The 144179-nt window shown below is 38.0% G+C and overlaps 6 protein-coding genes and 1 non-coding gene across 9 annotated transcripts; 3 read left to right on the top strand and 4 right to left on the bottom strand.

Moving 5' to 3' along the window:
* Window positions 1–14883: 14883 nt before the first annotated feature.
* Window positions 14884–14954, top strand: TRNAG-CCC (transfer RNA glycine (anticodon CCC)). The gene has a single exon. It is a non-coding gene; the product is annotated as a tRNA-Gly (tRNA).
* A 22748-nt stretch (window positions 14955–37702) lies between these two features.
* Window positions 37703–39510, top strand: LOC143545145 (E3 ubiquitin-protein ligase At3g02290-like). Its single transcript, XM_077037081.1, has 5 exons — window positions 37703–37835; window positions 38255–38540; window positions 38626–39067; window positions 39141–39250; window positions 39332–39510. Exons 2-5 carry the CDS (start codon window positions 38424–38426, stop codon window positions 39362–39364), a joined length of 702 nt encoding a protein of 233 aa, XP_076893196.1. The 5' UTR covers window positions 37703–37835; window positions 38255–38423; the 3' UTR covers window positions 39365–39510.
* Window positions 39511–39706: 196 nt separating this feature from the next.
* LOC143545144 (uncharacterized) lies at window positions 39707–41785 on the bottom strand. Its single transcript, XM_077037080.1, has 7 exons — window positions 41768–41785; window positions 41330–41485; window positions 41138–41257; window positions 40425–40468; window positions 40219–40344; window positions 39989–40130; window positions 39707–39898 (listed from the first exon to the last, which is right to left on the bottom strand). Exons 2-7 carry the CDS (start codon window positions 41468–41470, stop codon window positions 39821–39823), a joined length of 651 nt encoding a protein of 216 aa, XP_076893195.1. The 5' UTR covers window positions 41471–41485; window positions 41768–41785; the 3' UTR covers window positions 39707–39820.
* Window positions 41786–79437: 37652 nt separating this feature from the next.
* Window positions 79438–82481, top strand: LOC143545164 (ultraviolet-B receptor UVR8-like). Of its 3 annotated transcripts, XM_077037099.1 has the most exons (9): window positions 79438–79532; window positions 80228–80502; window positions 80677–80870; window positions 81051–81098; window positions 81180–81252; window positions 81338–81509; window positions 81587–82018; window positions 82096–82287; window positions 82361–82481. In XM_077037099.1, the coding sequence occupies exons 2-9, from the start codon at window positions 80250–80252 to the stop codon at window positions 82395–82397; spliced, it is 1401 nt and encodes a 466-aa protein (XP_076893214.1). In that variant the 5' UTR covers window positions 79438–79532; window positions 80228–80249; the 3' UTR covers window positions 82398–82481. The 3 variants fall into 3 exon arrangements, with proteins under 3 accessions (XP_076893214.1, XP_076893213.1, XP_076893212.1); XM_077037098.1 differs by lacking the exon at window positions 79438–79532 and having other exon boundaries at window positions 80220–80502; window positions 82366–82481; XM_077037097.1 differs by lacking the exon at window positions 79438–79532 and having other exon boundaries at window positions 80220–80502.
* A 623-nt stretch (window positions 82482–83104) lies between these two features.
* LOC143545143 (agamous-like MADS-box protein FUL-L) lies at window positions 83105–90057 on the bottom strand. The gene is made up of 8 exons (XM_077037079.1): window positions 89681–90057; window positions 84102–84180; window positions 83940–84004; window positions 83777–83876; window positions 83653–83694; window positions 83518–83559; window positions 83365–83453; window positions 83105–83290 (listed from the first exon to the last, which is right to left on the bottom strand). The coding sequence occupies exons 1-8, from the start codon at window positions 89863–89865 to the stop codon at window positions 83185–83187; spliced, it is 708 nt and encodes a 235-aa protein (XP_076893194.1). The 5' UTR covers window positions 89866–90057; the 3' UTR covers window positions 83105–83184.
* Window positions 90058–120690: 30633 nt separating this feature from the next.
* LOC143545142 (agamous-like MADS-box protein MADS2) lies at window positions 120691–125015 on the bottom strand. The gene is made up of 8 exons (XM_077037078.1): window positions 124802–125015; window positions 121851–121929; window positions 121705–121769; window positions 121515–121614; window positions 121401–121442; window positions 121282–121323; window positions 121050–121192; window positions 120691–120947 (listed from the first exon to the last, which is right to left on the bottom strand). Exons 1-8 carry the CDS (start codon window positions 124984–124986, stop codon window positions 120860–120862), a joined length of 744 nt encoding a protein of 247 aa, XP_076893193.1. The 5' UTR covers window positions 124987–125015; the 3' UTR covers window positions 120691–120859.
* Window positions 125016–128853: 3838 nt separating this feature from the next.
* LOC143545141 (uncharacterized) lies at window positions 128854–134617 on the bottom strand. Its single transcript, XM_077037077.1, has 2 exons — window positions 134487–134617; window positions 128854–129184 (listed from the first exon to the last, which is right to left on the bottom strand). Exons 1-2 carry the CDS (start codon window positions 134600–134602, stop codon window positions 128977–128979), a joined length of 324 nt encoding a protein of 107 aa, XP_076893192.1. The 5' UTR covers window positions 134603–134617; the 3' UTR covers window positions 128854–128976.
* Between the last annotated feature and the right edge of the window lie 9562 nt (window positions 134618–144179).

Below are 144179 nucleotides of genomic sequence, written 5' to 3'. Positions count from 1 at the left end.
TTAGAACATACATGGGAGTGGACTATCTTTTGATATGAAGAAGATGGAGGGCAGAGCACGACATGTGTTCAAAAATACTTGGAAGTTTTAAGTGAATTGCATTTTTCATGAATAGTAAATATGCGTGTCGTTGAGATGTTAGTTTTTTTAATATGTATATAATATTTAGTTTTCAATATTCACAATAATTATTAAAACAAAATATATATTTATGAGTATATAATATATAAAATGAATTAAAAATATTCGAGCCGAACAGAACCGAGCGTGACGGCTTGTATACAGTCGAGTGAAAAAACGAGCGAGCATAGACAACCCCAAATTCAATAGGTTTGTGATTCTTCAGTCGGATGATGGTCTTTTCTAGTAGCCCAATAGACAACTCAACAACGACCCCATTTAAGCTGCGGCGAAGCTTAAATGAAAACGTCAGGAAGGGAGGCGGACTCAAACTGTATGAAAGTTTCATAAACGATGGGGCGGACCTCAAATTTTTGGCTGAAAACAGATGAATTTACACAACGTATACATATTTTTGAGTGAAAAAACGGTTAATTTAAGCTACTGCGCAAAAAAAAGGGTCAAGTTCACCCCTAGCCCTTTCTATGTTTCGTCCTTGCATTTGAACTCGATGCTCAAAAATCAAAATACGGTCCTCTCATCTCATTATGGATTCCTCTATTGGATTCTCAACTTATTTCCCATCATCATCTTTAAATTTTTAAATTCAACTAATGCCCACGTAACACTCTTTTTAAAAAATCTTACGCTTGAGTACACATCCCGGATATATTGGGTTTCAGTTTTATTTTCTTTATAAATCTTGCATGACCATCTAGTAATTGTTAATTAATTCTTTATTATTTTAAACGCTACAGAAGTAACAACCGTTTCCTTATATAAAAGCCAAAAAGTTCGAATAAGGTCGGTGTCATTATTTTAGTATTATTATCTATACTCTCTAATAAAAGACTAAAAGTTTTGTCACTTGTCATTCATACATTAAACCTCACTTTTTTTAATAAATTTATAATAGTAAAATAATAGTTTCCATTCTTACAATTTATGCTTAAAAATTTATTCATTTAATATTTACTTCCTATTTTTTTCAAACATTTTATATTTATAATTATCTTTTATTTTAAAATTGTTTTCAAGACTGTTGTATAACGAATGTATTAACAGTGTTTAACGGTTTATGTTTCTTGTATACTAATTATTTATTATACATATTATACGGTCCCCAAACTAGTTCGTTTATATTTTATTACCGTTAGATTTACTTACAAGCCGTGAATATGAAGCATTGTTTGTTTGTTTGGTTTGTCATTCAACGGTGAGTCGGTGACCGTCCGTCCATGGCTGATTGGTATGATTTCTAATTCCAACGCAACGTTTCATTATACTTATTTTATGTTATGTAATTCGATTAGGGTTACGTTACTTTACAAGTTTTATTTGAATTCCACAATAATAATAATAATAATAATAATAATAATAATATTCACTTCTTTTGGGGATTCTGTGTTTCGATTAGGGTTACGTTACGCTACTTCTTCACCTAGGGTTTCTTAATAATAATCATATTCACTTCTTTTGGGGATTCTGTGTTTCGATTAGGGTTACGTTACGCTAATTCTTCACCTAGGGTTTCTTAATAATAATCATATGCACTTCTTTTGGGGATTCTGTGTGATTATATTATAATTTGTGAAAAAAAACAAAACCGATTGGTTTTTGGAGGGAGATTACTTCACTCAGTTATTATTGTTGTTTGTTTCTGCTACCCAGAGTTAGTAAGGTTAGGTTTAGTTTCTTACTTTTTCTTATATATTGAAATAATTGACTTAAATGACATAGTTGTACTGACGTGTTTGTTATATTACATGTTAAAAGTTATTAAAACCAGGGAAGATATACTTTATAATTATATATATGCTTATTATTGAAATAACACTTGCCAAGTATCGTTGAAGTTTTTTTTGAAAGTTTTTTAATCATTTATCAACGATTTCTTGTTTCTCTTTTTTCATTCTTTTTTACTATTTGATTTCTGTATATGTTACTAATCATCAAGTTTAAGGTTTTTTTAACAAATCTGTGTGGTTTGTTTTACAATCACTTACTAAACTTTTTTTTTTTGGCTGTTGACACTTTTTACTTTATCTGATTTTGGTTTTTTTTACTTATGTTATAAATGTTTTACATTGGGTTTTATATTCACTTTTAAAGTTATTTGATTTTGTAACTTTTGATTCATTTACTTGACTTATTTTGTCTTGTTGTTTTCGAGAATCCTATACACACCCACTTCAAAGGGGATTGTACTTTGAGGCTTGTACGTCGCTCTTGACGTGTCTGTGTTTAGGGTGTTCGAGTGATTACTTTTCTGCTAATGGTGTTTATGTTGCTCTTTATTTTGTTAATTTATCTTTTTTATCATGATATTTTTTCTTTGATTGATTGGAGTTGAATTACAATATATTCGAGGGCTGAGAACACCTTAACCTTCTTTTCAACGTGTCTTGTACCTTGAGGCTTAACATGTCGGTTGATGAGGTGTAAATAGGCTGTTGTAGTGGGGATTTACTTCCTTGATAAAGGTGTTAATTTTGCAACTCCATTTTCGCTTATTTTGACTTTTTTAGTTTTTTGTTAAATGGGATTTTTTATTTTGATTTTTTTGTTTGGTCTATAATTTTACTCTTATAAGGAACCCTTTAACTAGCACACACCTAAACACCCATTTGAAAGTGTATTGTACTTTGAGGCTTGTACATTTTGCTTGATGGGCGTTTTTAGGCTGTTGTTCTAGTGATTGCTTTCTTGATGTGGGTGTTTCTGTTACTACTTGGTTTGAATTCCTTTTTATTTTGATAGTTTATCTATTTTCATGTACTTTATTCGAAATTGCATGCCTTACATTCGAGAAACACAGATCCACTTACTAGTTACTAAACCACCTAAACCCTCATTTGAATTGTCTTGTACTTTGAGGCTTGTACATTTCGGTTGATGAGCTTAAATAGGTTGTTGTCGTGGGGATCACTTTCTTGATAAAGGTCTATTTTTGCTACTCTATTTATGTTGATTTTGACTTCTTTTTTTTGTTATGTTTTATTTTAATTTTGTTTGTTTGACCTATATATCTTTGTCATGGTTTTATGGGAAATCCTTTATCTAGAACACCTAAACACCCTTTTAATGTGTATTGTACTTTGAGGCTTTTACATTGCGCTTGATAGGGTGTATACAGGTTTGTTGTTCAAGGGATTACTTAGTGTTTCAGTTTCTACTCCATTTGAGTTGATTTATTATATTAGTTTTATCTTATTTCATGGTATTAAGATCTTTTTATCAAAACTTTTTCAGAAATGACTCGCCTTACTTATATTCGAGAACTGGGAATCCACTAACCAGAACACCTAAACCCTCATTTCAACATGTCTTGTACTTTGAGGCTTGTACTTTTCGGTTGATGAGGTGTAATTAGGTTGTTGTGTTGGTATTACTTTCTTGATGAAGGTCTTATTTCTGTTGCTACTTCATTTAAATTATTTTTTATTTAATTTTGTTTTATCTTATTTCATGATTTTTTTGGCTTTTGATATATTTGGCTATGTGCTGGGATTTTTTTGGCTTTTGTGTTGGGATTTTTTTTTTGGATTTTGATATATTTGGCTATGTACTTCATTTAAATCCTTAAAGTAGATCACCTAAACTCCATTTCAAAGGGTATTGTTATTTGAGGCTTGTACTTGCACATTCTAGGATGTATTTCGATGGTTGTTACATGGATTCCTTTCTTAACAAGGGTGTTTATGTTGTTTCTTCATTTGTGTTGATTTTTGACTTTATTGCTCTTTAATCTATGTTTTGTTTACTTTTGTTTGGATTTAACGTTTTCCGTTTTTATTAATTCTGAACAATTTTAAGTACTTAAAGTAGTTATTGGTACTAGAAATAAAATTTGCTTCTTAAATTTTTCTTATTACTTTTATTTTATTTTGACTTGTTAGTGTTTCTTGAATCTTAAATTGAGTTTGATGATTGGTGATCTTCATATTAACATAATGCACGAAGTTTTGTGCTTTCACTGTTCTAAATGTTGTTGCAGCTAATATTTCAATCTTTAAGTTACTGTATTGTAATGAACAATTTTAAAATGTTGGTTCCAGCTTACTACTTTCAAAAGTGGATTGAAATTTAAAATGTTGGTTCCAGCTTTACTGCTTTCAAAAGTGGATTGAAAATTGATTTTATCGAGTTGAAACCGAACCAAAACGAATTCGGTTTTCGGTCGATGCCGTATAGGTTGAATACTTGAATAGGGTTTCAGTTTGGTATTTGAATTGGCATGACTCCATTTAATTAAAAATAGGTGGATGGGTTGGAAGTTAAATTAAAAATGTAACAGGTCAAAAGGGCTGAAAGTTTCCAGAATGTGACTTACTGCTTTCACACCTCCTGGATTAATCTAATCACACAAAATAGATAGTACTATCATTGTTATAAATTGTCTTGTTTGTTTCCAGCAGCCATACTTTAGTTAGTTATTGAAATAATGTAGTTTTTAACATTTTTTTTACTTTTGCTTATTGAAATAGACGCGAATGACATAGTACTGATGTGTTACATTACATGTTCAAAGTTAAAACCAGGGGAGATGTAGTTTATATGATTATTGGAATAGCACTTTCCAAGTATAGTAGAAATTTCATTTTTTAAATACTTTGCTATTTTTTAGGTCTTCGATTTCACAAATAACCTTTTTTCGATATTTCGTCATTTTGACTTGTGTATATATGTTACTAATTTTAGTTTAATGTGTTTTTCATTTTGATTTTTGTTCAAAGATATCCTATTGACTACGAGAACACTTTTTAACCCCCCAATTTGGATCACTCAAATTCTACTCATTTCCATAATTAGCATCCGCCAAGTGGGGTAAAAAAATTCATTTTATTTTGTACCCTTTGGGATTTGAGATTATTTCGATATCCAATTTGGAATTTGTAAGTTTGACGTACTTTTAAAAATTGCATCTGCCAATTATGGATTTCTTTGAATACATTTTTTTATTGTTTTGTTCATTTGATTTGAGAATCTGTTTTTATTGTTTTGTTCATTTGATTTGAGAATCTGTTTTTATTGTTTCTATGTTTTTCAGTTTTGATATATTATATTTAGTGCCAATTTGGATATGAAAATTCATTGTGTTTTGCGAGCCTCTCATTAGTGGACTTCTTAAGTACCCTATTGGATTTGAGATCATCTTTTGATACCCGATATGGGTTATTCAAATCCGATTCATTTCCACAATTAGCATCCGCCAAGTGGGGTCAAGAGTTCCAAGAGTTCATTTTGTTTTGCAAGCTTCTCAATAATGAATTTGTTTCAGGATTTGAGATATATTTTGATGTTCATTTTTGTTTTTGGCTCTTTAGTTAATGTGCTGCATATGTTATAAATGTTTTCCATTGATTTTCATTTTGACTTTCAAACTTGGTTTGATTTTGTAACTTTTTATCCAATTTTCTTGTTTGACCTATTAACTTTTGTCTTACTTTTATTGGGACCATATAACTAGAGCGCTTAAACACCCATTTCAAAGTGTATTGTACTTTGATGCTTGTGCATTGCGCTTGATGTGCGTGTTTAAGTTGTTGTTCGAGGGATTACTTTTCTGATAATGGTGTTTCTGATGCTATTTAGTTTGCATATATTTTTATATTGTTGATATATCTTTTCTCGTGATATTGAGATTTTTTATCCCTCTAGTTTATTGTTTTGACGACTGAGAATACAGTTGGTACTTTCTAGAACACCCAAACCCTCATTTGAATGCGTCATGTACTTTGAAGGCTTGTACAATTCGGTTGATGAGGTGTGAAATGTATATAGGTTGTTTTGGTGGGGATTAAAGTTATATAATTTGCAACACCGGTTTTTGCTGATTTTGACTTTTTTGGTTCTTTTGTTAATGGGGCTTTTTTATTTTGATTTATTTACCTATTGAATTACTGTTAAGGAATCCTTTAACTAGTTACTAGAAACCCAAACACTCATTTGAAAGTGTATTGTACTTTAAGGCTTGTACATTGCGCTTGATGGGCGTAAGTAGGTTGTTGTTCTAAGGACTGCTTTCCTGATAAGCTGTAACTGCTTGGTTTGAATTAGATTTATTTTGTTAATTTATCTATTTTCATATAATTTGTTCAAAATGACTTGCCTTGTATTCAAGGAATACGAATCCACTTACTAGAACACCTAAACCATCATTTGAATTGTCTTGTACTTTGAGGCTTGTACAACTCGGTTGATGAGTTTAAATAGGTTGTTGTCATGGGAATTGCTTTCTTGACAAAGGTCTATTTTTGCTACTTTATTTTATGTTGAATTTGACTTTTTTTTATCTTTTATTTTGATTTTGTTTTTGACATATTATCTTTGGCTTAGTTTTACGGAAAATCCTTAACACCTAGACACCCTTTCATTGTGTATTATTCTTTGAGGCTTGTATTCAGGTTTGTTGTTCAAGGGATTACTTGGTGTTTCAATTGCTACTACATTTGAATAAATTTCATTATGTTAGTTTATCTTTGTTTATGGTATTTAGATTTTTTTTTGTTTTTTTTTTGTATATTCTTGGAAATGACTCATCTTCCTTATATTCAAGTCCTAAGGTTTTTCTGGGGATAATTTACGAGGATTTTCTTGCTTTGACTGCCCTACTTTATTTTTGCATATGTCATAAATGTTTCCATTGGTTTTCATTTTTAAAGTTATTTGATTTTGTAACTTTCGATCCATTCAGTTGACTTATTCTGTCTTACTATTATCGGGAATCCAATTATTAGAACACCTAAACACCCATTTCAAAGGGATTGTACTTTGAGGCTTGTACATTGCTCTTGATGTGTTCGTGTTTAGGGTATTCGAGTGATTACTCTCTTGATAATGGTGTGTTTATGTAGCTGTTTTATTTTTAATTGATCCTTTTTTTTTATTTAATGTTTTTTTAGTTCGCCTTTTTATGTATTTGGCTATGTGTTGTGACTTCCAAATAATTTGACTTTTGAACTTTTTGACCTGTTTCTGTTAAGTTTTTTTTTTTTTTTTGCTTCTTTGACATTTTTTTTTCCTTTTTTTACCATTTTGGATATGATAATTCTATTTGTTTTGTAAGCTTCTCATTAGTGGATTTCTTAAGTACCCTATTGGATTTGAGAGCATCATTTGATAACCTATATGGGTTATTCAAATCTGATCATTTCCACAAATAGCATCTGCCAAGTGGGTCAAGAATTCATTTTTGTTTTGCAAGCTTCTCAATGATGAATTTTTTTTAGGATTTGAGATCATCTTCTATGTTCATTTTGGATTTCTTATGTGCCTACCCTATATTGGATTTGAGATAATCTTTTGATACCTAATTTGAGTTCTTCAAATCTGACTCATTTCCACATTAGCATCCGCCAAGTGGGGTCAAGAATTCATTTTGTTTTTGTAAGAGTCTCAATAATGAATTTGTTTTATTATCTGAGATCTTCTTTTGAAGTATATTTTGCGTTTGTGTAAATTTGACATATTTTTCTGAAATAGAATATGCCAAGGGGAAAATTTTTTTTTCCTAGGTTTGTACAATTTTCAATTATGGATTTATTGATACCCGTTTTAATTGTTTTGTGCATATGATTTGTGTGTAAGTGTTACTACTTATAATTTTGATTTTTTTTTATTTTTTTTTCTTGGATTATGGTCAACACTCTTTTTGATATGAGATCACCTTTTAATATGAAATTCGAATTCACTCACTTCCACTATAAGCATTAGTCACGCAGGGTCAAGAAATCATTTTTCGACCTTTTAATACGAAATTCGAATTCACTCACTTCCACTTTGATTTTGTAACTTTTGATTCATTTACTTGACTTATTTTGTCTTGTTGTTTTCGAGAATCCTATACACACCCACTTCAAATGGGATTGTACTTTTCGGCTTGTACATCGCTCTTGACGTGTCTGTGTTTAGGGTGTTCGAGTGATTACTTTTCTGATAATGGTGTTTATGTTGCTCTTTATTTTGTTAATTTATCTTTTTTATCATGATATTTTTTCTTTAATTGATTGGAGTTGAATTACAATATATTCGAGGGCTGAGAACACCTTAACCCTCTTTTCAACGTGTCTTGTACCTTGAGGCTTGTACATGTCGGTTGATGAGGTGTAAATAGGTTGTTGTGGTGGGGATTTACTTCCTTGATAAATGTGTTAATTTTGTAACTCCATTTTCGCTTATTTTGACTTTTTTAGTTTTTTGTTAATGGGATTTTTTATTTTGATTTTTTTGTTTGGTCTATAATTCTTACTCTTATAAGGAACCCTTTAACTAGCACACACCTAAACACCCATTTGAAAGTGCATTGTACTTTGAGGCTTGTACATTTTGCTTGATGGGCGTTTTTAGGCTGTTGTTCTAGTGATTGCTTTCTTGATGTGGGTGTTTCTGTTACTACTTGCTTTGAGTTCCTTTTTATTTTGATAGTTTATCTATTTTCATATACTTTATTCGAAATTGCATGCCTTACATTCGAGAAATACGGATCCACTTACTAGTTACTAAACCACCTAAACCCTCATTTGAATTGTCTTGTACTTTGAGGCTTGTACATTTTGGTTGATGAGCTTAAATAGGTTGTCGTGGGGATCACTTTCTTGATAAAGGTCTATTTTTGCTACTCCCTTTATGTTGATTTTGACTTCTTTTTTTTTGTTATGTTTTATTTTGATTTTGTTTGTTTGACCTATATATCTTTGTCATGGTTTTATGGGAAATCCTTTATCTAGAACACCTAAACACCCTTTTAATGTGTATTGTACTTTGAGGCTTGTACATTGCGCTTGATAGGGTGTATACAGGTTTGTTGTTCAAGGGATTACTTAGTGTTTCAGTTTCTACTCCATTTGAATTGATTTATTATATTAGTTTTATCTTATTTCATGGTATTAAGATCTTTTTTCCAAAACTTTTTTAGAAATGACTCGCCTTACTTATATTCGAGAATTGGGAATCCACTAACCAGAACACCTAAACCCTCATTTCAACATGTCTTGTACTTTGAGGCTTGTACTTTTCGGTTGATGAGGTGTAATTAGGTTGTTGTGTTGGTATTACTTTCTTGATGAAGGTCTTATTTCTGTTGCTACTTCATTTAAATTATTTTTTATTTAATTTTGTTTTATCTTATTTCATTATTTTTTTCAGCTTTTGTGTTGGGATTTTTTTTTTGTGGAATTTTTTGGGCTTTTGTTTTATCTTATTTCATGAAGGTCTATATTTGTTTCCTTTATATGTGGTTTTTTTTGAGATATTTTACCAGGTTTATTTGATTTTGGATTTTTAGCATATGTGCTGCTTATGCTATAAATGTTTTCCGTTGGTTTTCATTTTCACTTTCAAACTTGTTTGATGTTGTAACTTTTGATCTACTTTGTCTTCTTATTATCGGGAATCCTTAAAGTAGATCACCTAAACGCCATTTCAAAGGGTATTGTTATTTGAGGCTTGTACTTGCACTTGATAGGATGTATTTCGGTGGTTGTTACATGGATTCCTTTCTTAACAATGGTGTTTATGTTGTTTATTCATTTGTGTTGATTTTTGACTTTATTGCTCTTTGATATATGTTTTGTTTACTTTTGTTTGGATTCTACTTTCTAATAGTTGTCTTTCTTTTTAACTTGGTTAACTTTTGTGTGACTTCTGCTTTTTACAATCGTCATTTGGTTTTGACCTATTTAATATAATGGCTTATATGTGTTGATTTAAACATTTTCCGTTTTTATTAATTCTGAAGTCTGAACAATTTTAAGTGCTTAAAGTTGTTATCGGTGCTAGAAATAAAATTCGCTTCATGAGTATTTCTTATTACTTTATTTTATTTTGACTTGTTACTGTTTCTTGAATTGATTTTTTTGATGATTGGCGATCTTCATGTTAACATAATGCACAAAGTTGCGCTTTCACTGTTCTAAATGTTGTTGCAGCTAATATTTTAATCTTTATGTCACTGTACTGTAATGAACAAATTTTAAAATGTTGGTTCCAGCTTACTACTTTCAAAAGTGGATTGAAATTTAAAATGTTGTTTCCAGCTTTACTGCTTTCAAAAGTGGATTGGAAATTGATTTTATCGAGTTGAAACCGGACCAAAACGAATTCGGTCATATAGGTTGAATACTTGAATAGGGTTTCAGTTTGGTATTTGAATTGGCATGGCCCCATATGGGTTAATTAAAAATAGGCGAATTGGTTGGAAGTTAAATTAAAAATGTAGCAGGTCAAAAGGGCGGAAAATTTCCAGAATGCTACTTACTGCTTTCACACCTCATGTGATCTAATCACACAAAATAGATAGTACTATCATTGTTATAATTTGCCTTGTTTGTTTCCAGCAGCCATAATTTAGTTAGTTATTGAAATAATTTAGTTTTTAACTTTTTTTTGTACTTTTGCTTATTGAAATAGACGCGAATGACATAGTACTGATGTGTTACGTTACATTACATGTTCAATGTTAAAACCAGGGGAGATGTAGTTTATATGCTTATTGAAATATCACGTTCCAAGAAAAGTAGAAATTTCACTTTTATAAATACTTTGTAAGTTTTTAGGTCATCGATTTCACAAATAACCTTTTTTCGGTATTTCGTCATTTTGATTTGTGTATATATGTTACTACTTTTAGTTTAATGTGTTTTTCAATTTGATTCTATTGATTTGTGTTCAAAGATATCCTTTTGACTACGAGAACACTTTTTAACACCCCCCTCAACCCAATTTGGATCACTGAAATTCTACTCATTTCCACAATTAGCATCCGCCAAGTGGGGTCAAAAATTCATTTTATTTTGTACCCTTTGGAATTTGAGATTACTTCGATATCCAGTTTGGAATTTGTAAGTTTGATGTACTTTTAAAAATTGCATCTGCCAATTATGGATTTCTTTGAATACATTTTTTTATTGTTTTGTTCATTTGATTTGTGAATCTGTTTTTATTGTTTCTAGTGTTATTTGTTTTTCAATTTTGATTTATTATTTTTAGTGCCATTTTGGATATGAGAATTCATTGTGTTTTGCAAGCCTCTCATTAGTGGACTTCTTAAGTACCCTATTGGATTTGAGATCATCTTTTGATACCCGATATGGGTTATTCAAATCCGATTCATTTCCACAATTAGCATCCGCCAAGTGGGGTCAAGAGTTCCAAGAGTTCATTTTGTTTTGCAAGCTTCTCAATAATGAATTTGTTTCAGGATTTGAGATATATTTTGATGTTCATTTTTGTTTTTGGCTCTTTAGTTAATGTGCTGCATATGTTATAAATGTTTTCCATTGATTTTCATTTTGACTTTCAAACTTGGTTTGATTTTGTAACTTTTTATCCAATTTTCTTGTTGTTTGACCTATTAACTTTTGTCTTACTTTTATTGGGACCATATAACTAGAGCGCTTAAACACCCATTTCAAAGTGTATTGTACTTTGATGTTTGTGCATTGCGCTTGATGTGCGTGTTTAAGTTGTTGTTCGAGGGATTACTTTTCTGATAATGGTGTTTCTGATGCTATTTAGTTTGCATTTAATTTTTTTTAGTTGATATATCTTTTCTCGTGATATTGAGAGTTTTTATCCCTCTAGTTTATTGTTTTGACGACTGAGAATCCAGTTGGTACTTTCTAGAACACCTAAACCCTCATTTGAATGCGTCATGTATTTTGAAGGCTTTCACATTTCGGTTGATGAGGTGTGAAATGTATATAGGTTGTTGATAAACAATACATTAGATAGTATTTTATATTTATCAATACTAGGTGGTACTTAATTGTAATATTCTATCCTATTTATTATGACCTTGTAATTGATAATACGTATTATTTCTGTGGTTTATTAGTTGTTGTGGTGGTGATTAACGTTATATATTTTGCAACACCAGTTTTTTTGCTGATTTTGACTTTTTGGATCTTTTGTTAATGGGGTTTTTTAATTTTGATTTATTTACCTATATTACTGTAAGGAATCCTTTAACTAGTTACTAGAAACCCAAACACTCATTTGAAAGTGTATTGTACTTTAAGGCTTGTACATTGCGCTTGATGGACGTATTTAGGTTGTTCTTCTAAGGACTGCTTTCCTGATAAGCTGCAACTGCTCGGTTTGAATTCATTTTTATTTTGTTAATTTATCTATTTTCATATAATTTATTCGAAATGACTTGCCTTGTATTCAAGAAATACGAATCCACTTACTAGAACACCTTAACCCTCATTTGAATTGTCTTGTACTTTGAGGCTTGTACAATTCAGTTGATGAGTTTAAATAGGTTGTTGTCGTGGGAATTGCTTTCTTGATAAAGGTCTATTTTTGCTACTCTATTTTATGTTGAATTTGACTTTTTTTTGTCATCTTTTATTTTGATTTTGTTTGTGACATATCTTTGGCTTAGTTTTATGGGAAATCCTTTAACAAGAACACCTAGACACCCTTTCATTGTGTATTGTTCTTTGAGGCTTGTATTCAGGTTTGTTGTTCAAGGGATTAGTTGGCGTTTCAATTGCTACTACATTTGAATATAATTTCTTGGAAATGACTCATCTTCCTTATATTCAAGTCCTGAAGTTTTTCTGGGGATAATTTACGAGGATTTTTTTGCGTTGACACTCTCTACTTTACCTTTGCATATGTTATAAATGTTTTCCATTGGTTTTCATTTTCAAAGTTATTTGATTTTTGTAACTTTCGATCCATTCAGTTGAATTATTTTGTCTTACTATTATCGGGAATCCAATAACTAGAACACCTAAACACCCATTTCAAAGGGATTGTACTTTGAGGCTTGTACGCTGCTCTTGATGTGTCCGTGTTTAGGGTATTTGAGTGATTACTCTCTTGTTAATGGTGTTTATGTAGTTGTTTTGTTTTTAATTGATCTTTATTTTGTTTATTTATCTTATTTCATGATTTTTTTGGTTCGGCTTTTTATGTATTTTGCTATGTGCTGTGACTTCCAAATAGTTTTACTTTTGAACCTTTTGGCCTGTTTCTTTTAGTTTATATGGTCAAGTGACTCGGATTTGTCATATAGATGCATCTTTCAATTAGGGGCATGTAAAATACTTACTTTTAAGGTGAAACTTTGATTGTTAATATATTTTTATGTGGCTTCTATTTTCGGAATTAATGTGTATGTAATTACATAGTAATGTGTGCTCTCAATATTCAACTTGGAATTTTTAAGTTTCATAAATAGCATCTGCCAAGTATGGGTAAAGAGTTCTTTACAATATGTTGTAAGTTCTTTGATTATGGATTTTCTTGAATACATTTTTTCACTGTTATTACCATTTAATTTGTGAATATTTTATTTACTACTTTTAGTGTTACAGGTTTTTCAATTTGATTTCTCGAGTTTTTTTAATACCATTTTGTATATAAGAATTCATTTTTGTTTTGCATGATTATCATTAGTGGATTCTTTCATTACCCTATTGGATTTGAGATCATCTTTTGATACCCGATATGGGTTCTTCAAATCCGACTCATTTTCACAATTAGCATCCGCCAAGTGGGGTCACGAATTATTATTATTGTTATTATTATTATTATTATTACATTTTTTTTCAAGAGTTAAACTTGATAATTGTAAATGTTTTGTATTCTCTTAATATGAGAGGTACATGGATATATATAGATGACATAATCATCAAACCCTAAAGTCTCATATCCCGTGTTTCTTCATATTCCAAGCCTGTTCATATTCAGTCTAGTAGCAAGCTTCTCAAGAATGCGTTTGTTTTAGCATTTGAGATCATCTTTTGATGTTCATAATGTTTCTGGAAATTACACATATTTTTCAGAAATAGATTATGCCAAGTAAGGGTTGAAATGTATTTCTTCTTAGGTTTGTTCAATTTTCAATTATGGATTTATTGATGCCCATTTTCATTATTTTGTGTATTAAGTGTTACTGCTTTTAATTTCGATTCTTGGATTGTCTTCCGAACTATTTTTTAGATGTGAGATCACCTTTTAATACACAATTTGGATCACTGGATTTCATTCATTCCCACTATTACTATTAGCATCAGCCAAGTAGGGTAAATAATTCATTTTGTTTTTCATGCTTCTGAATATAAATTTCTTATGTATCCTTTTGGATTTAAGAGATCATCTGTTGATACCCAATTTGACTCATTTCCAATTAGCATCTGCCAAGTGGGGTCAAGAGTCCATTTTGTTTTTCAAGCTTCTCAATAATGAATTTGTTTTTGGATTTCAGATCATCTTTTATGCCCATTTTTTTAGTTTGACTTATTTTTCAGAACAGTTTTATTTTCTTTAACAATTTTTTAACTTCTTCAGTTATGGATTTCTTGAATTTACCTCATTTCATTATTCTGTCTTTTTGAGTTGTTTATACGTTTTATTACTTTTCATTTTGTATGTTTTTCAATTTGATTTCGTGAATATCCTCTTATGTATTTGAGTTTTATTTTCTTTCTATATCAGTTTTGATTTATCTGGTGAAAGCCTATTTAAGTTTCGTTCATTTTCACAGATGTCAGAGTACATGATATATGTAAATTTAATTTGTTTCTTAACGTGTCATTGCTGACCTTAAATAGCTGTAAATAACCCTTTAGTTTTAGACTTTTAGAGATCAATGCAGTTAATTATTGACGCAGTTGAGTATTGGTCACATTGCATCGAATCTGAAAGAAAGACCCTTTCTTAAAGCCCAAATTTGGGTTACGAATTCGTTAAAGAAGTTGAACCACTTTTATTATTATTATTATATTTATTTACTTGTAGCGATGTAGCGCGCATCTAGTGTAGTGGTATCATAGTACCCTCCCACGGTACTGACCGGGGTTCGATTCCCTGGATGCGCACAGCTTTATCTTTTTTTGTTGCCCGCTTACCCACCTCTCTATTGTAATTGGATCCTTTTATTTAATATATGAAGAATTATTATTAAAAAAAATATGGCCTTTTGAATTTAAATTTGCCTTGCTACTTTCAATATGGCCTTTTGAAATTAAATTTGCGTTGCTATTGAAGGTTTTTTTTCTCTTTATACAAACATTCTTGTTTTTTCATTTTTTGTTATATGGTTATTTGTCGCTTTTTTTTAAATTAGATGCATGTAAAAGCTTGAACATGTTTGGAATCTGTTGTTGAATTGATATGTCATTTTGGTAACAACATATGCTCAGCTTTAATTATGTAAATGTGGATTTATCTGTTTTATATTTACAAACTTGGATATTAGAATATAATCCTCTCTATGATGTATTTCTTTACCTTCTTTATTTAACTTTGTGGCTGACATTTTGTTAGTTATTGTACTTTCTTGTTGACTTCTGGTTAATTTATAATTCTATCATGTTTGCATCGTTATTCTTGATGCTTACATATGTGTTTATATAGTAATAGATTTATTATTGTAAAAATGTTCAGATTTACCTGTATGGTTGTGTATATGGAACAACACATGTTTAGTTGAACAAGTGATCTTGCTAATTACTGATTAGATCATGATAAATTGATAATTAGCAAATCATATATGTCTAGATGGCTGCTTGTTTTCAGTAATGCTATATGTTATATATATCTGATATTTTGATTTTTTTTTTCTTTTTTTTTGCTTTGATTGTGTCGGATTTGTTAGTGAAATTGAACTATCATTATATACTCGTTGGTTCGTACGATGACTAGCTACTTCATTCAATACTGCCTTTTGGATTTGAATAAAGGTTATATGCATATTATTGTGGCAAAAATACCACTATATTGATATAGTTTCAACATGGTTGAAGAATACTTCATATCTTCTCTGGTGAATCCTGAATTGTAAGGTGGTAATCTTTGTACTTTGTGTGCATTTTAATGAGCAATTGATTTTGCATAAGCCACTTTCTTTAGTGCGGAACATTGATCGGTCATGTGTAATGAATATATAATTGATGCATAGTGATGTCTGCTTCTATATTCCTTGTACTGTTAGATTATATCAATTTATTTTAGTTTGTTATAGAGGTGTAAATGTTAATTCTGTCAGATTAGCAGGTTGACGGGTTTAATTCTTTAACCCTAACCTGGCCCATATACTTATACCTGACCCACTCGTGTTGTGTTCGGGCCGATCCATTTCATGTTCATTTACCAGTGTTAATTATACCTAGTGACTTGGTAAAAACTTATAAACAACTAATTACTACAATTTTACTCTGATTCATTTGAAATTATTTTGTAGTTTGTGTTATTTAAAAACTCTTAAATGGGTTAACGAGTCAACCCACTTTTTTAACGGGTCATGTTTTGGGTTGACCCGTTTTTTTAATGGGCAGTGTTTGGGCTGATTTGTTTAACAAAATGGGCCGTTTCAGAAATTTCTGCACTTAAGTCTGTTTATAGAAAAGATAATAAGTTTGTGATGTTTTCCTTAATTATATTTTTGTATTTATACCTGTATTGGGTACTTTTCTTTGATCAAGAAAATAAACTACTGAATTGTGTGTGGTTCACTGGTTGATTCATCTATAAAAGTATACATACATTACCCAATTACCCTGGTGACATAATGCTACTTATTTGTTTTCCATTGACTTTTGGTCAACTTGTAAGTGTATTACATAATGCATGCTACTTATTTTTTATGCCTATAAGTTGCAATTCATTTAAGTATTATGGTTGTGCTAAGTTGAACAAGTGATGTTGCAGATCCATAGCAAATCATATATAGGATTGACATGGTTGATTGTTCTGAATAATTTATGTTTTGCCAAAAGCACTCATCATCTTGAATCACTACTTTGTGGCCACCTTAACACCAATTGTGGATTTGCTCCTGTTGAATTCCAAGGTTCCAAAACAAAGTCTGTTTTGGAATTTTTTTGACCTTTAGATTTGAATTCTCTGGGAATTGACTATATTCAGCCCAATGAATCAAGGACGAATTGATATATCATGGAGGAAATATAACTAAAAAAACCCCTAATTACACATAACTCGTGTTTTTTAAGATGAACTCTAACTTGGTTATATCTCTTGTGCATCTCTAATGTCTAACAATAACTCGGTTTATATAGACTGATCTAACTTGCAAGTCATGACATTACCAAATATAATAAAAAATAATCTTCCGGCTGTGAATTAATTGATGTTCATCACTTACTTTGACTTCCTCCCTGGTGTGCCAATGCTAATTAATTGTTCCGGAAAACAATTAATTTGTTGAACCAAAATTACCTCCGATGAAGTAAAACAATCACGATGACTTCTGTGTTAGGAATATCGATTAACACACTTTGTTAGGAATATCAACTAACCCACTTTGTTAACTGCACCTGGGATCTTCATGAACATCCAAGAAAAAAACAAAGAACTTGTGTTTTGTAAACCGAGCTATGATACCAATTGAAGTTTGGTAACCAGAATGGATGAACACAAAAATATTTTAGTTCATAAGCTCGATATTTGTAATTCTCATTAGCTCGAAAAATTACAATACTCAAGACTCATGATATAACCTACAAGCTCGGCTATATATACTAATAATTTAAATTTGAAAACCTAATTAGACTAGAATAATAGCCAACTCATTTGCAGTATTGTAATTCCAAGTTCATTTGAAGGTCATTCAGCAATCTTTTTCTGCTTTACCATGCTAATTTCATTCTTCTTGCATCTATCGTCACTGTGACTAAAGGAACCTCCTTTAAAGGCTCAAAATGAACGATCCCGACATAGAACAAGGGAATGCATATAATTTAAAATGATGTCGTTCACTATCATAGAATTGTCCTTTCTTATGTGTTGGATGATTTTTATGATATTTCCTGTTTACTTGTTTCATTTCATCCATGTGTGGATTTTAATGCTAAATCATTAAAATTTTTTATCATGTACCTATGCAGCATTTATGCTTCATGGTTTTGTAGCTAAGAAAAGATGATAAATCATATTAGTTTGTAACGTTTGTGATCGATTTGTCAAAACAACATCTAGTATTTTAGGTTCATGATTGTATGTTTTAGTCAACTGCTTATTTTTTTTTTTATGGAAAATTGGTTTTAAATACTTCCAACTATGTCTTGTTGGCAAATAACAGTCCCAACTTCATATTTGACTGGTGACGGTCCCAACTAATGGTGTATTTGTTTCTAATGGTCCATGACTAACGGATGATTAACTCCGTTAGTCTGATGCTTACGTGGCATGCTTTGTTGTCACAACCTTGATTACGTGTCATCTTACATGGCAACCAGAAATAATAATAATAATAATAATATAATCATAGCCAATCTCCACTCATCTTCCTGATCCCCAATTTGGTGCAGCACCAGGTTTCCACCATTAAAACCAAACTCATAACACACACACACACACACTAACACAAGCTTCTTCTTCAATTACATGATGTGGGTAATCAATCGCATCTGGGTCTTCACTTACGGATCTGTTTCTTTCTTCTCTTATCAACACCAGATCCGGGTCGGGAGGAACTAAAGAACGAAGCGTCACCACCATGGCGGCGGAGACAAATGGAGGTTCAGAGCTAGCACTGCAATTTCGGTAAGATGAAAGCACCACCACCGTGGCGTTGAGTTCAACGGCCAGCAACATCAGTGGCGTTCAATCAGAAGAATTTAAAGTGAACATGGTATAGGGTTTCGGTAAATGGATATAAATCTGTTAGTGTAAACTGTTTTTTAATGTTAAATCCGCCGGAATTAGGATTTTGTAAACATAGCGACAGATTATGACTCGTCGGATGATGGCGAGGGTTGCAGCGAAGGTGTCATCGAAGAACACGGTGTGGGGATGGAGAAGACGGTGGAAGATGTGGATATGCAACCTAATTATATATTATTATTATTATTCCTGGTTGCCATGTAAGATGCCACGTAATCAAGGTTGTGACAACAAAGCATGCCACGTAAGCATCAGACTAACGGAGTTAATCATTCGTTAGTCGTGGACCATTAGAAACAAATACACCATTAGTTGGGACCGTCACCAGCTAAATGTGAAGTTGGGACTGTTATTTGCCAATAAGGCATAGTTGGGAGTATTTAAAACCAATTTTCCTTTCTTATGTGTCATTACAATTTTTGTTTCAGCCCGTTTTTTTTTTAGTTTTTAATATTAATGGGAGATCTAGGACGTGAAATAATAATAACAAATATTACAAAAGGAATCATATTGCAATTAGGTTAATTTATGGTCTTTTCTGGTTTCATATGGCCGGTTGCCGATATAAACCGCGAACCAATCGTTCACTACGTTTTGAAACTTTTGAAATCGACCAACAAACCGAAAGTAAAAAAGAAAAAGAAAAAAAAAGTCAAACCAATGACCGATTTAAACGATTTCAAGGTTTTAACCGAACCATAAACACTTATATTTGTACGTGACTAACATGTTCAAACACCCGCTGCATCACGCGGGCACCCATCTAGTAACTAGTATATGTTTAACTCAAACTAGTGACTTAAAGCTTGCGCACTGCGACAGCAAATCGTTAATCAAGACTAAAAATAAACAACTAAATATCATTATATTCTATAATCAACTATCGTAACAACACATAGTTATAACCAACAATGTGAAATGGTAGACGGTCATTCGAGGAAAGAGGAATATTGTCATTCGTGGAAACAAACACAACAATTATATGGGTTACGATTTGGCATTCGATCCTGTATCTTTAAAGAATGAAGAGTCCACTCTCAAACTCAAAATTTACACCTCCAAACTTAACAACCATTTGAAGAATCCTAAAATGCCAATTTATAAAAGTGAACGCTACGATTTGACATTCTACACTGCCATTGGTGGTGCTACAATTTGACATATTAACCTGTAATGATTATTTGACTAATCCTCATGTGATGTGTTAAAGATGTCAATTGTCAAATATTTGGTTATTAAATGAAAGACAACTTATTGTGCTATATCAAAGTGTTCATACATAATAATCGTATAAGTTAAGTATAACCAACCCAAAAGTCGAAGAAGCCATGCGTTACCATTATTATTACTCTATGATTTACTTATATAATTACTCTACTTGTATATATAATTATTCTACTTGATTCTCATAATTAGCACGTTAATTTATTTTGTACGTTAACTGTCCTCTATACGTGTAACCTGTTTATGATACTAGAAAATTTAAGCTTATTATAAGTTTACCCAATGCCAAAAGTAAAGAAATACTGCATCTTTTGTAAGAGAAGTTTTTATATGACCCACTCTAAGAAAATATATACCAACCTGAATCTGATCTCTTATGTAATGTAGTGGCGGATCTAGCCATAAATCTTAGGGGTAGCGCGATATTTTTTTTTAGGGGTAACGAAATACGAATCCATCCTAAAATAATAAAAAAAATTACACTACCAATGAAAAATTGAGGGGTAGCGAAGGCCATCCCTAGTTTTATAATAGATCCGCCTCTGATGTAAATGTAAAGATCAGTTACATAATCGAATGCCTCTTAACTTGATGTTTGCATTTTCAGCTAGATTGGATCAAGTCACGTAAATAAGGATAACTTATTGTTGCAACTGGTAAAACTAAGAGCTTTAATAAGGTTTTATGGTAACGATAATGACACGAAAATGTAATCCGCCATTCTGTATTCATTTTGAAATAATAAACGAAAAGGCAATTAATCGACTATGGAATTTTTTTTTCCTTTTTTGTTTCTTATATGAATACATGGTATAGATCAATCTTTTGTTATGTAAGTTGAAAAAATCATTAGTCATCGTTCAAAAATTCAAACGGTTGTCTAAAAAATGTAATATAAGTTATATATATATAGGGAAAATTTAACATACAAAGTAAATAAGTGTGTTAACTATGCAAATTAAGTTATTTAATTATATATACAATTGTGTAATTATGTAAGTAATAACACTATATTGTAAATACCTTATTATACTAACTATAACTATACTATGTTGTATATATAATTGCACTACTTTATTCGCACAGTTAGCACGATAATTTAATATGTATTTGATCTAAAGCCACGTATAAAAACAAACACGGTGAATTAGGGGGAATGAGCACTCATGGGTATTACCCATTCAACGGTTAATCATGCACTGCCACTTCATTTCTATAATTAATTACCCACAAATCATAAAATTACTGGCATCACTTACCCACAAGTACCCTAAAACTTTATTAATTCATTTTAATTCTTCAATTGTCAATAATAAATCAATTTTGTGCGGCAAACCTTTGCCATGGAATGAAGTTATGCACCTTACCCACATGAAGTGGGATGGTGTTGTCATGTAGTTTGAAAGCCATGCACCATACCCATATAAATGCTCTGTCCTCTTTTAGAGGTACTTGAAAAGCGACGATGTTAAATAAAATATCATAGTGTAATTTACTATAATAAGAGTGTTTAATACTTTATAACCATGATTAGTATTGATAATATTTATGTGTGTGGTTATTAAAACACTAGCAATACGTAAAAACATATGTATTCTTTTAATTACATTTTGAGCTACTCTCAATAATCGAGTAAGTTTTTCTGCAACAGGATATCATCAATTTATATTAATTGTGATGTTCTAGACGTGATTCACTCAGAAACACCGTCACCTCATCCGATGACATCGGCTCTTATTTTAAATACTATCTATATCTTAATTGGACCCGCAAGACTCACCTTGAACAGGGACGTCTGCGCAACGACCAACTGCTTCCGCAGGACCCACCATGCTCAGAGAAGACCTTACGCGCAGTACGCCAGCTGTACCCGCAGGGAAAGCCTCCCAATGGTGAAGTACCCCGCTTGTTCCCGCAGTTGCGGATACAAGCCATCAGGGAAGGCTACCCGCACTGATAGCAAGGCTACACGCACAAGGCATTAACTTGCTACTTCAGTAGTCACCTGAAGGAATGAGCAAGGCGGGAATACTCCCGCCCAAATGAGCCAGTCCGTATGCTTCTGGAAGATCTTTTGTACTATACCTACCAAGGTATGGGCAAAACAGACGATCTGACCAGAGCAACCCATGAACCAATCACAGGGTGACATCTCACCGACAACAGTACGAGGAGGAACACCCTCTAGTACTGTTTGTCACTATTAGCCGCTGCCTACTCACCAACCCTTACTATGGGACGTGCGCAGCCTACAGTTGGTGGAACAGTGCATAGCCGGCAGTAAAGGAACAGTATACAGCCGACCTTGTCACTGTCGGCCGCAGCCTATCCACCAACCAGCATGGCTTGTGCGTAGCCCACTGTTGGTAGAACAGGAATACTATTCAGCCGGCTGTACCTTCTAGGAAACCTACCTTCGGCTATAAATACTCCAACACCTTGGAATGGTAAGGACATCATCTGATATCTCATTATCTTATCTTCTCTAGCAATCTCTTAATATACACTTATATTCAGAGCAATCTAGTCTGATTCTCACGCCGGAGGGTGGTCACAAGGAGGAACCCCCCCTTCTCAGTGACGAGCTTACGGTGTCTGTTTTGCAGGTCACCTGAAGAACAACCTTCTTTGCTGGACCTCATCCTCGTGGGAAACATTACTTAACCCCAAGATTATCCGTAATCTGCCCCGGGTCACTTAGTGTTTCTTCATTGGCGCCATCCGTGCATAAAAGCTAGAACTAATTCTTAGTTTTTTTCAAAATTTCTGAAGAAATGGTTAACGTTACTCCGGTCCCAAGGCCAGTAAGCGACCAAGAAACCCCGGTAACCACAACCCCAGCAACTGGGGGGAACACCGGCGGTTATACAAATTTTACGAACACTACCCCGGTTACCCAAGCCGGGACAAGTGCAGTAAACAATATTTCACTGGGGTTCACTGATGCCCAGTTGGAGAAGCGGACGAGGGTCCCTCGCCAAACACTCGATCAAGTTAAGGCGTGGGCCGAAGCACGTCAGAAAGAGTTCCAAGCTGAGTTGGATGAACGCTTGCGTTCACTTCAACAGGCTGACGAATTCGGCAGTACTCGCCAACATCTCAACATGAACAGTGAGTGTGAGTACTTGGACGATGAGCGGGAAGAATCCGATACCGACGCAAACCCTCGCCATAAGGCAAAAGGGAAGCGTAAGGAAGCGGACTTCCAACCGACAAGGAATTTTGGAGAAACCTTTAAACCAACGAACGCGGGGAGAAACCCACGTGACTTCTCCAAAACATATAGACCAACTGCTGCAAATACAGAAAAGTCCAAGTTTGCAAGGGACATTGCGGAAGCAATCGCCCCGAGAAGTGCCAAACAAATGTCCAGCATCGGCACTTACGATGGTCTATCCGACCCAGACGACCACTTGAACAGATTCATTGCGGGGGGAACCGTCAGTAACTGGACGGAACCCACGTGGTGTTATATGTTCCAGATGACTCTGGTTGGAGCGGCCAGGGCATGGTTCGATCGTTTACCGGTCCACCACATCTATGATTAGGCGGACTTTCAGAACAAGTTCAGCCAACACTTCAGCCAACAAAGGAAATATACTGAAGAACAGTGGACGATCCTCAACTGCGTTAGAGAGGAGGATGAATCTTTACTAGACTTCATCACTCGCTTCAACTCCAAAAAGCTGAGTCTGGGCAACATAAGTGAAGATCTTGTTCGCGCCGCTTTCATCCAGGGCGCCGAATACCCAGAGCTTATCCGCACATTGACGGGTAAGGACGGCATGCCGTCCACATGGGATGCCATCATGACGGCAGCCAAGCGCTTTGCCGAGACGGAGAAGCAACTAGGGAGGGATCTTCCCCAGAGTACACACCTCTACACGCAAAGGACTAAAGAAAACAATGTTCGGATCGCCCGGCAGAACAAAAAGAGGAAGCTAGGTATTTGGCAGTCAAGGGTAAACTTTGACACCTCATCCAGCTCTCGCCCTCTTGTTGGCGGAAGGGATAACACACACCCTTCAAGCCGAAAACACCGGTGGACGCCACTCACCAAAAGCGTCACGGAGATATTTGCCACCGAAAAACTACCATGGCCAAAAGCTCCAATGATCCGGCAGCGACCTAATGCGGATCAAGGCAAATCCTGTGACTTCCACGGGACAAAAGGTCATAGTACGGAGGAGTGTACATCCTTGAAGGATATTGTTGAAACATTCGTCAAGGATGGAAGACTTGCACACCTTGTGGCATCAATCAAGAAGGGAGGAAGGAATGATAACCGGTACAGGGGCAACGGACGAAAGCCCGTTGACATCAGCATCAACATGGTTCATGGCAACATCAGAGGAAGAAAAAGGCGAGCGACAGAACCATGCGCGTGGAAGGAAGCTGAGGTGCGCTTCCCGCGAGTGCCAGGAGGACCCAGCAAAGAAGGCCCTATTGTCATCAAAAGCCAGCTGGGGCACTACATCACTTCTCGCACTCTTGCTGATAACGGCGCCTCGTCAACGGTGATGTACAGGCAGTTCTTCGACAAGCTAGATGACGAAGACAAGGAACGCCTGGAAACGATCTACGCCTCGATGGAAGGGTTCGACGGCAGCACCAACACCCCCCTGGGTATCCTATCTTTCCCCGTCACTCTTACGAACGGGAATCACTCACGCACTGAGGACGTGGATTTTGTCGTGATGAGGAAGCCACACCACACATACGATATTCTCTTCGGAAGAGACGGGATGGCAAGATTCAACGCCGTGGTATCTTCAGTCCACGGCATGATGGGATGGCCAACAGCTGAGGGTGTAGCGATGATCACCGGCATTCCCCAGGTATGCATCGCATCTGTCTCATCTAAACCCAAACCAAAGATGGCTAAACAAACCATCACCGAACCGGAAAGATGGGCCTTCAACGGCAAATACCCTGACCAGGCCGTTACCATTGGCCCAACAGTTGTTGATCCCACACGCACCTTACTCAAACGCTTACTACAGAAAAACGCTGACATCTTCGCGTGGACACCAGCTGACATGACTGGTGTACCCCGAAGTAAGGCAGAGCAAAAGCTCAAGTGCGATCCGGCTGTTACGCCAGTCGTACAAAAGCGCAGAGTAATGGGGCCAGAACAAACTAACGCGTGTAGAACCCAAGTCAAGGAACTCCTTGACGCAGGCATCGTACGCGTTAGGAGATATCAAACATGGGTTGCAAATCCCGTTATGGTACCGAAGAATAACAAACAATGGCGCATGTGCATAAATTTCAAGGACTTAAACAAAGCATGCCCCAAAGATTGTTATCCGTTACCCGAAATTGATCTTAAGGTGGATTCGTTAGCACCGTTTCGCCTTAAATGCTTCCTGGATGCGTATAAGGGATACCATCAAATCCACATGGCCGTTGGTGATCAGGACAAAACCGCTTTTCGGACGCCCGATGGTACATTTTGTTATCAAATGATGCCATTTGTGTGACATCTGCCCCGATCCGACCCGACCCAGGTACCCGTTTCTCCGATCCGATCTCTTTCTTTTATGATTTAATATTTATACTTATATTTTACTTTTAATAATAATATTTTCCTTCCCGCCTCTTTCTCTCTCTTTCTTTCCGCCGTCCCGTCCCTCTCCTTCTCTCTTTCCGCCTTCTTTTCCCTCTTGTCGCCGTCCCGCCCTTACGCCTTGTTTCCCTCTTTTTCTTCTAACTCTTTGCTTGTCCTTTGTTCCTTCCCGCCTAAGGTTGTCTGCGCAGCTCCACGCGCCAGACCCCTTACAAGGAATCCTGCGTGAAGACCACCTGTTTCAGCGATACGCGAGACGAACTCTTCTCGCAGCGCGCTAAGAATTGTAATTCTTCTCGCAGCGCGCTAAGAACGGTAGTTCTTCCCGCGACGCGCTAAGGATTTGTAGCTCTTCTCGCAGCGCGCTAAGAATCGTAGTTCATCCCTCGACGCGCGAAGAATTATAGTGCTTCCCGCGGCGCGCTAGGAATTTTAATTCCTCCCGCGGCGCGCTAAGAAATGTGATTCTTCCCGCGGCGCGCTTAGAAATGTAGTTCTTTCCGCGACGCGTTAAGGTTGGTTCCGTCTGCCTTCGCGCTCGCGCTCTCTTGACCTTCTGTGTCTGCCTTCGCGCTCGAGCCTTCTCGCGCTAAACCCTTTGAGTTTTCTTCTGTTTAATCTAGCCGTTTGCTTTTGTGTTGTCTTATCTTCTGTGCTGTTGACCTAACATGCCTTATGTCTGAAAAGTTACTTTCGGCGCAGCATGCGCACCAACCCCATTGGTTGGCAGAAAAAGTGACTGACATTATCTTTTGAGATCTGCTTTTGCCATGCTTGACCAGTACCTTTATTTGATCCGCCCATGCTTTTTACTGTTCCCTGTCAGCCTTTTTCTCTTTTTCCCTGCTACCATATCTTTTGATATCTTTTGCTTTTGGAATCTTTTGCTTTTTGAGATCTCTTCCCCTTTTCTAGGGATTGCGTTCCCTAAGGTTTCTCTATAAATAATAATGTTATTTTTCTTAACACATCACACACAAACACTTAATTTAACCTCCTCCTTGCTCTCTCTGCCGTCTTCCTCTCTGCCTCCGTCTTCCTCCCTGTTCTGTCCTGCTTTTTCGGTAATATATTATATATAATAATTTACTTATTAATTATGCTAACTTATAATCAAGACTTAAATCAATTCATTAAAACAATAATCTTATTTATAGGTTAACTTGTGCTTGTTTAAAGTGGTTCTTGCTTTATCTTACACCGCATCGTTTATCAAGTGAGTAATCTCGTACCTAATCCCTTTTTGCTTTTAATGTTTTGGGATGTTCATGTGTTCATACAAACTTAGAGTCTTAAACTTGTTTATGAACTTTAGTCGCGCAGTATCCCATGTGTTGAGGACGTAGACTTGGCTGTTTATTTGTATGTGTGGATCATTAACCGTCTTGTCGGTCTATTCCGCAGTTCTCATGGTACCATTAGATGAACACGGGAGAACTATCGTTTATGATTTTCTCTTTTGTTTGCACATGCACAGTTTGTCTTGTTTGTGAGCTCAATTGTGAGCACTGGCAGTCTATGAATCTTAGAGTTGATCCCGATCAGATTACACCCTTGTTGAAAACCAGACATACACATGTTGCGCGCAGATTTATTGTTATCTATGTATTGTATTAAACTTGATTTCTCACCAACACGCAAGTGTTTGACGTTTATTTTAACACATGTTCAGGTTTGCTGTAGCTACATTTGGAGCTTGTGGACACGTAGGACGTTTTTACTTTTGGACCTAGATTAAAATGTATCAAGACAAGTTTTTGCTGTTCGAATATTATGATTTTTAATATATTGATTTATGATGATTTATGTTATCTTATGTCTACTTTGCGCGTGCGCGAATGAATGTATTTATTAAATATTGACACCCAATAGTGTCACGAGTAATGAAACAATATGTGGCGCCCCGATGTATAATCCGCCTTTGGTCGGGGTGTTACAATTTGGACTTAAGAATGCCGGGTCCACATACCAACGCCTGATGGACAACCAGTTTCATGCCCAAATTGGGAGGAACTTGGAAGTCTACATGGATGACTTGGTCATCAAAAGCCCTGACGCGGAAGCGATGTTGAAAGACATCGAAGAAACTTTCAACACGCTCAGGAAGATAAACATGAAGCTCAACCCGAGCAAGTGTGCCTTTGGAATGGAAGAAGGGAAGTTCTTGGGGGTCATTGTCACTAAAGATGGCTTCAGAGCGAACCCTGAAAAGGTCGAAGCCATTATCAAAATGGAATCACCTACTACCATCAAACAGGCTCAGACACTGAATGGACGACTAGTCGCACTTAATCGCTTTTTGGCAAACCACGCGGATAAGTCGTTTCCTTTCGTGTCAACGTTGAGAAACTGTTTAAAGAAAACGCACTTCCGCTGGACACCAGAAGCGGAAGCAGCTTTTCAGGAGATTCGGTCACGCTTGATCGAACTCCCAACGCTCACGGCACCAGAAGCGGGGGAGGGGTTAATCCTATACCTTTCCGCAACAGATAGAGCAACCGGGGCGGTCCTGCTAGTTGAACGGAAAGGCACCCAGATGCCAATCTATTATGTCAGCCGTATCCTAACAGACGTAGAAACCCGGTACTCTACCCTCGAAAAATTAGTCTTAGCACTTATACACGCTTCACGCAGGTTAAGACGATATTTCCAGGGTCACCCAATCACCATTCTCTCCAACTTCAAACTTGCAAACGTTCTACGCAAACCCGAGTTATCGGGACGCCTAGCCAAATGGGCAATTGAGTTGGGGGAATACGCGATAAAGTATAAGCCAAGACCAGCCATAAAAGGCCAGGTTTTGGCCGACTTTATTGCGGAAGTGCCTGCATCGCGGGAAAAAGAGTGCCAGGAAGAGGCTCAACCCTCTCCAGCACAGGACATCAATGATGTCTGGCGACTCTACACCGATGGAGCAGCCAGTAACGAGGGTTCAGGCGCAGGGCTGAAACTAACCAACCCAGCAGGCCAAGAATACACTTACGCTATTCGACTGGATTTTCCAAGTACGAATAACGAAGCCGAATATGAAGCATTCTTGGCCGGGCTGAGAATTGCGCGCAAGATGGGAGTGAAACACTTGGAAGCCCACGTGGATTCCATGTTAGTAGCCAATCAAATCAACGGGACGTACACGGCCGTGAACGACACAATGGCCCTGTACCTCGCACAAGCAAAAACCCTTATGCGCGATTTTAACGATTGCAAAGTCATACACGTCAAGCGTAGTGAAAACAAATCTGCGGATGCGTTAAGCAAGCTTGCATCATTAGCCTTCACCCACTTGGGAAAGGACATCCGCATTGAACTCCTCGAGGCACCTTCGGTCCCGCACAAGGAAATTTGTGTCATCCAAACCGGCACAGAAACGTGGATGACACCAATAATAAAATACCTTGCGGCAGGTACACTACCAGAGTCAAAAACACAGGCAAGAAAACTACGCTGTAAAGCACTGAATTATCAACTCATCGATGACATCCTTTACAGACGTAACTTTCTTGGCCCACTCTTAAGATGCGTGGACAACCAAGATGCTGACTACCTCCTAAGGGAAGTACACGAAGGCATCTGTGGAGTACACGCAGGTCCACGCGCTGTTGTAGCTAAGCTAAATAACGCGGGATACTTTTGGCCGGGGATGCATACGGATGCGCTGGCATACATCAGAAAATGCAGGTCTTGTCAGCTCTACGCACCCAACACGCACCGCCCGAAGAATGAACTTGTTCCAGTCACCTCTTCATGGCCATTTCAGAAGTGGGCCATCGATGTGACAGGCCCATTTCCTACAGCAGCAGGAAATGTTCAGTTCCTAGTGGTAGCCATCGACTACTTCACCAAGTGGATAGAAGCAAAACCCTTAGCCCAAACAACCGCGAAACATATCAAAAAATTTATTTGGGAATTTATTATTTGTCGTTTTGGACTTCCACAGAATTTGGTGAGCGATAACGGCACCAACTTTGCTGACAAGAAGCTACAAAAGTGGCTGGAAGAACTTCAAATCACCCACACTTTTACCTCAGTGGCGCACCCGCAGGGTAATGGTGAGGTAGAAAGAGCAAATAAGAGCATCGTCGAAGGCATAAAGAAAAGACTCTTGGAACACAGATCCGGCTGGGTGGACGAGCTTCCGCACGTCCTTTGGGCAAACAGAACGCTGAAAAAGGCCAGTACGGGAGAAACCCCGTTCAGTCTCACTTATGGCACTGAAGCCATGGTCCCGGTCGAAATTGGTTTACCCTCACCAAGGGTCTTGATTCAGCCAGAAGACAATGATGCGGAAAGACGGTTAGACCTTATGCTAACCGAGGAACGCAGAGACTTAGCCGCAGTGCGTGAAGAGAACTACAAGCGACAAATGCAAAAGTACTACAACACGCGGGTAAAACTCTGCAACTTCAACGTAGGAGACTACATACTGCGTAACAACGAGGCTTCGAACCAACAACGCCCAGGAAAACTGGCCCCGGTCTGGGAAGGGCCATACATTATCAAAGAAGTTCTGGGAAAGGGCGCGTACCGGCTCGAAAGGCTCGATGGCACTCCCATCTCAAGAACATGAAATGGAGCTCAATTACGCAAATGTTATATGTAGATCAATTCCAAACTTGTAAAGAAAAGGCCTAGAGCCACTTCTAATGGAAATGATTCTCCTTTCACAATGTGTTGATAGCCTTACCTTTATACTTATGAACTTCCCACACTGATGTGCCGGTATTCACCGCATAAATATGGGGAGAAGTCGTTACGTGTGGAAGGCGGCAAAACCCGCATAAACACAAAACGGTAAAAATTTCAAAAGGAAAACCTACACGCAGGTCAGATGTAGGCAAAGTTTAGCCATCCTAAGTGCAAGTGACGGTCTTACCCGCACAATCACGAACAAGGAGGCAAAACTTAAACCTATTATCTACCACGTTCAAAGGTTAACTTATTTTAAACACTTAGAAAATTTCAAAGGAAAAGATGAGGAAAACTTCCACGCAGGTCAGATATAAGTAAAGTTAAGCCATCCTACTGTGTAAGTGACGGTCTTACCCGCACAATCATGAAAGAGGAAGCGAAACAAACTTATAATTTGCCACGTTAAAAAGTTAACTTATCTAAGTACTAAAGAAATTGCTAAGTTAAATCAAAACATGCGTAAAATAAACAAGGCAAGGAATTAACACAATCTTTATTCCATCAAAATTCAAATATTACAAAGATTGCTGGGTGCATACCCGCATAAAAAAGAAGCTATACAAAAACAAAAATCTACGCTAATGGTGGAAAGGGATCTTCAGCATCAAGCTTCAGGACCACTTCCACTTGGACCCGCTCCATCAGTAGAGCGTGGTGGTTCAAGGAAAGCTTTAAGGATAGCTAGCCCATCATCAGCAGCAGCGACTTCGTTCACCTTCTCCACCACCGGATGCGGGAAGGCGGCATACTGGTTCACTGCTTGGTCATAAACAGCTTCAGTATCCACATCATACAAAGGGAAGTTGGAAAGCGGGATGCCTTTCTCAACGAACCCTAGACCAAGCAGGAAGCCGGCCTTTTCCCCATCCTCATGAGAAGCGTTGAGGGCTGCGCTCATAGCATCGTCATAAGACGTCTCTGTGAAGACCCGATGCACAACCTACAAAAAAGAAAAAATACAAGTATCAAAACCTTTTCTATTTAAAAGAAAAGCGTAAAGACATTATGAAAAGCTTACCTGAGACAACGCTTCTCGAAGAAGCCATTCCTTGGTAACCAGAGCTTCCTGGAGGGCAGCTTGAGCTTGGGTACGGGCGCGTTCGGCTTCATTTTTGTTGAGGTTGGCAAGCAACACTTCTTTAGCCGCAGCCTCTTCAACGCCCTTTAGCTTTCGCTCAGTCTGGTCAAGCACCCCCCTCTGGTCCAGGATCTCTTGAAGCTTCTTCGCGTCTTCCATCGCCAAGGCATCATGAGCCTGTTGGAGCGCCTCTAGTTTAGCTTTAAGTTCCTCATTCTCGAGGCGTAGAGGCTCAGCAACAGCTTCAGCCTTGGTGGCCCTTTCAGTTGCGTTCCGAGCAGTTTCCTTAGCCAGCCGAAGCTGTTCGTTAACAGCTTGGGCAGCCTTGGAACGGGCCTCGAGACGGGCCTGAACTTCAACTTCAAGGGCCTTGAACGCCTTCTCCTTCTCCGCAGCAGCCGCGGAGAGCCTTCTATTCTCCTCCCGGACAGCCCGCGCCAGAGCTGCTTCTTGGATGCGAGCTGCTTTTAACTTGTCGTTTTCACGACAAAGCAGATCGACGCGCGGCTGCATCCGGGCCAGGAGAACCCGAAGCTCATTGGTTAGCCTACCCTCCTGGTAGCTAGCCATGGCTTCCCCCAACGCACCACTGGGAGCTGCGTGACGAGTCCACTCCACGCACTCCACAGGTGTGCGAAGGGTTGTTCCTCGGCGGATGTTCCATCGTGGAACATACACTTCATTGGAATCCGACACTGCAAAAAAACAAAAGGCAGTTAGGAAAAGATGATATAAAAAAAAAGGCCAAAAGAACCCTACGCACCTGTAGGGTCAACAACAGGCCGATAACCGCCAAACCCATCACCTGAACCCAAGGGAAATCCGTCCAAGATATCAGGTAGATGGGAAGGAGGCAGAGGTTGGCGAGAAGCCCCATGCATACCTGAAGGATCGGCCGTCGTTGCCGATGACGGAGGAGGCATGGTGAAGGCCGCCGCGGTAGTAGAAACCAACGGAGGTGAACTCACTGTAGGTGAACTCACAACCGTGGTCGCCGCTGCGGAGTCCTCAGAAAAAGTAACCGCCGGCTCAGTGAAAGATGCGGTAAATATGGCACTGACAGCCGGCGGTGATGTCATCACAGCTGGAACAGTTGGCTCAACGAAGTGAGCAACTGAACCAGCGGAAGCAGGCGCAGGCGCAGCCGCCTGGGTCGTCGCCTCAGGTAGGCTGACCAAGCCTACCGTCATGGGTCCGGAGGTACTCCTCCCTGCTTCACCCCGGAATGCGGTAGCATCCACGCCTGCACAAAGAAGATAAGTATTAATGATGGAATGCTATGAAGTTAAAAATAAAGTTTGTACTTACGGGTTTTCTTGAGCCTGAAAATGCGGACAGGCGGGGATGAACCCGATGGAGCCGGCCTCTTCACGCCGCTCACCGTTGTCTTCCTGGGCTCTCCGGAGGTGACAGTCGTCACAGCCTCCGGAGCAGTGGTCCTATCACCACCGGGGTTCCCCGCCACCTCCTCGCTCTCGGTCTCTGAATCAGACCGAGGCACCGGATCGGCAGTGGAGGCCACCTTCGCCTTCCCTTTCCCGCCGGCAGCCTTCTTCTTCCGCACCAACGAAGGACCATCTGCGGATTCCTCATCAGAACACAGGATTAGAGGAATTCCAGCAGAGGTTTCAACTTTGAGGGGTCGAGGGTTGAATAACGCCTTACCTGGCCGCCTGGCGCTCAGGATCTCGTGGCCTAGCGGGTAGACCTCCACGAACCGATCCGCCGTCTGTGCAAGGATGGGCAACTCGTTCTCATCTAGAGCACGAGTACCCATCCGAGCGGGACTATCAGCCTCCCGCGGATACAGGAGCGACTGCAAGTCGTTCCCCTCTGAAATAAAAGACAACAGTTAGAAGACAAACATATATAAACAAAGAAGACAGAGCATACCGTAAGGGACATAGTTCAAACCGTATTCAAGGACGATCGGGATCTTTTGCGCCTCCGCATCCTTCCACACCCGGCTCATCCCGAGCATCACCATCCCGGACTCCGCAAAGCGGTAAACCGGAGATTGGACTCGGGATATCTTTGAAAACCATTCCGCCTCCTGGTAGTTGGAGGCGTGAAGGCTGGGGAGTGCTTGCCCATTCTTGAACTTCATGGCAAGGGGGATGGCGCGAGCGGAGATAAAAAAGAACTCCCGCTTCCATGAACGAAGACTGCGCTCGGTTGCGCAAATCTTCAAACCCTTGATCCGGGTTATCAGAGTATACCACCCCTTGATGCACCTCCAAGAGTAGAAGGTCATCAGGAAGTCGACGAAGGGCTCAATGCCCAGAATCCGGCACACCCACTCGAAGTGGCGAATCTTCGCGATCGCCATCGGGTGCACCTCGGTCAGGTGTACACCGTGCCTCTCTAGGACACGGTACACAAACTTTGTCAACGGGAACCTAAGATTCCCATAGACAAAGAATGCAGCATATACCCCGATCTTGCCTCTGGGGGCATCATACACCGTCTGATGAGGTTCAGGAAACTCAGGCTCGAGAGACTCGAGCATGAACTTCCTGACGATGTACTGATATAGATCGACAGGCAGAGCACACTGGCACTCGCCAGCAGTACTCTTGTCATCGGCGTACACCCCAGCCTCCTGGGCTGTAGCCTCAAGATCGTGAGAAGACATCTTGCAGGTATGAAAAAGAGAACGATTTCAAGAGAATGCTCGACTGAAAAGGTGAGTATTCGCCGGAAATCGTTTTGAAGATGAAGAGAAAAGTGAAAGTGTGGATTACAAAGGACCCTCTCCCCCTTTATATACTAATCGCAATTAATGCGATGGATTTAATGCGGAAGAGAGAGAAATCGCAGGTGCAATGAAACTATGACACGTGGCAAAAAGCAAGCTGGCAACAGCTGTTGAAAGGACGCGTGCCAGTAATTTCGCGGCCACGCGCCCGAAAATTCGCGCCCACGCGCCTGAAAAAGCGCCTGGAATGACCATATACTGTCACGTCGTCATAACTTCCTGCACGTCCTGACACTGTCAGAAGAAACCGTCGGACGACGTTTCAATAGTTTGGACTGTTCTTATCCTTTCACCAACTCTTCGAATTTCAAAATTTCAAAAAGATTCAAAAGCGGGAAAATACCCCTTACCTTGGCAACCAAGTAACTATAAGACAGGTGCGAGTAAAGTGTTAAGGCAAAACCCTTCACATACTTAGCACCCGCAGGAAATTGACGCCAGGAATACCTTGGAAGTAAAGTAACCGTAAGACGAGTGCGGGTACAGTGTCAAGGCAAAACCCTTCACATACTTAGCACTCCGCAGGGAATTCAAACCAAGAAGGATCTTCTGGGCCATGCTTGCGGAAACGGGAATAACACCCCCGCATGGCGGGAACGTCGAGAACTATATTGTTTGAAACTCCAAGATGGAATTGGTGGTTTTAACATAATTGATCACTATGTTGAAAACTACCAAAACCCCATGGAGAATCCACACAAGTAGGACTCAACGCTCCTGACTTGCGAGGAGGTTACAGACCTACCCGCTTCATACCCAAAGATCAAGCAGAAAAATCGGGAATTTCTGCGTGACATTAGGAAAACCGCGGGAAGAATCCCCACGGAAAACCTTAAAACTAAAAACCCTTTTCAAAACCCCTTGCTAGTCCAAAAGTTCACCTCACTTATTAATAATTCATGAGAAGAACATTGGACTGGGGGGACTTGAAGAGGTAGGTCCCAGCAGAGCCCAGTTGGACCCGCAAGACTCACCTTGAACAGGGACGTCTGCGCAACGACCAACTGCTTCTGCAGGACCCACCATGCTCAGAGAAGACCTTACGCGCAGTACGCCAGCTGTACCCGCAGGGAAAGCCTCCCAATGGTGAAGTACCCCGCTTGTTCCCGCAGTTGCGGATACAAGCCATCAGGGAAGGCTACCCGCACTGATAGCAAGGCTACACGCACAAGGCATTAACTTGCTACTTCAGTAGTCACCTGAAGGAATGAGCAAGGCGGGAATACTCCCGCCCAAATGAGCCAGTCCGTATGCTTCTGGAAGATCTTTTGTACTATACCTACCAAGGTATGGGCAAAACAGACGATCTGACCAGAGCAGCCCATGAACCAATCACAGGGTGACAGCTCACCGACAACAGTACGAGGAGGAACACCCTCTAGTACTGTTTGTCACTATTAGCCGCTGCCTACTCACCAACCCTTACTATGGGACGTGCGCAGCCTACAGTTGGTGGAACAGTGCATAGCCGGCAGTAAAGGAACAGTATACAGCCGACCTTGTCACTGTCGGCCGCAGCCTATCCACCAACCAGCATGGCTTGTGCGTAGCCCACTGTTGGTAGAACAGGAATACTATTCAGCCGGCTGTACCTTCTAGGAAACCTACCTTCGGCTATAAATACTCCAACACCTTGGAATGGTAAGGACATCATCTGATATCTCATTATCTTATCTTCTCTAGCAATCTCTTAATATACACTTATATTCAGAGCAATCTAGTCTGATTCTCACGCCGGAGGGTGGTCACAAGGAGGAACCCCCCCTTCTCAGTGACGAGCTTACGGTGTCTGTTTTGCAGGTCACCTGAAGAACAACCTTCTTTGCTGGACCTCATCCTCGTGGGAAACATTACTTAACCCCCAGATTATCCGTAATCTGCCCCGGGTCACTTAGTGTTTCTTCAGAAAGCAACTACATGTCTGCATGCTTAAAAGAGACGATAAAGATATATACCACTAGCGGTCACCGAGTCATTTCGTCTTTGTCGGTGTCAATTTTACAATCTCATTCCAAAGTAATTACAAAACTGACAATAATAGCCCCTTTAATGAATAAGGTGATTCGTTGGCTCGTTGCAACTTGCAAGAATGGGAAGGTCTAACCTACTACGCAAATTAGTTTATTTTATTGTTTTGCATGGTTGGATAATAATTTATAAATAGAATATAGATACATGAATATTCAATTATATATTGTTAATGTATTTATAATTTGACGAAGTTATAAAATATTTATTAAAACAAGTGTACCAGAAATTTTGGTGTGTTAAGTTATTTTCTTGTTGATTAAAATTGAGTAGTTTTTTTTAAGATGTTTAATATAAAACCAACTTTAATTAGTGATAAGTGAGAATTAGATAATAGAATATAAATGGTATTTGACAAATATAATGATAATTATCAGGGCCGTCTCCGAGAATTTAAATACCTCGGCTAAGTTAAAATAAAAAGGCCCGTAGGCCTTAACGAAAATATTTTATTCGCAAATGTACATGGATAAAACTTTTATCGACCGATTTATTATAAGCATAAACCATCTGAGCATTTAATTATCTCATAAACCATTGCAAATAACCTTATTTTTAACACAAAAAATATATATATGTAATATGTATAAAAAAATTTGCGCCCCCGATACTTATGTGCCCCGGCCGATGGTGCAGCTCGCACACCCTCCGAGCCTCCCCTGATAATTATATAGAAGGACTATCACTTGATTAAAAATAAAATGAATTCGCGACAAGAATTACACATATGGTCGAACTGGATTAAAAAAAGGTGGAATTCTTCGGTTGGAGGCGGCCATTAATAGGCTTCAACAAGTAATGTGATAGTGAAGAGGGAAATCGACATTGATTGGTTGAAATGCATTTGATGTGGGCACGAGAAGGAATAGATTAGCCACCCAATCTTCTAGTTTAGCCAAATAAGTATGGTCCAAAACTAAACAACGGTGAGGTTTAGCACTTAACACAAAAGAGGCGGTAAAAGCTTTTCTCATTTTTTCGAATTCCCAACGCGTTGATAAACCAAGAAACAATTATAGTGGCAACACTATGGTATTTACAGAACACGAGAAATGAAAAGGTTTTCAACCATCAAAACTCGCATTTGTCAAAAGTCATAGACTAGATAAAGATGAACACATTTACATGGATAAAAAACAGTGTAAAAACTAAACTTGTAGGCTGATCTTCTAGGTGTAATTTCGTTGCCTACTAGGTGAAACAGTCAGACCGATTTGTTCTTTTTGGCTTAGCATCTTGCTAGTGCAAGTTGTATTTCCATATTAACTGTCGTAAATAAAAAGCGGTTGCTCAACCATCGTTATATCACATTCAGAAAAAAAGTTTACGGTTGACGTGATTTTCTACTTAAAATTGATTTAATATTTTATATTTACTACATCTTTATATAAATTTGTAACCTGTTCTGATACTAGCAAATTTATTTAAGCTTATTATAAATTTGCCCAATGCCGAAAGTAAACAAAAAATGTATATATCTTTTGTAAGAGATAAGTTTTTATATGACCCATACATAATACCATCTCCGTTATAATAACTTCATTAATTATATAAGATGAATAATAATAATATTTCGTTTCATTTGATAGCGCGTAGTCTTTGTCGCCGTAAAATCGAAATAAATGCTCAACAAGTTGCCGTAATCATCTGATTGATAAACATCGCAATCCCAAATATCAATCAAGATTTCTGCTTCTAATCAAATCAACAACCTCTTTCACTCATATAAGGTACCCTAATTTCTACAAATTTCTCATAATATTATTAATCGTTGCGATTAATTGATTGATTCAAGATTAGATTTTAATGGGGTTTTCTGGGTCGATGCTTAATTATGTTCATTTCATTCTTGAATTTGTTTGCAAGATTTAAAATAATTTCAAAAGGGTTTTAATTTTAGATTGACTTTTGGTATAAAAACGCTAACTTGTTTCATACCCAATCTGGGTATTAATCTTTTTAAGAAGTTAAGATCCAGTTTCATTTTTTTTCAGCAGTATTTATTATTGTTTTAGGGTTTTATGATTGAAAGGTGAAAGCTTTATGGGTTTTTGAAATCTTGTAAAGGGATCATTTACTGAAGATTAACATGTTTTGATCTACTGCTGAATGAGCAATCTTTTATAAATGTGTTGTTGGTCTGTTGCAGGTGGTGAAGCACATTTGATTCAGTAATCAGTTGAGTAATTCACGCGTATACAGAGAGGGTTTACTGGTCCGCAGAACCGTTCAACATTTCTGCGAGCCTCAAGTCCTCTCTCAGTTTTGGTATAAAATCTTATCAGCAGTTAACCTGCATTAAATTTAAAGCTATCATCATGGGTGCTGTTTGTTGTTGCTTGCATAACGAGTGTGAAGATTATGTTAATCCCAACAGTTCTGTATACCGAAACTGCATTTGCCTTCGATGCTTTCTTCAGAATTTCTTATATTTGGTATGTATAACTAATAAGTGTTTATCTAAAGTCTCTTAATTTGTTATTTAGTGGGATTTATTATATATTTTTGTTTGAATAATAGTACACGTCATTATTTCAAAGAGGGGATGAACATGTGAGGCTTCAAAGCCCTTCATCAATGCAAGGGACAGCGTCTTTTAACTCATCAGCATCACTTGATAGCTCATTATCCGGTGTTTATCGGGCCCCACCAAGACCTTTGCCATATGATGTTGACCCGAGGTATATTCGTCTTCAAAGAGACGGGCTGGTTTCCAGACGGGAAAAAGGGTCGAGTCGGTCACTGGAAGAAGGCGACACGTTAAGAGGAAGTGACAGTGATATGGAGACGGATCCGTTATGTGCTGGAAGCAAATGGAATAATAACTTGACTTGTGAAGATGAAACGAAAGGGCCCTACACAAAGTCTTCCATTAAGCTTTTATCTCCAAAAGAGGCAACTGGATTTGCACATATACTTTCACCGTCTGAAGATGAAGACGTGTGTCCAACGTGTCTTGAAGGTATATTCTGAAATAATTATCCACTTTTTATAATGTATACACTTATCGTTGTTTTTTGTATTCTTTATTAAAGAATATACTACAGAAAACCCTAAGATAATTACAAAGTGTTCGCACCATTTTCACCTCGGTTGCATATACGAGTGGATGGAAAGAAGTGAAAACTGCCCTGTTTGTGGCAAGGTAAAGTTTCATTATATATGTTTATGTGCTTAATTGCAACTATATGTGAGTAAATATTTGTGGATGTTTTGGCTTCTATAGGTGATGGCATTTGACGAGACTATTGAGGCTTAATCCGAGACCATAACGAAATGAATACAATTAAGAGATCAAGAAAACGGCTTGTAAATTCATTGTGAATACCCACATGTTATCAAGTGTTTTTCATGTAAAAAATTGGAAATTTGCTCGATTTTAGTTCCGTCACAGGCTGTTTTTTCTTATGATGAATACTGTTTCTTTTTGTTATAATATATATATATATAGTATGTTCTCTTCAAAGATGTCCCAAGCTACTCATAAGTGAAGAAATTTCTTGCATAATACATGCCTGTCGCAGGTAAAATGCGCTTATATTCTTGTGAAACACATATCAGTTTTAAATTTGCAAAGTACAGTAATTTGTTTAAATATCAATTATCAAACAGAACAGAATCCCATGAGTACCAAATTTATTAAAAGTGAGGTTTTCAGAAGGTGAATATTACACACACATGCACACAAATATTGTATAAGAACAACTTAAATGACTCAGTTGGCAGCCACTTGAAAAGCTTTGAGGAATGCTTCTTCAGGCTGGCCACCACTCAACTTATGCTTTCCATTAATCTGCGCCACACAAACAGACATTCTGTTATATAACAACCTGTAACCGAAACCAAAACTATTACAGTAAATCATATATTCCTAATCACATACCACATAATGAGGGACACCCGATATGTTAGCCGAGTACTTTCCAAGTTCTTCATTAATCTCCTCAAGTCCATTGTTCGGATCTTGAAGAAACTCGTCCGCTCCTTCGATACCAACTTTGCTTGCAGACTCCACAAGAAAGTCCCTGGATTTGAGGCAATATTAATAAATTGTGTTTCTTTTTCCTTTTGGACATAAAATTCATAAATTATAACATGAGTGGGAAAGATTACCTGTCATTAATAAACTTCCCCTGTGTGAAATACCCACTCATTAACTCTTCCACAAGATTATGCTGCTTATCAAGCCCCTGCTTCCCTGCAAAAAGTATGAGCCTGTGGCTATCCAGGGAACTTCCACTTTTTTTTCAAAAAAGAAAACATCATTAATGAGTTTTTTTAAGTAATTATAGTTCAGACCGCGATACAGAACAACTTACGTTAGGCCAGACACGTCATAATCCAGTCCAATTCCTTTAAAAACCTGCAATATTACAATGTGTGTTCGTTTATTTAACATTTTAACTTTAACCGAACATGAATACAAACACGAACACGCACGTATAATCGAACACATTTTTTTGTTCATGCCCGTTCATTAAGAAAACGGGCATGTTTGTGTCCGTTTTATGTTCATGTGTTAAAAACCTAAACGAAAAGTTCGCGAACATAAACGATCATAAACAGACTTTAACGAACATAAATAAACACAGCTGAACATTATTGACCAAAACATAAACGAAAACAAATGAACATAAGTATGCATGAACACAAATGAACAAGTCTAACACATCACAATTTATCCAAAAACACATCTAAGTTAGGTTAAATTTACATGATTTATCCAGAATATCAATCATGATTAGTGGTTTAAATGAGCTCGTAGTATGCTTGTATTTATGTAAATATAACTACTTATGTATTTATTAAAAATTCAAATGAACATTAATGAATGAACATAAACAGACGTTCACGAACATAAATAGACGGACAACACGTGTGTTCATGTTCGTTCGTTTAAATAAATAAACAAACATAAACGAACTTCCGCCGAACAGGTCATGAACGCTCGGTTAGTTTACATGCTGTATATTATCATCCTAACAACTGAAATTAGAAGTGAAAAGACGAAAGAGAAGGCAAAGTGAGGTACCTCAGTCATACGAGCAAGTATTTGATCAGCACGAGCACCGAACTTGTTTTTGTAGAAATTTTTCTTGTTAATTCCCTCTTTAGGTGCAGAAGGGTCAAGCAAGTAAGGGTGCCAATTTATCTGCAGAAATGATGGAATAAACAAAACCGAACAAAATATCTTAAAGTAAGGATAAACGGAGAGAATTCAAACCTCGAACTCGTATTGGTCTTTCGATGAAGCTAAAGCTTTGTCTAGATTCTTTTTGCCCACAAAACACCATGGGCATACACTGTCTGAAGTCACATCAATCTTGATGAGCTTCTTCTCTGCATTACTTGCTGATTGAGCCATTATTTTGGTGTATTTCTGAACATAAATTATTAGTCAATTAGCATGGCTTGTTTATTAATAATCCCTCATTCCAAACAGATCAATATACAATTGATTTCACTCGCTTTTTAACGGATAACGGGTAGTATCAGTATCTTGGGGCACACACTTTTCTAGATATTATGTATTTAGTTACAGTATAACCACTTAAATGGAACAAAGGCAAATAATAATATGATCATGAAGGTGAAACATGTAATTGGTTATTGTGAAGATAGAAACAGCATATGGTGATTATGATAAAGATTAAAGACTGACCTTGAAATATGTTGTGCAGTTGAATACACAAGTACAAAGGGTTTGGTTGTGGGGGTATAAATACGTTCATTTGGGGGGTTTTCATAGAACGCGTTTATTTGTTGCCATTTGTCAACTACCTACCACCATCAGGTTTACATGGCCGGCGACCCACCAGCTACAAAAGTCTAAGGGCTAAACTTGTACTTTTGTAAATTAGCAGGGGTTAAAGTAAATCTACTTAACCGGCACGCTTTTCTACCCTGGATATGGGTGGTGGTCTCGTACTGAACGCATATTTTCGATACCAATTTGGTACCAAACTTTTTAAGAATTCGGGACCGGTATAATACCGGTATTTTACCAACTTTTTGTTGATTTTTGCCTTTGATATTGGTATTGATCGAGTATTTCCGATACCGCCATTCATTTTAGACGATTTTCGGTACTGATACCGAGCTCAACCATAGTTTAAATATTATAATATAATGCTTGATAAACGAGCATAGCTTGCCCTAGTTGGCTAGCTATCATATGAATGCACAAGCATATTTATACGGGTGTATACCATCACATCGTCTGCCCTCGTAGACCAACAAATCATACATAGTTGTACATCAAATCATTAGGTATTGATTAGTGACGTAGGGAGTGTTTGTATAGCTTCTTCAAAACCACATAAAAAGCAATAATCAAAACTAGAAAGTCCATTGTTTTCAAAAATGAACCATTGGAAAAGGTTTAGGGATTGGTGAAACATTGTTTCAGCCTTTACGATCGATGGTGCATGATTGTTACAATCTTATTCGCTTATTGGTTAGGTTCATGCCAATTTTGGGTCATAATTTCATCTTTAACATGTTTATTCAATCAACATCATTGATTACTTAGTTTGTTGGTCCCGCCAGGAATGGTTTAATGCTATTATGTAGGTTTTTTTGAAGTCTCAATAAGATGTTTATGTGTGGGGCACAATGACGAGTTCTTACAAACATTTCATCTTTTGTTGTTTGTGTGGCAGACCATGACTTGTTTAGGTCTCATTCTTGTCTATACACATTTTTGAAGACACATTGTTTATTAAGCTATACACACCTAGTTTAAATGTTGCATTTTAATGTTCTATAATGTAATATAAAAATATTATAATTTATATATTTAGATATTTAGTTGTAGACTTGTAGTGAGATACTTTTATTTTATTTTATTTTGTTTGCAATCACTGTTTCTTATACAAAAGTTGCTCCTATATTTAAGGTACAAAGAAAATAAAGGGTATTATTAGATTTTAATGAGCCAAATTTTGGCCAACTTAAAATATTTTCTAGGTAAATTGACAAATTCCAACTTTCACCCATGTTGAGTTTTTTCCTACCGAAATTTTGGGACAAAATATGTCATTATGCAATATAATTATATAAGCCATAACTAACATATTCTATCCTAATAAATATTAGGGTACGTTTGGTTAAAAGTAATGTAATGAAGGATGAATAAAATGGGAGAATGTATGGAATGGATAATGGAATGAAATGGATCATTACCATTCATTTGTCTTGTTTGGTTAACATATGAAAATGAAATGAATTATTACTTTATGTTGTTTGGTATCCCAAAAAATTTGTAGGAATGAAATATAGATAATACTTCATGTTGTTTGGTATAAAAAAATGTAAGAATGAAATAGAAATAATACTTTATGTGACAGTCAGGTGGCGGCGGCGGCGACTGAAGTGGTGGTGGCGATGACGACGGTGGTGATGGTTGTTGTTAGGTGGTGGTGTTATTGAGAAAGTAGGCTGAAGGGGAATAAAATGAAAAAAAAGGGGCGGGAATGAATGAGTTTATTGGAATGAGATTCAATATGTAATGGATGTATCATTCCATTAAGCAACCAAACACAACTTATTTCATTATCACGTAATGAATCATTCCATTACTTCTGTCATTCCTGCATACCGAACACTACCTTAATCTATATTTCATGATACTTAATGCACTAGTTGAGCAGCATGATGAAATATTAATGGAATTTCTTGTTTTTTAAGGAAAAGAGGAACAATAAGAAAATTTGTTGTTTCCTGTACTTCATGGTGCATTATGCATGTGTTTTGCGTAGGGATGAAAATAACTATTTGGTAGTTTTCGTTAATTTTAGTTTCATACATTGATGACGGGGGTAGCCCAAGGAAATAATAAAATGACTGAAGCACATTAACGTTAAAAGGGTTAAAAGGTTAAAAGCTTCATTTCCCGCCCAAACTTATGTAAACAAGTACCCACGTGCTACAGTACGATGTCAAATCACTGTTCACATCCTTGTCCCCTCTGACCAAAGGACATGCTCAGATAAAGTATTATTATTTTAACTATGGACCAACGGTCCAAACCTTCCTGCCCATAAAGGTCAACTCTCTATGCAAACAAGAGGCTAACTAGTTTAGTTAACTGGACTAAAAGGCTTACATCTCTTCACCTATATAAGAGATGCTTAGTCACAAACAAGAAACAAGGGATTTGGGCAGATAACACCATCTCCCTAATCTTCTCTTCTTCCTTGAGAAATATGCTCTTAGCTTATTTCTTTCTTACTTCAATAACTTCATAGCTTCACCAAGAACATCATCCTAAAACCGATTCGAAACATCACGGTTCTTGATATTCGGTGATCTATAACAACAAACAACTAACTAGTGAACCTCCTTCTACGTTTTGCAAACGTAGAGGGACACCACGACCTGCGTTAGGTTAACCTGAACCCTTGAAGCTTGTTAGCCTAACAAGTCCATTCACTATCATTGGTCTTATATTTGTTGTAGCAACAAGTTGGCGCCCACCGTGGGGCTACGCCGCTTACTTTATCATAAAGACCAGTAGTGTAGCTCCATCACCATGTCGGAAGGTGGATCTCCTGGAGAAGTCAATCAAGTGTCAAGAACACCGACACCAAGTGCCGGCCAAGAAGCTCCGGCGACAACCTTGATTTTTTCCACCCCGGGAGGAACTTCGACGGGACCTTTGTTCCTCGATTTTTCACCTTTTCGAACTCCAACCCCTTCACGATCCGGAGTTCCTTCTCCTCATGCAGGAGTCACAAACACTCCGGAACGTGTTGACTTGACAATGGAAGGGGTATCACGACATTTCTTGCAACTAAGACATCTTCTTAACCAACACGTGAGCCAAGAAAGAGAAAAAGGGGATAAGAATAAGGCTAGATCATGACGAATCAGAGCCCTCACTGTCGCTCAGACGTCCACCTTCCCCTCTAATCAGCTCACGCCCGGCTGCTTCTCTTTTTTGAAGCTGGTCCAAGTGTAACATGTCAACCCTTTAACCCATCTCCCTACACCTATGGGAGATCAAGCCCAACGGCTTTCCCTTTGTTCACTTCATAACCCCTTGGACACGAGACCACTCTCGACCAAATATGGCAGTCACCAGCTTCAAGTGCTGCTCCTACAGCCACTACGTGGGAGCAGGCCATGTCGGTCTTGCCCTTGGCTCGAAGTGTAGCGATGAGCACTTCCATGGGAGCAAACCAAGCAACAGCAACACCTGAAAGCCTTCAAGGCTTTAACCTCATGCCTCAGATGATGGCTCAAATGATGGCACATTTCCCTTGGACCCAGCTCATCAACCAAGCGCTGGGTACTCACCAAGGAACAACAAGTCATAATCCTGCTGTGAGGCTAGATGAAGATCTGGCAAAGCCTTACAAGCCCGGTAACTTATCATGTTTCTCTCAACAAATCGCCAATTATGACTTTCAAACAAAAATCAAGATGCCACCCCATATAAGAACTTATGATGGGACTGAAGATCCCGAAGACCACCTCCAAGTCTTCACTGGGGCAACCAGAATTGAAAAAATGGTCCTATGCTGAATGTTGCTTGATGTTCATGCAAACTGTGACATTTGTCAAATTTGAGTCTCGAGTATGTATTCGTTATGTAAACTTTTATTTTATAAAACCGACTCAACATTTTTGTTTTCCTTATCTATTTATTATATAATATTATTATATATCTCGATCACCAATAAACCGATGTTTACCTTATTATAGTGACGCTAAGAAAAAAAACATAAGGAATTCAAAATGATTATCGAAAAGTCGTTATGAGTTTTACAAACCTTTAGACTCATATTTTAACTTGATTTAAACTTAAGAGGGTGTTTCTGTAAATATGCAATACATATATGAACTCACAAAACCCTAAACCTAACACACAAACACTACCAGCCGCCCTCTCTTCTCTGCCGATTTTCCGGCGACCTTCTCCACTGCCGTCACCACCATTCCAGACATCACCACTCCCCACCTCTCCCTCTGGTCCGTAACACCATCAACCTCAGCCACTTTCCCTCTCTTTCTCTGCTCTGGCGAGCTCGGGTTTCCGGCGATGAGCCGCCGCCTACGACCACCACCTCCGACACAACACCACCCTCCTCCCTTCTCGCACCTTCAACCCGACACCGCCATTTCCATTTTTCCCGTTTTTCCGGCGACCTTCGGCCCGCCGTGTCTCTCTCTCACTGTCTCTCTATCTCTCTCTCTCTCTCGCGTCGTTTCTCTCTCTCTCTGTTTCTCTCCCTCCGTTTCTCTCTCTCTCCCTTGTTGTTGCCCTCGTCTCCGGCAGGTTTAGCTCGGGTTCATTCCCGGTATCGAGCCACGACTCGTGAACACGAAAAAGGTATAAAATTTGGGTGTTGGTATTATTAAATTTCATATATCGAATTTTAGTTTAAATTGTTCGTTATCGGTTATAATTTTTGGAAACGAGTTGGTTTGATTTTGGGTAAAAGACGAACACCCGGGAAATGGATATGTTATTTTCTTATGGGTTTAAGTTAACAATTGATATTTTGTTTCGGTTGGTTAGTACATAAGTTGTTGAACGAGAGGTCTCGGGTTCAGGTCTCATCCTATATCGGTTTTGGTTCTTTTTATACTTAATAAATTTATTATTTCTATTTAGTATTAACATAAATACATAAAGATTATTATTATTATTATTAACAAGATAATATTTATTATTATTATTAATATTATTATTTTTATTATTAACAAGATAATATTTACTATTATTATTGTTATTATTATCATTTAACAAAACAATTATTGTTATCTATTAAAACCATATTTTATCATTACTTACTATCAATAATATTAGTATAGTTATTTTGCGAACTCGTTTAGAAATCGAACCAACATCGCGTATGGTATCATAATTTATTATTATTATTATCATTTTTTTTATCAACAACATTTTAATTAATACTAAGATCTTTATTCTATAACTATTATTATTAGTATTATACTATATTAGTATTATTAATAATAATTATTGTTATTATTACTATTATCTTTATCTTATATCTATATATATATACAACCTATCTTTTTTTTGAATTATTACTATCATTACTATCATCATCATTAATAATACTTTTATAAACTTTATTACCAATTCATTTTTATAAAACTCGAACTCTTAAATTAAGCACGTCTTGTTTCTATTTTGATATTGTTTTAGTTATTTAAAAGTCCAATAAAATAATAATATTTTATTTTAAATTATCAATTAAGTACGAGTCCTTAATCATTAACAAATTAACTGGTAATCCGATTTACAACCGAACCTTCTCGTCCAATGTTTCCAATATAGTTTCATTATGGTTTCAAGTTCATTAATATATTACATTATTTATTTTAGCTACGGTGTTTATCGTTTCAAGTTGGATCTGTTCGTTTACCATTCGAGCTTCATTTATTTATCTATTTATTTATCGGTTCATCAATCGAGGTGAGTACTTTCATATCCCTTTTTCCATCTTTCGTTTTGGGGTGACATTTCATACTTATCAAACTAAATGCTTTAATTACTTGCATCTTAAACCCACAAACGTGATTGTATACGTTACTTGAATAATTGCTCGATTTGGTGTTCTATGCTTATTTGTCTATGTGTTTATCGCTTTTGGATGGTGGAACTATAAATCCTATACCATTTGGCAACCCCTCATGGCAAGGTGTCATTAACGTAATGCAATTAACGATAACTATAAAATCCTAGACTACTTGGCAACCCCTTGTAGCTAGGTGGCGCTAACGTAAAACTATTAGCGATTGTCAATTTATCCAAGTTTATAGCTTTTATTTATTGTTTTGTATACAAGTTTGTGGCTTTTTATTATTATATACTTATAGGCTCAAACTTATGAATTGCTCACCAACCTTTGTGTTGACAGACTTTATTTTATGAAATGTTACAGGTTTGACTTTTATTGACTTGAGTGCTGACAGAAATCGTTATCAAGACTATTAGGGTATTAGTGAAATGAACAATATGATTGCTATTTGTTTATATGAACGAGATGTGTTATTAGTGATTTGTTGAAATAAAATGAGTTGAATAAATATTGTCACTTTAAATAGTGTCTTGTGTATTTATCCAATCACGTTGCACCCCGGCATGTTCCTCCGCCTTTGGTCGGGGTGTGACAGATTGGTATCAGAGCCACAAGACTATAGGATAGGTAGTTAGACGTAACGACCTAGTATAGTCTTTAATTTAGGGTCCTTATACGTGTTGCCTATACGTGTTTACCCTACTTGATTGTTCAATGCACCTGTTTATTTATATACTTATTTATTTTATCAAATCATAAATATACACATACACACACTTTCATAGTACTCCAAGGTATCCTTACCTTAAAATGCAAAAACATTAGATTTTTATTGTGTTTTATGAATCACGAGCTTAACTTGGATCTCATTGTTTCAAATCTCCTTAAAGATTGTCTCATATGAGATGACCACTTTAAGTAGTCGAATGCGAGCGTTCCGCTCGCCATCCTAATTTTTGGTGTTGAAACAATAGAACCGCGGTGGTTCGTGGACTAGTGTTTTGACATGACGTTGTATCTCGATTTATTGTGTTATTATTGTTATTTGAGTCAAAAACATGAAAAGTCGCGGTGGTTCGTGCACATGTTTGGACTCCAACGTGGTGTTTAGTAAATGTATTTTTTTTAGAGTTGGAATATCAAGTCATGGTGGTTCATGCACGATTTTTCCATCTTTAAATTCTTAAGACATTGTTTACAAATTTCAAGAATTTATACCATTTTTCCTTTATTTTGTTATATATTCTTATCACAAGTCTTCATTTATAAATGTTATATTTTTCTTATTGTTAATAATTCTTTTATATCCCAATTTTATATGGTAAAGTTTTACACCAATTTTCTCATTTTGATTTCACAAGAATTTTTATTGCGAATTTCGTTCATTAAAATAAAACTTCTTCGATATAAGTAAAAAAATAAATAAATAATTATATATATATATATATATATATAGTTTGATCTATTCATAATGATTTTTAATATGTCATATATTTTCTTTAAAACGATTTACAAACAAAAAAAATCTTGTTGTATAAATTTCATTATATTAAGAAAGTTTTATGATAAATTTCACCTCAACTTTTCAAGTAAATCTTCTATTATATAAACTTTAAATTTATTTAAAGTCCCTGTACAAAAAAATTTGTATAAAAATTTCATTTTTATAACTATTCCGTTTATTTTGAACGATCCTTTCACAATATTAATTTTTTTAAACTTTTCACGATGTTTTAATTATATTATATAATACCCGTGGTAAAATTTTTGCTACCCAAATTTATTTTCATAACAACTTTCATCATGCAATATTTGGTTCGTTATAAATTTTCTCAAATAAAAAAAATTTACATCATACGATTTTACGCGTTTTAAAATTTTTATGATAGTTTTGCCATTATCTTTCAAGAAAGTCACAAACTTATAGTTTGTAATCTTCTTGAAACTCTCATGCAAAACTTCATAGAAATTTTACTTTAAAGATCAAAATAGTTTACTTATGATTTCTCGATTTACAATGCCGGTCATTTAACTTACTATGATATTTTTGTTACACGATATTAAATAACGAACTTGGCAAAAAAAAATTCTCATTTCGCAACTTTGTTTTTCCCAAAGACGACATTCATCATTTAAAATTGAAACCTCATAACAAATTTTGACATTCAATTTACGTATTTTAAATTTACTCATAAGCAAAAAAAATATATATTTTAATCTTTATAAAAAAAAAGAGGTGTTACACAAACGTTAGTCGGATCGGCAAGAATATGGTTCAACGACCTTCCTGCTCAAAGCGTTCGAAGCTTCGATGATATGAGCAAAGGCTTCTTGGCCCACTTCTCACAACAAAGAAGGTACGTCAGGGACGCCACTGTCATTTTTCAGATAAAACAAAAAGATGATGAGAACCTTCGAGACTTCATCGAAAGGTACAAGAAAGAAGGGTTACAATATGTGGTGGCTGACGAAAAAATGAGGGTGGCAGGCTTCATGAACGCCATCACCTCCAAGCACCTCACAAGGGACTTTAACAAGTGCCTGCCTAAAACCCTTGAAGAAGCTCTTGAACGAGCCGAGGCACATATTCAAGGCGAGGAGGCCGTTGATTTCAAAGAGCAGCGAAAAAGAGCTCCCAGTTGGCGAGGCAACAGCCCCAACCGAAAGAGAGGGAACTACAATCCTTATGACAAGTATTCCCGGAGTTCAGATCAACGAAGGCCTGAAGGCCGGAACCCTCCAAGCAGGGAGAAGACTGTAAACTTCACAGCCTTAACCAAAACCCCTCAGGAAATCCTTGCCACAGAAGAAGTGAAGCACAACTTCCGACCTCCTCGAACCTTGCCCAAGAGCAAGAAAAACGAAAGTTCCACCCAGTTCTGTGAGTTCCACGAAGAAAAAGGTCACCACACAAACGATTGCTTTTAACTCAAGAGAAGAATTGAGGAAGCCGTCAAGTCTGGAGAATTGGCTCATTTGGTGAAAGGGCTCAAAGACAAGATGGCTGAAAGAAAAAGTAAATAAGTGAATATGGTGAATATAGACCAAGGTGTTCCCCACAAACGACAACGCTTGGAGGCTTGGGAGCTTCAATGCGTCTGCTTCCCACCGCCTCAAGGTAACTTACTCTCAAACCCCCTAACGGTGGAAGCGAACGTGGGAACACTCCAAACAAACAAAGCCTACATTGACACAGGGGCGGCCACAGAGATCATGTATGAAAGATTCTTCAACCAGCTGAGCAAGGAAGAACGTTCAAGGCTTCAACCCTCCGAGTCATCTATAAAAGGTATCGCCGATGTACCCTTGAAACCTTTAGGCCAACTAACCCTTGATGTCTGTTTTAGTGAAGGCAAGATGAAGAAAATCAAACCACTCACTTTTGTGGTTATCAACACACCTTCCAACTATGATGTGATTATAGGAAGGCCAGGGCAATGTGTGTTCAACATAGCTGTCTCAGTTAGTCAAGGTGCTGTGAAGTTTCCCACCGACATGGGAATTGCAACCCTTCAACCTACTCAAGAGGTTTACACGGTTGAAGGGGAAAGCTCAAAAAGCAAAGACGAAGAACAAGGCTTAATCATAAACCCCAAGTACCCTGAACAAAAGGTACGAGTAAACACAAGCCTCTCCAAAGAAACACTTTCACACCTTGAAAAGCTGTTAATGAACTACAACGATGTTTTTTCTTGGTTCCCGGAAGACATGACAAGCATCCCTCGAAGCATTGCAGAACATGAGCTAAAAATACCCCCGATGTTAAGCCTGTTGTCCAAAAGAAACGAAGCCTGGCTCCTGAAAGAAGCTTGGAGGCATGCCAAGAGGTTGAAAAGCTTGTACAAGCCGGGATCCTACGTGAGGTCAAGTATCAATCTTGGGTGGCTAATCCAGTCATGGTTCGAAAACTTGACAAGTCTTGGAGGATGTGCATCGACTTCAAAGACTTGAACAAAGCATGTCCAAAGGATTGCTATCCCTTACCCGAGATGGACCTCAAGGTTGACTCTTTAACCGGCCATCCCTTTAAGTGTTTTCTCGATGCTTACAAGGGTTACCATCAGATTCCAATGAAAGTGGAAGATGAAGAAAAAACTGTTTTCCACACGGACAAGGGTATTTTCTGTTACCAAAGCCCTTTGGCCTACGAAACGCCGGTGCAACCTACCAACGTTTGATCGACAAAGCATTTGCTAGCCAAATTAGCAGAAACTTGGAAGCTTATGTCGATGATCTAGTAATCAAGAGCAAAACCGAGCATCAAATGCTTGAAGACATACAAGAAACCTTCCAAAACTTGAGAAAGATCAACATGAAGCTTAACCCGGGAAAATGCTCATTCGGGTTCGAAGAAGGCAAGTTTTTGGGACACATCGTGGGGAAACAAAGCATAAAAGCTAATCCCAACAAGGTCAGGGCTTTTCTCGAGACCAAATCCCCACAAAGCAAAAAATAAGTGGAAAGCCTGAATGGAAGGCTTGCAGCCTTGAAGCGTTTTACCTCCAAGCTTGCTGAGAAGTCTCTACCCTTCTTCAAAACACTAAAGGGTTGCACCAATAAGAAAGATTTCAGGTTGACAGAAGAAGCGAAAGAAGCCTTCAACCAGATGAAGCAACACTTGGCTTCACTTCCAGCTATTGCAGCCCCTGAAACGGGAGAATTGATCTCTGTCTATCTCTCAGTTGTTGAAGAAGCATTAAGCGCGGTTCTAACCATCGAACGAGACAAAGTTCAGGTACCCATTTATTTCTTTTGTAAAACACTAAAACTGGCAGAGGTCAAATACCCTCCTTTGGAAAAACTTGCCATGGCCTTAATTCAAACGGCCAGAAGGCTTCGAAGGTACTTTCAAGCACACCCTATACAAGTGGTCACTGACCAACCCATCAAAAGTGTGCTTGAAAAACCAGTGAACTCAGGCCGATTGTCCAAATGGGCTGTGGAACTAGGTGAGCATAACATCACCTATGTCCCAAGAAATGCTATCAAAGCCCAAGTCTTGGCGGACTTTATTGTAGAAATTCCAAAGCAAGTCAACCCTGAAATACATACAACTGCCACTGAACCTTCTGACCATGAAGCCTGGAAGCTTTTTACCGACGGAGCTTCCAACATCGAAGGGTCAGGAGCTGGGCTCGTCTTAATCAACCCCGAAGGGTTAGAATTTACATATGCTCTTCGACTTGAATTTCAGACCACCAACAACGAGGCTGAATACGAAGCATTGATCGCTGGTCTGAAGATTGCCAAAGAGATGAAGATCCACAAGCTACAAGTCTTCACAGACTCGTTACTTGTTTCAAGTCATGTCAATGACAACTATGTAGCCAAAGAGCCCAACATGAAGAAATACCGTGAAAAGGCAAAAGGGTTGATGACCACATTTCAAGAATGTGCCATCAAACAAGTCCCAAGATCACAAAACAAAAGAGCCGATGCCCTAAGCAAACTAGCATCTCTCACATTTGCACACCTCACCAAGAAAGTATTGGTGGAAGTGTTGAAAACTCTTCAATTCAAGAACTGGAGGTCCAAGACGTAATCAGCGAAGAAAGTCCCAATTGGATGACTCCCATAGAAAAGTTCCTCAAAAATGGTGAGTTACCTTTGGACCAGACAGAGGCTGAAAGAGTTCGAATCAAATCCAGACAGTATGTGTTGCAAGGAGAGATCCTTTATAAAAAGGCCTACCTTGCACCACTACTAAGATGTGTGGTGTAACACCCCGACCAAAGGCGGATTATACATCGGGGCGCCACATATTGTTTCATTACTCGTGACACTATTTGGGTGTCAATATTTAATAAATATATTCATTCGCGCACGCGCAACGTAAACACAAGATAACATAAATCAACATAAATCATTATATTATAAGGCAAAATATTCGAACAACAATAACTTGTCTTGATACATTTTAATCTAGGTCCAAAAGTAAAAACGTCCTACGTGTCCACAAGCTCCAAATGTAGCTACAGCAAACCTGAACATGTGTTAAAATAAACCGTCAAACACTTGCGTGTTGGTGAGAAATCAAGTTTAATAGATAATAGATAACAATAATCACTGCGCGCAACACGTGTATGTCTGGTGTTTAACAAGGGTGTAATCAGATTGTGATCAAGCCTAGATAGATCATAGTTCATAGTTCAATCCGTGCTCCCAAATGAGCACAAAAAAACAAGAAAACATCTGTGCAAGTGTAAACAAAGAAAACCGTAAACGATAGGTCTCCCGTGTTCATCTAATGGATCCATGAAAACTTCGGAATAGGCCGAACAAAGCGGTTAATGATACACACATACAAATAAACAGCCAAGTAAACGTCCTCAACACATGGGATACTGCGCGACTAAAGTTTATAAACAAGTTTAAGACTCAAGTTTGTACGAACACATGAACATCCCAAAACATTAAAAATAAAAAGGGATTAGGTACGAGATTACTCACTTGATAAACGGTGCGGTGTAAGATAAAGCAAGAACCAACTCTTAACAAACAAAGTTATCCTATAATTAAAGATTATCGTTTTAATGATTTGTTTTAAGTCTTGATTATAAGTTAGCATAATTAATAAGTAAATTATTATATAATATATATTATATATTACCGGAAATCTAGGCAGAAGAGAGGAGAAAACGGAGGCAAAGAGAGGAGGCGGCTGAAGGACAACGGCAGAGAGCAAAGAAAGATAATAAGTGTTTGTGTGTGTAGTGTTAAGAAAATAGCATTATTATTTATAGGGAAACCCTAGGGAACACAATCCCTAGAAAAGAGGAAAAGATCTTCAACAGGATCAAGCAAAAGATAACGAAAGCAAAAAGGTTCCAAAAGCAAAAGATGTCAAAAGATATGGCAGCTGCAGGGGACAAAGGAAAAGCTGACAGGGAACAATAAACAGGCATGGGAGGGTCAGATAAAGGTACTGGTCAAGCATGGAAAAGCAGATCTCAAAAGATTATGTCAGTCACTTTTCCTGTCAACCAATGGGGTTGGTGCGCATGCTGCGCCGAAAGTAACTTTTCAGACATAAAGCAGATTAGGTCAACAGCACAAAGATAAGATATCAAAAGCAAACAAGGAGGTTAAAACAGAAGAAAGGACACAAGACAGCGCGAGAAAGCTTCGAGCGCGAAGGCAGACACAGAAGGTCAAGAGAGCGCGAGCGCGAAGGCAGACAGAACCAATCTTTGCGCGCCGCGGAAAGAACTATATTTCTAAGCGCGCCGCGGGAAGAACTTCAATTCCAAGCGCGTCGCGAAAAGAACTATATTCCTTAGCGCGTCGCGGGAAGAACGGGATCCATAACGCGCCGCGGGAAGAACTAAAATCCTTAGCGCGCTGCGGGGACGGTTCGTCTCGGGTATCGCAGTAACAGGTGGTCTTCACGCAGGCTTCCTTGTAAGGAGTCTGGCGCGTGGAGCTGCGCAGACAACCTTAGGCGGGAAGAAACAAAGGACAGAAAAAAAAAGGGTTCAAGACTTAAGGGTTAAGCAGAAGGGAAGGATAGCGACAAGAGAGAAAAGAAGGCGGGACGGCGGAAAGAAAGAGAGAGAAAGAGGCGGGAAGGAAAAGAGAGAAAGAGGCGGGAAGGAAAATATATTATTATTATTAAGTAAATTATATATAAATAAATATAAAGTTATAACAGAGAGATCGGATAAAAGAAACGGGTACCTGGGTCGGGTCGGATCGGGGCAGATGTCACATGTGGGCCCCGAACAAAGTCAATATTTGATCAAAGAGGTTCATGAGGGGATATGTGGAGCTCATTTCGGGCCAAGAACGGTGGTTGCAAAATTGATGAACCTTGGATACTTCTGGCCTACCATGCACCAAGATGCAATGGAACAACTCAAAAAGTGTGAAGCTTGTCAAATTCATGCACCGGTTCCCAAAAGCCCTAAACACGATCTAGTCCCCATCTCCTCGGCTTGGCCATTTCACAAATGGGGAATGGATATTGTTGGTCCATTCCCACTGGCCAAAGGTGGGATAAAATTTTTGCTAGTAGTCGTCGACTACTTTACCAAGTGGCCTGAAGTCAAACCACTTGCAAAAATAACGGGCAAACAAGTCATCGACTTCGTATGGGAAACCATCATTTGCCGTTATGGGCTGCTAGGAGTGTTGATCACGGATAATGGGAAACAATTTGCTGAGAAGCCTTTTAGCACATGGTGCAAAGAGTTCAGAATCACTCAAGTGTTCAACTCAGTCGCATGCCCATAATCCAACGGCCAAGTTGAAAGAACAAACAGAACCATCGTTGAAGGAATCAAAACAAGGCTGGGAAGGCACAACAAAAATTGGCTTGAAGAACTCCCAAACGTTCTATGAGCAATAAGAACAACCGAAAAGACTGTAACACCCCGACCAAAGGCGGATTATACATCGGGGCGCCACATATTGCTTCATTACTCGCGACACTATTGGTGTCAATATTTATTAATACACATTTTATCGCGCACGCGCGGCGGGGAAAATAAAGAACATAAATCAAACATAAATCAATATATTATAAATTATAACATTCAAACAACATTAACTTGTCTTGATACATTTTAATTCTAGGTCCAAAAGTAAAAACGTCCTACGTGTCCACAAGCTCCAAAACAGCTACTGCAAACCTGAACATGTGTTAAAATAAACGTCAAACACTTGCGTGTTGGTGAGAAATCAAGTTTAATAGATAATCATAGATAATCATAGATAATCATAGTAAATCTGCGCGCAACACGTGTATGTCTAGAGTTTAACAAGGGTGTAATCAGATTGTGATCAAGCCTAAGATAGTTCATAGATCATAGTTCAATCCATGCTCCCAATTGAGCATAAAAACGAGAAAACATCTGTGCAAGTGTAAACAAAGAAAACCGTAAACGATAGGTCTCCCGTGTTCAACTAATGGTACCAACGGAACTGCGGAATAGGCCGAACAAAGCGGTTAATGATACACACATACAAATAAACAGCCAAGTAAACGTCCTCAACACATGGGATACTGCGCGACTAAAGTTCATAAACAAGTTTAAGACTCAAGTTTTGTATGAACACATGAACATCCCAAAGCATTTAAAATAAAAAGGGATTAGATACGAGATAACTCACATGATAAACGATGCGGTGATAGATAAAGCAAGAACCAACTTTAAACAAGCACAAGTTAACCTATAAATAAGATTATTGTTTTAATGATTTGTTTTAAGTCTTGATTATAAGTTAGCATCATTAATAAGTAAATTATTATATATAATATATATATTACCGGAAAAGCAGGAAGAACAAGGAGGAAGACGGAGGCAGAGAGGAAGACGGCAGAGAGAGCAAGGAGCAAGAGAACAGGAGAGATTAAGTGTTTTGTGTGTGATGTGTTAGGAAAAATAATACTATTATTTATAGAGAAACCCTAGGGAACACAATCCTAGAAAAGGGGAAAAGATCTCAAAAAGCAAAAGATATCAAAAGATATGGCAGCTGCAGGGGGCAAGATAAAGCTGACAGGGAACAGTAACAGGCATGGGCGGTTCAGATAAAGGTACTGGTCAAGCATGGCAAAAGCAGATCTCAAAAGATAATGTCAGTCACTTTATCTACCAACCAATGGGGTTGGTACGCATGCAGCGCCGAAAGTAACTATTCAGACATTAGATAGGTTAGGTCAACAGCTCAGAAGAAAAGACATCACAAAAGCAACGGCTAGATTCAACACAAGAAAACTCAAAGGGTACAGCGCGAGAAGGCTAAGGCGCGAAGGCAAACACAGAAGGTCAAGAGAGCGCGAACGCGAAGGTAGACAAAAACAACCTTAACGCGTCGCGGAAAGAACTATATTTCCATGCGCACTGCGGGAAGAACCACATTTCTTAGCGCGCCGCGGGAGGAACTAAGATTCCTAGCGCGCCGCGGGAAGAACTATAATTCTTCGCGCGTCGAGGGAACTACAAATCCTTAGCGCGTCGCGGGAAGCGTTCGTCTCGCGTAACGCAGGAACAGATGGTCTTCACGCAGGATTCCTTGTAAAGGGTCTGGCGTGTGGAGCTGCGCAGACATCCTTAGGCGGGAAGGAACAAAGGACAAGCAAAGAGTTAGAAGAAAGAGGGAAGCAAGGCTTAAGGGCGGGACGGCGACAAGAGGGAAAAGAAGGCGGAAAGAGAGAAGAGGGACGGGACGGCGGAAAGAAAGAGAGAGAAAGAGGCGGGAAGGAAAATACATATTATTATTAAAAATAAAATACAAGTATAAATATTAAATAATAAAAGAGAGATCGGGTCAGAGAAACGGGTACCTGGGTCGGGTCGGATCGGGGCAGATGTCACAGTCTCCCCTACTTTAAGAAATTTCGTCCCGAAATTTATCTCGAAGTAGGTTGCGCAGAGAACAGGTGCGGGTACTTGATCTTCATTTGATCTTCCCTTTCCCATGTAAACTCGGCTCCGCGCTTGGACTCCCAGCGAACTTTCACGATAGGGATACGACTGCGCTTGGTTTGCTTAACCTCGCGATCCATAATCTCAACAGGCTTCTCAACGAAATGCATAGATTCATCAACTTGAACTTCATCAAGTGGAATGTGAAGGTTCTCGTCAGCTAAACACTTCTTGAGATTGGATACATGGAACGTTGGATGCACATTACTGAGCGCGGGCGGCAGGTCAAGTCTGTAGGCAACTTTTCCCACACGCGCGAGAATCTTGAATGGTCCAACATATCGAGGAGCAAGCTTACCTTTCTTCCCAAAGCGGACAACACCTTTCCAAGGCGACACTTTGAGGAGAACAAGATCACCAACTTGAAATTCGAGAGGCTTCCGCCTACGATCTGCGTAACTCTTCTGTCGGCTTCTGGCAGTCAGCAGATGATCACGGATCTTGGCGATTTTATCGGTTGTCTCTTGAACAAGTTCGGGTCCTGTGATTTGAGTTTCACCCACTTCGCTCCAACAAATCGGGGAGCGGCACTTACGACCGTAAAGTGCTTCAAATGGGGCCATACCAATGCTGGAATGATAGCTGTTGTTATAAGAGAACTCGATCAAAGGCAGGTGTGAATCCCAATTACCTCCAAAATCAAGAACACAAGATCGGAGCATATCCTCAAGAGTTTGAATAGTTCGCTCAGACTGACCGTCAGTCTGAGGATGATATGCCGTACTCATGTCCAAGCGAGTTCCTAGCGCAGATTGGAGAGATTTCCAAAAGCGAGATATAAAACGGCCATCGCGATCGGATATGATGCTCAAAGGAGTACCATGGCGGCAGACAATTTCCTTGACATAAAGCTGCGCGAGATGCTCAACACGGTAGTTTTCACGAATGGGCAGAAAGTGAGCAGACTTAGTCAATCGATCCACTATTACCCAAATGCTATCATGTTTGCTTGCTGTCAAAGGTAACTTGGTAATAAAGTCCATCGCTATACCTTCCCATTTCCACGTAGGAATTTCTGGTTGTTCGAGCAAACCAGATGGGCGCTGGTGTTCAGCTTTAACTTTAGAACAAGTCAGGCACTTAGCTACGAACACAGCAATATCCTTTTTCATACCGGGCCACCAATAAGTTATGCGCAAATCCTTGTACATCTTATCAGCGCCGGGATGAATAGAATACCGAGATTTGTGCGCTTCACTCAGGATATCAGCGCGAAGATTCTCATCACAAGGGATCCAGATGCGATTGAGATAGCAGAGAATTCCACTCAGATTAGGGACAAAGAGTGCTTCCGCGCCACACGCTAACTCGGCGCGAAGGTTACCATTACTGATGGATGCGCGCTGCGCGTCACGAATACGCGATTCAAGGTTGCTTTGAATCGGCGCGAAGTGAAGCTGGGTGCGCGGCAAGATGCAGTTAAGTTGGCAGGGTTTTCGGCTGAGCGCATCGGCTACCACATTAGCCTTACCAGGATGATACCGGATCTCACAATCGTAATCGCTGATGAGTTCGTTCCATCGGCGTTGCCTCATGTTAAGTTCCTTTTGATCAAAGATATGCTGAAGGCTTTTATGGTCAGTGTAGAGGATACACTTAGTACCATAAAGGTAGTGTCTCCAGATCTTCAAGGCAAAAACAACTGCACCAAGTTCGAGATCGTGAGTTGTATAATTCCTTTCATGAACCTTGAGTTGCCTCGATGCGTAAGCGATAACCTTGCCTCGTTGCATAAGAACACAACCGAGACCTTGGTTGGAGGCATCGCAGTACACGACAAAATCATCATTACCCTCAGGTAGCGCAAGAACAGGAGCTTCACACAACAATCGCTTAAGCGTTAGAAAGGCTTCTTCTTGCTTCGAGCCCCAAATATACGGTTTACCTTTGTGCGTCAGAGCTGTTAAAGGCAAAGCGATCTTTGAGAAGTTCGAAATGAAACGCCGGTAATAACCAGCTAAGCCCAGAAAGGAACGGATCTCAGAAGGAGAGGATGGCGTAATCCAGTTCTTGATTGCTTCAATCTTGGATGGGTCGACATGAATACCCATCTTGTTTACAACATGACCAAGAAACTGTACTTCATCAGACCAAAATTCACACTTGGAAAGCTTAGCATAGAGTTGCTCGGCTCTAAGCTTCTGCAACACCAACCGAAGATGTTGCTCATGCTCGGCCTTGGTCTTAGAATACACCAGAACATCATCGATAAACACGATCACGAATTTATCCAAGAAAGGCCTACACACCCGATTCATTAGATCCATGAAAACGGCGGGTGCGTTGGTTAGACCGAAGGACATGACCAAGAATTCAAAATGGCCATAACGAGTTCGAAAAGCAGTCTTCGGAACATCTTCATCGCGGATACGCAACTGGTGATAACCAGAGCGGAGATCGATCTTCGAGAAACAGGAGGCACCTTGGAGTTGATCAAAGAGGTCGTCAATACGCGGTAAGGGATACCGGTTTTTAATGGTGAGTTTGTTCAACTCGCGGTAATCAATACACATGCGAAACGATCCATCTTTCTTTTTAACGAACAACACCGGAGCACCCCAGGGCGAAGAGCTAGGGCGAATGAATCCTTTAGCAGTCAACTCTTGAAGTTGGCTGGCCAATTCTTGCATCTCAGCGGGTGCAAGACGGTAAGGGGATTTAGCTACGGGGGAAGCACCAGGGACAAGATCAACACGAAACTCGACTTCACGAGCGGGAGGGATACCAGGAAGATCATCAGGAAAAACTTCAGGAAAATCACGCACAACAGGGATATCGCGAAGCTTCTTTCCTTCATCGGGTTTAACCACATGGGCTAGAAATGCAATACACTTCTTCCGCATGAGTCTTTGGGCTTCGGCGCAAGACATAAGTTTAAGACCACTGGAGGGTTTTTCGCCGTAGATATGAAGATCACCATTTTCTCGAGGAATGCGAATCAACTTCTTGGCGCAAATAACTTCGGCGCGATTCTTCGAGAGCCAGTCCATACCAATAATAACATCAAAGCTTCCAAGAGGCATGGGGATGAGGTCGATTAGAAAATCGTTTTCGTTAAGGTTAAGCGTGCAATCTTTAATTACCGAGTTTATTAAAACAGTTTCGCCATTAGCCAATTCAACTGAAAAATCTTCTTTTAAGTTATCGCGCGGTCGCGCAAGCTTCCGCTCAAAGGCGCGAGAGATAAAACTTCGATCGGCGCCAGTATCAAAAAGCATAGATGCATAAAATCCGTTAAGCAAAAATGTACCATTAACTACGTCGTTATTCGCTTGCGCTTGGTGCGCGGTTATGTTAAAAGCTCGGCCACGCGTCACTTGGTTCGAAATTTGGTTCACCGGATTCGCTTGAGTAATCTGAACTTGTAGCCTTGGGCACGCGTTCCGGAAATGACTTGGATCACCGCAGTTAAAGCACGATCTGGGTCGTGGGTTTTGGTAAGTTGGCTGTGGGTTCTGCGGGTAAGCTGGTGGTGTTGGCGCAATCGGATTGGAGGGAGGGGTTCTACAGTACTCAACGGAGTGACCTACGCGGCCACATCGGTTACATTGTCGACACGGGACTTGAGGTGGGTGATGAAGTCTACAGGTTGGGCAAAAGGGTTGGTTTCCTGTGTAAGGTTTCTTAGTTGGCGGGGCAGGAAGTGCTGGATTGGTTAAGGCATAGTTGTGGCCTATAGGAGGTGTTGGGTAGGCTGACAGAGGTTGAGGGGCGTATGCTAGAGGCTGGTAAGCGGGTTGCTGGACAATGGGCGGGTTGGTAAGCGCATAGGCTTGTCTGCGCCTACGTTTCTGGTTATGGTTTGAGGGTTCTGGTTTGGTTTCTGTTGGTTCAGGGACAGTCTTGGTGGGTTTGGTCTTCTCAGTTCCCCGCAGGAACAGGGTTCCTGCTCTGACATGGTTGTCGCTGAGCACGGCGGCCAATTCGATGGCGTCAGAGAGGGTAACTGGGTTTCTGGCCCATACAGAATCTTGAATTTCCATGGGGAGACCCCCAAGGAATTTCTCGATGGCTCGGCGGGTAGGGGTAACAAGGTGAGGGACAAGCAGGCTTAGTTCATGGAAGCGCGTCGCGTACTCGCGCGCTTCACCGCTGTACTGCTTCAAGTTCCAAAATTCTTCCTCCAGGCGCTTAACTTCGTTGGGAGGGCAGAATTCTCGCGTAAGAATTTCCTTGAATTCCTCCCATGTCATGCTAGAAGCAGCCTCTGCGCCACGCGCATGGGCTACTCCATTCCACCATGTAAGCGCTCTGGATTCCAGGACACTGGAAGCATATAGGGTTCGTCTGTCTGAGGGGCATTGGGTGTGAAGGAAAGTGTTTTCTATCTTCTCGAGCCACTGGAGCATCACGGTAGCTCCTTCAAGACCTGTGAACTTTGGAGGGTTACCCGCGTTAAAGGACTTAATGTTATAACTCGAGGTGTTGGTATTGTTTTGGCTCAAAGCTTGGGCTATTGCGGCGGCCATTTCCTGGGAACGTTGCTGTCTACGCATGCGCGAGGCTTCTCTTCTCTGAAATCGGCGAGATAGCGGAGGCATTCTATAAAAATTTTAATTTTAGTTAATATCTTGGTTTTAGCGCAAAGTTTTAATCTTATAAAGCTTGGTTTCACGGAGTTAGATACTATCAAAAGTTAAAGTAAAATAAATGATCCTAAATGCAGACTTAATAAAGGTAACAAATTCGAATCAAGAACCGACAATTCACGTATCACCATGACTTTCTGAATTCCTGATTTAAAATATACGAGCAAACGAGTATTGGAGATTGACGATTCATGTATCACCATGACTTTTCAATCCTCAATATAAAATATACAAGAAAATGAGTATTGGAGGTTGACAATTCATGTATCACCATGACTTTTCAAGTCTCCAACCTCAGAACATAATCGTAAATGGAAATTGAAAATCAACTATTCATGTATCACCATGACTTTTCGGATTTTCAACCCCAACAAACGAATATGTAAGTAAAATCAATAAAAATCGAAATTCAACAAAAGTCGAAATATCGCGGAATAAAATCATATACTGCGCAAGCGCGAGCATATTCATAAATAACGAGTAATTAACAATAAGCGCGCAAACATGAGATTTCTCTCATGCGCGAGAAGGGACTCTTAGGTATTCTAGGCCGTTACGTCTAACCACCTATCCTAAAGTCAACGAGCTCTGATACCAATCTGTAACACCCCGACCAAAGGCGGATTATACATCGGGGCGCCACATATTGCTTCATTACTCGCGACACTATTGGTGTCAATATTTATTAATACACATTTTATCGCGCACGCGCGGCGGGGAAAATAAAGAACATAAATCAAACATAAATCAATATATTATAAATTATAACATTCAAACAACATTAACTTGTCTTGATACATTTTAATTCTAGGTCCAAAAGTAAAAACGTCCTACGTGTCCACAAGCTCCAAAACAGCTACTGCAAACCTGAACATGTGTTAAAATAAACGTCAAACACTTGCGTGTTGGTGAGAAATCAAGTTTAATAGATAATCATAGATAATCATAGATAATCATAGTAAATCTGCGCGCAACACGTGTATGTCTAGAGTTTAACAAGGGTGTAATCAGATTGTGATCAAGCCTAAGATAGTTCATAGATCATAGTTCAATCCATGCTCCCAATTGAGCATAAAAACGAGAAAACATCTGTGCAAGTGTAAACAAAGAAAACCGTAAACGATAGGTCTCCCGTGTTCAACTAATGGTACCAACGGAACTGCGGAATAGGCCGAACAAAGCGGTTAATGATACACACATACAAATAAACAGCCAAGTAAACGTCCTCAACACATGGGATACTGCGCGACTAAAGTTCATAAACAAGTTTAAGACTCAAGTTTTGTATGAACACATGAACATCCCAAAGCATTTAAAATAAAAAGGGATTAGATACGAGATAACTCACATGATAAACGATGCGGTGATAGATAAAGCAAGAACCAACTTTAAACAAGCACAAGTTAACCTATAAATAAGATTATTGTTTTAATGATTTGTTTTAAGTCTTGATTATAAGTTAGCATCATTAATAAGTAAATTATTATATATAATATATATATTACCGGAAAAGCAGGAAGAACAAGGAGGAAGACGGAGGCAGAGAGGAAGACGGCAGAGAGAGCAAGGAGCAAGAGAACAGGAGAGATTAAGTGTTTTGTGTGTGATGTGTTAGGAAAAATAATACTATTATTTATAGAGAAACCCTAGGGAACACAATCCTAGAAAAGGGGAAAAGATCTCAAAAAGCAAAAGATATCAAAAGATATGGCAGCTGCAGGGGGCAAGATAAAGCTGACAGGGAACAGTAACAGGCATGGGCGGTTCAGATAAAGGTACTGGTCAAGCATGGCAAAAGCAGATCTCAAAAGATAATGTCAGTCACTTTATCTACCAACCAATGGGGTTGGTACGCATGCAGCGCCGAAAGTAACTATTCAGACATTAGATAGGTTAGGTCAACAGCTCAGAAGAAAAGACATCACAAAAGCAACGGCTAGATTCAACACAAGAAAACTCAAAGGGTACAGCGCGAGAAGGCTAAGGCGCGAAGGCAAACACAGAAGGTCAAGAGAGCGCGAACGCGAAGGTAGACAAAAACAACCTTAACGCGTCGCGGAAAGAACTATATTTCCATGCGCACTGCGGGAAGAACCACATTTCTTAGCGCGCCGCGGGAGGAACTAAGATTCCTAGCGCGCCGCGGGAAGAACTATAATTCTTCGCGCGTCGAGGGAACTACAAATCCTTAGCGCGTCGCGGGAAGCGTTCGTCTCGCGTAACGCAGGAACAGATGGTCTTCACGCAGGATTCCTTGTAAGGGGTCTGGCGTGTGGAGCTGCGCAGACATCCTTAGGCGGGAAGGAACAAAGGACAAGCAAAGAGTTAGAAGAAAGAGGGAAGCAAGGCTTAAGGGCGGGACGGCGACAAGAGGGAAAAGAAGGCGGAAAGAGAGAAGAGGGACGGGACGGCGGAAAGAAAGAGAGAGAAAGAGGCGGGAAGGAAAATACATATTATTATTAAAAATAAAATACAAGTATAAATATTAAATAATAAAAGAGAGATCGGGTCAGAGAAACGGGTACCTGGGTCGGGTCGGATCGGGGCAGATGTCACAAAGACAAGCCACAAACGAACGCCTTACAGCCTAGTGTTCGGATCGGAAGCTGTAATCCAAGCCGAAGTCGGAGTTGTGACTCAAAGAACACTCAACATGGACCTCGAATCAAACAACAATGAGACCATGTTGAATTTGCAACTCCTTGAAGAAATTCGTGATCAAGCCGTAATTCAAAAGGTTAAGTACAAGCAAAAAATGGAAGCTTCTTACAATACTAGAGTGAAGCATGAACGCTTCAAGCCTGGAGATCTTGTACTTCGAAACAACGAAGCCAGCAAAAAAGAAAACCAAGGAAAACTTGGCCCAAAGTGGGAAGGACCATATACAATCCTCGAAGCTCACAAGGGTGGATCCAACAAACTGGCCGACACAGAAGGCAAAAAGCTTCCAAGACACTGGAACGGCAAAACCCTTAAAAGGTTCCATGCCTAGTCAAAATGTAAAAATGTATTTCAAGATATGTACAATTCTCCTTTTTGTGAAACAACAACCTCTTGAATGAATGATAAACTTTTTGTCATAACTTGTCTTTACTATCCTATAATCAGGTTGAGAACCTAGCAAGACACTCCATGGCAAGGGACGTGTAAGGGGATGAGCTCCCAGGCCACATCGCTCAATAGGTTCAAGGGTTAAATGGACCTATATAAGGGGTGAGTACCTATATCAATTCGACTCCATGAGACTTAGAAAACTTTTATAACCAAAACTTGTCTCATAGACAGGTTTGAGCAGCCTACACCAATTCGTTCCTTAAACTTCAAAACAGTTTACGTAAACAAAAACATACACTAAGTAGTGATATAAAGGATAACCAACATGTGCTTTTTACCTAATGAAGCCTTGAAGCTAAAAGTGACCGCAACACTAAAACTTCTTAAGGAAAGTTAGCTAAAATCACATCAAACTAACAAGACAAGCAACCAACACACAAATACATAGAACATCATAGTTCATAAACAAGGCCATTCCAAGGCCATAGCTAAATAGCATTCATATATAAGCCAATTAAGGCTAAAACGAGGAAATCACAAGGATTCCCAAGAAAATGTTCAAAGGGCCGTAAAGGCCAAACACAACCACAAGACAGAAACTTTAAGAGTTCCATGCCAAACCTACATTGTTTAAGATTACATAACATTGTTTTAAAAGTGCTAAGAAAGCTACGAATCAGGTACTTAAACATCAGAAACAGGCTTTGAGATACTAGCCTTACCACCCTTAGCCTTCTTGGACTTGTTGACTTGTGGGACAACATCATCAACAGCCGAGCCTTCGAGGCTTGCCACATGAGATTCGTCGCTTCCCTCAGATAAAGTCTCCTCACTATCACCGGAACGGGAACGTTTTTTCGACCAGGACTCAAGCACCTCTTTAGCAACCTTCTCATCAAGGCCGGCTGGTTTCAAGCCCTGCAAAACTGAAAGAGGCTTACCATAGCATGACGAAACTTCACCCACATAAGGGTAAGTGAGCTTTTCCATCACATGAACTGAACCGGTGAAAAGCTTGTAAGCTTCAGGGTTGAACAAGGGGGACTGCTCCATAGGCTGACCGGTTTCGTGATGATGGAAGCCTGCAATAAAACCCAAATGCTTCCCATGGCCTAGCAGCTTCGTGTAAACATCGCCCAGCACCGAGTTAAACTCTTTAGAATGAAGCAAGTAAGATACAACCTGCTGAAACCCATGCTCAATAAACCACTTGTTGTCACCAGAAGTTTGGGTAACCGAAGCCTTCAAGCCTTCCTTCTCCATCTCGAGGGCTCTCCTCTGCACCTCAAAGGCTTCACGGTCAGCATCCAACCTAGCCCTGTCAGCTTCCATAGCTTTCTTCAACCCTGCCATCTCAATCGCATGGCCACGAGACAACTCTTCAATCTTTTTCACATGCACTTTCTCCTTCTCTGAATAACCTTCAACTTCTTTCTTCATGGCCGCCATAGAGGCCTTCATCTTCTCCTTCGTCTTCATGAACTACTAATACTCCTCCATCCCTTTTCGAAACCGAGTAACACCTTCTGTGACATCTGCCCCGATCCGACCCGACCCAGGTATCCGTTTCTCTGATCCGATCTCCTTCTTTTATGATTTAATATTTATTTATACTTATATTTTACTTTTAATAATAATATATTTTCCTTCCCGCCGTCCCGTCCCTCTTCCTTCTTCCTCTTTTCTTTCCGCCTTCCTTTTCTCTTGTCGCCGTCCCGCCCTCCTGTTTAACCCCTCAGCCTTGTTTCACTCTTTTTCTCCTTACTCTTTGCTGTCCTTTGTTTCTTCCCGCCTAAGGTTGTCTGCGCAGCTCCACGCGCCAGACTCCTTACAAGGAAGCCTGCGTGAAGACCACCTGTTACTGCGATACGCGAGACGAACTGTCCCCGCAGCGCGCTAAGGATTTTAGTTCTTCCCGCGGCGCGCTATGGATACCGTTCTTCCCGCGACGCGCTAAGGAATATAGTTCTTCTCGCGATGCGCTTAGAATTGAAGTTCTTCCCGCGGCGCGCTTAGAATTTTAGTTCTTTCCGCGGCGCGCAAAGGTTGGTTCTGTCTGCCTTCGCGCTCGCGCTCTCTTGACCTTCTGTGTCTGCCTTCGCGCTCGAGCTTTCTCGCGCTATGTCTTGAGTCTTTTCTTCTGTTTAATCCAGCCGTTTACTTTTGTGTTGTCTTATCTTCTGAGCTTTTGACCTGACCTATCTTATGTCTGAAAAGCCACTTTTGGCGCAGCATGCGCACCAACCCCATTGGTTGACAGAAAAAGTGACTGACATTATCTTTTGAGATCTGCTTTTCCATGCTTGACCAGTACCTTTATCTGACCCGCCCATGCCTGTTTACTGTTCCCTGTCAGCTTTTCCTTTGCCCCCTGCAGCTGCCATATCTTTTGATATCTTTTGCTTTTGGAATCTTTTACTTTTTGGAGATCTTTTCCTCTTTTCTAGGGATTGTGTTCCCCAGGGTTTCTCTATAAATAATAATATTATTTTCCTAACACATCACACACAAACACTTAATTTAACCTCCTCCTTGTTCTCTCTGCCGTCTTCCCCTCTGCCTCCGTCTTCCTCCCTGTTCTGCCCTGCTTTTCCGGTAATATATATTATATGTAATAATTTACTTATTAATTATGCCAACTTATAATCAAGACTTAAAACAAATCATTAAAACAATAATCTTATTTATAGGTTAACTTGTGCTTGTTTAAAGTTGGTTCTTGCTTTATCCTACACCGCATCGTTTATCAAGTGAGTAATCTCGTACCTAATCCCTTTTTGCTTTTAATGTTTTGGGATGTTCATGTGTTCATACAAACTTAGAGTCTTAAACTGTTTATAAACTTTAGTCGCGCAGTATCCCATGTGTTGAGGACGTAGACTTGGCTGTTTATTTGTATGTGTGGATCATTAACCGTCTTGTCGGTCTATTCCGCAGTTCTCATGGTACCATTAGATGAACACGGGAGAACTATCGTTTATGATTTTCTCTTTTGTTTACACTTGCACAGTCTTTCTTGTTTGTGAGCTCAATTGTGAGCACTGGCAGTCTATGAATCTTAGAGTTGGTCCCGATCGGATTACACCCTTGTTGAAAACCAGACATACACATGTTGCGCGCAGATTTATTGTTATCTATGTATTGTATTAAACTTGATTTCTCACCAACACGCAAGTGTTTGACGTTTATTTTAACACATGTTCAGGTTTGCAGTAGCTGTTTTGGAGTTCGAGGACACGTAGGAAGTTTTCTTTATTTTGGACTTAGATTAAAATGTATCAAGACAAGTTATTGCTGTTCGAATGTTATGATCTATAACATATTGTTTTATGATGATTTATGTTATCTTATGTTTACTTTGCGCGTGCGCGAATGAATATATTTATTAAATATTGACACCCAATAGTGTTACGAGTAATGAAACAATATGTGGCGCCCCGATGTATAATTCGCCTTTGGTCGGGGTGTTACAGATTGGTATCAGAGCTCGTTGACTTTAGGATAGGTGGTTAGACGTAACGGCCTAGAATACCTAAGAGTCCCTTCTCGCGCATGAGAGAAATCTCATGTTTGCGCGCTTATTGTTAATTACTCGTTATTTATGAATATGCTCGCGCCTGCGCAGTATATGATTTTATGTTTTATTTCGCTATATTTCGATTTTTGTTGAATTTCGATTTTTATTGATTTTACTTACATATTCGTTTGTTGGATTTGAAAATCCGAAAAGTCATGGTGATACATGAATAGTTGATTTTCAATTTCCATTTACGATTATGTTCTGAGGTTGGAGACTTGAAAAGTCATGGTGATACATGAATTGTCAACCTCCAATACTCATTTTCTTGTATATTTTATATTGAAGATTGAAAAGTCATGGTGATACATGAATCGTCAATCTCCAATACTCGTTTGCTCGTATATTTTAAATTGGGAATTCGGAAAGTCATGGTGATACATGAATTGTCGATTCTTGATTCGAATTTGTTACCTTTATTAAGTCTGCATTTAGGGTCATTTATTTTACTTTAACTTTTGACAGTAACTGACTCCGCGAAACCAAGCTTTTCGAGGTTATACTTTGCGCTAAAACCAAGATATTAACTAAAATTAAAATTTTTACAGAATGCCTCCGCTATCTCGCCGCCATCAGAGGAGAGAAGCCTCGCGCAGACGTAGGCAGCAACGTTCCCAGGAAATGGCCGCCGCAATAGCCCAAGCTTTGAGCCAAAACAATACCAACACCTCTGGTTACAACATTAAGTCCTTTAACGCGGGTAACCCTCCAAAGTTCACAGGTCTTGAAGGAGCCACCGTGATGCTCCAGTGGCTTGAGAAAATAGAAAACACTTTCCTCCACACCCAATGCCCCTCAGACAGACGAACCCTATACGCTTCCAGTGTCCTGGAATCTAGAGCGCTTACATGGTGGAATGGAGTAGCTTATGCGCGTGGCGCAGAAGCTGCTTCTAGCATGACATGGGAGGAATTCAAGGAAATTCTGACGCGAGAATTCTGCCCTCCCAACGAAGTTAAGCGCCTGGAGGAAGAATTTTGGAATCTTAAGCAATACAGCGGTGAAGCGCGCGAGTACGCGACGCGCTTCCATGAACTAAGCCTGCTTGTCCCTCACCTTGTTACCCCTTCCCGCCGAGCCATAGAGAAATTCCTTGGGGGTCTCCCCATGGAAATTCAAGATTCTGTATGGGCCAGGAACCCACTAACCCTCTCTGACGCCATCGAGTTGGCCGCTGTGCTCAGCAATAACCATGTCAGAGTAGGAACCCTGTTCCTGCGGGGAGCTGAGAAGACCAAACCTACCAAATCTGCCCCTGAACCAACAGAAACCAAACCTGAACCCTCACACCATAACAACCCGAAACGTAGGCGCAGACAAGCTTACGCGCTTACCAGCCCGCCCATAGTCCAGCAACCCACCTACCAACCTCCAGTTTACGCGCCAAACCCACTGACAGCCTACCCAACACCTCCTGTAGTCCACAACTATGCCCTAACCAATCCCGCACTCCCTGCCCCGCCAACTAAGAAACCCTACACAGGAAATCACCCCTTTTGCCCAACCTGTAGACTCCACCACCCACCTCAAGTCCCATGTCGACTTTGTAACCGATGTGGCCGCGCTGGTCACCTTGCAGAAAACTGTAGAGTCCTTCCCGCCAATCCAATTGCGCCAACACCACCAGTCTACCCGCAGAACCCACAACCAACCTACCAAAACCCACGACCCAGGTCGTGCTATAACTGCGGTGATCCCAGTCATTTCCGGAACGCATGCCCGAGACTACAAGTTCAGATTACGCAAGCGAATCCGGTGAACCAGATTTCGAACCAAGTGACAGGCGGACGAGCTTTTAACATAACCGCGCACCAAGCGCAAGCGAATAATGACGTAGTTAATGGTACATTTTTGCTTAACGGATTTTATGCTTCTGTACTTTTTGATACTGGCGCCGATCGAAGTTTTATTTCTCGCGCGTTTGAGCAGAAGCTTGCGCGACCGCGCAACGATTTAAAAGAAAATTTTTCAGTTGAATTGGCTAATGGCGAAACTGTTTTAATTAACTCTGTGATTAAGGATTGCACGCTTAACCTTAACGAAAACGATTTTCTGATCGACCTCATCCCCACGCCTCTTGGAAGTTTTGATGTTATTATTGGTATGGACTGGCTTACGCATAATCGCGCCGAAGTTATTTGCGCCAAGAAGATGATTCGCATACCTCGAGAAAATGGTGATCTTCATATCTACGGCGAGAAACCCTCCCGCGGTCTTAAACTTATGTCTTGCGCCAAAGCCCGAAGGCTCATGCGGAAAAGGTGTATTGCATTCTTAGCCCATGTGGTTAAACCTGCTGAAGAAAAGAAGAAGCTTCGCGATATCCCTGTTGTGCGTGATTTCCATGAAGTTTTTCCTGATGATCTTCCTGGTATCCCTCCCGCTCGTGAAGTCGAGTTCCGTATTGATCTTGTCCCTGGTGCTTCCCCCGTAGCTAAATCTCCTTACCGTCTTGCGCCCGCTGAGATGCAAGAATTGGCAAGCCAACTTCAAGAGTTGACTGCTAAAGGATTCATTCGCCCTAGCTCTTCGCCCTGGGGTGCTCCGGTGTTGTTCGTTAAAAAGAAAGATGGATCGTTTCGCATGTGTATTGATTACCGCGAGTTGAACAAACTCACCATTAAGAACCGGTATCCCTTACCGCGCATTGACGACCTCTTTGATCAACTCCAAGGTGCCTCTTGTTTTTCTAAGATTGATCTCCGCTCTGGCTATCACCAGTTGCGCATCCGCGATGAAGATGTTCCGAAGACTGCTTTTCGAACTCGTTATGGCCATTTTGAATTCTTGGTCATGTCCTTCGGTTTAACCAACGCACCCGCCGTTTTCATGGATCTAATGAATCGGGTGTGTAGGCCTTTCTTGGATAAATTCGTGATTGTGTTTATCGATGACGTTCTGATTTATTCTAAGACCAAGGCCGAGCATGAGCAACATCTTCGGTTGGTGTTGCAAAAGCTTCGAACTGAGCAACTCTATGCTAAGCTTTCCAAGTGTGAATTCTGGTCTGATGAAGTACAGTTTCTTGGCCATGTTGTGAATAAGATGGGTATTCATGTCGACCCATCCAAAATCGAAGCAATCAAGAACTGGATTACGCCGACCACTCCTACCGAGATCCGTTCCTTTCTGGGCTTAGCTGGTTATTACCGGCGCTTCATTTCGAACTTCTTGAAGATCGCTTTGCCTTTAACAGCTCTAACGCACAAAGGTAAACCGTATATTTGGGGCTCGAAGCAAGAAGAAGCCTTTCTAACGCTCAAGCGTTTGTTGTGTGAAGCTCCTGTCCTTGCGCTACCTGAGGGTAATGATGATTTTGTCGTGTACTGCGATGCCTCCAACCAAGGTCTCGGTTGTGTTCTTATGCAACGAGGCAAGGTTATCGCTTACGCATCAAGGCAACTCAAGGTTCACGAGAAGAATTATACAACTCACGATCTCGAACTTGGTGCAGTTGTTTTTGCCTTGAAGATCTGGAGACACTACCTTTATGGTACTAAGTGTATCCTCTACACTGACCATAAAAGCCTTCAGCATATCTTTGATCAGAAGGAACTTAACATGAGGCAACGCTGATGGAACGAACTCATCAGCGATTACGATTGTGAGATCCGGTATCATCCTGGTAAGGCTAATGTGGTAGCCGATGCGCTCAGCCGAAAACCCTGCCAGCTTAACTGTATCTTGCCGCGCACGCAGCTTCACTTCGCGCCGATCCAGAGCAACCTTGAATCGCGCATTCGTGATGCGCAGCGCGCATCCATCAGTAATGGTAACCTTCGCGCCGAGTTAGCGTGTGGCGCGGGAGCACACTTTGTCCCTAATCTGAGTGGGATTCTCTGCTATCTTAATCGCATCTGGATTCCCTGTGATGAGAATCTTCGCGCTGATATCCTGAGTGAAGCGCACAAAACTCGGTATTCCGTTCATCCTGGCGCTGATAAGATGTACAAAGATTTGCGCATTACTTATTGGTGGCCCGGTATGAAGAAGGATATTGCTGTGTTCGTAGCTAAATGCCTGACTTGTTCTAAGGTAAAAGCTGAACATCAACGCCCATCTGGTTTGCTCGAACAACCAGAAATTCCTACGTGGAAATGGGAATGTGTAGCGATGGACTTCATTACCAAGTTACCTTTGACAGCAAGCAAACATGATAGCATTTGGGTAATAGTGGATCGTTTGACTAAGTCTGCTCACTTTCTGCCCATTCGTGAAAACTACCGTGTTGAGCAACTCACGCAGCTTTATGTCAAGGAAATTGTCTGCCGCCATGGTACTCCTTTGAGCATCATATCCGATCGCGATGGCCGTTTTATATCCCGCTTTTGGAAATCTCTCCAATCTGCGTTAGGAACTCGCTTGGACATGAGTACGGCATATCATCCTCAGACTGACGGTCAGTCTGAGCGAACTATTCAAACTCCTGAGGATATGCTCCGATCTTGTGTTCTTGATTTTGGAGGTAATTGGGATTCGCACCTGCCTTTGATCGAGTTCTCTTATAATAACAGCTATCATTCCAGTATCGGTATGGCCCCATTTGAAGCACTTTACGGTCGTAAGTGCCGCTCTCCGATTTGTTGGAGCGAAGTGGGAGAAGCTCAAATCACAGGACCCGAACTTGTTCAAGAGACAACCGATAAAATCGCCAAGATCCGTGATCATCTGCTGACTGCCAGAAGCCGACAGAAGAGTTACGCAGATCGCAGGCGAAAGCCTCTCGAATTTCAAGTTGGTGATCTTGTTCTCCTCAAAGTGTCGCCCTGGAAGGGTGTTGTCCGCTTTGGGAAGAAAGGTAAGCTTGCTCCTCGATATGTTGGACCATTTAAGATTCTCGCGCGTGTAGGAAAAGTTGCCTACAGACTTGACCTGCCGCCCGCGCTCAGTAATGTGCATCCAACGTTCCATGTATCCAATCTCAAGAAGTGTTTAGCTGACGAGAACCTTCACATTCCACTTGATGAAGTTCAAGTTGATGAATCTATGCATTTCGTTGAGAAGCCTGTTGAGATTATGGATCGCGAGGTTAAGCAAACCAAGCGCAGTCGCATCCCTATCGTGAAAGTTCGCTGGGAGTCCAAGCGCGGAGCCGAGTTTACATGGGAAAGGGAAGATCAAATGAAGATCAAGTACCCGCACCTGTTCTCTGCGCAACCTACTTCGAGATAAATTTCGGGACGAAATTTCTTAAAGTAGGGGAGACTGTGACATCTGCCCCGATCCGACCCGACCCAGGTACCCGTTTCTCTGATCCGATCTCCTTCTTTTATGATTTAATATTTATTAATACTTATATTTTACTTTTAATAATAATAATATATTTTCCTTCCCGCCGTCCCGTCCCTCTTCCTTCTTCCTCTTTTCTTTCCGCCTTCCTTTTCTCTTGTCGCCGTCCCGCCCTTTGTTTAACCCCTCAGCCTTGTTTCCCTCTTTTTCTCCTTACTCTTTGCTGTCCTTTGTTTCTTCCCGCCTAAGGTTGTCTGCGCAGCTCCACGCGCCAGACTCCTTACAAGGAAGCCTGCGTGAAGACCACCTGTTACTGCGATACGCGAGACGAACTGTCCCCGCAGCGCGCTAAGGATTTTAGTTCTTCCCGCGGCGCGCTATGGATACCGTTCTTCCCGCGACGCGCTAAGGAATATAGTTCTTCTCGCGACGCGCTTAGAATTGAAGTTCTTCCCGCGGCGCGCTTAGAATTGTAGTTCTTTCCGCGGCGCGCAAAGGTTGGTTCTGTCTGCCTTCGCGCTCGCGCTCTCTTGACCTTCTGTGTCTGCCTTCGCGCTCGAGCTTTCTCGCGCTATGTCTTGAGTCTTTTCTTCTGTTTAATCCAGCCGTTTACTTTTGTGTTGTCTTATCTTCTGAGCTTTTGACCTGACCTATCTTATGTCTGAAAAGCCACTTTTGGCGCAGCATGCGCATCAACCCCATTGGTTGACAGAAAAAGTGACTGACATTATCTTTTGAGATCTGCTTTTCCATGCTTGACCAGTACCTTTATCTGACCCGCCCATGCCTGTTTACTGTTCCCTGTCAGCTTTTCCTTTGCCCCCTGCAGCTGCCATATCTTTTGATATCTTTTGCTTTTGGAATCTTTTACTTTTTGGAGATCTTTTCCTCTTTTCTAGGGATTGTGTTCCCTAGGGTTTCTCTATAAATAATAATATTATTTTCCTAACACATCACACACAAACACTTAATTTAACCTCCTCCTTGCTCTCTCTGCCGTCTTCCCCTCTGCCTCCGTCTTCCTCCCTGTTCTGCCCTGCTTTTCCGGTAATATATATTATATGTAATAATTTACTTATTAATTATGCTAACTTATAATCAAGACTTAAAACAAATCATTAAAACAATAATCTTATTTATAGGTTAACTTGTGCTTGTTTAAAGTTGGTTCTTGCTTTATCTTACACCGCATCGTTTATCAAGTGAGTAATCTCGTACCTAATCCCTTTTTGCTTTTAATGTTTTGGGATGTTCATGTGTTCATACAAACTTAGAGTCTTAAACTGTTTATGAACTTTAGTCGCGCAGTATCCCATATGTTGAGGACGTAGACTTGGCTGTTTATTTGTATGTGTGGATCATTAACCGTCTTGTCGGTCTATTCCGCAGTTCTCATGGTACCATTAGATGAACATGGGAGAACTATCGTTTATGATTTTCTCTTTTGTTTACACTTGCACAGTCTTTCTTGTTTGTGAGCTCAATTGTGAGCACTGGCAGTCTATGAATCTTAGAGTTGGTCCCGATCGGATTACACCCTTGTTGAAAACCAGACATACACATGTTGCGCGCAGATTTATTGTTATCTATGTATTGTATTAAACTTGATTTCTCACCAACATGCAAGTGTTTGACGTTTATTTTAACACATGTTCAGGTTTGCAGTAGCTGTTTTGGAGTTCGAGGACACGTAGGAAGTTTTCTTTATTTTGGACCTAGATTAAAATGTATCAAGACAAGTTATTGCTGTTCGAATGTTATGATCTATAACATATTGTTTTATGATGATTTATGTTATCTTATGTTTACTTTGCGCGTGCGCGAATGAATATATTTATTAAATATTGACACCCAATAGTGTTACGAGTAATGAAACAATATGTGGCGCCCCGATGTATAATCCGCCTTTGGTCGGGGTTTACACCTTCTGCCAAAAGGGCCGAAACGTTGCAAGAGTTCAAGATCAACCTGGACAGCAAGAAATCACCTTCCATCTTGGAGATAGTATCACGAACCCCCGGAGGAGCAAAATAGGCTAAAGCATCAGCACAAACTTCGGGATCCTTGAAACTATCCCCGACCTTGACACTCCACCCTGGCACATAAACAGCATCGCCATCCAACCCTTGAACCACAGACATAGCAGCTTTCTCCCCAACAGATTTCCCCTTCTTAGAAACCACCAACCCCTGTTCCTTCTCAACCTCCACAGTTAGACCTTGGTCTTCAGAAACTTGAATGTCATCACTAACCTCAACTGGCTCATGAGAGGATGAGGTGGCAACAGACTTTAACAAATGACGTGTGGAACGACGAGTGGAAGATTTTGGAACAGCGGTCTTGGTGAACCCTTTTAACATTTGCAACCCCAGCATACTCAGCATCCTCAAATCGACCCTCTTTCCCTCGAACAACCGAATCCTCCCCAACAACAGCAGCAGCATCAGTAAACCCAACATCCGAAGTGTCATCGCTTTTCAAAACTTCTAAGGCAGACATAACTACAAAACACAAAGAAAATAATTAGCAAACGTACCAACGAAACAAAGCAAATACGGGACAAACAAATGCGTACCCTTATTATCCCTCATAAGCACAGGATCTCGATTAGGCTTATCCCAAAGTTTGCTAATTCCTAACAACACAAGAAGGTGTTCGGGGAAAGGACGAAGACGTGACGGAATTCCCTAATCGATTTCAAAAACGCCTCATTCAACTCCGACTCGGCTGGTTCTGGTTCATTGAGAACAACCTCGGGTTGTCTCCAAACAGGCTTGAACGGAAGGATAGAATCAGAAACAAAGAAAAAACGGTCCTTCCAAGAACCAAGGGTTGTAACCGCCGAGGAAACCAAACATGTATCGACCTTAGTGTGTTCGAATGTGTACCAATCACCATTTTTTGCTAAGCGAATGAAACGGCGAAAATTCAACAAAGAAGGGTCATAACTTAGGGCTCTACACAAAACCTCAAAATGCAACACCCTAGCAAGCCCTAGAGGATGGATTTGACCGAATGATATACGATAATATTCCAAAACATTAAGAACAAAAACCGAAAAAGGGTGTCGGAGATTAGAAAACTTGAAATGACGGCAATATAGAGCAATAAAACCTGCCGGATAACGATCGATTGAAGAATCGACCGACGGAGCAATCAGTTATACTTTAACCCTATCCCCCACTCAATGCAAAACGATTCAACCTCTTCTTGGGTTAATCGGGAAAAACTGATCGAAAGATCCTTTTTGGCAACCACAATTTTGAAGAAAAGTGAAGGATCGAAATTAACCTGGTAATGGATTGAATGAAACTTGAAGGTGTTTATGGTGAAAATTGTTAAAGAAATCTGGTAGAAAGTGAATAGTTATCCCATTGATAACTATTAATGAAAAAACAATTATTGGAAACCGCAATCTGACAGTTACAATCACATCAACTGTCACATCAATAAGTCAAAAAATAACCAAAACTGAACAAAGCTTCGTAGCCTACAAGCCTTGAAGCCTTTAAGCAATAAACAAAATGTGTGCAAAAGTCAGAAGCCCTTGAGCCTACTCCTCAAACACCTCTGACTTGGGGGGCTGATGACGGGGGTAGCCCAAGGAAATAATAAAATGACTGAAACACATTAACGCTAAAAGGGTTAAAAGGTTAAAAGCTTCATTTTCCGCCCAAACTTATGTAAACAAGTACCCACGTGCTACAGTACGATGTCAAATCACTGTTCACATCCTTGTCCCCTCTGACCAAAGGACATGCTCAGATAAAGTATTATTATTTTAACTATGGACCAACGGTCGAAACCTTCCCGCCCATAAAGGTCAACTCGCTATGCAAACAAGAGGCTAACTAGTTTAGTTAACTGGACTAAAAGGCTTACATCTCTTCACCTATATAAGAGATGCTTAGTCACAAACAAGAAACAAGGGATTTGGGCAGATAATACCATCTCCCTAATCTTCTCTTCTTCATTGAGAAATATGCTCTTAGCTTATTTCTTACTTACTTCAATAACTTCATAGCTTCACCAAGAACATCATCCTAAAACCGATTCCAAACATCACGGTTCTTGATCTTCGGTGATCTATAACAACAAACAACTAACTAGTGAACCTCCTTCTACGTTTTGCAAACGTAGAGGGACACCACGACCTGCGTTAGGTTAACCTGAACCCTTGAAGCTTGTTAGCCTAACCAGTTCATTCACTATCATTGGTCTTATCTTTGTTGTAGCAACATATATAATAAAAAAAATATGATTTATATTCAAGCTCATACCCATCAAGTATCTATTACTCATTGCTTTTTAGGGTTCGTGTGCATATCAAAAGGCATCAAACTCTCTTTATGAAGTTACATGAAAAAAAATTACCAATTAAAAAAACCCATTGCTTATAATGTATTGTATATCAACCTTAAACTCATCTAAAAATAAACTTGAGATATTAGATACTCAATTACACATTTAGAATTTCTATAACTCTAATAATTTAAAGTTTTTAACAACTTCAACATACAATTTAAAGATTATATAACGTATTAATAAATTCAGACTTCTTATAGAGTAACGGAATGAATGTTTACCCGTCTTAAATACATAGAACTTTTTTGTTACTAGTATCATACTTGAATACCGCTCTTGAATGTTTTGGGGGTTTTTTAGGCCGAAATTCAAGTATCTTGTTTTGCTTCTCAAATATAGGGTTTGAAGTAGTATTGATGTAAAACCATATGGGAATGAAGTATAAATAAATAAGAGGGATGTAAATATAATATAAACCAAACCCAAAGGGTCTAGAAGATTCTTCGGATTCGAACGGCAGACATTATTCCGATCAAAAGGTTTCATTCATACAAACACCACCAACACCAACGAATCCATTAAACTGTTTATTATTATTAATCCCCCAAGGTCTTCGGACCTTCAACATTCATTCTTCGTCAACCCCATTGTTTAAATCTTATCCTTATCTGATCTTTGCCGGTCAAAGGTAATTCCTTTACGCATTCTATTTTCAAGATTCAATCACCATAGCCTCAAATTTCTTTTTCTGATCATACCCACTTTGGGTTTTTTTAGTTGATTTGAGTAATTTATTGTGAATCTTGAAAAGGGTATTTAATAATCCAACCTTTTTGGTTTACAATTTGATAATTGTGTGTTTTAGGTGTTTTTTTATTATTTGTGTTTATGTTTATGGATTTTGATTTAAGCATGAGTGGAAAGAGAATGGGGATGTATGATTCTTATATGGTTATTATTGCATACAGATTTTGTGATTGTTTATAGTTATTTTTGATCATTTATTCGAGATTCGGTTAGCATAGGTTCAAAAATCATTCTGATCATACCCAGTTTGGGTTTTTTTGTTGGGGTTAAGAAAATTTGAGTAATTTATTGTGACATCTTGGAAAGGGTATTTAATAATCTCCTTTTTGGTTTACAATAATTGTGTGTTTTAGGTTTTTTTGGGCTTTTGATTTAATCATAAGTGACAAGAGAATGGGAATGCATGATTGTAATATGATAGTATTGCTTATAGATCTAGTTGTTTTGTTTATAATTATTTTTTTATCAAACTCTTGTATAGATTTTTTTTTGTTTTGGGGTTGGAGATAAGAAAATTTAAGTAATTTATTGTGAACTCCTGAAAATGGTAATTAAAAATCTTATCTTTATGGTTAGGTTGATCAGGGGCGGAATTAAAATGGTGATCGATGAAATATTTGGGGAAACTCGACCAGCGCTTGTCCCGAACAAGAGTGCGCTTTATGTTTGGGGTTATAACCAGTCTGGCCAAACGGGGCGAAAGTGTGAAGAACAAAGCTTAAGGATCCCGAAACAGCTTCCACCTGAACTTTTCGGTTGTCCTGCAGGAGCCAATTCACGGTGGTTAGATGTGGCTTGTGGTCGAGAGCATACTGCAGCGGTTGCCTCTGACGGGTCCCTCTTTACCTGGGGTTAGAATGTTAGACACTTCTTTACTCTTTTTTTAATATGTTAGCCATCGTAATCATCCTTAATTTTCTCAAAAAAAAGTCATCGGTTTGTGGTAACTTTGTAGCATGTTCATGTTCATGTTCCTTTTAAGGTTAACTTGACTTAACTCCGTTACATGGTACATGGTTGGTTAGGAGCAAATGAGTTTGGTCAGTTAGGGGACGGAACCGAAACGAGTAGAAAACATCCTAAAAAAGTGAAACTATTGCAGAACGAGCGTGTGATATCCGTGTCTTGTGGAGCACATTGTACTGCTGCTATTGCAGAACCCCGTGAAAGCAATGGGACAAACTCTTCTAAAAGACTTTGGGTTTGGGGACAAAATCAGGTATGTGTTCTGTACTTAACACAGATCACATAATAATAAAAGGATTAACCTTTAACCAACATTCTTGCAAATTTGTAAAAAGCGCCATCTTTTAGCATTCTGGATTTGATAGTTAAAAAGTGAATTACTTTATGGTCCTATATATTATACTTCTAGTCTCATTTTCTTTGATTTTTTCAGGGATCTAATCATCCACGCGTATTCTGGGGAGCGTTTTCTCCCGACATGGTAAACATATACCTACTTAAGCATTACAAATTAGGAAAGTATTTAATTATGTTTTCCTGATATATATGTTAAATCAATCAGGTTATTCGTCAAGTGTCGTGTGGGGCTGTGCATGTTGTGGCATTATCAGAGGACGGTCTACTCCAAGCTTGGGGTATATATAACAAATCTTGAACTTTCGTTTTCTAATTCTGTTATATTGGAACCCTTTTGAAAGTTGTTATACACTGATTAATTAGGTTACAATGAATACGGTCAACTTGGGAGAGGTGTTACTTGTGAAGGACTTCAGAAGGCGCGTGTTATAAACGCATATGCTAAATTCCTTGATGAAGCCCCCGAGCTTGTCAAGATTACTCAAGTTTCATGTGGCGAGTACCACTCGGCAGCCACTTCAGAAGGCGGAGAGGTGTAAGTGCATCAAAAATGGACCTTTCGTTGATGAAATAGTTTCTATATATCACTTAGATGATTATCATTTATTGCAGTTACACTTGGGGATTGGGAAGCATGGGCCAACTTGGCCATTATTCACTCCAATCAGAAGACAAAGAGTTGATACCGAGGCGTGTGGTTGCACTTAATGGGATATTTGTGAAGGAGGTAGCCTCGGGCGGTGTGCATACATGTGCTGTGACTGCAAAAGGAGCTTTATACGCATGGGGTGGTTGTCAAGCTGGTCAACTAGGAGTGGGCCCTCAGACCGGGTACTTTTCATTGGCGGCTAGTGACTCTGGAACCATGTTCCGTAACATGCCGGTTTTGGTCCTGCCGTATGGCGTTAAACAGGTGGCTTGTGGCCATTCTCACACTCTAGTTTCGACTCAAGATGGTAGAATCCATGGGTGGGGTTATAATAGCTATGGCCAAGCGGCTAACGAGAAGTGTACTTATGCTTGGTACCCATCTCCAATTGACTGGTAATATATATACCCCCTTCTCTTTCTATCTTCTTTGACTTTGACTTTGACCTGATGCTTTTTTGAGTTTGAAATAGGTGTGTTGGCGAAGTAAGGAAGCTGGCGGCTGGTGGCGGTCATTCAGCGGTACTTACAGATGCGTGTTCCTTGAAGGAGTTGTGCGAGTTTAGGCTTGCAGACACAGTGACTCCATGGAATGCTTCTATGATTGAAGATGTTGCTTATCGAACTGGTTCTGATGCTTTGGCGCGCCTTTGTGAGAGGTTAAGGTAAATATACATTATTATACGACATGTCTGACCATAAAAGTCAACCTAGTAAGGAACTTTTTTTTCGTTGTAGGGAAGGTCGCCCTGATGGTGGAACTTGTGATTGTTAAACTAAGGAAAGAAGCTCCTGTTATGTGTCATTCATCATTGGCTAATGTGTTTGTGTTTATCTGTAGTCGTTAATGTTGTACTTCCAACATTGGCTAATTATTATGCAGAAACATGGATCTGCTGTATTAATGTAGTAGACTCCTAATTACCATGTAAACTGGTTGGTATATTGATATTTAGTATATATAGTAACATTTGTAACTTGTATTAAAAGATCTTTTTTCTGCAACATTTGGTCGAACATTGACTTATTTGTGTTGTTTTCTTGTTGATATGGCAAGTAGAGATAACAACATTGGTAATGGCGCTTATGGGTTAGGCGATTTCAAAATCGCCCTGTATGGCTAAAAAAAAACTAGACAAAAACTTATTCGACATAGCGACATTACTGAAACCTCGTAGACCAAAACTTTCTAGAGTGATTTTCAATGAAATATATGAACACGAACTAGAAAACGATATGGTTGAGTTGATCAATCAATATCACCTGACATCAACTCTTCTAAATGAAGGCCCATTGTAAAAAAAAAGTATCTAAACGCATTCACGCCACAGATATTCAGGTCATCACAACGATAGTAGTGTGACTGATAATATTATTAGCATTGTTGAGGCCATATCGGATGCATATCGGATGCATATTCCAGAATGGGAGTACAAATTTGGCAGTGTTTAAACATATCATATAGTAGAACTGATAATGTTTGATGTATTTATGACATCAGAAACATAATAATTGTACAAACCCAAACTTCACCACTTTAAAAACACACTGCCTTTTAGATCTTATTGGTTAATGTGGCGGATGATCCATAGCGGCATCACGGTGGTGGACACCACATGAGTTTGAGCTAATTCCTCCTCTCTCATAGCTGCTCCAATGATCGGTCCACTGCAAGACGTAAAAACTGATTAATAACCACTCTTCCACATGTACATAAAAAAGAGAAGAAATATTATATGTACCTGCTGGTTCCAAAAGAAGGAACAGAATGCGGCTGAGGTAACTCTAACCTTGAGTTTTGCTGCTCACTGTTTTTCTCATTCTCTTTCAACTGTGCCAAGTTCAAATAGTTAGATAATAATTATCTTAATTAGCGTGTAGACGATAGCTAGTACCTTTTTGGAGAGTGAGTTGTTTCGTTCTTGCAACGTCCTCTCCTGTCGTCAAACATAATAAATATTGTAAACAAGTTGCATGTCTTGTTATAAATATAAAGATACCTATTAAGATGTTTGGCAGCAGTAAGTTACCTTTTTATGAAGCTCGGAGATTGACTCATGCATGACTTGGTTCTGCATAAATAAAGTTCAGCGATTAACAATTATATGATTGCTTATATACCAGAAAGCATAAGATAAGTAACTTTTTAGTTACCTTCTTTGTTCGTATACGCTTAAGAGCTGTCTCGAGTTGGTGCTCCACATTTTGAAGATCTCTAAGGTTTAAGGGCTCTAGTTCTTCCCCAGCATAGTGCCTAAATCATATTTTACAACTTATCATTTGAAAATTACTACTGAAGACATTTTACGATGACTACCTTATGTTTTTTTCGAGAACTTCTATCTTTGCCTTGAGCTTTGAAGATTCAAGAGTCCAGCTTGCCTGTACACATTTTGTTGGATATGTAATAAATGAATGGTCTTTTATGAGTCACTGAATATAAATAAAAACTTATAGCAGAAGTGACGTGTTTATATACCTGTGTTTCGATTTCAGGAGCAATAAGCAATTTCTCTGCATATGAATACCTTTCATACCTCTCAAGAATTGACTCCATACTGCATGTTTCAACTATACAATAGTAAGAATCTGTATGCAAACTCCATGTAAGATTAACACTTCTACTACTGATTACATACAAACTTTCACCAACTAAACAACTTTTTGGATATATCTCACTATGAGCTATAAACCTTGTGTTAAAATTGGAACAATAAGATATCTTTTCTGTTCGGTCATGGGAATCCTAATGTAGGTTTCTTTGATTTTGTAATAACCAGATGGCCTTGTGGATCGTGTAACCACTTTCAGAGTAAGGTATTTCGTATGTACAAATCTCTATCCTAGTTAGTCATAATCATCAAAGTTCTGAAGACCAAAGTTAATAGTAATGATCATAGTTAATACTGATGATCAAACAACAACTTACCATATCAAATTCATTCAACTTACCCTTGGACCCCACTAGGGAGGCCGTCCTCGGAACCACCTTTTGGTTTCCCCTAATAAACTTTAGAGGTTCCATGATACCGTGGTTAGAATAGTCATTTTACACCTAGCTCCTAAAATGACATTGATGACACTAAAATCACCAACAACTAATTCGTCAAGCTAGTGAATCACATTATGTATCAAGTGTATATTTTGTGTATTTTTTTTATCATCCACATACTTCATTATGCTGCAATATGTAATGTTGTTGACACAATAGGAAAATGACAATGCCTTGTTTGCTTTTCTACATAAAACTGTGGAGATGGATTTAAATATACTACAAATTTCACCAAACAATATCTTTATGAATGAATGTAAAAAACTATCTAAATTTCAAAAGAAATATATAATTTTTTGAACGACCAAACAAATTAACTTTATAAACGGAAATATATAACTGGTATGAAAAAAACGGTGATTGAAGATTACATTAACAATGAAATTTTAAATATATATCCTAATTATTACTTATATATTATAAATTAAACTATATTTAATTAATCTAGACCAACTATATAAACTGTATTAAAATAAATTTAGTTACATATATATAACAACATTAACCATCATATGATTCTTGCTTAACCAAAATGAAGTTTCTTAAGATTAAATTTTTAAATATATTACATGAAGCATTTAATGGGATTTTTATGATTGAATTATGATTATGATTGACACGAAACTGATTTTGAGATTTTTTTTTTTGAACGGCCAACTAAGTAACGCCGGGTACCCTGTACGCGCCCCCCATTGGCTAAAGGTAGCCCGAGCCGGCCACTAGTCCGGACGGACGGAGCCCCTAGCGGTCCACCTGTTGAGGGATTCACCGGATAAAACCCGACCCCCACGCCCGCCAAACGGCACGACAGCGAGGAGCCGGTAAAACCGGGTGAGATCAGGACTCGAACTCTGGCAAGCCAAGGTCATCCTTCATATCTCCCATATAAGTTGGTGGTAGTGAGGTTTGATCCCCCTACCTCTCACTTGTAAAGTGAATGCTCTACCATTGAGTCACAACCAACTTATGATTTTGAGATTTAATTAAAGATTTTAGGGAAAAAACAACAAATATATATATAAATTTGATATAAACTAAACTAAACTATGAATGCATAACATCTTTTAATAAACAATATAATGCATTATTTAAAATTATGCTTTGAACTCTTAAAGGACTTGAACCCTAGCTTAACTAGAATGGATATCGGCCATCTCAGTCTCATATCGTTTGTAAAACCGTATTTCATATCCATAGGGTACCCAGTTACTCATTACCCGTCGGTATCAAGAATATACGTTAGTTTGTTAAAAATGCATTGATATTCCAATGTAAATTTCTACTACTTTAACTTTATATAATTTTATTATCCAAGAAAAGTTAGAAATATAAAAACTAGAAAGCGAGTAGATTAGTTGATTATTATATTACATGTGTATATGTATATGTATATTTTGAGGAATCTGGTTAGATTTTACCTAATATAATACCATATATGTCTCATACCCACGAACTTTTTTGAAACCTAATTGATCTCATACCCGATCTTATATCGTAACACCCCACCCTAAATGTTTAGGGTTTATCTGTCAGATACTCTTATTTGGATTCATTTGTCGTCCCTCCTCGATAGAGATTTAAAAAGCTCCTATTTTAAAAGCTGAATTATATAATTTTATAAATCAAGTAGAGTTAATTATGAACTGGTTTTTTAAATTAAAGCTTCTTATTTAATCTTAAGTAAATTTTCAACACTTATAAAGTGTATAATTATAACAAGTTTGCTTACATTTTATATAATTGTTGCGCCATATTTATCCCAAATGAGTTTTATGTCAAACATATTTTAGTTAAATGTATGAATATGTTTAAAGAATGTACAGAATTGATTGATATTCATGTATAATATATAGTTTCTTATATCAAAGCAAACTCAAAATAACCAGCCATATGTGTTGTATATTATTACAAGGAGTATTAATGAAAGGTTATTAATGCATATGTTTCCACAAAAGATTTAAATTAAATTTTTAAATTTAGCTTTTGTTTATGAAATATCTCATATTAAAAAAAATGCATTTTTTTAACAGCAAACTTATATCAAAGCAAACTCAAAATAACCAGCCATATGTGTTGTATATTATTACAAGGAGTATTAATGAAAGGTTATTAATGCATATGTTTCCACAAAAGATTTAAATTAAATTTTTAAATTTAGCTTTTGTTTATGAAATATCTCATATTAAAAAAAATGCATTTTTTTAACAGCCAGCAAAAATTGAATGTGTGACAGAACTCTGTCTTCAATTTTATAAAAAAGAATCTTAGTATAATCTTGTGTAAGTTTGTGAAAAGTGACCAATTAGACTAACATCAAGTACATAGTGTGTTTCAAAAGCAAGTTTAAAGCAAAAACCTAAACATACTTTCTCAATAATCATGTACCAGATACAAATAAATGCTTATGTGTGTGATCTTTTATGATGTTTTTTAATACTTTTTATCCACAACTATTACTACTTCTACCAAACTATTTTATACAACTAAAACTTATTTTCACTTGATAAACCCCTATTTGGAGACATCTCTAAGATGAACTGGTATAGTGTGGTTGTAAACAAACCGAACGAACACGAACAAGGCCTTGTTGGTGTTCGTTAATTAAGGAAATAATATGTTCGTTAGTTAAGGAAATAATGTGTTCGTTAGTTAAGGAAATAATGTATTCACGAACGGTTTACGAACCCTTACTGAACGAGATTTCATATTCGTGTTCGCTCATTAAGGAAATTAATAAGTTCACGAACACAAATGAACACAAATAAAATCGGCAGAGCCTAGAGATTAAGACTGATGTATTCATCAATGTGAATAATGAAAACATGTAAACGAAGTGAACGGACACGAAAAAGGGCATGTTCGTGTTCGTTCATTAAACTTTAAACGAACACGAACACGAACACTTAATCGAACAAATATTTATGTTCATGTTCGTTTATTTAAAAAATGAACATTTGTGTTCGTTTATGTTCGTTTGTTTAAAATCTAAACAAATAGAGCTGAACAAATATAAATGAACATGTATGAACACAAACAAACATAAACGAACATAAATGAAAACACTTAAATGAACATAATTAACAAACATAAAACTTTAAGTATATGACTCATCTAAATAATATTTAATTATTTTTTATTAATACATAAATAAACAGACATAAACAAACATAAATTAACGAACATAAACGAACCTTCATGAACAAAAATGAACGAACGGAACATGTGTTCATTTTCGTTCGTTTAATTAAACGAACACAAACTTTTTTTTCATATTCGTTCGTTTATTAAGTAAACGAACTTCCCGCCAAACAATTCACGAACAATTCACCGAATGTTCGGTTCGTTTACATGCCTGTAAATGTATGATCAATTTCTTAAACCCAACTTTCTTCTATGAAATATGGCACTTAACTTTCTCACTCATGATAATGACTTGGAAGTTGGAACATGTTTAGATTCTATATAAAGTTTGATCAAACTGACTATATATATATACCATTAGCATATGAAATAAACAAGGATGTTGAAGTAAGATTCATATGAACTGTAAAAGACTTCATATGATAATTCTTAAAACAGCAAAGTATTATTAAATGTGTTTTAACTGAGTAACATGTTGAAAAATCTTTCTCTATACATTATTCCACTTGATAATCAATAAGTTTAATTTCAACTAACATTTTCTTGTTGTATCAAAAGGGGGTTTTGATACATTGAACCCGGAATCTGTCCTAGAATCTTTAGCCGAAGACAGTTTGGAGGATCACTCAAGCAGAGATGATGATGCTGAAGTTGGGGATTCTTACTCTAAATTGGGCTCGGACATAGGCGATTCACAAAACATGGAGCACGATTTGGATTCAGAAGTTCTGGAAACGTGCTGGTTGGGAGAGGTAGTGGGGGTTTCACTCAAAGGCTATGAGCGTCAATTAAGAGATATTATCGCTAGTGAACGCGAGGTAAATATCCTAAAATGATTATTGGCAAGAGTGCAAGAAGGGGGGTGGGGGGGGGGGGGGGGGGGCAGAGATAAAGGGGTCTGGTCAAATTGTTACACAAAGAAGGTCTCGTTTCTTCAAGTGAATAGGTTCATGGGTGGTCTAGGTCTTTTTGCTCCATGCTACTTGGGTGTAGGCTGTTGTTGATGCTCCCCTTTGTTTTGTTTGTGTTTGTTTCAACCTCTAGCTGGGTTCGTGTATTCCTTTTTGGTTTATGAGAAGTTTGCCGTTCAAAAAAGGGGGGGGGGGGTTATTTTGCTTTGATTTGTTCATGTTTGAATGCAACAAGCTAGACAATTACAGCTAGTCTAAGACACAACCTTTGTAAGTACTAGGTTGTCTTCCTTGTTTACTTATGTACCAACAAAACTAAAGCTGATCATGTTTCCAAAACCTTCAACTCATCAGTTTGAAGAAATTTTAGTACGATAATGTTTTAAGGCTGTCATATGTACGTAGCAATTAAGTGGTATATCACACAGCTCAAGAAAAATTTCAAGTTCCAACATCACAGTTAATTATCAAATTAAACTTTTTTCTAAAACCATTTTTTAATAAATAAAAGAGTACATTACCCAGAAAATAAAGTTAACAATATCCATCCAAAGTTAAAGGGAGTAAACCACTTATAGTAATATATTATATTATTATGTGTGGTTTGCATAGATGTTTCTGAATTTGGTTACATGCAGAAAGGAGAATAGACTGAAGAAATCTAAAGGATTTATGTCACAACAAAATAAATAAATAATAATAATAATAATAATTTAACCCCAAGAAACAACACAAGATTTAGGGTTTTGAATCCAAATCCAAAAAGTTAATAAAGTAAAACCAAAAAAGAAGAACCTGAAACCTTGAACATAAATAATTAATATTAAAATAAATCATAAAACAGATTTGAGTTAAATAAGAGCCTGATCTTGAAGTTGGTTTTGCATGTATTTTAAGCTAAGAATTTAAAACAAGAAATATATATAATTAGAAGAATGAAGATAATGAGTTGACCTGGAGTGAGTTGAGTACTCAAACAATTTTCCTTTAGTAGAAAAAACGATGAGAGCGACATCAGCATCACACAAGACAGAGATCTCATGAGCTTTCTTCAGCAAACCTGTTCTTCGTTTGGAGAATGTTACTTGTCGGCTAATCTTGTTCTCGATCCGCTTCAACTGCACTCTTCCTCGACCCATCTTACACAAACCCTAAAAACAATAGCCTAGCTTTTTAAAGTGGAAAAGAATAATTAAAAAAGTAAAAGCAAATCTAAGAAGATCTAAGAAGATAACAAGTAAGACACAGGAGAATGTTTTTTCCTAGGTTTATTTCTATTTTGGTGTATGCATTATGTGTATGTATTACCATCTATTCATCCATAACTTACCATAATAATATGTTTTCTTACCATATATATGTAAGGAACAAAAAGTAGTATTTTATACTTCGCTTTTACTAAATGAGTAAATTCTACTAGAAATCGTAAATGTGGTAATTATTATTATTTTTATAAAGGGTTGGAAAGACAATAACTGTAAAAGATATATAGGGCCATTCTTAAGTACCGTTTGATGGTCCCAATGTACCCAGAAGACGAAACATGTCCGATCTGCCGTAAGGCTTGCCTGGATAAATTCGGAGAGCATGCGGTTCATTGCAAGGAGATGTCTGGGTTCAAATACCGACATGATTGGGTGCGGGACGTTCTTTGGGACATCTTAAGGCGAGCTGGGATATCAGCTAAAAAGGAAGCCCCCGTAAACTTCCTTACAGACCCCACGGAAGGGAGATCCACTCTACGACCGGCAGATTTGCTCGTCTTTGGTTGGGCCGGGGGAAAACACGCTTGTGTTGACCTCACAGGGGTATCTCCCTTAGCTGGTTTGAGGGATAATGGGTTTGTAGCTGGGCAAGCAATGAAAAGGGCTGAAACGAAGAAGGTGGAGAAACATGCTAAAGCCTGCGAAGAGAACCAACATGTTTTTGTCCCTCTGGCTTTTGATACATTTGGCTCCTTGGCACTGGAAGCTATCTGTTTTCTAACCAGGGTCCAACAAGTTGTGCATAGCAATGTGTCGACTCCAAAGGGGCAGGGGTATGTCTTTAGTAGGTTAGGGTTTGCAATTCAGAAAGGGGTGGCGGCGCAGCTTGTTGCCCGCCTTCCTGCTATATTGATGTAATATCTATGTTTCTATATATTGTAGTTGAATTCAACTATGGATTGGTTGTTATTCTTTTGGTGGTAATTAATAAATAATAATACATGATATGATAAATCATGTTGAATATTAAATCAGGAGCTTTTAGCAGACCGATTTGAAACAACACTTCGGGAATACTTTGAATATTAAAATATTTGTTGGAATATGATTTTTAAGGTGTAAAAAATGGAAGGGGGTGAAGAATGGAATAAGTAAAGGAGAGGATGGGGAAGGAGAATAGTTGCATTGAAAACATTAAAATCAGTGTAGTTTAAGGTAGATGTGTTGTCAAGTTTTTATTGGTTGGTTTCTTATCTTTGTATTGTTTTGGGACACACATTTTGGGTCACTAGGAATTAGATTTATCACTTTTTTAAGAGAGGTACGGAAACTATTATTATTTATTAAAGAAAGTAGACGGGAGATTTTTTCAAATAGTTTAAATATATTTTGAATACGCATGTTGTTTGTTTTATTATAAACATATACGTATTTTCATATGTACGTTTTTCTCATGTAATGCAAACACTTAATATTGTATAATACAATCAATTGTTGATAAAACAGTTAATTCAATCATATATGGTGCTGCTCTTAAAATGGGTGTGGACATTCAAGTCTTAACTGGATGTGCTTGGGTTTTATTTTATAAAAAACTCACGTGTAGGTTGAGATCATTCTAGTTCGTTACCACTTAAAATTAACAAATCGACTATGGGTATTTGGAAGTGCCCTCACACCCGGTTAAACCTTCCACGCGCACCCTTGCGACCTCTCACAGCCTCCATAAGGTCCATTGTGGGATATGTGAAATATGAGTTTGCCACGCATGCGACACATAAGCAGTTAGACTTTCACATTTCACACTCGGTTGCATATGTTGTGGTGGGGGTGAAATTTTAAATGTGTGGTTGTTGGGTGAGGCGAAGGGAAATAATTGGTTTATGTAAATTATTAATTAATAGTTGAGAAAAAATAAAACAAAAAGTGTCCCAATAGTTGCTTAACTTTTCAAACACGCACCCTTTTTGCTTATGTGACGTGGCTTAAGGCTATCTCATAGTCTCCATAAGATGTGTGATGGACTCCCACAAAACTAGAAAGCCTTCATGTTATCGAGAAATGCCTCAAGAAGACATTCTTGTACCAAAAATAAGTGTTAGTGTTTTTTAGGATTAAAACAAAAATTGCTTAGCGATCCCAAGCTATCATCTATCAATTCATGGGTATTGAGTCCTTGGCCCATCATATACATGCTATCATCTATTAATTATTTCTTATATTTCTTAGACAAAATTTGTTTTGTACTAGAGAAGGGCCCTATGTATGCGTGTTAAATGATTTGGAGAATTATAAAAACATTGATTTTAATGTCCTAATAATATGTTGAGTTTTAAAAGTAAAAGGGTGATTAATTTGATAAGGTTTTATTTTATGCATATTCTCTTCTTTCATAACCTTTTATAAACGGCACAAAAAAGTATTATATGTGTTATCTTTATGAATGTTTTACATAATCGATAAACTTAGTTCACATGCGAATCAACTTCATAGTGGAATTAAAAAAAATAATACAATTAGCATCAAATCAAAATAACCAAAACTTGTAATTAGCTTCAAAGAGAAAGTAATAATAAAAAAATATATAAGTAACTACAATGTGAAAGTATTTAGCTTCAAAGTAAACATGTAAAAGTTGATATTGTTCTCAAAGTAAAAGTAACTAAAACATACAAGTTGCGTGCTTCAAACTGCATCTCAACTCACAACTCAGAGAAGCAGAACATATGCATTACGGTTAGCTCAAAGCAAAAGTTACTAATACATACTAAAAAGCTCATTTTTATCTTAATTCTAACGATTAAATCTATTGCTTTTGCATTAAATGTCCGGGTTTAAGTTGAATGCATTAGGTGTTTATTTAAATGTTGCAATGGTTATGTGCACTAGCATTCTACACATTAAGTGTAGCATGTTTTATTAGTCGTTGGATATTTCCTCTTATACCTTGCATCATCGAATATTTGAACCTTTGTATATGAAGTCTTTCTACAAAGTAAAACATACACTCCTCTAGCCGTTTTGTAAATCTAAGAGCTTATGGAGGGATAACATGTGACATCTGCCCCGATCCGACCCGACCCAGGTACCCGTTTCTCTGACCCGAACTCTTTCTTTTATGATGTGATATTTATTTATACTTATACTTTACTTTTAATAATAATATATATTTTCCTTCCCGCCTCTTTCTCTCTCTTTCTTTCCGCCGTCCCATCCCTCTTCTTCTCTCTTTCCGCCTTCTTTTCCCTCTTGTCGCCGTCCCGCCCTTACGCCTTGTTTCCCTCTTTTTCTTCTAACTCTTTGCTTGTCCTTTGTTCCTTCCCGCCTAAGGTTGTCTGCGCTGCTCCACGCGCCAGACCCCTTACAAGGAATCCTGCGTGAAGACCACCTGTTTCAGCGATACGCGAGACGAACTCTTCTCGCAGCGCGCTAAGAATCGTGGTTCATCCCTCGACGCGCGAAGAATTTTAGTTCTTCCCGCGGCGCGCTAGGAATTTTAGTTCCTCCCGCGGCGCGCTAAGAAATGTGATTCTTCCCGCGGCGCGCTTAGAAATGTAGTTCTTTCCGCGACGCGTTAAGGTTGTTTCTGTCTGCCCTCGCGCTCGCGCTCTCTTGACCTTCTGTGTCAGCCTTCTCGCGCTAAACCCTTTGAGTTTTCTTCTGTTTAATCTAGCCGTTGCTTTTGAGTTGTCTTATCTTTTGAGCTGTTGACCTAATCTGCTTTATGTCTGAAAAGCCACTTTTGGCGCAGCATGCGCACCAACCCCATTGGTTGGCAGAAAAAGTGACTGACATTATCTTTTGAGATCTGCTTTTTCCATGCTTGACCAGTACCTTTATCTGACCCGCCCATGCTTTTTACTGTTCCCTGTCAGCTTTATCTTGCCTCTGCAGCTGCCATATCTTTTGATATCTTTTGCTTTTGGAATCTTTTGCTTTTTGAGATCTTTTCCCCTTTTTCTAGGGATTGTGTTCCCTAGGGTTTCTCTATAAATAATAATAATATTTTCATAACACTACACACACAAAACACTTACTCTCTCCTGTTTTCCTTGCTCTCTGCCGCCTCCCTCTCTTGCCTCCGTTTTCTCCTCTCCTCTGCCCTGTTTTCCGGTAATATATTATATATAATAACTTATTAATTATGCTAACTTATAATCAAGACCTAAAACCGATCGTTAAAACAATAATCTTTACTTATAGGTTAACTTGCTTGTTTGGTTCTTGCTTTATCTATCACCGCATCGTTTATCAAGTGAGTAATCTCGTACCTAATCCCTTTTTGCTTTTAATGTTTTAGGATGTTCATGTGTTCATACAAACTTAGAGTCTTAAACTTGTTTATGAACTTTAGTCGCGCAGTATCCCATGTGTTGAGGACGTAGACTTGGCTGTTTATTTGTATGTGTGGATCATTAACCGTCTTGTCGGTCTATTCCGCAGTTTTCATGGTACCATTAGATGAACACGGGAGAACTATCGTTTATGATTTTCTCTTTTGTTACACTTGCACAGTTAGTCTTGTTTGTGAGCTCAATTGTGAGCACTGGCAGTCTTGTCTCTTAGAGTTGGTCCCGATCTGATTACACCCTTGTTGAAACCCAGACATACACATGTTGCGCGCAGATTTATTGTTATCTATGTATTGTATTAAACTTGATTTCTCACCAACACGCAAGTGTTTGACGTTTATTTTAACACATGTTCAGGTTTGCAGTAGCTGTTTTGGAGCTTGTGGACACGTAGGAAGTTTTCTTTACTTTTGGACCTAGATTAAAATGTATCAAGACAAGTTATTGCTGTTCGAATATTTTGATTTATAATATATTGATTATGTTGGTTTATTTATATCTTATGTATACGTTGCGCACAGCGTGAATGAATATATTTATTAAATATTGACACCCAATAGTGTCACGAGTAATGAAACAATATGTGGCGCCCCGATGTATAATCCGCCTTTAGTCGGGGTGTTACAGATTGGTATCAGAGCTTGTTGACTTTAGGATAGGTGGTTAGACGTAACGGCCTAGAATACCTAAGAGTCCCTTCTCGCGCATGAGAGAAATCTCATGTTTGCGCGCTTATTGTTAATTACTCGTTATTTATGAATATGCTCGCACTTGCGCAGTATATGATTTTCTGTTTTATTTCGCGATATTTCGATTTTTGTCGAATTTCGATTTTTATTGATTTTACTTACATGTTCGATTTGAAAATCCGAAAAGTCATGGTGATACATGAATAGTTGATTTTCAATTTCCCTTTACGATTGTGTTCTGAGGTTGGAGAGTTGAAAAGTCATGGTGATACATGAATTGTCAACCTCCAATACTCATTTTCTTGTATGTTTTATATTGAAGATTGAAAAGTCATTGTGATACATGAATCGTCAATCTCCAATACTCGTTTGCTCGTATATTTTAAAATTGGGAATTCGGAAAGTCATGGTGATACATGAATTGTCGATTCTTGATTCGAATTTGTTACCTTTATTAAGTCTGCATTTAGGATCATTTATTTTACTTTAACTTTTGACAGTAACTGACTCCGTGAAACCAAGCTTTACGATGACATACTTTGCGCTAAAACCAAGATATTAACTAAAATAAAATTTTTATAGAATGCCTCCGCTATCTCGCCGATTTCAGAGAAGAGAAGCCTCGCGCATGCGTAGACAGCAACGTTCCCAGGAAATGGCCGCCGCGATAGCCCAAGCCTTGAGCCAAAACAATACCTCCAGTTATAACATTAAGTCCTTTAACGCGGGTAACCCTCCAAAGTTCACAGGTCTTGAAGGAGCCACCGTGATGCTCCAGTGGCTTGAGAAAATAGAAAACACTTTCCTCCACACCCAATGCCCCTCAGACAGACGAACCCTGTATGCTTCCAGTGTCCTGGAATCTAGAGCGCTTACATGGTGGAATGGAGTAGCTCATGCGCGTGGCGCAGAAGCTGCTTCTAGCATGACATGGGAGGAATTCAAGGAAATTCTGACGCGAGAATTCTGCCCTCCCAACGAAATTAAGCGCCTAGAGGAGGAATTTTGGAATCTTAAGCAATACAGCGGTGAAGCGCGCGAGTACGCGACGCGCTTCCACGAGCTAAGCTTACTGGTCCCTCACCTTGTTACCCCTTCCCGCCGAGCAATCGAGAAATTCCTTGGGGGTCTCCCCATGGAAATTCAAGATTCTGTATGGGCCAGAAACCCAGTTACCCTCTCTGACGCCATTGAGTTGGCCGCTGTGCTCAGCGACAACCATGTCAGAGCAGGAACCCTGTTCCTGCGGGAACAGAAAAGACCAAACTCACCAAGACTGCCCCTGAACCAACAGAAACCAAACCTGAACCCTCAAACCGTAACAACCTCAAGCGCAGGCGCAAGGCCTATGCGCTTATCAACCCGCCCATTGTCCAGCAACCCGCATACCAACCTCCAGTTTATGCGCCTAACCCACTGTCAACCTACCCAACACCTCCTGTAGCCCATAACTATGCTTAACCAATCCAGCACTCCCTGCCCCGCCAACTAAGAAACCTTACACAGGAAACCACCCCTTTTGCCCAACCTGTAGACTCCACCACCCACCTCAAGTCCCATGTCGACTTTGTACCCGATGTGGCCGCGCTGGTCACCTTGCAGAAAACTGTAGAGTCCTTCTCGCCAATCCAATTGCGCCAACACCACCAGTCTACCCGCAAAACCCTCAACCAACCTACCAAAACCCACGACCCAGATCGTGCTTTAACTGCGGTGATCCCAGTCATTTCCGGAACGCGTGCCCGAGACTGCAAGTGCAAATCACACAAGCGAATCCGGTGAACCAGATTTCAAACCAAGTAACGCGTGGACGAGCTTTTAACATAACCGCGCACCAAGCGCAAGCGAATAATGACGTAGTTAATGGTACATTTTTGCTTAACGGATTTTATGCTTCTGTACTTTTTGATACTGGCGCCGATCGAAAGTTTTATCTCTCGCGCCTTCGAGCAGAAGCTTGCGCGAGCCGCGCAACGATTTAAAAGAAGATTTTTCAGTTGAATTGGCTAATGGTGAAACTGTTTTAATAAACTCAGTGATTAAAGATTGTACGCTTAACCTTAACGAAAACGATTTTCTGATTGACCTCATCCCCATGCCTCTTGGAAGCTTTGATGTTATCATTGGTATGGACTGGCTCTCGAAGAATCGCGCCGAAGTTATTTGCGCCAAGAAATTGATTCGCATACCTCGAGAAAATGGTGATCTTCATGTTTACGGCGAAAAAACCCTCCAGTGGTCTTAAACTTATGTCTTGCGCCGAAGCCCAAAGACTCATGCGGAAGAAGTATGTTGCATTCTTAGCCCATGTGGTTAAACCTGATGAAGGAAAGAAGAAGCTTCGCGATATCCCCATCGTGCGCGACTTCCCTGAAGTTTTTCCTGATGATCTTCCTGGTATCCCTCCCGCTCGTGAAGTTGAGTTCCGTATCGATCTTGTCCCTGGTGCTTCCCCCGTAGCTAAATTTCCTTACCGTCTTGCACCCGCTGAGATGCAAGAATTGGCCAGCCAACTTCAAGAGTTGACTGCTAAAGGATTCATTCGCCCTAGCTCTTCGCCCTGGGGTGCTCCGGTGTTGTTCGTTAAAAAGAAAGATGGTTCGTTCCGCATGTGTATCGATTACCGCGAGTTGAACAAACTCACCATTAAGAACCGGTATCCCTTACCACGTATTGACGACCTCTTTGATCAACTCCAAGGTGCCTCTTGTTTCTCCAAGATTGATCTCCGCTCTGGCTATCACCAGTTGCGCATCCGCGATGAAGATGTTCCGAAGACTGCTTTTCGAACTCGTTATGGCCATTTTGAATTCTTGGTCATGTCCTTCGGTCTAACCAACGCACCCGCCGTTTTCATGGATCTAATGAATCGGGTGTGTAGGCCTTTCTTGGATAAATTCGTGATTGTGTTTATCGATGATGTTCTGGTGTATTCTAAGACCAAGGCCGAGCACGAGCAACATCTTCGGTTGGTGTTGCAAAAGCTTAGAGCTGAGCAACTCTATGCTAAGCTTTCCAAGTGTGAATTTTGGTCGGATGAAGTACAGTTTCTTGGTCATGTTGTTAACAAGATGGGTATTCATGTCGACCCATCCAAAATTGAAGCAATCAAGAACTGGATTACGCCATCCTCTCCTTCTGAGATCCGTTCCTTTCTGGGCTTAGCTGGTTATTACCGGCGTTTCATTTCGAACTTCTCGAAGATCGCTTTGCCTTTAACAGCTCTAACGCACAAAGGTAAACCGTATATTTGGGGCTCGAAGCAAGAAGAAGCCTTTCTAACGCTCAAGCGTTTGTTGTGTGTAGCTCCTGTTCTTGCGCTACCTGAGGGTAATGATGATTTTGTCGTGTACTGCGATGCCTCCAACCAAGGTCTCGGTTGTGTTCTTATGCAACGAGGCAAGGTTATCGCTTACGCATCAAGGCAACTCAAGGTTCATGAAAAGAATTATACAACTCACGACCTCGAACTAGGCGCAGTTGTTTTTGCCTTGAAGATCTGGAGACACTACCTTTATGGTACTAAGTGTATCCTTTACACCGACCATAAAAGCCTTCAGCATATCTTTGATCAGAAGGAACTTAACATGAGACAACGCCGATGGAACGAACTCATCAGCGATTACGATTGTGAGATCCGGTATCATCCTGGTAAGGCTAATGTGGTAGCCGATGCGCTCAGCCGAAAACCCTGCCAGCTTAACTGTATTTTGCCGCGCACGCATCTTCACTTTGCGCCGATTCAAAGCAACCTTGAATCGCGTATTCGTGACGCGCAGCGCGCATCCATCAGTAATGGTAACCTTCGCGCCGAGTTAGCGTGTGGCGCGGAAGCGCATTTTGTGCCTAATCTGAGTGGAATTCTCTGCTATCTCAATCGCATCTGGATTCCCTTTGATGTGAATCTTCGCGCTGATATCCTGAGTGAAGCGCACAAATCTCGGTATTCTATTCATCCTGGCGCTGATAAGATGTACAAGGATTTGCGCATTACTTATTGGTGGCCCGGTATGAAGAAGGATATTGCTGTGTTCGTAGCTAGATGCCTGACTTGTTCTAAAGTAAAAGCTGAACACCAACGCCCATCTGGTTTGCTCGAACAACCAGAAATTCCTACGTGGAAATGGGAATGTGTAGCGATGGACTTTATTACCAAGTTACCTTTGACAGCAAGCAAACATGATAGCATTTGGGTAATAGTGGATCGTTTGACTAAGTCTGCTCACTTTCTGCCCATTCGTGAAAACTACCGTGTTGAGCAACTCGCGCAGCTTTATGTCAAGGAAATTGTCTGCCGCCATGGTACTCCTTTGAGCATCATATCCGATCGCGATGGCCGTTTTATATCTCGCTTTTGGAAATCTCTCCAATCTGCGCTAGGAACTCGCTTGGACATGAGTACGGCATATCATCCCCAGACTGACGGTCAGTCTGAGCGAACTATTCAGACTCTTGAGGATATGCTCCGATCTTGTGTTCTTGATTTTGGAGGTAATTGGGATTCACACCTGCCTTTGATTGAGTTCTCTTATAATAACAGCTATCATTCCAGTATCGGTATGGCCCCATTTGAAGCACTTTACGGTCGTAAGTGCCGCTCCCTGATTTGTTGGAGCGAAGTGGGAGAAACTCAAATCACAGGACCCGAACTTGTTCAAGAGACAACAGATAAAATCGCCAAGATCCGTGATCATCTGCTGACTGCCAGAAGCCGACAGAAGAGTTACGCAGATCGTAGGCGAAAGCCTCTCGAATTTCAAGTTGGTGATCTTGTTCTCCTCAAAGTGTCGCCTTGGAAAGGTGTTGTCCGCTTTGGGAAGAAGGGTAAGCTTGCTCCTCGATATGTTGGACCATTCAAGATTCTCGCGCGTGTGGGAAAAGTTGCCTACAGACTTGACCTGCCGCCCGCGCTCAGTAATGTGCATCCAACGTTCCATGTATCCAATCTCAAGAAGTGTTTAGCTGATGAGAACCTTCACATTCCACTTGATGAAGTTCAAGTTGATGAAGCTATGCATTTCGTTGAGAAGCCTGTTGAGATTATGGATCGCGAGGTTAAGCAAACCAAGCGCAGTCGTATCCCTATTGTTAAAGTTCGATGGGAGTCCAAGCGCGGAGCCGAGTTTACATGGGAAAGGGAAGATCAAATGAAGATCAAGTACCCGCACCTGTTCTCTGCGCAACCTACTTCGAGATAAATTTCGGGACGAAATTTCTTAAAGTAGGGGAGACTGTGACATCTGCCCCGATCCGACCCGACCCAGGTACCCGTTTCTCTGACCCGAACTCTTTCTTTTATGATGTGATATTTATTTATACTTATACTTTACTTTTAATAATAATATATATTTTCCTTCCCGCCTCTTTCTCTCTCTTTCTTTCCGCCGTCCCATCCCTCTTCTTCTCTCTTTCCGCCTTCTTTTCCCTCTTGTCGCCGTCCCGCCCTTACGCCTTGTTTCCCTCTTTTTCTTCTAACTCTTTGCTTGTCCTTTGTTCCTTCCCGCCTAAGGTTGTCTGCGCTGCTCCACGCGCCAGACCCCTTACAAGGAATCCTGCGTGAAGACCACCTGTTTCAGCGATACGCGAGACGAACTCTTCTCGCAGCGCGCTAAGAATCGTGGTTCATCCCTCGACGCGCGAAGAATTTTAGTTCTTCCCGCGGCGCGCTAGGAATTTTAGTTCCTCCCGCGGCGCGCTAAGAAATGTGATTCTTCCCGCGGCGCGCTTAGAAATGTAGTTCTTTCCGCGACGCGTTAAGGTTGTTTCTGTCTGCCCTCGCGCTCGCGCTCTCTTGACCTTCTGTGTCAGCCTTCTCGCGCTAAACCCCTTTGAGTTTTCTTCTGTTTAATCTAGCCGTTGCTTTTGAGTTGTCTTATCTTTTGAGCTGTTGACCTAATCTGCTTTATGTCTGAAAAGCCACTTTTGGCGCAGCATGCGCACCAACCCCATTGGTTGGCAGAAAAAGTGACTGACATTATCTTTTGAGATCTGCTTTTTCCATGCTTGACCAGTACCTTTATCTGACCCGCCCATGCTTTTTACTGTTCCCTGTCAGCTTTATCTTGCCTCTGCAGCTGCCATATCTTTTGATATCTTTTGCTTTTGGAATCTTTTGCTTTTTGAGATCTTTTCCCCTTTTTCTAGGGATTGTGTTCCCTAGGGTTTCTCTATAAATAATAATAATATTTTCATAACACTACACACACAAAACACTTACTCTCTCCTGTTTTCCTTGCTCTCTGCCGCCTCCCTCTCTTGCCTCCGTTTTCTCCTCTCCTCTGCCCTGTTTTCCGGTAATATATTATATATAATAACTTATTAATTATGCTAACTTATAATCAAGACCTAAAACCGATCGTTAAAACAATAATCTTTACTTATAGGTTAACTTGCTTGTTTGGTTCTTGCTTTATCTATCACCGCATCGTTTATCAAGTGAGTAATCTCGTACCTAATCCCTTTTTGCTTTTAATGTTTTGGGATGTTCATGTGTTCATACAAACTTAGAGTCTTAAACTTGTTTATGAACTTTAGTCGCGCAGTATCCCATGTGTTGAGGACGTAGACTTGGCTGTTTATTTGTATGTGTGGATCATTAACCGTCTTGTCGGTCTATTCCGCAGTTTTCATGGTACCATTAGATGAACACGGGAGAACTATCGTTTATGATTTTCTCTTTTGTTACACTTGCACAGTTAGTCTTGTTTGTGAGCTCAATTGTGAGCACTGGCAGTCTTGTCTCTTAGAGTTGGTCCCGATCTGATTACACCCTTGTTGAAACCCAGACATACACATGTTGCGCGCAGATTTATTGTTATCTATGTATTGTATTAAACTTGATTTCTCACCAACACGCAAGTGTTTGACGTTTATTTTAACACATGTTCAGGTTTGCAGTAGCTGTTTTGGAGCTTGTGGACACGTAGGAAGTTTTCTTTACTTTTGGACCTAGATTAAAATGTATCAAGACAAGTTATTGCTGTTCGAATATTTTGATTTATAATATATTGATTATGTTGGTTTATTTATATCTTATGTATACGTTGCGCACGCGTGAATGAATATATTTATTAAATATTGACACCCAATAGTGTCACGAGTAATGAAACAATATGTGGCGCCCCGATGTATAATCCGCCTTTGGTCGGGGTGTTACATAACACCCACGAATTAATGTCCAAAAACATGTCCAGTCGCCGACATGTTACCAACCCGCAAATTTTTTTCTCAAACAATGATTTCGTCCCACAAACACTCATACAATTTCCACATCATCGCCAACTTGTATGCCAAAAACATTAAAAGATACCCAACCCACATCTGAATTGGTCTGCAACCACCCATAGCTACGAACACCACCATAAAAAAAACAACCTATGGACGTGGCAACATTTACCTAACGCGTTGAAGATAATAATATGTAGTGAACGGCAAGAGAAATAGTTAAGAAAAATGTGTACTAGGTGTTATCTCATTTTTCTAGTTGAAATCCAGATTTTGTTTTGAACATTAATGACATCATATGCTAATTTATATAGCGAACATGTGTCGGTGGTCAAGTTTATAGAAAGTTTTTAGTGTGTAAACACAATTGAGTGAATGAATAGTTTTTATTGCTGACTATGATCGCGGTGAGGGTAGCCTTTTCTCCAATGGGGGATCAGAAAAAAATTTCATTGGGACAGAAGAGGGTCGGTGTCAATTTTTCATACGGATCAAACGAGATTTTAACATATATTTATCTCTAAAATATTTTTTTTACTAGGTACAGCCGACCCCTACTCTGATTGTAGTCCGTCAACGCTTTTGTTAACAAGTGTACCTGAGTGGCCGGACTTTATTAGTTGACATTTCAAAAAGATAAAGAAATAAATAATATAAAAATTGTATGAAGTATTTCATTTCAATTACAACACGTACGTACGTATTAAAGACAGGATTTTGTATTTGAATACATTAATTGTTTTTTGAAAATTAGAAATAGTTGGTGAGTTGGTGTTTTAATGTGAGGAAAGTTTCAGAATGATCATAATTATCCCTTCTTTTTAGAGATGGTACAATGATAAATAACTCATTTTAGACTGTTTAACCTTAGTTGATGTGATTGTGATGGAATTTGACGTTGATTCTTTTCAACATGTAGATATGTGACGATTTCTTTCTTTGTGAGTAAATATCCTAAATTTTAAATTTTTTATATCTAACCATCTTACTTAGACCATTATTTTAATAAATACCAAGCAAATTTCCATAATGCAAGATTCGGAGTAGATGGTGTTGGCCCAGACGGATCAAACAATCGAATCAAACGAACTTATCAAACAAACAAACACGAGATATTGGGGTGACAACCTCTGACTCTTTTCATATAATCAAACGAACGTAACAAACGAACTTCACGAACTTATCAAACGTACATGGAGATGAGACTCCTTGACTCTCTCTTAACTCTCTCTCAACTCTCTCCAATAAAACTAATAATCTAGACCTCTATTTATAGATCTACTAAACCTGCTCTCCAAGACATACCTTTTCTAAACCTACTACAATTCGATTAAGTAAAATAAATATAACATAATAAACCATTAACTTTATTAATATTCAAGATTAATCCTTTAGATGGCACATGGTATGGGTGAAGGAGAGACTCTTCTAGTTCAGATTAGTCTCAACGGGTGTGTTAGTGACACTTTGTCTCTTACAAGCCACGAGCAAGATGTAATTACAGGAAAACCCATTAAAGGATACATGGGCTTGAATTTTGTGGACATTCCGACTCAAGTACTTAAGCCGAGGCCACCTTGAGAGAACACACGTGCATATGCATATGTAAATATCAAGTAGTAGTGGTAGTATGTTATTTCACGACTAAAAAAATTGGCTTAATACAACCTTTATTTTACTAAAACGTTAGATGAAGTTGCATCATACTTAATGCAACCTATTGTCTTTTTTCTAAAGAGTTACATCTTGAGAATGTTGCATTTGATAAAATCAATTGCATAATATAACAAAAAGACTGTTGCATTGGATAAAATCAATTGCATTATATAACAAAAAGACTGTATTATGTCTAATACAACTTCATCAAATGCAACTATTTCAGTAAAATAAAGGCTGCATTAGGCTAAATTTTTATTTTATTATGGGTAGTTATCCATACGTCTTAAGCATCCGTACTTGTATATATTAGTGTCTTCATGGTATATGAAGAGATTGTGAGCTACAATAGTGTAGTGGGGAGGTCAAATGCCCCCATATATTAGTGTGAGTTGATTTCTCACTACGAGGAGGATTTAGTTGGGAAGTAGATTAACCGGTTAATTTGGAGTTGGCCAGTTCGGGTTCAAACATGTTGCATCGAGTCCTTGACTAAAGTATACTCTACGAGTTCTAGTCTCGGATGGTATGGAGCTAATCATTTTATCCTAAACTCGCAGTTTGTTGCCCTTGGTGAATAATCATACACCGGTTGTTTATTTCAAGCCAAGTTGCAAAAGTAAAAGTATTAGTCACAAATTAAGGGTTTATTATTTAGACATCAGAAAGATTGATGGTGTAGTCCTTTGCATTATTCAACATTCTTGTCGAAAACTATTTCAGCAACTCCATCATTGGCGCTACGGTTAGGCCACGAATCACACCATTATGAAGGTAATCACTGCTGTGTTGTGATTATTGAGAAGTTAATAATAAATATAAACTCTTGACGGGTACCAAATAGTGAAATAGTGAATATTCTCTTTTCAATTCTACTAATGAAAAACATAATGCAATTATTGCATCCAATACTTGGTATATTGCTTGTCTAAAGGCTACATGGATTATATTAAATCCCAACTATACCGCAACTTTTTCAACAAATATTGGTGACCAATTAACCATTGTTTATATTATTCATACCTAGAATTATATGCTCCATTAATATCAATACCAGACGGGTGCCCACGCGATGCAGCGGGTGTTTGAACATGCTAATCACGTACAAATATAAGTGTTTATGGTTCGGTTAAAACCTTCAAATCGTTTAAATCAGTCATTGGTTTGACTTCTTTTTTCTTTTTCTTTTTTACTTTCGGTTTGTTGGTCGGTTTCAAAATTTTCAAAACGTAGTGAACGGTTGGTTCGCGGTTTATATCGGCAACCGGCCATAGGAAACCAGAAAAGACTGTAAATTAACCTAATTGCAATATGATTCATTTTGTAATCTTTGTTGTTATTATTTCACGTCATAGATCTTCCATTAATATTTACCATTTATGTGGCTAAAATTATCATTTTTTATTTATGATTATCTCAAGTATCATATTATGTTGGTTTTTGTAACACCCCGACCAAAGGCGGATTATACATCGGGGCGCCACATATTGTTTCATTACTCGTGACACTATTGGTGTCAATATTTATTAATACACATTTTATCGCGCACGCGCAGCGGGGAAAATAAAGAACATAAATCAAACATAAATCAATATATTATAAATTATAACATTCAAACATCATTAACTTGTCCTGATACATTTTAATTCTAGGTCCAAAAGTAAAAACGTCCTACGTGTCCACAAGCTCCAAAACAGCTACTGCAAACCTGAACATGTGTTAAAATAAACGTCAAACACTTGCGTGTTGGTGAGAAATCAAGTTTAATACAATACATAGATAACAATAAATCTGCGCGCAACATGTGTATGTCTGGTTTTCAACAAGGGTGTAATCTGATCGGGACCAACTCTAAGAGACAAGACTGCCAGTGCTCACAATTGAGCTCACAAACAAGACTAACTGTGCATGTGTAAACAAAAGAGAAAATCATAAACGAATGTTCTCCCGTGTTCATCTAATGGTACCATGAAAACTGCGGAATAGACCGTCCATACGGTTAATGATCCACACATACAAATAAACAGCCAAGTCTACGTCCTCAACACATGGGATACTGCGCGACTAAAGTTCATAAACAGTTTAAGACTCAAGTTTTGTATGAACACATGAACATCCCAAGGCATTTAAAATAAAAAGGGATTAGATACGAGATAACTCACTTGATAAACGATGCGGTGAAAGATATGCAAGAATCAACTCTTAAACAAGCAAAGTTAACCTATAATTAAGATTATTGTTTTAACGATCTGTTTTAAGTCTTGATAATAAGTTAGCATAATTAATAAGTAAATTATTATATAATATATATATATTACCGGAAAAGCAGGGCAGGACAGGGAGGAAGACGGAGGCAGAGAGGAAGACGGCAGAGAGAGCAAGGAGCAAGAGAACAGGAGAGATTAAGTGTTTGTGTGTGATGTGTTATGAAAATATTATTATTATATATAGGAAAACCCTAGGAGACACAAACCCTAGAAAAAGGGGAAAAGATCTCAAAAAGTAAAAGAAAAGATATCAACGGTAAAAAGTTCTGAAAAGTAAAGATATCAAAAGATATGGCAGCTGCAGGGGGCAAGATAAAGCTGACAGGGAACAGTAAAAAGCATGGGCGGATCAGATAAAGGTACTGGTCAAGCATGGCAAAAGCAGATCTCAAAAGATTATGTCAGTCACTTTATCTGTCAACCAATGGGGTTGGTGCGCATGCTGCGCCGAAAGTAACTATTCAGACATTAGATGGGTTAGGTCAACGGCTCAAAAGATAAGACAACACAAAAGCAAACGGCTAGATTTAAACAGAAGATACAAGGGTTAAGCGCGGGAAGGCTGAGTGCGCGAGCGCGAAGGCTGGCACAACAACCCTTAGCGCACTGCGGGAAGAATCGCATCCTTAGCGTGCTGCGTGAACTAGAATTCTAAGCGCATCGCGGGAAGAACATACATTCTTAGCGCATTGCGGGAAGAACATGCATTCTTAGCGCGCTGCGAGAAGAGTTCTCTTCACGCATCGCAGGAACAAGATGTCTTCACGCAGGCTTCCATGTAAGGAGTCTGGCGCGTGGAGCTGCAGACATCCTTAGGCGGGAAGAACCAAAGGACAAGCAAAGAGTTGAGGGAAACAAGGCTTAAGGGCGGGACGGCGACAAGAGGGAAAAGAAGGCGGAATGAGAGAAGGAAGAGGGAGGGGACGGCGGAAAGAAAGAGAGAGAAAAAGGCGGGAAGGAAATATATATTTTTATTATTAAAAGTAAAATATAAGTATAAATAAATATTAAATCATAAAAGAAAGAGATCGGGTCAGAGAAACGGGTACCTGGGTCGGGTCGGATCAGGGCAGATGTCACAGTCTCCCCTACTTTAAGAAATTTCGTCCCGAAATTTATCTCGAAGTAGGTTGCGCAGAGAACAGGTGCGGGTACTTGATCTTCATTTGATCTTCCCTTTCCCATGTAAACTCGGCTCCGCGCTTGGACTCCCAACGAACTTTCACGATAGGGATACGACTGCGCTTGGTTTGCTTAACCTCGCGATCCATAATCTCAACAGGCTTCTCAACGAAATGCATAGATTCATCAACTTGAACTTCATCGAGTGAAATGTGAAGGTTCTCGTCAGCTAAACACTTCTTGAGATTGGATACATGGAACGTTGGATGCACATTACTGAGCGCGGGCGGCAGGTCAAGTCTGTAGGCAACTTTTCCCACACGCGCGAGAATCTTGAATGGACCAACATAACGAGGAGCAAGCTTACCCTTCTTCCCAAAGCGGACAACACCTTTCCAGGGCGACACTTTGAGGAGAACAAGATCACCAACTTGAAATTCGAGAGGCTTTCGCCTACGATCTGCGTAACTCTTCTGTCGGCTTCTGGCAGTCAGCAGATGATCACGGATCTTGGCGATTTTATCGGTTGTCTCTTGAACAAGTTCGGGTCCTGTGATTTGAGCTTCACCCACTTCGCTCCAACAAATCGGGGAGCGGCACTTACGACCGTAAAGTGCTTCAAATGGGGCCATACCGATACTGGAATGATAGCTGTTATTATAAGAGAACTCAATCAAAGGCAGGTGCGAATCCCAATTACCTCCAAAATCAAGAACACAAGATCGGAGCATGTCCTCAAGAGTTTGAATAGTTCGCTCAGACTGACCGTCAGTCTGAGGATGATATGCCGTACTCATGTCCAAGCGAGTTCCTAGCGCAGATTGGAGAGATTTCCAAAAGCGAGATATAAAACGGCCATCGCGATCGGATATGATGCTCAAAGGAGTACCATGGCGGCAGACAATTTCCTTGACATAAAGCTGCGCGAGTTGCTCAACACGGTAGTTTTCACGAATGGGCAGGAAGTGAGCAGACTTAGTCAATCGATCCACTATTACCCAAATGCTATCATGCTTGCTTGCTGTCAAAGGTAACTTGGTAATAAAGTCCATTGCTACACATTCCCATTTCCACGTAGGAATTTCTGGTTGTTCGAGCAAACCAGATGGGCGTTGGTGTTCAGCTTTAACTTTAGAACAAGTCAGACATTTAGCTACGAACACAGCAATATCCTTCTTCATACCGGGCCACCAATAAGTAATGCGCAAATCCTTGTACATCTTATCAGCGCCAGGATGAATAGAATATCGAGATTTGTGCGCTTCACTCAGGATATCAGCGCGAAGATTCTCATCAAAGGGGATCCAGATGCGATTAAGATAGCAGAGAATTCCACTCAGATTAGGGACAAAGTGCGCTTCCGCGCCACACGCTAACTCGGCGCGAAGGTTACCGTTACTGATGGATGCGCGCTGCGCGTCACGAATACGCGATTCAAGGTTGCTTTGAATCGGCGCAAAGTGAAGATGCGTGCGCGGCAAGATACAGTTAAGTTGGCAGGGTTTTCGGCTGAGCGCATCGGCTACCACATTAGCCTTACCAGGATGATACCGGATCTCACAATCGTAATCGCTGATGAGTTCGTTCCATCGGCGTTGTCTCATGTTAAGTTCCTTCTGATCAAAGATATGCTGAAGGCTTTTATGGTCGGTGTAAAGGATACACTTAGTACCATAAAGGTAGTGTCTCCAGATCTTCAAGGCAAAAACAACTGCGCCTAGTTCGAGGTCGTGAGTTGTATAATTCTTTTCATGAACCTTGAGTTGCCTTGATGCGTAAGCGATAACCTTGCCTCGTTGCATAAGAACACAACCGAGACCTTGGTTGGAGGCATCGCAGTACACGACAAAATCATCATTACCCTCAGGTAGCGCAAGAACAGGAGCTACACACAACAAACGCTTGAGCGTTAGAAAGGCTTCTTCTTGCTTCGAGCCCCAAATATACGGTTTACCTTTGTGCGTTAGAGCTGTTAAAGGCAAAGCGATCTTCGAGAAGTTCGAAATGAAACGCCGGTAATAACCAGCTAAGCCCAGAAAGGAACGGATCTCAGAAGGAGAGGATGGCGTAATCCAGTTCTTGATTGCTTCAATTTTGGATGGGTCGACATGAATACCCATCTTGTTAACAACATGACCAAGAAACTGTACTTCATCCGACCAAAATTCACACTTGGAAAGCTTAGCATAGAGTTGCTCAGCTCTAAGCTTTTGCAACACCAACCGAAGATGTTGCTCGTGCTCGGCCTTGGTCTTAGAATACACCAGAACATCATCGATAAACACAATCACGAATTTATCCAAGAAAGGCCTACACACCCGATTCATTAGATCCATGAAAACGGCGGGTGCGTTGGTTAGACCGAAGGACATGACCAAGAATTCAAAATGGCCATAACGAGTTCGAAAAGCAGTCTTCGGAACATCTTCATCGCGGATGCGCAACTGGTGATATCCAGAGCGGAGATCAATCTTCGAGAAACAAGAGGCACCTTGGAGTTGATCAAAGAGGTCGTCAATACGCGGTAAGGGATACCGGTTTTTAATGGTGAGTTTGTTCAACTCGCGGTAATCAATACACATGCGAAACGATCCATCTTTCTTTTTAACGAACAACACCGGAGCACCCCAGGGCGAAGAGCTAGGGCGAATGAATCCTTTAGCAGTCAACTCTTGAAGTTGGCTGGCCAATTCTTGCATCTCAGCGGGTGCAAGACGATAAGGAGATTTAGCTACGGGGGAAGCACCAGGGACAAGATCAATACGGAACTCGACTTCACGAGCGGGAGGGATACCAGGAAGATCATCAGGAAAAACTTCAGGGAAATCACGCACAACAGGGATATCGCGAAGCTTCTTCTCTTCAGCAGGCTTAACCACATGGGCTAGGAATGCAATATACTTCTTCCGCATGAGCCTTTGGGCTTCGGCGCAAGACATAAGTTTAAGACCACTGGAGGGTTTTTCGCCGTAAATGTAAAGATCACCATTTTCTCGAGGTAGGCGAACCAATTTCTTGGCGCAAATAACTTCGGCGCGATTCTTCGAGAGCCAGTCCATACCAATGATAACATCAAAGCTTCCAAGAGGCATAGGGATGAGGTCGATCAGAAAATCGTTTTCGTTAAGATTAAGCGTACAATCTTTAATCACTGAGTTAATTAAAATAATTTCACCATTAGCCAATTCAACTGAAAAATCTTCTTTTAAATCGTTGCGCGGTCGCGCAAGCTTCTGCTCGAAGGCGCGAGAGATAAAGCTTCGATCGGCGCCAGTATCAAAAAGTACAGAAGCATAAAATCCGTTAAGTAAAAATGTACCATTAACTACGTCATTATTCGCTTGCGCTTGGTGCGCGGTTATGTTAAAAGCTCGTCCACGCGTCACTTGGTTCGAAATCTGGTTCACCGGATTCGCTTGTGTGATTTGCACTTGCAGTCTCGGGCACGCGTTCCGGAAATGACTGGGATCACCGCAGTTAAAGCACGATCTGGGTCGTGGGTTTTGGTAGGTTGGTTGTGGATTCTGCGGGTAGACTGGTGGTGTTGGCGCAATTGGATTGGCGAGAAGGACTCTACAGTTCTCAGCAGTGTGACCAGTACGGCCACATCGGTTACAAAGTCGACACGGGGTTTGGGTTGGGTGGTGAAATCTACAGGTTGGGCAAAAGGGATGGTTTCCTGTGTAAGGTTTCTTAGGAGGCGGGGCAGGGAGTGCTGGATTGGTTAGGGCATAGTTGTGAACTACAGGGGGAGTTGGGTAGGCTGACAGAGGGTTAGGCGCGTAAACTGGGGGTTGGTAAACGGGTTGCTGGACAATGGGCGGGTTGGTAAGCGCATAGGCCTTGCGCCTGCGCTTGAGGTTGTTACGGTTTGAGGGTTCTGGTTTGGTTTCTGCGGGTTCAGGGACAGTTTTGGTGGTTTTGGTCTTCTCAGTTCCCCGCAGGAACAGGGTTCCTGCTCTGACATGGTTGTCGCTGAGCACAGCGGCCAACTCAATGGCGTCAGAGAGGGTTACTGGGTTTCTGGCCCATACAGAATCTTGAATTTCCATGGGGAGACCCCCAAGGAATTTCTCGATTGCTCGGCGTGAAGGGGTAACAAGGTGAGGGACCAGTAAGCTTAGCTCGTGGAAGCGCGTCGCGTACTCGCGCGCTTCTCCACTGTATTGCTTCAGGTTCCAAAATTCTTCCTCCAGGCGCTTTACTTCGTTGGGAGGGCAGAATTCTCGCGTAAGAATTTCCTTGAATTCCTCCCATGTCATGCTAGAAGCAGCCTCTGCGCCACGCGCATGGGCTACTCCATTCCACCATGTAAGCGCTCTGGATTCCAGGACACTGGAAGCATATAGGGTTCGTCTGTCTGAGGGGCATTGGGTGTGAAGGAAAGTGTTTTCTATCTTCTCGAGCCACTGGAGCATCACGGTGGCTCCTTCGAGACCTGTGAACTTTGGAGGGTTACCCGCATTAAATGTCTTAATGTTATAACTCGAGGTGTTGGTATTGTTTTGGCTCAAAGCTTGGGCTATTGCGGCGGCCATTTCCTGGGAACGTTGCTGTCTACGCATGCGCGAGGCTTCTCTTCTCTGAAATCGGCGAGATAGCGGAGGCATTCTATAAAAGTTTTAATTTTAGTTAATATCTTGGTTTTTATCGCAAAGTTTAACTTTATAAAGCTTGGTTTCACGGAGTTAGATGCTATCAAAAGTTAAAGTAAAATAAATGACCCAAAATGCAGACTTAATAAAGGTAACAAATTCGAATCAGAAATCGACAATTCATGCATCACCATGACTTTCCGAATTCCCAATTTAAAATATACGAGTAAACGAGTATTGGAGATTGACGATTCATGTATCACCATGACTTTCCAATCTTCAATATAAAATATACAAGAAAATGAGTATTGGAGGTTGACAATTCATGTATCACCATGACTTTTCAAGTCTCCAACCTCAGAACATAATCGTAAATGGAAATTGAAAATCAACTATTCATGTATCACCATGACTTTTCGGATTTTCAAATCCCACAAACGAATATGTAAGTAAAATCAATAAAAATCGAAATTCAACCAAAATCGAAATATCGCGAAATAGAACATAAAATCATATACTGCGCAAGTGCGAGCATATTCATAAATAACGAGTAATTAACAATAAGCGCGCAAACATGAGATTTCTCTCATGCGCGAGAAGGGACTCTTAGGTATTCTAGGCCGTTACGTCTAACCACCTATCCTAAAGTCAACGAGCTCTGATACCAATCTGTAACACCCCGACCAAAGGCGGATTATACATCGGGGCGCCACATATTGTTTCATTACTCGTGACACTATTGGTGTCAATATTTATTAATACACATTTTATCGCGCACGCGCAGCGGGGAAAATAAAGAACATAAATCAAACATAAATCAATATATTATAAATTATAACATTCAAACATCATTAACTTGTCCTGATACATTTTAATTCTAGGTCCAAAAGTAAAAACGTCCTACGTGTCCACAAGCTCCAAAACAGCTACTGCAAACCTGAACATGTGTTAAAATAAACGTCAAACACTTGCGTGTTGGTGAGAAATCAAGTTTAATACAATACATAGATAACAATAAATCTGCGCGCAACATGTGTATGTCTGGTTTTCAACAAGGGTGTAATCTGATCGGGACCAACTCTAAGAGACAAGACTGCCAGTGCTCACAATTGAGCTCACAAACAAGACTAACTGTGCATGTGTAAACAAAAGAGAAAATCATAAACGAATGTTCTCCCGTGTTCGTCTAATGGTACCATGAAAACTGCGGAATAGACCGTCCATACGGTTAATGATCCACACATACAAATAAACAGCCAAGTCTACGTCCTCAACACATGGGATACTGCGCGACTAAAGTTCATAAACAGTTTAAGACTCAAGTTTTGTATGAACACATGAACATCCCAAGGCATTTAAAATAAAAAGGGATTAGATACGAGATAACTCACTTGATAAACGATGCGGTGAAAGATATGCAAGAATCAACTCTTAAACAAGCAAAGTTAACCTATAATTAAGATTATTGTTTTAACGATCTGTTTTAAGTCTTGATAATAAGTTAGCATAATTAATAAGTAAATTATTATATAATATATATATATTACCGGAAAAGCAGGGCAGGACAGGGAGGAAGACGGAGGCAGAGAGGAAGACGGCAGAGAGAGCAAGGAGCAAGAGAACAGGAGAGATTAAGTGTTTGTGTGTGATGTGTTATGAAAATATTATTATTATATATAGGAAAACCCTAGGAGACACAAACCCTAGAAAAAGGGGAAAAGATCTCAAAAAGTAAAAGAAAAGATATCAACGGTAAAAAGTTCTGAAAAGTAAAGATATCAAAAGATATGGCAGCTGCAGGGGGCAAGATAAAGCTGACAGGGAACAGTAAAAAGCATGGGCGGATCAGATAAAGGTACTGGTCAAGCATGGCAAAAACAGATCTCAAAAGATTATGTCAGTCACTTTATCTGTCAACCAATGGGGTTGGTGCGCATGCTGCGCCGAAAGTAACTATTCAGACATTAGATGGGTTAGGTCAACGGCTCAAAAGATAAGACAACACAAAAGCAAACGGCTAGATTTAAACAGAAGATACAAGGGTTAAGCGCGGGAAGGCTGAGTGCGCGAGCGCGAAGGCTGGCACAACAACCCTTAGCGCACTGCGGGAAGAATCGCATCCTTAGCGTGCTGCGTGAACTAGAATTCTAAGCGCATCGCGGGAAGAACATACATTCTTAGCGCATTGCGGGAAGAACATGCATTCTTAGCGCGCTGCGAGAAGAGTTCTCTTCACGCATCGCAGGAACAAGATGTCTTCACGCAGGCTTCCATGTAAGGAGTCTGGCGCGTGGAGCTGCAGACATCCTTAGGCGGGAAGAACCAAAGGACAAGCAAAGAGTTGAGGGAAACAAGGCTTAAGGGCGGGACGGCGACAAGAGGGAAAAGAAGGCGGAATGAGAGAAGGAAGAGGGAGGGGACGGCGGAAAGAAAGAGAGAGAAAAAGGCGGGAAGGAAATATATATTTTTATTATTAAAAGTAAAATATAAGTATAAATAAATATTAAATCATAAAAGAAAGAGATCGGGTCAGAGAAACGGGTACCTGGGTCGGGTCGGATCAGGGCAGATGTCACAGTTTTTAGTTTTAGTTGATGGTACATTTAAATTATTAATTATTTTAAGCTAAATTTATTATTAAAGTTTAAACTGTGAAACCAAACTGGAACCATGCCGCTAGTAACGATTCGGTTTCAACTTTCAATGGTTGAGTTTGGTTTTGGACGACAAAAAATCAGTATTAATGGTTGGACTCACAAGTTTAACTTAAAAACCATCAAAACCGACACTGAACACTCCTATGTAACATATTAATTTATTTAAAATGAAAAAAAAATACAACAATATCATATCCAAATTAAAGAGAATAAAATGCTCGTTTTTATGGTACAATTTGTTTATAAAAATATTAACGTATGAAAAGACTATAGTCGTTTAAAAATCATGGGTGGGAAGTTAGTTTACAAGTTAAATTAAAAACATAATATGGTTAAAGATGAGGGACCAAACTTGTAAGTTGAATGGATTGTGTTTAAAAGACATGCTTACCCTTACTAACACATGTACCTCATGCTTTAAGTATTGTAAATTACTTAAAAATTAGTGTCTTAATTTGCCCTTATTTGATGTATTATATATAGTATAGATGATTCCTTCTATCCGCATTAAGTATATATAAATAGCATATGTATCTTATTATAAAGGATCAGAAAGATCATATGATATTATATCAAAGAATGTTGTGACAGTGGACATAGTTGTATACTATAGGCTGTGTTAAAGTTGACCAAAAGAAGAACATTCTAAAACTACGTGGGAACCAAAATCATTGATAGTAGCACATAGAATATATACGGAATAAACAACATTATGCAATGTATTCAAGCATCGCTATGCACCAAGTGCCAAAGTACTATCACTGTTTCGTTTAAAATAAAGAGACATGATGTTTAGATTTTCAATATCATAACCAGTTAGTCAGTTTCTCACTGTGAAGACAACTTAAATCACTTCGATCTTTCTTCTCCTTTAATGATCGTTGCTTTGTAGGGAACTATTAATAACTTTTGAACCGACTCCAAAGTTCCGTCGATAGGCAATTTGAGCTACATAAAATCACCAACCAAACCATCGATACTTGCAAAAGCTAACATTACTTTGTAGATCGATTATCAACTGAGGTTTCCAGGGAAAGTCCACAAAATCAACAACATTTATACCCTTTGAAACAAGCGTCATTCTCGTTGAAATTATATTTGAAATTGTCCTCTAAATAAAGAAGTTAACTTTAATAGGGATCAATCCCTTTGTGCTAAAATATGAAATCGCTCTCTTGAGCTTTTCATCTTAAGAGAATTTCAACAAGAATGGCATTTGTTCCCATCTTAATAAGTTACTTGTTTTCTTGATTTCTTGATTACCATTTCTCCATAGTTATTGGACTTAATAAAATTGTGTTTAAACTCTATGGCTTAATTTTAAAAAAAAGGTATATGAAACTTTAGAAATACAACAAATCATTTACGTACTATTATATAGGGTGCTGCTAAACGTACTCACTCTTACACCATTTTTACTAAATATACAACCCCCCCTCCCCTTAACTAACTTATTTGATAAATTATTATTACCTCTTAACATTATTTATATACATATTAGTCCCTACAACATTTTTTTCAGTTAATAATCTCCACTACATATATCAAATTAAAAACTATAAGTATTACTATTACTTTATTTTTTTAGTATTAATATTGTAAATATTTATAATATCTTTTTTTTTAATTTTAATAGTATATATATTTATAATATCCTTATTTTACCGCTTTATCTTTTACATTATAAACCTGAAACTCGAAAACCTAAAACCCTAAACCCTAAACCTGAACCCTAAACCCAAAACCCGAACCCAAACCCTAAACCCTAAACTCGAAATCATAAAAAAACGCAACTTGTAAAAAAAATAATATAAAATCCTTATTTTTGTGCTAATTTGGTAATTATATGATTTCAAAGGGTAATATGAAAGTTGATTTTTTCGGAAAATGGGAAGGTACGTTTAGCCTGATCCATTGTATATTATATTCAAATAATCAATTTTGATGTTGATAGAAAAATAGAAAAAAAGGAAACAGGAATGACAATGGTGGCGTCCTCATCCTATGCGCTATGGATGCTGATTCAATGGAAAGTTGCACACCCTATCTCTGGATAGAGTTGACATGCCTTTTGAACATTTATATTTGTTGCATAACAATAATTAATTAATTGTATTTTCTGTATAATTGAATGTACTTTAAACATTAAAAATATTTATAAAAAAGTATATCTTAATAAGATACATGTAAAATCATTTTACTAAAAATATTTCTACCTAAGTAAAAAAACATGATGAAATATGGTTGTCTATTAAGACTATCTACAACGTTACAATTTATCATTTTCAACCCAGTTAGTTAGCATGTTACATCAGGTTTTATACAACCCCATTCTTTTACCCCAAATACTACTATATCTATCATTCTCACATGCAACTAATTTCTAATATATAATTATATTATCCATTATTGATTAATTCGACAAAAAGAAAAAGAAAGACATAAAGATAGTTGCACTTGGGGGAAGAATATCGACACTTAGAACATCCACAATGCTATGGGCGTCCTTAAACACTCTTAGGTGCCACATCATATCTTTATAAATCCTTATTTCATCTCCAACCTTACAAAGATTCTTACCATTCTTAATTTCCACTTCATCACCTATACACACCATTTAAATAAATATTTTTTTTTACTTAATTGGGCCCACCTCATATGCAAAAGGCAACAAAAAGGGATGTGATCCTCATACATCACTCTCACATGTCTATACGGCTCGTATATGCCTATACGGGCCATATAGGGTACGCATGACTGACATGGGAAAAAAACAACCTTTTGCAGCCTATACGACTGTATAGACCTATACGAGTCGTATAGGCATTAAATGGCTCATATTGCTCCCTGACAAACCAGAAAACCTATACGGACGTATAGGGCTATACGGCCGTATAGAAAATATTTGCAGAAAAATTCAGACTGTCTTTTGACCACTATTAATCGATGCCAAAAAACGACTATACGAGCCGTATATTGCTATACGACCTGTATAGACTACCGTGTATGGACTATTATAAAGGGTCTAATAATATAATTTTAAACGAATGTTCTTAGGGTACAACTAGAAATTTCTTAGCCAAGCGTGTTATGTAAATATTGGAAGACAATTTGTTTATTCTAAAATATCATATCATTCAACTTTTTAATATAAAACATAATTTTATATAAGTGAAACAACACATGGAAGTCGAAAAGAAGAACGGCTCAAATTGATAAAAAAAAATGTAGTGCAAGTCAGATAATATATATGGATAGTGGCTACGTATGATGTTAAAGTCATAAATTACATATATTAAATATATGGTCATCAAAAAAATTTTCAAAAAAATTGTCTATACGATGAAGGCTACATATGACGTTAAAGTCATAAATCACATATATTAAATATATGATCATCAAAAAAAATTAAAAACAATTGTCTATACGGCCCGCATAGGGCAATACGAGGCACTATAAACGATGACCGACAACATCAGGTACAAACTGACAGGATTCAGATGCTATACGACCGTATAGCCCTTTACGAGCCGTATAGGAAAAAAATGGTGTGTGAGAATCTCAAGTGGTGTGGGAGGATCCTAAGCCCAACAAAAATCAATGCCCTTGCTCTAATGCTAAGGATGTTCTCTACGTTGGGGGGGGGGGGGGCATCAAAGCCCCTCCACAGTGTCACGTGAGCGTCACGTGAGCACTGGGGGCTTCAATGCCCTTCTCCATAATGTCCTATAATGTCCTGCTGTGGTTTAAAGCCCCATAGGCGTCCCAATAAATAACACACACACACATGTATGTGTAATGTGTGTGTATAAGAGGGAGACAACACATGGCCCCACCATCACTTCCTTAAGCGTCCATCGTTGTGAAGCCACCCCCCTCCCACCCCACAAAGCCCCATGGGCGCCCCCAATTAATTGTAGATTAATCTTTGGTCCCCTTACACAAATAAAAATATGTAATTTTGAGCCGCTTTTAAGAAACATGCACATAGAGTCTTCTTTTCAAGACTGTTTTCTCGAATTGATTGTTGTTTAGCACATTAGATTGAGCATGCCTCTTAAAGAATATAAACTTTTTCGATACTACATAACAAGAAAAGACCAACACTTTTCATTATTCAATTTGCCTTCTCTTGTTTTTCTCTTTTCTTATTTATAATCTTGGTTAAAAATGATTTTTTTGGATATGCAAATATGGTCCCCTGCTAAAAGCCTTGTTCTTGAATGATTAAGTATGCGAATAATAGTTATTTAAGTGCAACAATAAAGTTTAAAATCTGATTTTCAATGTATATGTTATGGTCCCTAACTTACGACACATATTTAATAAAAGTAGCACTAATGAGGTGATATATATAAAGATATGACAAGTTAATGTATCACAACTCATCTCAAATTGATCCTATAAAAATGATTTTTGATCAACTGATCCAAACATACATGTATGTGTCATACACTTTTATTGAAATGTATATAACACTCATTTTAAATTTGATTAAACGTGTATAAGTAGTAAACTATAAAAACTTCTAAAGGGTGCCATAGTTGCAAGTGCTCGTTAGTCACTTCTTTGTAGAAGAGTTGGTGAGTTTAAATCCGTCTTCAGTTTCTTGTCTTAAACCCCTTGAAGGCCACACACGACGTACCCAACGCAAGATTCGTTCTTTCTTGTACAAGCATTTCGATCAACAGCCATCCACATTCCACCTAGGATGATCCACTTCCTTCAAGTACTTTTACAAATATATCTTTCTGTACAGTAAAATATATTAAGTTATACAAGTACTTATAATGTATGTAATAAAAACTTACCACTTTCATTGGTGTGGACTTCTAGTAAAAATCTACATGTTCAAAACCAATGTGACAAATAGTCTTTTCAAGAACCAGGTTGTCTATTACACTAATAGCCAAGTTTTTTGATGTTGAAATATACTAGATAAAAGTGTTTCTTTTCTAAGATTGGGAGCACATTTACACTATATTATTTCCCTAGCTAGGACACATTTTCTCTTCTTGTTCTTCGATAACTATACGTAGAATGCTTCTAAAATGCTCCAATCATTTGGCATCATCATACCTTTTGTTAACACTTCCTGATCAAACTATCATATAGACAGATAAAAAAAACGCAAGTTTAATAGACATATAACTCAATATTTTAGCCCAAATGTATACTAATTTATTAGTTATTCAATAATAAAATGATTTATGGTCAAATTCATTATTTTGGGACAATTTTTTTTTCAGCCTAAAAACACAAATTGGCAAAACCAAAAAAATAAAAAATAGCCGAATAGTTTTCAAAAATTGAAGTTTCCGTTTTTGGTTTGATTTTTAGCCCAAACCCACCCAAAACTGAACCATGCACACCCTTATGTATCACCCACCTTTTCAAAATCCACCAACTTAATTATCACGTTTACAACTTGATTATCACATGCCAACCCATTTGACACATTTAGATAAATGGGTTAAACATGTCATGCCCGGGTCACCCAATTTATCTCACGGCATTGTAGTGCATTTGGAAAGCTAGGAATGAAATGGTGTTCGAGAGGAACAGGCAGACGTTCGGAATTTATTAAGGGAGATAAAATCGTTAAGCTTTTTATGGGTTCGTCATCGATCAAAGTGGTCAAGTGTTAATTGGGAGAGGTGGCAGATGTTTAATTTAGAGATGTATTAAACGTGTAATTTGGGTGTTTTGGGTTTTAAGAGTCTGCACCTTGTTGGGCTTCTGCTACTGTTTCTTGTGCAGTAAAGTTTAAAAAAAAAAGGTATAAAGTATGTTTAGTGTTTTAGTTAGCATGTACTTAGTTTAAACTTGATAATTGGTCAAAGCAATGTCGTATAAGGGTTCCTAGGGTATCAATGTTTTCAACAGTCGCAATGATAGATCAAGTATGTAAAACGTTAACGATCATTCATTAAAGTTTCAAGTTGTGTTAGGGTTGATGTTTTCATTATATGAATAATATACGTTTCATTTTTTCGGTTAGAACAATTCAACCCGTCAGCTCGACACTTCTAAAACATAATCTTGCCCTCAGCTTAGTAGACACATTTGTACTTTCTCTGCCAAGAAGCAGAATATGTTACCATGGAAATTTTGACATTTTATTCTTCTTCCAAGCTTGTCAAAAAGACATCAACTTTAAACTCTCTTGAAAGAGTAAAACTTCATAAACAAAAAACTATGATCATCATTCATCCACCATCTTGATTCTTATTATAATAATAAATTCTTACATACCCTTTGTATAAATCCCCAAACTGATCAGACAAAAGTATTATCCAAATCCATAATAATGTAGAATGTAGATTTATTATCACCAAAAATGGAAAAAAGTTGACCATGCCAAAGTCAAAGCATCCATCCTGGGACTATTCCATTCACATTGTGCATTACATTTGTTGTAGCTGTTAAATGTCCTGAACCAAGTGTATTATACCTGTAAATTAAATCAATTTAGTTATTAGTTACTAGAAAAATAAATATTAGACACGCTAAAGGAACAAAGTAGGCGTGCAAAATATATTATCCACAAGGTTACCCGATTTGTAAATTGGGGTTGCAATCCAAAGGCTGGAAAAAGTTTTGAGATTGAGGATGTTGGTTTTGGTGTTCATATGAATAACCATGTTCACCTCCTGCCCATGATGGTCCGGCTTGATTTTCAGCATAAATTTGTTCCAGCTGCCGAAACAAGGTAATCTTTATGATTGTTTCGAATAAAAATAAAATCTTTTGTTGCAATTTAGCTCTCATTAAATGTGTGGTATTACCTTATCATGCATATCTTTATTAGCTTCAGTCCACATCTTTTCCTGTTATTTCATTGATCGTCAATAGTAATTTAATCAGTCATCCAAGAGAGTAAATTATTTAGTTACTTATTTCTTACCTTAAGTTGGAGCTCAGAGAGCTGATCTAGCATTGATTGAGTCTGCATTTAAAGCAACAAACAAGAATCAATCTTACTGAACAAATATTTACTAAGTTTCAGTAAAACATTTACCCTCGTGGACCGGATTTGCCTCAAAGCAGAGTCTAGTTGACGCTCTAGTTGCTCAAGTTCCTTAAGACTCAGTGCGTCCAGATCTTCCCCGAATGTTTGCCTTTTATAGATACAAATCACATAACTAATTAAGCCTCACTAGCAGAGTGCATATAAGTTATGATATTGTAAAAAGCCTAATGAAACTTGCCTTTGATACTGTTGTAGAGACTCATATTGGGCTTTCAGTTTCATGTACTCGGTGTAGCTGTTTTGCTAAATATAGAATATTTAAACATATAAAATGCGGGTCGAAAAAACTATGAAAATTGACACTTTGAATAAACTAGAAGCTACCTCGGCGTTGGGGATTGATCTGCCGGTTTCCATTGAACCATAAGTGCAATTATGGTATCTTTCAAGCATCTTGAGCATGCTATCATAAGTTTTCTCAAGTTCAGTTAAGGTTTGTCCATAACAACAATGCATTTGTTAATTTTATGTAGGAGTAAGAATCTAAAAAAAGACTTTGTCTGGCATTTTATTATCATCATCAAGATTCGAGTATTTGAACAAACAGATAAAAGTGATAACCGATAAGCACACAATAATACAATATATACAAGACCTGAGAGAAGTGTACGTGCTTCTTTACAAGAAATCTTGATTACACAAGATTTGTTCTGATAATCATAATGCATCTGATGCATGCTTAGACTAATTAATTGTTACTACTAAACGTTTCATGTTTAAGAGAGAAAAATTTCCTAACGCATAAATGAAATTTGAACATATTTTGATACGGGAGAGACGAATAATAAATTATATTGCATTTCAACCATTTTCATTTTAACATTTTTAATTTAAATTAAGAAAAAACAATTTATTTTGTTCATTGTGTTCTCACGGTAAACGAATTTCACGTGAGTCATGTCCAACAATCATGCACATTGTTTTCTTTCCCTGTGATCATGATGAACTTCATGATGCTCATAAAGTTTGATGTCCCGGGTAAGTGAAAGATACTATCATGACTTACGTGAATAGTGTTTTAAATGTTGTTATATATACTTAGAGGTGTTAAGAGTATCAATAAATTAGTTTAGTCATTTTAGTTTTACTTTTAACAACAAAGTAATGAACTTTGATTCATGTCCTATTACTCTCTACATTCCATTCTCTTGTATATATGTAAGTAACGAGTTGTCCTGGTTTTAACACATACCAAGTACAAACTTTTTCTAGCTTGTTGATGTTTTTTCCCTCTAATTTGTTTTAGAGTTTTAGTTTGTAGGCTACTATAATATAGTAACGTAGTTTAGTTTGCTTCGGTTATGTCGTTGGATTATTTCACTCTCATTGTTGTAACACCTGAAATTGGGGTGTTACAATTGTATCCTAAAGATAGATGGCCATGAGTCTAGCATGCAATTTGTTTCGAAAGGATTGTAACAGTAAACTTAAGTTTTTGAGTGTATTATTTTCGTTTTTGAGGGTTGGCCACTTTAACCGGTTTGGCCATTGTAATTTTCAACTCTTTTTGTCACTAAGGTTTTACTTTTAACCATTTGTGTCCCTTTAACTAATTAATTCTGTTCAAATATAATATTAAACCCCACACGTGCCCCTTAAGTGAGGGGCATTTGCGTCCATTTATTATGTCCAAAGACTATGTAAAACTCAACAGCCCATCACTATCGTTTGTCGTTTTTTTTACATTTTCTTCAAAAATTGTCTGTTTTGATTGATCCTCAAGGTGGTGTAGTAGACGAACGCAACATAAAGTGGAGACGATAGTGATGGGTTACATGGTTTTATAACATATTTGGACGGGGAAAGGGAAATGGACAAAAATGCCCCCTCGCGTGAAGGACACGTTATATTTTACTGAATATTTGGATGGAGCTAGTCAAAGAGATGATAAAAGGTTAAATATTAATAATGAAAGCCCTATGACATAAGTGTTTTCATTATGAACTAACTAATTAAAATGGACAAACTCATGAATGAAAAGAGGCTTTTAATTAGGCGAACTATATTATTTTTCCTTTATAATTTTAATGAAATCAGAAAGGTTGTTATTGACTTATTGTTGTTAGTTATTACTATTGATCGAATATGTTCATGTATCTTGAAGTGCATTATGCAACACGGGCAGACAGTAAAAAAAAGACACAAATGAATCACAACAAAATTAGACTTCTAATTAGTTGTAACATTCTTTCATATACACAATAGCAAAAGGCCATGAATTAGTGAAATTAAGTTAAATGAGAGTCAAGTTTTAGGTTTGTTGGTTAGTATATATGTTAAAATGTTATCACCTTTTGTGTGAATAACCAAAGCTTTAATTAATAACCCGGAAAACTACAAATGAGGGGCACTTATCTCAAAAAGATGAAATGTCATGGAATATGTCTAGAACCCGGCCACCCAATGCATTGATTGAAGCTTGCTAGACCTGCCTTATTTGTGAACTTACTAATGGCAAATTAAAATACCCTGTGGGTAAGACACACATATATTCCATCCCAATAAAGAAAGTGGCAAGCTACCTAGCTACTTGCTCCTAGCCTCCTAGGGTTGAGGTAATTATAGAGTTAACCCGGTCTCTAACTCCTCCTGGTTTGTGTATTGTGCATTACTTATTATATGTATGTTATACCTACATATACATGCCAATATTTATGCTAATTATGCATGAGTCATCCCAAAACAACACCTTTTGCCTCTAATTTGTTAAACTTTTAGCGGGCGAATCAAGAACACGAGCATGAGATTTGATCAACACACGATCGACTCTTTTATTAAGAAAACGACTAACGAGAAAACCTTAATAAATTATGATACAATGTATGGCTTGGCTTATATAGAGCCCATACATGATTAATCCTATACTAACTCAAATACAAAATTTGAATCTAAAACAAATAGGATTAGATAAAATAAAAATAACTTATCTTATAATAATAAACTAATTAATAATTTAATTATTCTCCGAGATTCTAGGAGTCATCAATCTGTTTTGGTGTTTGACACGTTTAACATAATTTTCATGCCTTTATTATCAAGGCATCACACATATATGTTTACATTTTATATTAAACATGCAAAATAGATTAGTTTAACCTATAGCTAGCTCATAGCTGCTTCATAAATTAAACTTTGGCTAATTAAGTGAATAAATTAAAGCTAAAGCCTAAATCTAACCCCACAAGAGCAAAACTCTAACTAATTAAACCAACAACATGCACCAACACACACATATAGATAGATATACATATATAGAGAGAGAAATGAATATATACTTGGAGTTGCTGCAGAACTCATGGAGCTTGCCACGGTTAGAGAAGATGATGAGAGCAACCTCAGCATCACAAAGAAGTGAGAGCTCATAAGCTTTTTTTAGAAGTCCATTTTTTCTTTTAGCAAAAGTCACCTGCTGGTTTACCTTGTTTTCAATCCTCTTCAACTCCACTCTTCCCCTCCCCATAATATCAATCTAGTTTAGGCTTTTCTTGATTCTTTAAAAAATCAAACTTTATAGAAAAACTTGTAATTTCTTGAACTTTTGTGAGTGATTTATGAGAAAGATATAAAGAAACTGAGATGGGGTTGCTGGATTTTGTGGGTTTTAGGGTTCAAGATTTGTGTTTACTTCAAACTTAATGCTCTTTAACCTACTTGAGAAAGACAAGCCAGCATCAAGTGATGATTATAAGTATATACCCACTTGTCACTTGTTTCAATGCGCATCACACGTGTCGAGTTATGAGAGGTTGTGTAGTGTAAGAAGAAGCATTTATCTTTCAGTCTTTGTCCATGTATAATCTTTTAACTTGGGGGTTTTACATGCATCTCTAATGTTTATTTGAATTACATCAGTGCAATTGTGCAAATAGATATAGCGAAATGCTTGATAACTTTCTTTATTTAAAACTTATAATACGAATCATAATTTCTTTTTCCTGGATTTGTTAGGTCAATATAGCTTCATATAAGTTTAAACACAAAAGCTTCTTAAGAATGATTATATGTCAGTGATTTCATTTAAAACAAATAAACAGTGACATAATCGTAAATACAAAAATTTAGATCATGCACAATTTTTGACATATTTCAAGTTTCCTCGCCTTTATAAAATGTTAATAACTTTGTAATATGAAACTCAACGTTTTATTCTACCATAATGTTATAATTTTAAAAAATGATTTAGAAAAACGTAGATGTGTTGTGTGTATAGCGTGTGTACTGTGTAATTATTTACTTCATGCATGATTATTTTTCATGTGTGATTATTTTTCTTCATGCGTAATTAATATTCTTCGTGTGTAATTATTATTACTTCATCCATGCGTAATTATTCCACTTCATGTATAATCATGACACGAAATGACTAATATTACGTTTTGTATGATAAGGAGAACTTTTGTATAATAACGTACACTCCCCTAGTTTTATATATAAAGTTATATATATAAGAGTATATAAGTTCTTTTTTTGCATTTCCTAGATGGAGTTATGGTAGGTGATGGTGTCCCTTTGCAAAACTTGGGTGTCACTAGACGCCTGGCATACTATATATTCTTCATTGATCCATGATGCCATGCCCTCTGTAGAATTATGCACATATACATGGCACGTCATATTCTATAATGTTACATAAATGATTTAAAAGAATATGGATGAGATATTAGCAGTGGCGGACCCAGGATTTTTTGTCAATGGGGTCCCAATTTTTCCGGTTTACAAAATTTTTCAGGTCGGTCGTTATTCGGGTCGGGTCGAGGCGAGGAACACAATAAAACACGGAACTATGGTGTCATTGGAAACGAGTAAGTAGAAAGAATCTAAATTACAAACTAGATGAAACATACACTTTTAATTCATACCCGAAAAACATGAACATAATCTATATATATGGTCTTACATAATTGACCAAAACATGAAAAAATAACTCAAACACAAATAAATGATTAATTATAATATACATACACAAGGTAAATAATAAAAGAATATGCAAAATCCATGTTAACATTATATATGTTGCATGGTGATAATGACTATATGAGAGAAACTAACAAAAAGCACAAATACCCTAATTGAATAACTAAGACTAGGATATTAAAAAAACAACAAAAAAGGAGTATGGTGGGGCTTGAACCTACAACCTCTCACAAGTAAAACAAGGGACTTTCCACTGTACCAGTTCAATCTTAATAGTATGGGTTCCAAGTATTAATTTTTATGGGGTCCTTACAAAATTTAATATACCGTCTCTAAGTAATTTTTAAAAAACATCGGTGTCCCGGGACCCCGATCGGACCTATGTGGGTCCGCCCCTGGATATTAGTTTCTTCATATTTTGATCTTGTCTTCAAACATCATTTCATGCATGTGTCGAGTTTTTCAATATATGTGAACATTGTTGAATAGCAATGATTGATCAAGCACGTTTATGTTGTTATGTGAACATACTACTCCGAAGAAGGATGGCAAAATCATAGATATTGTGATGCCACCGCCTCAAGCACCACTGTTGGGTCTACATGATCACCCTGATCATGTACCGGCCACACCATTACCCCACTCTCAATTAGAGCTGCACAAATCGGGTACACCTTGAAAACCCGAACCGGTTCGGAACCGGTTTTTTTCAACCCGGGTAGAGAATGACACCGGTTCCAGTCAGGAACCGGTTCGGTTCCCGACCCGAACCGGTGCCCAGATATGCGAACTTTTAAGAACCGGTAGGGTATGAACCGGAACCGGTTTTTACGTAAAAACCGGTTCCACCGGTTTTTTTTGAAATTTAAAAATTAGAGCCGTTAGGAACCGGTTCCAACGGCTATATAGCCGTTTTTGACCGTTGGAACCGGTTTTTTAACTATAAATAGGGTATTTTCTTACTAATAATAGCAAGTTTCAAAACTATCAAACACACTCCAATTCCAAAACCATAAAACACACTACAAACCAAAATTAACCTTAAACCGACCACAAATGGCATCCAATGATGACGTTGTTATGGTGATCGAAACAACAAGATGCCCCGATGTTTGGGTCCATTACGATTTGTGTCTCATGACCGACTCACATGAGTTGGCACGTTGCAAATATTGCTCGAAGTTTCTTAAAGCAGGGTCCAACTCGACATTACGAAAACATACGAATAAGTATTGTCGAGAGAAAAAAAGATTGGAAGATAAAAAAAAGGAAGTGGGAGAGTCGTCCGGCTCTACAACCCAAAAATAAGTATTCCCGGATTAAAACGACGGACTTTGTTTTTTATGTTTTAGTTGTTATGTTTAGTATCGTTTATGTGTTAATAATGTTTGTAATAGTTAGTTTTTAAATAAATAAAATGTTCGTCGTTATTAAAAAAGTAACAAAAATTAATCGAACAAATTATAATAAAACATATAGTACAATTCTTCTTCGTCGAAACAAATAATTTTACCAAAACAAATAATTAGTCGAACAAGTTACAAATAATTTTACCAAAACAAATAATTACAAGTAATGGAAACAAGTAATGGTGAAACAAGTAATGAAAACAAGTTATATATAGGTTTGGCCCAAAAACCGGTTCCAACGGCTATATTACCGTTGGAACCGGTTCCAACGGCTATTTGGTGTCTAAAAAACCGGTTCCAACGGCTATATTACCGTTGGAACCGGTTCCAACGACTAGTTTGACTTTTTGTTTGACCCTTGAAAAAAAACCCGTCGGAACCGGTTTTTCCGGGTACGACCCGAACCGGTTCCAAATAATAACCGGGTAGGAACCGGGTTGGAACCGGTACTGAAATATATATAGTAGAACCGGTCCCGATTTTCGGGTACAAAAATACCCAAACCGGGTATTGTTCCAACCGGGTTGGAACTGGAACCGGTTCCGGTTCGGTTCCACCGGTTAGGTTCCGGAACCGGTTTTTTTGTGCACGTCTACTCTCAATGCATGCTGTGTTTATTTTCATAACAAGTTACACAAATTTTTATAATTAATATAATTTTAAACAATTTTATTATGAACAAAAATGTATAACAAGTGAGTGAGTATATATTGTGGTTCAAATTTAGGTGCATAAATACATTTGGCATACATGTCAGAATCTTAGTTGAAGAGGTAGCCCACATGCCTGTAAAACACAACACAGGCAATAATCTGATCAAAGCTCGACAAAGTGAAGAAAGTATTAATTGTACTGTCAGTTCGGGTATCCGTTCCACTTGTACATAATACCCGGTCTGCTAGATTTTGCAACCTTTGTTCTTCGGATGTTTGCACTTCTTTTCAAACATGGATGTGACCCTTCACAACAATAAGCATTTATACTTAAAAAGTTGCAAGTTTTATAGTTACTGATTCACATATTAACAAATATATCATATTATATCATATATGTCACAACATTGTTGTATATGACTAATTCATAACGAAAATATATGATTTTATATAAAATCTGAAAACCGAATCGATTTAAGTTGTAGGTACTTTAGAGCACTCTGGGCAAGGGAAATGGCCTCTAGATCGACATTTTTTGCAGGATGAAGAGCTCGTCCCTGAGTTATCGCCCATGAAAGATACTTCACCAAATGCGCCACCTTGTTTGAGTGATCCCGAACCTTTGCAATTTGAGCATGCGATCAGCTTTAGATCGCCACATCTCTTGCACATGCCTAATGAGCTGCAAATACGGGCATATGTCAAAAAATCTGTATTTGCACTTAGTTTTCATCTAAACAAACTAATATGTTTGCAAATATGAAGAGAGAAAACTGTGATTTTTCAAACCATTGTGTTTTGACTTTGGACTTTTGTCGCAACGGTGAAGGAAACAACTGTTCTGGTAAAAAAAAGTATATAAAAACAGCACCACACTTCACACAATTATGTGCAATTGTTTCTTCTGCATTTACACAATTTAATTGGAGACTTACCATCTTGATTGGTTAAAATCGGAGACTAGCCCCTCTCGAATCGGGCCAACTATCTTGTTATTTAAATAAGACAGATATTTCAACTTTTGGGTTCTATCAATCAGTTTGTAGTGAAATTCAGTATGAAGGTTAGAAAGTCAAACAGACAAACAAATGCTTGAGAATGGATGAGAGTGGTTGACTTTAATCATGTTTGACTTTTCATCACAAGCAATTAGCATGGAAATGTACTTAGTTTGGACTTTTGTCGCAACGGTGAAGGAAACAACTGTTCTGGTAAAAAAAGTATATAAAAACAGCACCACATTTCACACATATTTTAGACAAAAAAATTATGTGCAATTTATCTAAAATGCCAATTCCTTAAAATTAGTATTTGCAAAAGCGAAGATCAGTGATACGACTCCACCTTATCAGCGGGTCGACCCATCTGGGTCCAATTATGTGCAAATGTTTTAAGTATTCCATTTCTGTTTTAGTTTTCTATGTCTTGTTTTATTTTGATTATCAAGTTCATCTTGTAATTGGAGACTTACCATCTCGAATTGATTAGATCGTAGACTAGCCCCTCTCGAATCGGGCCTACTATCTTGTTATTTCAATAAAACAAATATTTCAACTTATGGGTTCTATCAATCAATTTGTAGTGAAATTAAGTATGAAGGTTAGAAAGTCAAACAGACAATTCAAAATATTAATCACATACATGTATACACAAGATAATAAAGGAATTGGGTATTTTACTCTTCCATCTTTACCCTATGATCAAATATGTTCCTAGTACTAATATCTAAGATGATAATTAGATAACAAGCACATGAAAAAGGTTTCAATATTGTATCCATGAGATGATTAAAAGTCAAAATTAGATACTTCTGAGAGTAACAATTTTCCACCATTATCTTATACTATTATGTAAAATAACAATTAGTCAATTAGATCATAACAACTATTTTCCTATTTGGATCATGCCAACTCAAAACATATATCTAAGACTGCAAGTTGTTGAATAGCAATGACTGATCAAGTATGTTTATTTTGTTATGTGAACCCACTACTCAGAAGAAAGCATAGCAAAATCTATGATTTTGTGATGCCATCGCCTCAAGCATGTTGTGTTTATTTTACAAAAAAATTATTTGTTTCCATGACAAGTTACACAAATTTTTATAATTAATATAATTTAAAACACTTTTTATTATGAACAAAAATGTATAACAAGTGAGGGAGTATATATTGTGGTTCAAATAAACGAATTTAGGTGCATAAATACATTTGGCATACATGTCAGAATCTTAGTCTTAACACAACACAGGTAATAATCTGATCAAAGTTCGACAAAGGCATATATAACGGTTTGAAATATTAATCACGTAAATGTATACAGAAGATAATGAAGGAACTGGGAATTTTACTCTTCCATCTTTACGCTACGATCAAATATGTTCCTAGAACTAACATCAAAGATGATAATTAGATAACAGGCATATGGAAAAGGTTTCAATATTGAATCCATGAGATGATTAAAAGTCAATATTAGATACTTCTAATAGTAACAATCTTCCATCATTACCTTATACTAATAATGTCTAATATGTAAAATAACTATTTGGATAATGCCAACTCAAAACATATATCTAAGACTGCAAGTTGATGACAAGTTAATAAAAAGATTCAAGATTCCATCAAAACAATGATAATAATTTCATAACAAGCACATGAAAAAGATTCAAATTGCATCCAAGAGACGACAAGGCTATCAAAATCAAGAATTTGGATATTCAATCCTTACCAAGAAGACAAGTTAAAGTTTCATGCCTTGAGCAACTAGTAAGGTTACACTTTTGGAACAAGACACGTTAAGTTGTTAACCATTAAACTAGTATTTCCATTAACAATCAAAGCATATACTCAACTTGGCATCAATTAGTGTTCCTTAGCATAACAATGCCTAATTTGCAACAAGACTGCACAATAATCCAACAGAAAACACATGAAATATAAAAATAATTTCATACAAAAAAATGATATATAGGACCAAAAACTATGTACAGTTGTTTCGTACTTTCGTTTGCATTTACACAATTTTATCTAAAATGCCAATTCTTGGAAATTAGTCACATTTTGCAAAAGTGAGGATCAGTTTGTAGTAAAAAAACCAAGTGTCAAGAGTAGTTGACTTTTTTCATGTTTGACTTTTCATCGCAAGCAATCAGCAATCAATCATTTCTTTTCCAAAATGCAAAAATAAAACACCATAAATTGTAAAATAATGCTTCTCAGCAAATCATAGAGATGTATCTTGGCAAATATTTTTAATCCAAAATCAAACTAAACTTCATATATACAACTAACGATTAAACAATCTTAGTTTTTTTTTTATCTTTTTTTAATGTATAATAGTTGTCACTAATTAATGTATAATACTTCTTTTAGGTTTATCTTGTAAGTGCGATCATAGTGTGTGTTGGCACGCTAGATGTAATTTGCTCTAAGTGCGCATTCTTAAAACATATATGGGTGAAGTATAATTAAACTATTTTGTGGGTTTGGTGAATTGGGCCGAGCCCAATGATCTATAGTAGGGTTGTGTCTAAAGGTTATGTAGTCCCAATGCGTATCGGATCTTATGTCATAGAGTCGCTTCCAAGTTGCGGGGATGGGTAATCGTCTGAAAAGGTATTCTCATATATTTTGTGTGAATTCATTTATAAAAAAACTTTAGCTAAACTGGCCATCCTTGTTTTTCGTATGTTAATCATTATTCGGTGAGGACGTGGCAGTGACAAAAAAAACCCACAAAGACAAAAGAGAAAGCGTAATAATGCATCTTATAATTATAAGGCAATAAAAGTTAAAGTAGTTTAGAGTAAGACCATAAATAATTACACAATCTGTCATCCGATTAATTTAAAATTAATCCGTTAAATTTATAAGCTACCCTCTAAGATACCAACTAACCAAACGTAAAAACACCTTTGCTAATGCTTCTTGCATTGCTATCACAAACTTTCCGGTAATTGGTACAGGGCCATCGAAACCTAACTTGCAATTGAAAGGCATGATGTTCTTCAACACATCTCCACCGCTTGACGACTGGAACGTGAAATTCCCCTTCACCGTCAGATACGGTTGCGGTTGCAACAAAACACTGGGGGTTTTAACGTAGGACCTTATATAAATATTTAAATAGTATCTGGTATTTGAATCAAGATTCAGAGACTTTCAAACTTGATAGAGGAGTCGACGTTAATGAGAATGTCAAGGAAACATATTTAGAGCTACCAACCACGAACTTCGGGCCTATCACATTTTGCGCAGTAAACAGACCATAGTAAATAAGCAACCCAAAATCAGTGTCACAAGTGCCTTCACTCGTGAAGTTGACCCTGACCAAGTTAAAAGTGGGTAACACTAAAGTGTTCATGGCATATAAATGAAAATTTCCACCTATCAGATATTCGATCAGAGGTTGGGAAGTCCGGTTTTTATCAGAAAAATTGTAACAGCTAAAAATGGAATTTTTCGGCAACTGTTCAGCTTTTCTTTTCTAGCGACTGTAGCAGCGTTTTTCGGCGACGACAAGCTGATGGGTTTGTAGATCAAGGCGAGACGGTTCTATGGCCACTTGAATCACTCAATTCCGAGTTCGTTTGATATGGTTTTGATCTATTCGAGTGATTTCGAACATAAACCTCAAATGTACGTTTTTGTTAAAAAGGTTTACTTTTCGTGTACGGATTTGCATGAAAAATGGTAGGATGATACCAACAAGCCACGATTAATAATAAAGTAATGAACTTGTGAGTAAACGGGTTAATCGTTTCGTTTTGGGTAAAACGAGTAGAGTTCGGTTCGTGAAAAGGACGTGTAAACGAAGTCGGTTTTCCATGAAACTTGGTAGGATTTTAAATCGAACCTTATTATGTGAGAAAAATGTAAACTTGAACATAAACAAGTTGTTTGGAATGAAACGGGTAATACGGGTGACGTTTGGACCATTTATCATGAATATGAAGCAGGTCAGAATACCCTGAAGTTAAGCCTGAACACTGCATCTCTACCCACTTTTAACTTGGCCGGAGTCAACGTCACGAGTGAAGGCACTTGCGACGCTGATTTTGGGTTGTTTATTCACTATGGTCAGTTTACTATGCAAAATGTGATAAGCACGAATTTCGTGGTTGATAGCTCTGACTATGTTCCATTGGCGTTCCCGTTAACGTCGAATCCTCTATCAAGTTTGGAAGCCTCTGAAGTGACCGGTGTTTTGTTGCAATCGCAACCATATTTGACGTTGAAAGGGAATTTTACATTCCTGTCCTCAAACGATGGAGATGTGATGAAGAATGTCCTACCTTTCCACTGCAAGTTAAGTTTCGATTGCCCTTTACAAATTCCCGGAAAGTTTCTAATAGCAATGCAAGAAGCATCATGTAGCAAAGGTATTTTTAAGTTTGGTTAGCTGGTATCATAGTGAGTAGCTTAGAAATTTGACATATTAATTTTAAATTAATCGGATGATAGATTGTTTAATTAATTATGGACTCAGTCTAAACTACTTTTAACTTTTATTACTTTATAGTTATAAAAGATGCATTATTTAAAGTTAAGTCACATGCTCTTGTCTTTGTGTTTTTCTTTTTGTCTTTATCTTGTATGTTACCCATAAGATTTTATCCAAGAGATGATGAAGCTATCAAAATAAAGAATGATGCTATTTCAAGATGACAGGTTATAAGGTACAAGACTTGATAAACAACATGTCTACAAGACTGCACAATTCAGATTTCATCCACAAAATGATGATAATATGGAATTAAATAGTTCAAGATTCCAACTTGACACAACAATGGAAGATTTTTCGGCTGATATATTATTAATCAAATTAAAGCAAACAAAAAATAAAGATTCAATAATGCATATATCATAAGAATTCAACTATTCTTCCAACAATTTACCCTAGAATAATATTTGTCTTGATTCATCAAAAACCCATAAAAACATGATGGTAATTGAGAAATTTAGGGTTAAAATGAAAAGGGTTACCTGCGTTGGGAAGCAGAGATGAAAGAATCGATCTTTGGTGCGGAAATGGTGGCGCATAGAAGCAGAGCACCCACTCCATACCCGGCTACTTCACTTGCTGTTATGTGCGATAACATCAAGAGTTGATTATTATTATTATTATTATTATTTCATGAGACTCACAGCCGGATGTGGAGGTAGAGGGCCGGGGCCGGAGGTGGGGAGGAGGGTGGGTTGAAGAGAGGGGGGCTAGGGTTTTGAGATGTATTACGCGTTGAAAAAGATGTAAAGCCATGAAATGGTGTGAAGGATGATTAGAAGATGAGGATTGAGTTGTCCATGTCAAAAAAAAAAAAAAAAAACTTTTTTAACGAAACCATTTTGCAATTCTTAATGTCAGCACGTGATATGCGTGGCGTAGACAAAAGAGGATCTTTTGTAAATAATCAAATACCCCCTTAATGTTAATGCTTTAAGACTAAGTGTAGTGGTTTTAACTTAAAAAATTAAATTAAAAAAAAAGGTTAGTGATTGGTTAGAGTAGTGGACCCCATCTCATCTTCGACATTCATACTCGTTAAGGGCTTGACGGAGAGGCTCCTGGCGCCCTACGTTGGCAATGGTGTTGGGGTGTAAACGAGTGACATGGCATGATAGTTGACGCCCACTACATATAGTCTAATTTTGTATTCTTCTTTTTTAAGTTATGTCTCGTTTTCTCTAATAACCAAGACTTTTGTAGAGCTTCATTCGCTTTTGGTGAATAAGAAATTGATAACCTTAAGAAAACAAAACAAAGTAATAAACTTACTATTTAATGTGTTTACATCTAAACTTACATACCATCTTACTTTTTTTTAATGTATAACCAAACCCATTGCATAAACATAAGGATATTTATGAAATGATATCAGTGAAGATGTTGCGCATTCCACCCAATATATTCGAACATAAATATGAACATATCATAATTATTATGTATACTAGCATTATGCCCCCGCGTTGCGGAGGGAGTATAAAACCGCGTTAAGTAGCACCCATGCCACACCAATGCTAGCAATTATCAACATTGGGAAAAACTCGTATGAAAAGGAAATAGAAAAACATTGAACGAAAGTAGACGTAATAACATTGAACTACGCACGCGAAACATAAAACATAGAGAACAATAACTAAGTCGATCTAGACAAAAGTTGATAGGCTTTCATATTTGTAACAACGTTAAACAACAAAATAAAATAAAAATAAAAACGTTGAGAAACACACGCGCGTTTCGATGTGTTAACTGGAAAAATTTAGACCGAAACGTAAAACGAAATTTTTTAAAAAGATGAAAGTATAGATGACCAAAGTTGAAAGTAGAACATTGAACCACATACGCACGTTTCGTTGTTTAGACGCATTAACTCACAAAATTTACACTGAAACGTAAAACAAAAATTTGAAAAACATGAAAAGTATATGATACCAAGGTTAAAAAGTGAAAATTGTTGATGTTCAGTTGTAAAAATGTAAAACTATTGGGTTAAAAAGTAAAAGATTAAAATAAAGAAAAAACAAAAGTGAGTACAACTCCTAAAGCCTAGTGTACAAACCATCATGCATACTTATGTTGCTAATTGTATATATATATTATTCTACATCCATGTGGTTGTTTACTTTCTTGTTATTTCATGATGACAAGAGCATCAACATGTTCCTTTATGAAATATTTGTTTAGTGCTTAAAGCCATCATGTGTAATTGTCTTTAGTGTAAAATCGTTTTAAGTGCTTATGAATATATGATACAATGTGATTAATACTAAAGTAAAAATGATAATAAACATGCATGAATTGCGCCATGTTCCAAAATCCATTAGAGTATTTGTGGATTTATGGTGGTGATATGAGCATTATATTACGATTAAAATGATATATAAAACGTCCCACGTTGTTTTCTACCCATTTTATCTACATAAATGATTTAGAATCTTGAAATAGGCATAACTCTAATATTCTTTTTAAAAACTAAGCTATGTAATTTATACAAGGTCGAGAAAACAATCAATGATACACCCCGAAACACCAAAATACATCACCTAAGGGACGTAAGCCAAAGCTACATTAACAAAATTCAAACCGTCTCCAATCTCCTAATTTAGCGTCCTTTTGGATATGGTCTTTATCCATAAAAACGCTAACGATTTTATTTCACCCACCACGTTCCTTAGCATCGTCTACTTCCTTCTATAAGCCACCTCATTTCTTGCCCTCCGTAACTCTAATATGCTATTAGCATGTTATTCACTCATTCTTCACTTTTACATCATCAATATAAGAAATTATATGTAAACAACACAAAAAAAAATATCAGTTTAAAGAAGTTCATGGAGTAATTTCATTATAAAATAATAACAAATAGACTCCATCCGACCCAAATGGCTTAAAACGCCTACAAACTCATAAAATCGGTTGTTGGTACATAAGATTTCACTAGTTCTTAAAACGCACATCTGATAAAACCATATAAACATCTTACAAATCGTTAATCAATTTGTTTGTAAAAATTTATATAACTTATTATAAGAAAACAAATCTTATCTTAAATATATATATATATATAGGGGTGGGATCAAGAGAGAACTCCTTTTAAAGAGAGAACTTGAGAACTCCTATTATCACCATGAGATTTAACACATCAAAGGCTGAAAATAGAGGAAGGGGGGAAAAATGTGAGGCAGGGTTTTTAATGGTCAAGGGTATATTTGGAACTAGAAAAATAAAAAGAAATCAAAACTTTCCCTTCGCTTACACTCTCCCTCTTTCATCTGCAGCCTTCTTCAAACTCCATGAAAACCTAGGGTTTGAGCAATCAGTGACAAAATCAAGCACGAAACAGAGTATCGATAGCAGGTAAACAATCGTACTACTTAATCTCATATGTTACAAGCACCGATTATTCGTACTTCTCATGTATTCCAGAATGATTCGTGCATTTAGAGTCGATTAGGCACATTACAAGTGACGATTAGGTGTATACCGTGTGAAATACGAATGAGTTTGTGTGTGTTGCTTTAAATAAAAAAACAATATGGTGACATCAGTTAATTTTTGTTATTGTTTTGAATAATTAGTCAATTATTACACATATGTAGCATCAAAATTATATATATAAAAAATGAAAGATAATTTGTTACAATAATATTTGCGGGTTTGACATTTCATGTTATTACCTTATTAAGACTTAAAAGAGTATGCCATGTAAATCTGCCTAACCACACCTATAGTTGTGACAGCAAGTGATCGTTAACTTATTCTTGAGCTGCACCCAAAAACAGAACTTGGTGCAAACCTAATAAAACCTTCAATTAGCGAAAACAGTTGAAAATTAATGCGATGAAGTATACATACTGAGCATAGTGTACGATGATGAAAAACAATCGATTCGAAATCCGTAATCACTGATAGCGATATCAAACTAAACATCAACGATTGTTTATGTCACACCCCGACCAAAGGCGGCGGAACATGCCGGGGTGCAACGATTGCTCATAAACGCATGACACTATTTAAAGAGACAATATTTAACAAACTCATTTCATTTCACAACATCGAAAATGTCACATAACCAAATATTCATAAGTCAAATATAACAAAATATAGCAAATCAAATATTGTTCATTTTTGCTAATATCCTAACGGTATTTGTGACGTTTTCTTCACCGAACTCCAAAATCAACCTAGATGCAAACCTGTAACATTTCATAAAATAAATTTTATCAACACAAATGTTGGTGAGCAATTCATAAGTTTGAACAATAGATATATAGTATGAAAAGCCACAAAACTAGTATACAAAACCATAAATAATAGCTATAAACTTGGATAAATAGTTATCGCTAACAAGTTAGCGACACCCAACTATAAGGGGTTGCCAGATAGTTTAGGATTTTATAGTTATCGTTAATTGCATTATGTTAACGACACCTTGCCATGAGGGCTTGCCAAATGGTCTAGGATTTATAGTTCCACCATCCAAAAGCGATAAACACATAGGCAAATAAGCATAGAACACCAAATCGAGCAATTATTCAAGTAAAGTATACAACAACGTTTGTGGTTTAAGACCCAAGTATAAAACATTTAGTTTAGATAAGCTGAAATGTCACCCCCAAAATAAAAGGTAGAAAACGGGGTATGAAGTTACTCACGTTCAAGTATAAAACTTGATCGGTAAAAGATGAATAACCGGATGGATGAAGTTAACGAGCAAGGCCTAAATGACAATAAAATCTTGGATTTAGAATGGTTGTCTTGAAGATCTTTAAATAAAATAATTGTTGCAAAAAGTAAACAATTAAAGTTCAAGGTTTAAAATGTAACTATTTAAGAATTTATAATAACAATCCTTTAAAAATGTAAGTTTGCTCGAAACCGGGTTAAAGTATCTAACCTTAATATTTACTTAACTAATGTTAAGTAATAAGGTGGGAAAAATGCTAAAATGCAAGTTCCTTTGGGACAAAGATACTAAAACGAGTCTTTAACGAGTGTTCGGGTTGTCGGTTCGGGTCTTGACAAATGGTCAAACCCAAAGTCAACTTTCCAACATATTAATTGTTATGAGATAACTAATTAAAATATACTAACACTTTACCAAGTATGTAGATCTATTGTTTAGAACCAACAACGCACGTTAAGCGAGTGTTCGGTTTTGTCGGTCCAAACTATGTGATGAGATCAAGTTGGATCCAACAATTCCAAGTACTTAAAAAAATAATTAAAATCAGTTTGTAAACTATTTTTAAATAAATATACAAGTCTTGATAGCTAAAAACACACTTGTGTGTTTTAAGCGAGTAAAAGTCGGTATAGTTCGGTTTGGTTCGGTCTCCATCTCACAAATAGTTCATAGATGGTTTCTACATGCCCAAATATCATAGAACTTGTATATTGGTTTATAAATGAAGAAAACTTAAATTTTACAACTAAAAAGTTAACTACAAGTCTTTTAAGCAAAAGTTTCGGTTTAGTTCGGTTTCCATCTCCCAACGAGTTCATAGATGGATTCCATATGCTTAATATCAAAGAACTTGTAAAAATGATTTTTGAAACTCAAATCTAGCAATAAACATGTTTAAACAACTATTTTAACAAAACTAGTAAACAAAAGTTCGGTTTCCGGTTTGGACTAGTTTCGGTTAAACCAAGGTTAGTCTTATACGAACCCACACCATGGAACTTGTAAATAAGATGAACAAACAAAAAGGGTTAGAAGTTAGTCATAAGTGATATGTATAATAACTTATGTGTGTGTAAATATATATCAAGAACACGAAGTCCTCCATGAAGCTTTGCCTTATGACATTCGAAACTTAACCAACCGGAGTCGGTGAAGTAACAAATAAAGGAAACAAGGGGTGTGTATTATATATATGTTGTACCACCATATTAAAGAGTTAGTAATGTTAGATGAACAAGTTAGAATTAAAGATAAAACTCAGTTTGACTTAGAAGTCAAACCTTCAAGAACACAATGAAAATAACCTTAAGATCTTTGAATTTGAGAGAGAATTTGGAGTTGTAGCAGAGATTAATGGATGGAAAGGGTGGTGTATATATAGGGTAAGTTGAAATGGTCAAGCATAAAGGGTCTTGCATGAAAATGGGGTGTTTTGGTCACATGTTTACATAAAAATAGCCAAAAAACGAGTTGCTGCAGGTCTGCCTTCGCACTACGCGACCGCCCAGTCGCGCCCCGCAAAGGGGTTTATTTCCATATTTTCAAAAATGGCAGTTTTGGCCCCCGAAGTTCGTTTTAAGTGATTTTTAAGCATTTTAAAGACCGAAATGAATGTTTTCAAGACCCAACAAGTGTAAAACAATATTATAACATAAAATCCATCATTTTTATTATATCAAAGGTTTCGGTTTACAAAACGGGTCGGTTTACATCAATAAAGTTTACAAAACAACTACGAATCGAGACCCGAAATTGACGAATGTCACACTGTGTATTACATTTATGTAGTATGAAAATGACATATTTTAATGCACAGTTTTGTTTTATTGCGGGATTAAGGATTATTTTTAGTACCCAATTATAACTTGACAATGTGTAAGGCTGCTCCAATTTTCAATTAAGTATACTGGGTAGTGTATAAAAACTTGACTTGGGTGCATTTAAATCAGACAAGGGTGCATAAGAGTCTGACAAGATATGGTTGCTACTGCATATAGTTGGTTATAAAGTTTTGCTATTGGCTTGCACAGTTGGTTGACTATCATTGGCTTGGTTCTTCGATGCTAATTCTTGGTAGCTGATGCATGAACAAAGGGCAGTATTGGTTCATGTTTACCTGCTGCAATATATTGCTTTAGTGTGCTAGATGGTTGGCAAATTGATTAATTCTTAATAAATCATCGGGTTATCTTTACAATTGTTGGGTGTGATGACTTGATTTTTAAAAAAGAAAATCATAATCAAGATGAGCTATATTGGTGCATAAGAATGACATGTATGAAGATTGTTTGTGCTATTGTTAAGTTTTATGTTTGTTTTGATAATTACAAGTGTTTGCTTGGAAAAGTTTATTAGTTTGGGTTGTTATTGTATGGATTAAGGATGTTGCTAAAGATGTATAGTTGTGTTTGGTGTTTGTGGTTTGTTAGGTTTGGTATGAGTATTGGATTGTTTTTTTTTATTTTGGTTGGTGCAGATCTTGGGGAAATTTCCTGAATCTCACCAAGCCATTTTTTTGTATTTTCTTTTTAGTTAGTAAAATTTGATGGGGTACGCCCCTTTTACCAATACAATAATATAAAGAATCAAATGTGGGTGTACTTGAAAAGGTTATTAATTAATTAAATTTGTTTTTTCAAAATCCGTGTATAGCAAACAGTTGTGTTTTCAATTGGAAAATTTTGCATATAGGTCGTTGGACCACGATGTGTTTATGTGATATGAAAGTAAATATGAATACTTTTGCACCTGTTATTAATGGTATCAATTGTTTTTTTAAACATGTAGTTGAATATTGCAGTGTAATCCCGTAGTCATACACACCTAAACGTATATGTTACATATTTTATGAATGTATGATGTTTTTGACATATGTAATAAAAACATATAAGGCTGGATATAGGTTGAATCTAATACAAAAAACAAGTCTTTTTCTCTAAGACGAAGATGCATTTAAACCACAAATGAAATATCAAAACGCTAGACTGAAAACAAAGAAATGCTGAAGAATAAGCAAGCAACGTTACACAAAATCATAGTTACTCAAATGAGTCTCAAGTAAAGCACCTAGTTTCGACATATTTTTATCCCAATTCAAAATCAAAGTTATCCCAGAGAAAACACCATTCGTTTCAACACCCAAATCCAACTATCCGGCTGATCCGAAAGCACTACCTGAATAAAGAGATCAAAGCATACATTTAAATACAATTGTCCATCGAGTCAAACAAGTCTCGACTCTAGTCCCACGTCATTTGCAGATTACCCCTCTACCATATCTACCCTTTGTGCCACAACTTCTTTAACATTTTCCAATTCGTATAACGAAGCGGGCCTGATAAAAAATTATTGCACACATGATTAATACACGTGAAACTCATGAGTAAGAAGAAAAACATTAGATAAATTGTTATAATATTCAATTCCATATAGTATCTTATCAATTATGCGTGTTATACACCCAATCGAGCACACAGAGGCTATCATGTTTGACGTGCTCTGTTTTTGTCTTTTTTGTGTATAATCGGTGAAGAAAATTAATTTAAAATGAAAGCTATGAAGGATGAGCATAAAGATCAGTTCATGTATTTTACATGATTTTCAAGTTACGTGTATGTATTGTTGATGTATAACACCTATATGCAGTGTTGATGTATTGCGTATACGCATTGCTAATGTGTTAGATTTTGCATATATAAATGGTGTACTTTACTGCATATTTATGTTATATTGCGTGTATGTAGCGTTAAAAGTTAGGATTATTCATAAACATTTTTTTTATATAACATAATATGTAATAATAACAGTATTACATATATGCAATACTCAATATTACATATATGCAATATTTAATCCTGTATAGGACATATGTAATGCTCATTATTAAACATATATAACAACGTAATACTGTATATTATGATTAATGATATTTCTCTTATTATTACATATATGCAATACTTGTAGCATTACGTATACGTAATACTGTTAGTATTACATATATGAAGTACTCTGTATTACACAATTTTTACCCTTTTGTATTATTCATATATCTTCTAATAATGTATTGACACGTGACTAATCAATTAAACCATCAAATCACATGAATCAAACAAATTATGGTATTTCCTTAAGTAATGGCCGTTTTTAATCAAAACCCCCCAAATTCTGGCCGACTTTGACCTAGAATCACCTAATTCTGGTCGTTTTTGACCTAGAATCCCCAAATTATATAATTACAGAGTCATTATTCCTTGTAGAACGTGCATATAGATCAATATATAACCAGATTAATAGGAAAACGATGAAATTCAGTAACAACACATATGATTAAGGAAGATAAAAGTTTGAATTCCAAAATACCTTAAGATGTCGTGTTTAATTGCCGAAATCAGCGATGAAGAGAAGATTAACCGACTGTATATGCATAACTACGAATGAATAGTGGATTGATATTCAGTATCTTTGATGATTTAGGGTTCTTAGTCTTCAAGTTGTAACGTTTCATGAATTTTTTGGTGTACCGAATCACAATTTGTTGAATTGTTGAGAGAGTTTGTCGTATACAGAAAGGTTGCAATTGTTGTACACGGGAAGCCAAGATGTATTTTGGGATATTTTTACAAAAATAACCCTATAATTAAGGGTTCTCTAGTTCTCTCCCTAACAATGAGTTCTCTCTTGATCCTTTCCCTATATATATATATATATATATATATATATATAGGATGAGTATCATTACAGAACTGTTAAATTATTTAAGAACTTAAAGGAACCTTTGAAAACTAACGTTTTTTCTAAATTTTTTTGTGTGTTAACGTTCTTTGAGAGTAGTTTTATCGTTATGTATATTTATATCTACAATTACAGTTTTGAAAATTAATTTTTATACATATCTAGGATTTGTTTTACACATATGTAAATTTGTTAGTACATAAATTTTACATATATGTAACTTGTGATTAATATATGTAATCAAAATTTTTTATATAAAATATGATAAAACTACTCTTAAATAATGTTAATGTATAAAAAAATTAAAAAATTGTTTGGTTGTTAAGGGTTTCTAAGAGTTCTTAAATGATACCAACCCTATATATATATATATAAGCGCAATCTCCTTACATTATCTCAAGCCACCAGATTGTTTTATTTGTAAATAAAGACTTTTCATGCATTTGACCGATTTCACGTGTATAGGTCTTACCAAACCCAAATAACTCTTAAATGGGTTATAACATCTCATTAAATTAACAATTAATCTCATCAAATATTTTTTATATGAAAATCTTATAAAATATGATAATATAAAAAATTAATATCCGACTTTTTATTAAAAAGCTATTATTTATAATTAAAAAACAATTTTATTAGGGGTGAGCAGAAAACCGGATTAACCGAACCGAAAAAAACTGACGGTTAGTTTTTTAATTTTTTGAAAAACCGATTTTTTGGTTTAGGTTCGGTTATCCATTTTAAAAAACCGAAAAATAGG

The sequence above is a fragment of the Bidens hawaiensis genome, unplaced genomic scaffold, assembly GCF_021521415.1.
Source record: "Bidens hawaiensis isolate Kalapana, Puna unplaced genomic scaffold, B.hawaiensis_p1.1 tig00013865_1, whole genome shotgun sequence".
Lineage (NCBI taxonomy): Eukaryota > Viridiplantae > Streptophyta > Magnoliopsida > Asterales > Asteraceae > Bidens > Bidens hawaiensis.
The sequence above is the reverse complement of the archived record's forward strand: the minus strand, read 5'-3'. Positions and strand labels throughout refer to the sequence as shown.

Excerpts from the sequence above, each read along its gene's own strand:
- LOC143545145 (XM_077037081.1), top strand. The coding sequence starts at position 38,424 with ATGGGTGCTGTTTGTTGTTGCTTGCATAACGAGTGTGAAGATTATGTT. Across the intron at positions 38,541-38,625 it reads TTCAGAATTTCTTATATTTG|TACACGTCATTATTTCAAAG; the intron begins GTATGTATAACT and ends TTTGAATAATAG. Across the intron at positions 39,068-39,140 it reads GTGTCCAACGTGTCTTGAAG|AATATACTACAGAAAACCCT; the intron begins GTATATTCTGAA and ends TCTTTATTAAAG.
- LOC143545144 (XM_077037080.1), bottom strand. The coding sequence starts at position 41,470 with ATGGCTCAATCAGCAAGTAATGCAGAGAAGAAGCTCATCAAGATTGAT. Across the intron at positions 40,469-41,137 it reads TACTTGCTCGTATGACTGAG|GTTTTTAAAGGAATTGGACT; the intron begins GTACCTCACTTT and ends GTAATATTGCAG. Across the intron at positions 40,131-40,218 it reads GGGAAGTTTATTAATGACAG|GGACTTTCTTGTGGAGTCTG; the intron begins GTAATCTTTCCC and ends CCTCAAATCCAG.
- LOC143545164 (XM_077037097.1), top strand. The coding sequence starts at position 80,220 with ATGGTTAGGTTGATCAGGGGCGGAATTAAAATGGTGATCGATGAAATA. Across the intron at positions 81,253-81,337 it reads CGGTCTACTCCAAGCTTGGG|GTTACAATGAATACGGTCAA; the intron begins GTATATATAACA and ends CTGATTAATTAG. Across the intron at positions 82,019-82,095 it reads TACCCATCTCCAATTGACTG|GTGTGTTGGCGAAGTAAGGA; the intron begins GTAATATATATA and ends AGTTTGAAATAG.
- LOC143545143 (XM_077037079.1), bottom strand. The coding sequence starts at position 89,865 with ATGGGTCGAGGAAGAGTGCAGTTGAAGCGGATCGAGAACAAGATTAGC. Across the intron at positions 83,695-83,776 it reads AGCGTATACGAACAAAGAAG|AACCAAGTCATGCATGAGTC; the intron begins GTAACTAAAAAG and ends TTATTTATGCAG. Across the intron at positions 83,560-83,652 it reads TCTCCGAGCTTCATAAAAAG|GAGAGGACGTTGCAAGAACG; the intron begins GTAACTTACTGC and ends GTTTGACGACAG.
- LOC143545142 (XM_077037078.1), bottom strand. The coding sequence starts at position 124,986 with ATGGGGAGGGGAAGAGTGGAGTTGAAGAGGATTGAAAACAAGGTAAAC. Across the intron at positions 121,770-121,850 it reads GATCAATCCCCAACGCCGAG|CAAAACAGCTACACCGAGTA; the intron begins GTAGCTTCTAGT and ends TTCTATATTTAG. Across the intron at positions 121,443-121,514 it reads GGCAAATCCGGTCCACGAGG|ACTCAATCAATGCTAGATCA; the intron begins GTAAATGTTTTA and ends CTTTAAATGCAG.
- LOC143545141 (XM_077037077.1), bottom strand. The coding sequence starts at position 134,602 with ATGTTATCGCACATAACAGCAAGTGAAGTAGCCGGGTATGGAGTGGGT. Across the intron at positions 129,185-134,486 it reads ATCTCTGCTTCCCAACGCAG|CTCATTAGGCATGTGCAAGA; the intron begins GTAACCCTTTTC and ends CCGTATTTGCAG.